This window comes from Bubalus bubalis, chromosome 17 (assembly GCF_019923935.1).
Source record: "Bubalus bubalis isolate 160015118507 breed Murrah chromosome 17, NDDB_SH_1, whole genome shotgun sequence".
NCBI lineage: Eukaryota > Metazoa > Chordata > Mammalia > Artiodactyla > Bovidae > Bubalus > Bubalus bubalis.
The window spans coordinates 69,777,912-69,922,090 of record NC_059173.1 but is presented as its reverse complement, the minus strand read 5'-3'; the positions used below and the strand labels follow the sequence as shown (position 1 = coordinate 69,922,090).

Here is a 144,179-nt window from a genome sequence, read left to right as displayed (position 1 = left end):
CCATTGTATATTCTTACCTCCTTTGTTGTAGATTAACTGGCCATAGGTGAATAGGTTTATTTCTGGTTCTCTATCCTGTTCTACTGGTCTATGTCTGTTTTGTGCTAGTACCACACTGTTTTGATTACTCTTGCTTTGTAATACAGAGAAGGCAATGGCACCCCACTCCAGTCCTCTTGCCTGGAAAATCCCATGGACGGAGGAGCCTGGTGGGCTGCAGTCCATGGGGTTGCTACTAGTCGGACACGACCCAGCGACTTCACTTTCACTTTTCACTTTCATGCATTGGAGAAGGAAATGGCAACCCACTCCAGTGTTCTTGCCTGGAGAATCCCAGGGATGGGGGAGCCTGGTGGGCTGCTGTCTATGGGGTCGCACAGAGTTGGACAGGACTGAAGTGACTTAGCAGTAGCAGCAGCAGCAGCAGCTTTGTAATATTCTCTGAAGTCAAGGAACCTGATTCCTGCAGCTTTGTTCTTCCTTCTCAAGATTGTTTTGGCTATTCAGGGTCTTTTGTGTTTAATGTTGTTGTTATTGTTCAACTCTTTACAACCACATGGACTGTAGAAACAGGCTCCACTATCTCTTGGAGTTTGCTCAGATTCATATTGATTTAGTCAGTGATGCTTTCTAACCATCTCAACCTCTGTCAGCCCCTTCTCCTTTTCCTTCAGTCTTTCTTACCATCAGAATCTTTTCCAATGAGTCAGCTGTTTGCAAGTGACCAAAATATTGGAGCTTAAGTTTCAGCAACAGTCCTTCCAATGATTATTTAGGGTTGATTTCTTTTAGGATTGACTGATTTGATCTCCTTGCAGTCCAAGGGACTACCAAGAGTCTTCTTCAGCACCACAATTCAAAAGTAGCAATTCTTCAAGGCTCAGCCTTCTTTAAGGTACAACTCTTCATGTCATCTATACATGACAACTGGAAGCACCATAACTTTGACTATATAGACCTTTGTCAGCAAAGTAATGTCTCTGTTTTTAATATGCTCTCTAGGTTTGTCATAGCTTTCCTTCCAAGGAGCAAGCATCTTTTAATTTCAAGGCTGCAGTCACCATACACAGGGATTTTGGAGCCCCCAAAATAAAATCTGTCACTGTTTCCACTTTTTTCCCTTTGTATTTGCCATGAAGTGATGGGACCAGATGCCGTGATCTTAGTTTTTCTTTTTAAATACAAAGTTTAATTTTTCTTTTTTGTTCTAGTTCTGTGAAAAATGCCATTGGTAATTTAAAAAGGATTGCATTAAATCTGGAAATTGCTATGGGTAGTATAATCATTTTGACAATATTGATTTTTCTAGTCCAAGAACACTTCCATCTGATTTTGCCATCTCTGATTTCTTTCATTGGTGTCTTATAGTCTTCAGAGTACAGGTATTTTGCTTCTTAGGTAACTTATTGCTTGTTATTTTGTCATTTTTGATATGATGGGAAATGGGATTGTTGTCTTAATTTCTCTTTCTGTACTTCATTTCTCTTTCTGATCTTCACTAACACTGATTGTTAGTGTATAGGATTCCATCAGATTTCTCATTATTAATTTTGTATTCTGCAACTTTACTAAATTCACTAATGAATGCTAGTAGTTTTCTCATAGCATCTTTAAGATTTTCTGTGTATAGTCATTTCTATTCATGTCATCTATAAACAGTGAGAGTTTCAGAATTCCTTTTCCAATTTGGATTCTTTTTTCTTTACCTTCTTTGATCGCTGTGGCTAGGACTTCCAAAACTCTGTTGAATAGAAGTGTCTAGAGTGGGCATCCTTGTCTTATTTTTTATTTTAGAGGAATGCTTTCAGTTTTTCACCATTGAGTGTGGTGCTAGCTGTGGGTTTGTCATATATGCTTTTACTGTGTTGAGGTTGGTTCCCTCTATGCGTATCTTCTGGAGACTTTTTATCATTAATGATTGTTGAATTTTATCAAAAGCTTTTTCTGCATCTATTAAGATGATCATATCATTTTTATTCTTCAATTTGTTAATGTGGTGCATCACATTGATTGTTTTGTGGATACCAAAAAATTCCTTGCATCCCTGGAAGAAATCCCACTTGATCATGGTGTATGACATTTTTAATGTACCACTGAATTTGATTTGCTACTGTTTTGCTGAGAAATTTTGTGTCTATGTTCATTAGTAATATTGGCCTGTAATTTTCTTTTTTGTGGTATCTTTGTCTGTTTTGGTGTCAAACTGATGGTGGTTTAATAGAATCAGTCAGAAGGTTTTCCTTTCTCTGTAATTTTTTCAAATAGTTTGAGAAGTATACGTGCTAACTCTTTTCTAAATGTTTGGTGGAATTTACTTGTTAAGCCACTTGGTCCTGCACTTTTGTCAGTGGAGAGTTTTTTTCATTACAGATTCAATGTCAGTATTGGTAATTGATCTGTTCATATTTCCTATTTCCCTCTTCTTCTTCTTTTTTTTTTTTTTGAGATCCATGTATCTTTTTTTTTCTTTTTTTTTTATTAGTACAGATTTTTTTTTTTAAACCTCAAACACTTCTTCAGTCTAAGAAGAATGAACTTTTTAAAACAATTTGTTTCTTTCTTCTAGATTGTCTATTTTATTGGTATAGTTGCTTGTAGAAGTCTCTTAACGGTCCTTTGTATTTCTGTGATCTTTGTATTTATGTGTATTTAAATGAATTGTATTTCATTGTAACTTCTTTTTCATTTCTAATTTTATTGATTTGAGTCCTCTCCTTTTTTTTTCTTGATGAATCTGGCTAAAGTTTTATCACTTTTGTTTATATTTTCAAAGAATCAGCATTTAGTTTCATTGATGTTTTCTGTTGTTTTCTTAGTCTCTATTTCATAATGCTCTGATTTTTATATCTTTCCTTTTAGTAACTTTGGATTTTGTTTGTTCTTTCTCTGCTTACTTTAGATTTAAGTTTAAGTTGTTTATTTGAGATTCACCTTGCTGTCTGATATAAGCCTGTATTGCTATGAACTTCCTTCTTAGAAGTACTTTTGCTGCATCCCATAGGTTTTGGATCATAGCGTTTTCATTTTCATTTGTCTCTAGACATTTTTCAATTTCTTCCTTGATTTCTTCAAAGCTCTATTGGCTGTTTAGTAGCATATTGTTTAGCCTCCATGTGTCTGTGGCTTTTTGCAACTTTTTTCTTGTAATTGATTTCTAATCTCATAGCTTTGTGGTCTGAAAATATGCTTGATATGATTTCAATTTTCTTTAAATTTATCAAAGCCTGCTCTGTGGTACACCATGTAATCTATCCTGGAAAATGTTCCATGTGCACTTGAAATGAATATGCACCCAACTGCTTTCAGATGGAATGCTCTATAAATATTGATTAAATCCACTGGACCTAATGTGTCATGCCAAGCCTGTGGTTTCTTACTGATTTTTCTGTCTCAGTTAGTGTTCAGTTCAGTTCAGTTCAGTTGCTCAGTCGTGTCCGACTCTGCGACCCCATGAATATCAGCACTCCAGGCCTCCCGGAATTCACTCCCGGAATTCACCAACTCCCAGAATTCACTCAGACTCACGTCCATTGAGTCAGTGATGCCATCTAGCCATCTCATCCTCTGTCGTCCCCTTCTCCTCCTGCCCCCAATCCCTCCCAGCTTCAAAGACTTTTCCAACAAGTCAACTCTTCACATGAGGTGGCCAAAGTACTGGACTTTCAGCTTTAGCATCATTCCCTCCAAAGAAATCCCAGGGCTGATCTCCTTCAGAATGGACTGGTTGGATCTCCTTGCAGTCCAAGGGACTCTCAAGAGTCTTCTCCAACACCACAGTTCAAAAGCATCAATTCTTCGGCACTCAGCCTTCTTCACAGTCCAACTCTCACATCCATACATGACCACAGGAAAAACCATAGCCTTGACTAGATGAACTTTTGTTGGCCAAGTAATGTCTCTGCTTTTGAATATGCTATCTAGGTTGGTCATAACTGTCCTTCCAAGGAGTAAGTGTCTTTTGATTTCATGGCTGCAGTCACCATCTGCAATGATTTTGGAGCCCAAAAAAATACAGTCTGACACCGTTTCCACTGTTTCCCCATCTATTTCCCATGAAGTAATGGAACCAGATGCCATGATCTTCGTTTTCTGAATGTTGAGCTTTAAGCCAACTTTTTCACTCTCCACTTTCACTTTCATCAAGAGGCTTTTTAGTTCCTCTTCACTTTCTGCCATAAGGGTGGTGTCATCTGCATATCTGAGGTTATTGATATTTCTCCCGGCAATTTTGATTCCAGCTTGTGCTTCTTCCAGCCCAGCGTTTCTCATAGTGGATGTTAAAGTTCTGCACTATTGTGTTAATGTCAATTTCTCCTTTTATTTCATTTAATATTTGCCTAATAAACTGAGTTGCTCTTGTGCTGATGCATATATGTTTACAGTTGTTACATTAATATCTTCTTCTTGTATTGATCCCTTGTGACACTCCCTTCTGGCCTGTAGAGTTTCTGCTAAAAATCAGTTGATAGCCTTATGGAGATTCTGTTGTATGCTACTTGTTTCTTTTCCCTTGATGCTTTCAGCATTTTCTTTTTATCTTCAATCATTGTCAGTTTGAGTACTATATATCTCAGCATATTCTTCCTTGAGTTAATACTATGTGTGACTCTCCAAGCTTCCTATACTTTGATGACTGTTTTCTTCCCATATTAAGAAAGTATTCAGCTAATGTTATCTCTTCAAATACTTTCCCAGGCCTTTTATCTCTCTCTTTTCCTCCTGGGAACTCTATAGCAAACGGTGTGTTTGATATTGTCCCAGATGTCTCTAAACAGTCCTCATTTATTTTTATTCTTTATTCTCTTTCATAGCAGTGATTTCCACCATTCTGTTTTCTAGTTCACTTATCTGTTCTTCAGCTTCATTTATTCTGTTATTGATTACTCCAAGTGTATTTTTAATTTCAGTTATTATATTCTTCAGCTCTGGTTATTCTTTATATTTTATGTTCATTAAAAGCTTCTTGTAACTTCTTGTTCTGCACATCCATTCTTTTCCCAAGTTCTTGGTTCATCTTCATAAACTAACTTGGTTCATCATCATTACTTTGAATTCTTTCTCAGGTAGGTTGCCATTTCCAACTTCCCTTAGTTGTTCTTCTGGGGTTTTATTAATATCTTGTTCTTATTTTGGAGCACATTCCTCTGCTGTCATATTTTGTCTGAATTTTTTTATTTGTGGACTCAGTTCCACAGGCTGCATGATTATAATTTTCTTGCATCCTATGTCTACCCCCTAGTGGGTAAGGCTGAACTAGAAAATTGTGCAGGCTTCTTGGTAGGACGGGACGGTGCCTGTCCACTTGTGGGTGGAGCTTGTCTTGATCCTCTGGTGGGCAGAGCTGTGTTGAGGGTTGTGTCTAGTGGTGGCCGTGGGCTCAGGAAATCTTTAGGTCTGCTTATGGATGGGGCTATGTTCCCACTCTATTGGTTGTTTGGCCTGAGTCCTGGAGCCTACAGGCTGTTGGGTGGAGCCAGTTCTTGGTGCCAAAATGTCAGCCTCCAGAAGAACTCACAGCAGTGAATGCTCCCTGATACCTCTGCCAGCAGTGTCTGTGTCCCCAGAGTGAGCCACAGCCAGCCCTTTCCCCAGAAGACCTTCCAAGATCAACAGGCAGGTATGGTCCAGGCTTTAAAATCACTGCTTTTGCCCTGGGTCCTGGTATGCATGAGTCCTTGTGTGTGCCCTCCAAGAGCAGAGTGTTTCCCCAGTCCTATGGAATTCCAAGATCAAGTTCTGTTGGCCTCCAAAACCAAGTGCTCCAGGGGTTCCTCCTCCCAGTGCGCACTCCCGGGCTGATGAGCCTGACATAGGGTTCAGAACTCTCACTCCTTAATGGGAGAATTCCTGTAATATAATTTTCTGCAGCTTATGGGCCACCCATCCAGGGTGTATGGGATTGGTTATATCATGAATGTGCCCCTTCTATCATCTTGTTTTGGTTTATTCTTTCTTTCTTTGGATGTAGAATATATCTTTGGTAGGTTAGAGTCATTTTTATCAATGTTTCTTCAGCAGTTAGTTGTGATTTTGGTGTGCTCATGAGAGGAGATGAGTTCAAGTCCTTCTCCTCCACAATCTTGTCCACAAAGCCATGCCAAACTCTATTTCTGCGGCTTGCTCAGCCTCTTCCAGCTGCATTTCTTTCTGTTAGTACGCCTCATAAGTTTCTGTTGAAATATAGACATGACATAGTTGGTAAAAGACCTTTAGGGATGTAGTGGTAAGGTGGGAGGGAAAATGCCCTGTAGTCTTACGATTGTGTCTCAGACTTTTGGTGAATCTCTGGCCCTGAGTTGTGAATTTCACAGTTGCTTCTTAAGGTGGAGTTAAAAGGCTAGAGGGGGCTGGAATTGGATATTTCTTTTCCCCAGGTAAGTTGTCTCTGATAAAACCCTACCTGTTTTTGATCTGATAAAATAATTTCACCTGAAAGCAGGTCTTATAAAGAAAAGCAAAATGTTATGATATTTTTCTGAATAGTTCTTTTCCACTCTTCCTTATAGAAGCACCAGGAGATTTTCGTTCAAAATTTACTATGAAAACCAAGTTGAACTCTTGCTGGTAGAAATCGCGAAATAGAGGAACCTTATGATTGTGTTTCCCTGGAGTTTTTAACTCTCAAACTTGTCCCCTCTGTGCCTGTAGCAACGTAGCAACTATAGTTCAAGTTTGTCTACCCCAGCACTTGTTTCTGCAAAGGTTTTTGCTCAAATTTATGCTCCAGTAAGTTGTGACTGTCTCTCCAGGGACTGTAGTTTGCTCTGTGACTTCACTTTTCTTCTGGATCTAACAAAAAGAATGATTTTTCAGTTTGTTCAGCTGAGGACAAACTAACAATTAAGATAGATTAGGGACCTCTAAGCTCATTATACTCTAAGCTAGAAACCAGAAGTTCTGTGCCACATTTTCAAACCTAATATGTTGCTCTTCACTGACGAAATATCAATAGTAAAACTCAGTTTTTGAAGGGTGCTGTGTGCTATGGTACATGGTAATTATTGTTTAAATTAATAGCAGATAGAGCTATCCTAATTTCAATACATTGTATATGTAGAAATCTTGGGCAATATTGTTTCATTAAAATATTAGTTCACACCTAAGTTATTAAATTTTCCTTCATTTTGCAAGACAAATGAACAGTTTACTTGACCAATAAAAAATTCTATTAATATCTGAATATTTCAAGATTTAGGTATTTCTGGAATCAATGAATCATCAGCTAATATCCATCCAATGCATTTTTTCTTAAAATACATTGGCGATTCCTCAAGTTTAGAACTTTTATCTTGTTGTGCTGTTCAAAAATAACCATCTAAGCCAAAGAATCACCACTCACAAAAGAAAATTGAAATTCAATGTTATATAATTATACTAATAACCCCAAAATGGATTGTCTAAGCTTATTATCAGTGAAATCTTAGCTAAACCCTGATAACAGTTTCAATATAAGAATTTCTCAAGAAAAATAGTTGATATTAAAAATCCAATAAGTGAAATGAAGGAAATCTCAAAATGTTTTGTGAGACTGATAAACTAGAACAAATGCTTTCCCCTCTAGCTATTACAATTTCTCTGATTTCCTACAAGCCATTTTCTTAACTGCTTTTGCAATGTTCAAACTCATATGTGCCATTTAAAAAGGGAGAAAAAGTAGTTTACTATTGTTTTGTCTGCCTTTACCCAGACATTGAAGTTTCCGTTTCCCTATTTTGAATCTTTGTTTCATGAGATAAGGATGGAATATTTATTGCTCTCAAAATGAGTTCCTTCAGCAAAACAGAGATGACTCAAACTTGCAAGTGCTTCCTAAGTGCCCTAGGGGCACACTGTCAACTAAAGATTATAGGGGACAAGGATTCTGCTTATCAATGCAACCTTCCTGCAGGTGCTTGGTGAGCACCACATACAGCACACTGTTTGCTAAGGCTGCCAGGGAGAGGGGATAGTGCCTCCTGCCAGGAGTTTATGATATGCTATGCTTAGGTGGGCTGTCTCAGCAGCTGTATTTATGGTGCCAGGAGAATTTGGAGGTATTAGAAAAGAGCTTCAGAGGAGGCTTAATTAACCTCAAGGCATGAAAACTAAATATAATAGACCTCAAAATAGAATTTCACTTGGCAAAATTCTTAACAATCTTGCCACCTGGCTGTTGAACCTTAAAAGAATCCTAACATAATGATGCATTCCTAGATCTAGAAATTAAGCTACATTTACCATCCAGTAGCAAATGTGCTCAAAATAGTGACATCTTGGAAGTACTTTTGGTATATTATCATAATTAGGATCTTTTTATTCCAACTAACTTTAGGGCTAGAGACAAAAAGGAATAAAAATAGGGTGTGCTAGGTTGCTTCGGTCATGTCCAACTCTTCACCACCCTTTGGACCACAGCTGACCAGGCTCCTCTGTCCAGGGCTACTCTGGGATTCTCCAGGTAAGAATACTGGAGTAGACTGCCATTCCCTCCTCCAGGAGATATTCCGGACCCAGGGATCGAACTTGAGTCTTTTGTCTCCTGTATTGGCAGTTGGATTCTTGACCACTAGCGCCACCTAAGGGTAGATTAGACTAAAAGAAAATAATTAGCATCCCACTCCAGAACTCTTGCCTGGAAAATCCCATGGACGGAGGAGCCTGGTAGGCTGCAGTCCATGGGGTCGCTAAGAGTCCGACACGACTGAGCGACTTCCCTTTCACTTTTTACTTTCATGCATTGGAGAAGGAAATGGCAACCCACTCCAGTGTTCTTGCCTGGAGAATCCCAGGGACGGGGGAGCCATTGGGCTGCAGTCTATGGGGTCGCACAGAGTCGGACATGACTGAAGTGACTTAGCAGCAATTGTGTCTGACTCTATTTAAGACCCCGTGCACTGTAGCCCGCCAGGCTCTTCTGTCCATTGACTTCTCCAGGTAAGAATATTGGAGTGGGTTGCCATTCCCTTTCCAGGGGATCTTCCCGATCCAGGGTCTCTTGTTTGCAGGCAGATTCCTTACTGTCAGAGCCACCAGGGAAGCCCTAGACCAAAAGAATAAAATTCTAGAAATGATTACTAATGTCATTTTGTAAAACAGCAGCTCGTATCAGTTGACTCAAAGAACAAAAGTCACCTTAACCATGACTGAGACACCAGACAGGTCTCCTGACTCCTGATCTATGCTCTGTCCTTTAAACCAGAACAAAAGCTGAATAGTGAATTTATAGCAGGAGATGATAAATCACATCAGAATCTCAAACACTTGCAACAGCAGAATGAAGCTGGTGACAGGGGTAAGCAACAAGAACTGAGAAACTGCTAATAATAGCAATGGATGTGACATTAGGAGCAAAAGGTATATTGCCCCCAAATCAAAAAGAGTGACCTCTAAAAGGTTGTCATTTCCTATGGAGATGTGGTTCCCATTAAACAAAATACAGAGAGTTGATGTGAAAGGCTAACACAAATGCAGAGGCTGTTTGGGTCATTTCTTGTGCTCTGAGACATGATGTGATGCTGTTAACATCACAAAACAAAACAAAACAAAACAAAAAAATTCAACTTCAAACAGAATTCAGCATATGGTCAACTTTTATCACACTGTGAGAGAAGCAGTGTGGAATTCAGTTTGCTTCTAGAGTTATCTGTTTCAGAATAATGAGGATATAGTTGCTAAAGCTGTAGATTCCTAGGCTTAGAGTCAGGTTCTCTGAAGCAACTTAAAGTCTAAGAACCACAGAAAGAAAACTCTTACTTCCTGCCTAACCCTAAATTCTTCTTTCCCTGCTACAATTCTTCTGTGAGTCATGGAAAGAAAGTTTGAAATGCTGCATAGGAGCCTGGAGTTCTGCTTTTACTGGGGTCAAGGATGGGCCAAGGAATTCAAGGGTTCATTCTTCAGTGGTAAATTTAAGAAATAAGAGTGGGAATTTAAAGATTTATAAGAGAAAAAACAAGTTGCCCACATGGCAGTTATCCAAATCAATCAAGTTCTTTAAAACTAAGAAGCCTAAGTAGGGGGAGGTTGCCCAGCTCTTCACTCATCTTATGGCTGGCAGCATTTACTGTATTCCAGAGGTAGAAGAGAGAGAGACCTGTCTTTGAAGTGGATGTCTCTTTAAAATAGATGCTTCAATCAGTCACCTACATTACAAAAAAAAAAAAGTGGAGGGGAACAACTCCCAGTGTTTACACTACCAGTTCTATATAGCAATTAACATTTTAGAAGAAATTGTGCTTATTTCCAGTACCAACCAAGATGGAGTAAGCCTAGTATGAACTATCTCTGCTAACAGACTACAACCATACACTTTGAGAAAATATAAAAATCAACTACCTGAAAACTCTGAAAATTAAATAGTAGAAAAATAACTCAGAAGAAAAATCAAAACATGAAAAATGGCCAAAAGCATAAATCCTCATTTATCCCCAGGTTTTCACCCAAAAGTGGGCCAAGTCCTGGAACTGCAACAGGCATGAACAGTGGAAACTCCAGAAATAAACACTCTATCTCGAGCCAGACAACTAGAAATGAAGTCCTCTGCATGCTAATGGGTAAACAGAGATCCCCTCCTTTTCCTCTTTTTCTTTTTAAATCTCCGGGCCGTCCCTGAGGCCAGCCTCAGCCTCAAAACAGCAATGCTAGGGCAGCAGCAGTACTGTCAATCATGTAGTGGGTACCCAAAATCTTACAGAGAAATTCTTCACTCTAGCAAGAGGAATGGGGAACTGGGCTCTTGCATTTCCCACAGTGTTGGGATGAGTGGAGGGTTTCTTTTTTTCTTTTTTTTTTTTTTTTCTTTTTTCTCCTTTCTTTATCCTACGGACAGCCTTCACTACACAAACTGCATTGAGAACCAAGATTCTGAGAGTAAACCCAGATTCTGAGCCAGAAAACAGCTGTCCTAGAAAAGCATGGCTCCAAGTACAGACAAAATTAGTGATTGCTTTACTATGTAAGTGCCATTTCCCCTGTGGGTTTCAACTACCCTCTGTAATATATTTGTAATCCAGCAAAAGTTGTATGGCAATACTTTTCACTCCTACACTCCCCAACATCTATAGACAAGTGGCTAGATGGAGGAATAGAGCAAGGTCTTCTGGGTGAGAACAGAAACTGGACTTCATCCCTTCCTCTTACACTGATGGGAAAAACACAGGAAGAGCACCTTGAACTTCAAACAGTAGTCTCCAGAGAACCACTTGTAAGGTTTGAAATTGATAGCAGTGACTATAATGGACTTCTGAATACTTCAGTATGGACTGTGTGATAATGTATTTCCAGCAGTTGGTTAAAACTTAAAGTCTAGAGGCAGTTGCCTAAATCAGACTGCACAGTCCAGAACAGTCGACTAGCATATCAAAAACGTGCATACTCTAGAGGTTACTATTATAAATACTTCTTTTATCCTGTGTTTATGAACTATTGACACTTTGGCAATTATCACCCTGTATATCAGACATGGGTCTTCACAACTGAAACTTACGACTTTAGTATTTAGTATATAAGTCTTAGAAATTGGCTCTTGTTGGTGAAACAGGCCAACATTTATGATACATGAGTTGATGGAATATTTGAGATACACTCTCCATCCTTGGATGAAGAAGTTATAAGAATCTACCTATCTTTCACCTCTAGAGATAAAACCTGAGTGTTGATTCCCTAGTCTGCCATTTACCTTGTCATTGATAATAGAAGGAATTCTGAATATGTGGTGCTAACTATAAGGATAAAAGAACCCCACTTCTGCCATGCTGTTGTGAACTTTTCATTCAAGGTATGGTCAGAGCAACTAACTGAATGAAGAATGGGGACTTTTAGTGAGTCTGTAGAATGTGTGTTATTTGCTCAGTTGTGTCCAACTCTGTGATCCCATGGACTGTAGCCTACCAGGCTCCTTTGTCCATGGGATTCTCGAGGCAAAAATACTGGAGTGGGAAATATTGAAAGTGTTCTAGGCTAATAAACCTTAGTTTTATGTATCACTGTATATGAAACATAAAGTTTATTTTATTTTAATATAATAGACTGTAGCCAACTTCCACTGCCTTAAATTTCTTTGGTAGCTGCATTACATATTATCAAACACCTAATTGTGATACACAACCAAATGATTTTAGGTCAGTTCTTATAACTATTGGGATGTCCTCCTCCTCCATTGAGGTGCTAAACACTTTGTGATTCACGTTAAGTGCCATAGCTGTGGAAATTTAAGCATTACGGTACAGCATACATAACACAGACAGAATATGTGGCTATCCTACAGCTTTGAGAGAGCACAAGAGGGGTGCGAGAAGGTTCCCACAGTCCTTACAGAGGAAAGTGCAGAGGGTTTTCTAGGGAGAGACCTGAGCAGGTTTCCTCTAAAGAGTTTTACCAGCTTGAGAGGATGCCTGCATCCAAAGAGGTGGAAATGAAAACCACCGGTGTGGGCTGAAGGAAGCTAGGGCAGAAATCCTTTGATGAGTCACCCTTCCTTAACCAGACCAGGGAGAGGAGTATTCAGTACCCACATCAAGACTACTGTGGCTACAGAAAACCCCACTGAACACTCCTATGCACCTGCACCCATTACAGTAATAAAAATCCTCTTGAAACAGTACAGTGCTGCCAACAGCAATTCTTAACTAATTTTCAACTTAACAAGTAACATATTTTTTTCCAAAAAGCTCAAGGCAATTTAAACTGAAAGAAGTAGAATCCTCAAAATATTCTTCAGCCCATCAGTCTCTGGCTTCACTCCCCTTCCATTGGGCCTTGACTCTGAGCTCAGTCTCTAACCACTGCTCACTATAGTGTCACATAATGTCGTGCCCTTCCTCCTCAGTCACAACAATTTCTACCCAAGGCCAGTCTCACCAACAGTTTTCTCTAGTTTCATTCCTAGGGCTGTCAAATTGTTTACTGGGACCATGGAAAATACAGTTTAATCTCGTCTAAATCCTTTCTGATATTCAGCTTTCAGAGAATCTTAGGATTGGAAAAGCTTCAAGTGATATTCAAAGATCTTCATGACCCAGATAATCACAATGGTGTGATCATTCACCTAGAGCCAGACATCCTGGAATGCAAAGTCAAGTGGGCCTTAGGAAGTATCACTACGAACAAAGCTAGTGGAGGTGATGGAATTCCAGCTGAGCTATTTCAGATCCTGAAAGATGATGTTGTGAAATGCTGCACTCAATATGCCAGCAAATTTGGAAAGCTCAGCAGTGGCCACAGGACTGGAAAAGATCAGTTTTCATTCCAATCCCAAAGGAAGGCAATGCCAAAGAAGTTCAAACTACTGCACAATTGCAATCATCTCATATGCTAGCAAAGTAATGCCCAAATTCTCCAGCCAGACTTCAACAGTATGTGAACCATGTACTTCCAGATTTTCAAGGTGGATTTAGAAAAGGCAGAGGAACCATTAATCAAATTGCCAACATCTGCTGCATCATCAAAAAAGCAAGAGAGTTACAGAAAAACAACTACTTTTCCTTTATTGATTACGTTCAAAGCTTTTGGCTGTGTGGATCATAATAAACTGTGGAAAACTCTGAAAGAGATGGGAATACCAGACCACCTGATCTGCCTCCTTCTCAGGAGGGAGATTTCTCAATCTGTCTTCAGGTCAAGAAGCAACAGTTAGAACTGGACATGTAAAAACAGACTGATTATAAATCAGGAAAGGAGTACCTCAAGTCTGTATATTGTCACACTACTTATTGAACTTATATGCAGAGTACATCATGCGAAATGCCAGGCTGGATGAAGCACAAGCTAGAATCAAGATTGCCAGGAGAAATATCAATGACCTCAGATATGCAGATGACACCACCTTTAAGGCAGAAAGCAAAGAGGAACTAAAGAGGCTCTTGATGAAAGTGAAAGAAGAAAGTGAAAAAGTTGGCTTATAACTCAACATTCAGAAAACTAAGATCATGGGATCCGGTCCCATCTCTTCATGGCAAATAGATGGGGAAACAATGGAAACAGTTTGAGACTTGATTTTGGGGGGCTCCAAAATCACTGCAGATGGTGACTGCAGTCATGAAATTAAAAGACACATGCTCCTTGGAAGAAAAGTTATAACCAACTTAGTCAGCATACTAAAAAGCAGAGACAATACTTTATCCAAAAAAGGTCCCTATAGTCAAAGCTATGTTTTTTCCAGTTGTCATGTACGGATGTGACAGTTGGACTGTAAAGAAAGCTGAGCGCCAAAGAATTGATGCTTTTGAACTATGGTGTTGGAGAAGACTCTTGAGAGTCCTTTGAACTACAAGGAGATCCAACCAGTCCATCCTAAAGGAGATCAGTCCAGGGTGTTCACGGAAGGACTGATGCTGAAGCTGAAACTCCTATTCTTTGGCCACCTGATGTGAAGAGGTGACACATTGGAAAAGACCCTGATACTGGAAAAGATTGAGGGCAGGAGGAGAAGGGGACGACAGAGGATGAGATGGTTGGATGGCATCACTGACACTATGGACATGCGTTTAAGCAAGCTCCAGGAGTTGGTGATGGACAGGGAACCCTGGCGTGCTGCAGTCCATGGCGTGCGAAGAGTCAGACACAACTGAGTGACTGAACTGATATTCAGTTCAATACTCCCATTTAGAACAGAATTTTCCTCTACAATGTCCGTTAGAAATCCAATTTATGACTAAATTCATTTGCAATAGGTCAATAATTTCCCCTGAAATAATTTCCCTCAACTTGTACAAAATGTATATAAATTGGTAGAAGTCTGAATCCCTAAGTCACTAAATTTCCAGTCACGCGATCTTGGTTTTTCCTTCTGTCAAAAGGAAATGCATCTGTCCCCTGTGCTGTATGTCATCCCCTCAGCTGTCTGAAGCCCAGCTCCATGTGTCTCCTAAAGCTCCTCATCATAAAGTGAGGTTATCGCTTCCTTCTATGACATAGTTTACAAATCCTTCTCCATCATGGTTGTCTTTTATAGTGAGTGAGCATAATTTAAATTGGAGTGAGAGACTCTCTGGTGCCCAAAGAGAGCACTGTTAAATTTGAGGAGGAGAACTGTGGAAACAGAACAGTAGAAAAGTAGAGCGCTAACAGATGTCTACTTGACAATGCTTTCCAATGTCTCCACTAAACTAATTGGTATCTAGCTCCACAGACTACATTGACCAGCTTTGGTCTGCAAGGTCTTATCTAGAAGTCCACCCAATCTAGTATTTGCCACCCAGCATACTGATGTTTGAATAGAGAAATTCCTGGACTCTAAGAATTTCAATGAGTAGAATGATATACAATCACTAGATATTTTCATGCTATAGGGTAAAACTTAAGAGTTTTTCTAAGAAAAAAAATTGAAATATACAACTTGAAATGTTAGTGTGCGTTGCAATTTTTGTCATTCTGTAATTTTTGAAATGTGTCATCCATAATTTGCTCATAAAATTCATTATATTTTAGTATATTTAAAGGGAAAAGCCCTAGAAGAAAAAATGATATCGTTGCTAGTTTTCTGTATTGTTAAGGGTAGTTTGTTTTTGTTTTGGGGTTACAATTGTAGGGAAAACCAATACCAAATTTCCTTAGCCAGTGGCAAGAATTTTACTCAGGCCTTCTCAAAACTTCAACCTCTTTTCAACCCATCCTTCTCTCACTCTGTTACCAAGTAATCTGTATTACCATTTTGAAGCCACTCTGCTCTCATTCAAGGTTTAGCTCCCCAAAATGAATTTCCTAGTTACTCATGAAAGCTAATTTCTTCTGATCTTCAGGTTCTACTTATGCCTGGATAGCACTAGGAGCTCAACAGCAACTTTCACTCAACCACCTTCTTTAATATTCCTCCAAACTACTTTTGACTCAAGGACTGTTGACCTACCTTTGATTTGAATTTTCAGGGATAATCCTTTTATTCTGAAATCTAGATGTCTCTCCTTAATTCTTAAGTCCTAAAAATTATCCAGGTGGCACTAGGGGTAAAGAACCTGCCTGACAATGCAGGAGATGTAAGAGATGTGGGTTGGATCTGTGGGTTGCGAAGATCCCCTGGAGGAGGGCATGGCAACCCATTCTAGTATTATTGCCTGAATCCCATGGAAAGAGGAGCCTGGGAGTCTACAGCCCATAGGGTTGCAAAACGTCAGACAAAAATGAAGCAATTTTAGATGCTGACTCTTTGCCTGGGAGTTTGTTAAATTTTGATGCATAGTAAGCCATCTAATCCTGGCCAAAAGCCAGCAATGCCAGGAAAGCATTTCACAAAGAAACTGCTTGAATATAAATGTCCCCAGAATAGTTCTCGAAATTATGATTCTAAATGCACGCATCAGCTTTAGATCATACAAGGCAATGCTAAATTCCAAGAAAATGAAATTGTCAAGGTACAATAGAATGGATATTGACAATGTTAATCTAAAAAAATACATTATAAAGACAAAAGACATATTTTCAGGAAAATCTACTCACATGCACTGTCAGTAAGATCAGAATCTGTGTAAATTATACATAAATATGGAGGGGCCAATGCAGGTATCATTGGAAAATTCAGCAAAAAAGAGAACTAAGAAAGCATGTGACCTTGAACAAGCATATAAACTCCCTGAACTTCTATTTTCTCATTATTAAAATAATAGAATGATTGGCATGAGTGAATCTGACTTCAAAATTAATTATAATTTTGACCAGAAGGATTACAAGAGAGGTTGTCCATTGTCCTTTCCTTTTTTCTTCCTTCCAGACATAGATTTTAAAATTATTTAAAAGCATCTTGGTTTGTATTTAATAATTATCTCCAACTACACAAAAAATTTAAACTTCAAGTTTTTTGCACACGTAGGATTTAAGTGGAAGGGATATGTTTTATAGCAATAAAAAGAATGGGAATTAAATTATACACAACAGAAGTTCAAAAAAGAAACACAGTAATAGTGTTTTTTCCTAATTCAAGGAGGTTATAAAAATATTAAAAGTACCACACTATATGTCATCATGGGATTGTAGGTAATTCATGCTTTTCTGTTTACTCTGCTTTCTAAATTGTCTTCAATATCCATGCATAGCTTTTATTATCAGAAAAAGAAAATGAGTTTGTTTATAAAGAATGGGGGAAGGAAAATAACATATTTTGCTTACTGGCTATGAAGTATTCTTTTTTATATAGACTATATTAATTGAAATGCTTATTTGCATAAGTATTCTGGTTCTTTCCCATTATTTGATATTTTCTGTTTCTTAAAACAATTTTCTCAGTTTTAAGAAAAATTGAGGTAAGTCATGCTTAAATTTAGACTATTATTAAGGGTAAAGGGAAATATTCAACCTGAAAATAATTTTGTACCTAAAAAGTTTAGAGAATTTAAAGAGACCAGAGATCTCTTCAAGAAAATTAGAGATACCAAAAGAACATTTCATACAAAGATGGGCACAATAAATGACAGAAATATTATGGACCTAACAGAAGCAGAGGATATTAAGAGGTGGCAACAATACACAGAAGAACTGCACAAAAAGAGATCTTCATGCCCCAGAAACTTCGATGGTGTGATTACTCACCTGGAACCAGGCATCCTGGAATATTAAGTCAAGTAGGACTTAGAAGTATCACGATAAACAAAGCTAGTGGAGGTGATGGAATTCCTGCTGAGCTATTTCAAGTCCTAAAAGATGATGCTGTGAAAATGCTGCACTCAATATGCCTGCAAATTTGGAAAACTCGGCAGTGGCCACAGGACTGGAAAAAGTCAGTTTTCATCCCAATCTCAAAGGAAGGCAATGCCAAAGAATACTTAAACTACCACACAATTGCACTCATCTCAAAATTCTCCAAGTGAGGCTTTAACAGTAAAGTTCTATACTGTCAGCAAAAACAAGACCAGGAGCTGACTATGGCTCAGACCATGAACTCCTTATTGTCAAATTCAGACTTAAATTGAAGAAAGTAGGGAAAACCACTAGACCATTCAGGTATAACCTAAATCGAATCCCTTATGATTATACAGTGGAAGTGAGAAATAGATTTAAGGGCCTAGATCTGATAGATAGAGTGCCTGATGAACTATGGAATGAGGTTCGTGACATTGTACAGGAGACAGGGATCAAGACCATCCCCATGGAAAAGAAATGCAAAAAAGCAAAATGGCTGTCTGGGGAGGCCTTACAAATAGCTGTGAAAAGAACAGAAGCGAAAAGCAAAGGAGAAAAGGAAAGATATAAACATCTGAATGCAGAGTTCCAAAGAATAGCAAGAAGAGATAAGAAAGCCTTCTTCAGCGATCAATGCAAAGAAATAGAGGAAAACAACAGAATGGGAAAGACTAGAGATCTCTTCAAGAAAATCAGAGATACCAAAGGAATATTTCATGCAAAGATGGGCTCGATAAAGGACAGAAATGGTATGGACCTAACAGAAGCTGAAGATATTAAGAAGAGGTGGCAAGAATACACAGAAGAACTGTGCAAAAAAGATCTTCACGACCCAGATAATCACGATGGTGTGATCACTGACCTAGAGCCAGACATCCTGGAATGTGAAGTCAAGTGGGCCTTAGAAAGCATCACTATGAACGAAACTAGTGGAGGTGATAGAATTCCAGTTGAGCTCTTTCAAATCCTGAAAGATGATGCTGTGAAAGTGCTGCACTCAATATGCCAGCAAGTTTGGAAAAGTCAGCAGTGGCCACAGGACTGGAAAAGGTCAGTTTTCATTCCAATCCCAAAGAAAGGCAATGCCAAAGAATGCTCGAACTACCACACAATTGCACTCATCTCACATGCTAGTAAAGTAATGCTCAAAATTCTCCAAGCCAGGCTTCAGCAATATGTGAACCGTGAACTTCCTGATGTTCAAGCTGGTTTTAGAAAAGGCAGAGGAACCAGCGATCAAATTGCCAACATCTGCTGGATCACAGAAAAAGCAAGAGAGTTCCAGAAAAGCATCTATTTCTGCTTTATTGACTATGCCAAAGCCTTTGACTGTGTGGATCACAATAAACTGTGGAAAATTCTGAAAGAGATGGGAATACCAGACCACCTGATCTGCCTCTTGAGAAATCTGCATGCAGGTCAGGAAGCAACAGTTAGAACTGGACATGGAACAACAGACTGGTTCCAAATAAGAAAAGGAGTGTGTCAAGGCTGTATATTGTCACCCTGTTTATTTAACTTATATGCAGAGTACATCATGAGAAACGCTGGACTGGAAGAAACACAAGCTGGAATCAAGATTGCCAGGAGAAATATCAATAACCTCAGATATGCAGATGACACCACCCTTATGGCAGAAAGTGAAGAGGAGCTAAAAAGCCTCTTGATGAAAGTGAAAGTGGAGAGTGAAAAAGTTGGCTTAAAGCTCAACATTTAGAAAACGAAGATCATGGCATCTGGTTCCATCACTTCATGGGAAATAGATGGGGAAACAGTGGAAACAGTGTCAGACTGTATTTTTCTGGGCTCCAAAATCACTGCAAATGGTGACTGCAGCCATGAAATTAAAAGACGCTTACTCCTTGGAAGGAAAGTTATGACCAACCTAGATAGCATATTCAAAAGCAGAGACATTACTTGGCCAACAAAGGTCCATCTAGTCATGGCTATGGTTTTTCCTGTGGTCATGTATGGATGTGAGAGTTGGACTGTGAAGAAGGCTGAGCACCAAAGAATTGATGCTTTTGAACTGTGGCGTTGGAGAATACTCTTGAGAGTCCCTTGGACTGCAAGGAGATCCAACCAGTCCATTTTGAAGGAGATCAGCCCTGGGATTTCTTTGGAAGGAATGATGCTAAAGCTGAAACTCCAGTACTTTGGCCACCTCATGCGAAGTGTTGACTCATTGGAAAAGACTCTGATGCTGGGAGGGATTGGGGGCAGGAGGAGAAGGGGATGCCAGAGGATGAGATGGCTGGATGGCATCACTGACTCGATGGACGTGAGTCTCAGTGAACTCTGGGAGTTGGTGATGGACAGGGAGGCCTGGTGTGCTGTGATTCATGGGGTTGCAAAGAGTTGGACGTGACTGAGCGACTGATCTGATCTGATCTGATCTGAAACCAAGAACTTCCAGATGTTCAAGGTGGATTTAGAAAAGGCAGAGAAACCAGAGATCAAATTGCCAACATCCATTGAATCATTGAAAAAGCAAGAAAGTTCCAGAAAAACATCTACTTCTGCTTTATTGACTACACCAAAGCCTTTGACTATGTGGGTCACAGCAAATTGCAGAAAATTCTTACAGAGATAGGAATATCGGAACATCTTATCTGCCTTCTGAGAAACGTGTATGCAGGTCAAGAAGCAACATTTAGAAATGGACATGGAATAACAGACTGGTTCAAAATTGGGAAAGGAGTATGTTAAGGTTGTACATTTTCACCATGCTTATTTAACTTATATGCAGAGTACATCATGAGAAACGCTGGGCTAGATGAAGCACAAGATGGAATCAATATTGCTGTGAGAAATATCAATAACCTCAGATACACAGATGACACCACACTTATGGCAGAAAATGAAGAGGAATTAAACAGCCTCTTGATGAAAGTGAAAGAGGAGAATGGAAAAAGCTGGCTTAAAACTCAACATTCAAAAAACTAAGATCATGGTATCCAGTTCCATCACTTCATGGCAAATATCTGGGGAAACAATACAGTGAGAGATTTTATTTTTTTGGTCTCCAAAATCACTGCAGATGGTGACTGCAGCCTTGCAATTAAAAGACACTTGCTCCTTGGAAGAAATGACCAACATAGACAGTATATTAAAAAGCAGAGACTTTACTGTGCCAACAAAGGTCTGTCTAGTCAAAGCTATGTTTTTTCCAGTGGTCATGTATGGATATGAGAGTTGAACCATAAAGAAAGCTGAGTGCCGAAGAATTGATGCTTTTGAACTGTGGTGATGAAGACGACTCTTGAGAGTCCCTTGGAGTACAAGGAGAATAAACCAGTCAACCCTAAAGGAAGTCAACCCTAAATATTCATTGGAGGGACTGATGCTGAAGCTGAAACTCCAATACTTTGGCCACCTTATGTGAAGAATTGACTCATTGGAAAAGACCCTGATACTGGGAAAGATTGAAGGCAGGAGAAGGGCACGACAGAGGATGAGATGGTTAGAAGGCATCACCGACTCAATGGACATGAGTTTGAGCAAGCTTCAGAAATTGGTGATGGACAGGGAAGACTGGCGTGCTGCAGTCTATGGGGTCACAAAGAGTCGGACATGACTGAGCGACTGAACTGAACTGAAAGAGTTTAGTAAAGATCACTCATTTAGACAAAACTTATCTGACATAGTTGTCATAAGCAAGGAAAGAAGATTTGTCCAAATTAAAGAGGTCTCTGCCTCCATTTGAAGAGAGCCAAAGTGTCAAGGGCTTGAGAGGTGAGGTCATCACTGTGATGAACACACCTCATAGAACATGTCAGTCACAGCACCTGGGAGTCCCCATGTTGGCCTTGAACTGTGGAGTCAAGGCGTGGGTTTTGGGAGACTCTTCCTCAGACAAAAGTGGGGATAGGCTGGCATGAAACATGGGGGCAAGGAAGAGGATGGGGAAGTGAGGTTCCCTTCAAATGTGGGGCCTCTGGGTTCCCCGGGAGCTGTCTTTTCTTCCTCCTGCAACCAAGAATTAATCCCATCTTTGTGGCCTCAGAATGTCTTGGGTAGAGTCAGATATATTACTAGGCTATTAATTAATGCTCACTAACATTTATGGCAACTGCAAAGTGCCAGGCACTATAAATGCCTTACATGTATTAACTCAACAAATCCTCACAATAGCAAATGTTTTTTACAGATAAGGAAAACCAGTTCAGAATGATTCAGGGACTTACTCTAAGGGCCAGAGTGTTGGAAGCAACATTCAACTCAGGCAGTCAGACCCTTGACTCATTCTACTGCCTCTCTGCAAGTGGAAATGAAAGGAGAGAAGGAGCTGAAATCTCATAATGAAGAGAGTTTTTTCCAAGTATAGAGGACAATAAAGAAAATCAGCAAAATATAGCCATAATAATCCACAGGGGCAGAGAGAAGGCTCTGGCTTCTGGGTGTGGATTCCCATTGTCTTAGACAGCAGCTACTTCATCAGTCCCTGAGACCCCCAGCTAGAGAATGCCTGAAAGGCAGACAATAGATAAAGAAGCTATTCGACCAGGTTAGAGACATACATCTACCATGCTAAGAGGAGATTAAAACTCCAGCCAACAATGCCAAAATAAACCCTTTCCAGAATTAAAAAACTCATCTCGCAATAATTCTCCAACCTAATTGAAATCTACCTCTGTAGGATAGATTCACACACAGACAACAGATAAACTGTGGTTCAATAGTTGAGTATGCTTTCAGCATAAATAATATTGGGGCTGAATTCTTAGCTAGACAAAAGCAACAGGAACAGAAAAGCACTGTTTTTACATGTCTGAAATGTACATCTAAAAATCTCCACTTGGGAAGACAAATAGCTGTGTGTGTATGTATTTTTAATATAATATTTATACATATCACAGTGCCTGGTTGGAGACTGGGGTGGGGATTTTTATGAAAAAGATATGTAAAGGGAGTGCTCTGAGGAGGAGCCTGAGGGAAGTGGAGGGGCTCTCCCAGCATGAGGCCTTGACAGGGGACCCCAGAGATGGCTACTTCTTAATGCAAAAAGGCAGCTTTCTGTATCCCTGCTTCCCTGTGTCAGTCAGTCACTGGACAGGGAAGACAGCAGAGAGGAAAATGGGCAGATAACCACTAGTTAACTTGGCTCCCATTTGGCCACAGGTGACAGTCAGGAGAAGGAAGATGCTGTGAACTGTTAGCAGCTACGCCTCAGCAGCTGGGGGTGTGTGCGATACAAGGGCAGTGGGTGAGCCATCAAAAGCACCCAAAGCAGTGCACCATTTTAAAATAGCTATTGAGCTTCATCCACAAATAAAAGATTAAATCAAGAAAAAATTAATAGAACACAAAAATCTGTACCTACTGACCTCAATTAGGTAAAAATACACATAAGAATAAGTACAAAAGTGTCTTTGAGACAAGGTTCCCTGTATTTTCATTATGTTATCATCTCCTGCCTTACACATAGTAGGTAAGCTATAAATCTGGAATTAAATAGTCATTAATTTAGCTAGTGACTACTCTCAGAGCAATAACTCATCGCCATATCAACCAAGTGTGTAATCCATTGATTCGCATAGTTTCCATTAATGCTTCTGGAAACACCTAGGCATTGTCGCTGTGTGATTCATAGTAATGAGAAAATCTTTAGGAATTTAACCAAGCCATAAGGAAAATGTTTAAGATGGAGCTTGTTGCTTATTCTTGACTAAACTTTCATTTTCTAATGTATTTTCAGAACTTTCTGAACACAATAATACTTGATTACAGCTGTATCTTTTTTAAAGAAATCCAAACACCTAATGTTATAACTGCAGTTATTAAATTCCAGAATGTTAATAACATAAAAATATATTCATTGAATGCAAATGGTAATAATGACACTATTCCTATGATCCATTTGTTGCAAATATTGTGGTTGCAGCCTTCTTACATTCTATTACCAAAGCTGTGACTCTCAGTAAGTATTAGGCATATTCTATTATATATAATACTCAGTAAGTATTAGACATATTCTATTCTATTCTATTCTACAAGCTGGAATCAAGATTGCCAGGAGAAATATCAATAACCTCAGATATGCAGATGACACCACCCTTATGGCAGAAAGTGAAGAGGAACTAAAAAGCCTCTTGATGAAAGTGAAAGTGGAGAGTGAAAAAGTTGGCTTAAAGCTCAACATTCAGAAAACATCTGGTCCCATCACTTCATGGGAAATAGATGGGGAAACAGTGTCAGACTTTACTTTTTGGGTTCCAAAATCACTGCAGATGGTGATTGCAGCCATGAAATTAAAAGATGCTTACTCCTTGGAAGGAAACTTATGACCAACCTAGATAGCATATTAAAAAAGCAGAGACATTACTTTGCCAACAAAGGTCTATCTAGTCAAGGCTATGGTTTTTCCAGTGGTCATGTATGGATGTGAGAGTTGGACTATGAAGAAAGCTGATCGCCAAAAAATAGATGTTTTGAACTGTGGTGTTGGAGAAGACTCTTTTTTTTTTTTTTTAATATTTTTTTTTTTTTTTTAACTTTACATAACTGTATTAGATTTGCCAAATATCAAAATGAATCCGCCACAGGTATACATGTGTTCCCCATCCTGAACCCTCCTCCCTCCTCCCTCCCCATTCCATCTCTCTGGAGTATTATTCAGCCATTAAAAAGAATACATTTGAATCAGTTCTAATGAGGTGGATGAAACTGGAGCCTATTATACAGAGTGAAGTAAGCCAGAAAGAAAAACACCAATACAGTATATTAATATTTTTTTTATTTTATTTTATTTTTAAACCTGAAACACTGTATTAGTTTTGCCAAACATCAAAACGAATCCGCCACAGGTATACATGTGCTCCCCATCCTGAACCTTCCTCCCTCCTCCCTCCCCACACCATCCCTCTGGGTCGTCCCAGTGCACCAGCTGAGAATCCCTTGGACTGCAAGGAGATCCAACCAGTCCATCCTAAAGGAGACCGGTCCTGGGTGTTCATTGGAAGGACTGATGTTGAGGCTGAAACTCCAATACTTTGGCCACCTCATGCCAAGAGTTGACTCATTGGAAAAGACCCTGATGCTGGGAGGGATTGGGGGCAGGAGGAGAAGGGGACAACAGAGGATGATGGCTGGATGGCATCACCGACTCGATGCACATGAGTTTGGGTGAACTCCAGGAGTTGGTGATGGACAGGGAGGCCTGGCATGCTGCGATTCATGGGGTCACAGAGTCAGACACTACTGAGTGACTGAACTGAACTGAACTGATTCTATTCTATTATATTATATATAGAGAATAACCACAAACCCCAGTATTCCAGCCCCATTCAAGTTTGTACCTAGTCACACTATGAATAAAAACCAGCCTTGAATGGAGTAGAAAGACACAAGATGGTCACCAAAGTTGGGAGGATCCCCCTGAACCTTGACCTGCTGGTACAACTCTAATCAAAATGATCATAGCACAGAGCTGTATTTAGCCCCACCTCTTTGCTGTTGTTACTCAGTCACTCAGTTGTGTCTGACTCTTTGCGACCACATGGGCTTCAGCACACAAGGCTTCCCTGTCCTTCACTACTTTCCGAAGTTTGCTCAAACTCGTGTCCATTGAGTAAGTGATGTCATCTAATCATCTCATCCTCTGCCATCCCCTTCTCCTCCCACCTTCAATCCTTCCCAGCATCTGGGTATTTTCCAATGAGCTGGCTCTTCACATCAGGCCCACCTCTACTCTTTCATGATTCCCCAGTGGATCAATGGTAAAGAAATCTGCCAATGCAGGAAACCAAGGAGACACAGGTTTGATCTCTGGGTGAGGAAGATCTCCTGGAGAAGGAAATGCCAACCTACCTCAGTATTTTTTCCTGGAAAATTTCATGGACAGAGGAGCCTGGCTGGCTACAGTCCATGGGGTTGTAAAGAGCCGGACATGACTGAGCACACACCTACACACTACTTTTTCATATGATCAGCTGGCATCATGACTTCAGGTTTCCTTATGCAGTGGGTAACAAACATGAGCTGTATCTGAGTATTCCTGAGTCTGATAAAAGCCTGTGGCTCTCAGTCCTCTTCTGCAATGCACTTTTAGTCCAAGGTTGTCCAGACCTGCAAGGAACCTGGTCTCTTAATTTCACATTTTGCATATCTACCCTAATCATAATTTTTAATTTACTTCCATTTTTTTAATCTAGATGAGCCTAAGGCTAATTGTCCTCAGATATTCCACAGTTATCTTCAATATACTTTAGTCTAACAAAATGGTATATGCCCCTTTTTTCTAGTATCCATATTCCACTTTTTCTCAGTGAAGGAATCTTTAGAAACAACAAACCCAAAAGAAAGAATCTGATTTTAAGAATCACTCCTAATCTCAACACTTCAGAGAAAATCGATTTTAATCTTTCAAGGGACTCTCAAGAGACTTCTTCAACACCACAGTTCAAAAGCATAAATTCTTTGGTGCTCAGCTGTCTTTATAGTGCAACTCTCACATCCATACATGACTCTTGGAAAAACCATAGCTTTGACTAGATGGATCATTGTTGGCAAAATAAAGTCAAAGTGAAAGTCGCTGAGTCGTGTCCGACTCTTTGTGACTCCATGGACTACACAGCCCATGGAATTCTCCAGGCCAGAATACGGGAGTGGGTAGCCTTTCCCTTCTCCAGGAGATCTTCCCAACCCAGGGATTGAACCCAGGTCTCCCACATTGCAGGCGGATTCTTTGCCAGCTGAGCCACCAGGGAAGCCCAAGAATACTGGAGTGGGTAGCCTATCCTTCTCCAATGAATCTTCCCAACCCAGGAATTGAACCAAGGCCTCCTGCATTGCAGGTAGATTCTTTACCAACTGATCTATCAAGTAAGCCTGTCAGCAAAGTAATGTCTCTGCTTTTTAATATGCTGTCTATGTTGGTCATAGCTTTTCTTCCAAGGAGCAAGAGCCTTTTAATTTCATGGCTGCAGTCACCATCTGCAGTGATTTTGAAGCCCCAAAAAATCAAGTCTCTCACTGTCTCCATTGTTTCCTCATCTATTTGCCATGAAATGATAGATCAGATGCCATGATATTAGTTTTTTGAATGTTGAGTTTTAAGCCAACTTTTTCACTCTCCTCTTTCACTTTCATCAAGAGGCTCTTTAGTTCTTTGCTTCCTGCCATAAGGGTGGTGTTATCTGTGTATCTGAGGTTGTTGGTATTTCTTGCAGCAATCTTGATTCCAGCTTGTGCTTCAGCTACGACTTCCAAAACTATATTGAATGATAGTGGTGAGAGTGGACCCTTGTCTTGTCTTGTTCCTGATCTTATGGGGAATGCTTGCAGTTTTTCACCATTGAGAATAATGTTTGCTGTAGCTTTATCATGTATGGCCTTTACTATCCATTTTTTGAAGAGTTTTAACCATAAATGGGTGCTGAATTTTGTCAGAGGCTTATTCTACATCTATTTAGAATATCATATGGTTTTTATCTTTCAATTTGTTAATATGGTGTATCACATTGGTTTGTGTATATTGAAGAATACTTGCATCCCTGGAAGAAACCCAACTTGATAATGGTGTATGAGCTTTTTAATGTGTTGTTGAATTCTGTTTGCTAGAATTTTGTTGATGATCTTTGCATCTATGTTCATTGGTAATATTGGCCTCTAGTTTTCTTTTTGTGTGTGGTCTTTGTCTGACTTTGGTATCAGGGAAATGGTGGCCTTGTAGAATGAATTTGGAAACACTACAGAAAATTATAAGACACTAATGAAAGAAATAAAACATGACATAAACAGATGTTTATCCATATTCCTGGGTAGGAAGAATAAATATTGTGAAAATAAGTATACTACCAAATGCAATCTACAGATTCAATGCTGCTGCTGCATTGCTTCAGTCGTGTCCGACTCTGTGTGGCCCCATAGATGGCAGCCCACCAGGCTTCTCCATCCCTGGGATTCTCCAGGCAAGAACACTGGAGCGGGTTGCCATTTCCTTCTCCAGTGCATGAAAGTGAAAAGTGAAAGTGAAATCGCTCAGTTGTGCCTGACTCCCAGCGACCCCATGGACTGCAGCCTACCAGGCTCCACCATCCATGGGATTTTCCAGGCAAGAGTACTGAAGTGGGGTGCCATTGCCTTCTCCAACAGATTCAATGCAATCCCTATCAAATTACCCATGGCATTTTTCACAGAACTAGAACAAAAAATTTCACAGTTCATACAGAAACAAAAAAGACCCCAAATAGCCAAAGAAGTCTTGAGAAAGAAGAATGGAGCTGGAGGAATCAACCTTCAGACTATAATACAAAGCTGCAGTCATCAAAGCAGTATGGTACTGGCACAAAAACAGAAATATAGGCCAGTGGAACAAGACAGAAAGCCCAGAAATAAACCCATGCACCTATGGGTACCTTATTTTTGACAAAGGAAGTAAAAATATACAATGAGGCAAAGACAGCCTTTTCAATAAGTGGGCTGGGAAAACTGGACAGCTACCTGTAAAAGAATGAAATTAGAACACTTCTTAACACCATACACAAAGATAAACTCAAAATGGATTAAAGACCTAAATGTAAGACCAGAAAGTATAAAACTCTTAGAGGAAAACAAAGGCAGAACACTCGACATAAATCAAAGCAACATCCTCTATGACCCACCTCCTAGAGGAATACATAAAAGCAAAAGTAAACAAGTAGGAGCTAATTAAACTTAAAAGCCTTTGCACAGCAAAGGAAACTGTAAACAAGATGAAAAGACAACCCTCAGAATGGGAGAAAATAAAAACAAAGGAAACAACTGACAAAGGATTAATTTCCAAAATATACAAGCAGCTCATACTACTCAACACCAGTAAAACAAAAAACCCACTCAAAATTGGGGGAAAGACCTAAACAGACATTTCTCCAAAGGAGACATTGAGATGGCTAACAAACACATGAGAAGATGCTCAACATCACTCATTACTAGAGAAATGAAATCAAAACTACAATGAGATATCACTTCAGACTGGTCAGAATGGCCACCAAAAAAAAAAGTCTACCAACAATAAATGCTGGAAAGGGTGTGAAGAAAAGGAAACCTTCTTGCACTGTTGATGGGAATGTAAATTGATACAGCCACTATGGAAGACCGTACAAAGATTCCTTAAAAAACTAGGAATAAAACCACCATAGACCCAGCAATCCCACTCCTAGGCATGTACCCTGAGGACACCAAAATTGAAAAAGACACATGTATCCCAATGTTCATTGCAGCACTATTTACAACAGCTAGAACATGGAAGCAACGTATATGTCCATCAACAGATGAATGGATAAGGAAGTTGTGGTACATATACACAATGGAATATTACTCAGCCATAAAAAGGAATGCATTTGAATCAGTTCTATTGAGGTGGATGAATCTAGAGCCTATTATACAGAGTGAAATAAGTCAGAAAGAGAAGGATAAATATTGCATACTAACACATATATATGAAATCTAGAAAGATCATACCAAAGAATTTATTTGCAGGGCAGCTATGGTGAAACAGACATAGAGAACAGACTTATGGACATGAGATGAGGGGAGAAGAGGGTGAGATGTATGGAGAGAGTAACATGGAAACTTACCTTACTATATGTAAAATAGATAGCCAACAGGAATTTGCTGTATGTCTCAGGGAATTCAAACAGGGGCTCTGTATCAACCTAGAGGGGTGGGATGGGGAGAGACACGGGAGGGAGGTTCAAAAGGGAAGAAATATATGTATTCCTATGGCTGATTCATGTTGAGGTTTGACAGAAAACAACAAAATTCTGTAAAGCAAGTATCCTTCAATTAGAAAATAAATAATTTGTTTAAAAAATAATAAATGTCCAAAAGGAACTTGGTAGCCCAACTATTGGCAAGTCCAAAGGCTGGATAAGCTTTGTAGCTGGTGACAAGGATGTTGTGCCCTTCCTTTACCATCAGAGCCATCCTGAAACAGCCTCACCTCAGCCACAGGAAAGCTACCGATGTTTCCTCACTTTACCAGTAGGATACAGAGCCTGAATTCTACACTCATTGACAGAATTCCTCATGTTTCCAGTGACTAAACCACCCCAAACTCATTTGTAGCTGGGAACATGCCACACACAGATTGGCTTTGTTGTAAATGTCCAGAACTGTACCAAAAGGAAGGGATTTCCTTCTGGGTTTATTCCAATCCAGGATGGAAATGGAGTCAATGTTAATGGGAAAGAATATTAATGGATGCTGAAGAGACTCACAGGATCCACAAGAGAGGGGCTTTGTCTGCAGGCCCAGCAGCCAATAGCACACTACCTGCTAGAGACTTCTAAATTTCAGCAGCTCTTAGAAAGTCAAAGAGGATAAGAGGGTGGTCAGAAGAATTTAGACAGAGAGGGGAAAGAGATCTGAGCTACAGAGGTGTAATATCCCCTGGAGGAAAGCTGGACAAGCCCTGAAAACAAACTCTATGACCAGATGAACATGCAGACCCTGCCCCAGGAATCCCACTCTGTCAAGTCCTATATGGTGTAAACACCTCAGCATGGGGCAAACATGACTTAGGATGGTGGTTTACCACAAGCTGTTCACTCTCTCATTTCCACTTTGCCTCATCTTTTGGATGTGGTATACACCCGGCTTCCTCCCCTCATCCTCAGTGGCTTCACAAGGCAATAGCACTCATCCACACCAGCCACTGTTGCGTGCTCGGCCTCAAGAGAGCTTCACAGTCCTGTGACCTCTGCTTTTCTCCTCATTCTTCCAGGCTCCTGCAGCCCTGAAAAATATTGCCCCTGGGCAATATTGTCAGTGGAATGCTAGACACTTGCAAACATGTATAAAGCACACTTCTACATAAGAAATCTAATAATAGCCAAACATTTTTCCTAGCCTAGAATATGCTCATTTCATTTTTTGTTTCCATAATCATAGCTGCCATTAGTTTAACATATATTCTGTGAGTGGCACTGTACTAGACAATTTGTAAATCTTAATAAATCCTCATAATTGAACAATGTTTTATAATAGTTTACTGTTGAAAAACTCAGGCTCAAGTAAAATAACTTACTTGAATAATTTATTACAGCGGCAGACCAAAGTCTGTGTAATTCTCTCTCCGTCAGGTCAGAGCAATATACATCCTGACCACCATCACCTTTATCCTGAGAACACTATACTTACATATATAAAGAGGGAGGAGATGAAAAATACTAAAATACTTTATTATTTAGTTTAAGCTTTGGGCCCAAAATCCATTGCAGGAACTAGGTTATTGGGCTGGACCATAGGAAAATTCTTTTTTTTTTTTTTCCTTCAGAGACATGGGGATCTTCTTTCCCTTCAAGCCCAGCTGCCAATCTTGAATCTTAAAACTCCAGTGAAAAGAAAATTCATATCTCATAGGGCCAGGGATATTGGAGATGCAGATAAGGGGAAGGAGGGAGCAGATTACTCAATATTCAACTTATATTAAAATTGACCAGGTCACCTCCCCTAGGTTTTTCAAGCTGATATGGTAGCAGTAAATTTGGTTACATGTGGGAAAAGTGAAAGTAAGAGCTGCCTAGGGTTGATTGAGTCCATATTCTTAAGCCCATACACATAAAAGAAAACACATCCATGGGATCCACTTAGAGAACATCAGCTCTAGAAAAAGGAAAAATGCTTCCAGAATGTTCTCGAATTTGCACAATACATCTGCTTTTTAGAGTGAAACTTCTTGCCTTAAGTCTTCTCTAGAGTGTTAGAAGAGGTGTATCAGGGTAGAGATACTTTGAAATCTCTCTTCACATGGGCATCATAACTGCTAATTATAACTAGAAATGCCTTGTTGATAATGTTTGTTATTTATTACATGCAACAGAATAAAGTTGTAAGGAAACTTACTTTGGTCAGGGTGAGTTCAATATGAATAAAGTGGGAATATTAGTGAGTCACTGGAATACTCATTTCTGTTTCAAGAACACTTCTTCAGATAACCATGCTACACCTCTACAAACTTAAATCATCCCCCTGCTTTCAGTCCTAGAATGTGAGTGATGGAGACCACACTCACTGCTCCTATGACCAAGCAAGCTCAGTACCCTCAAAGCAGGGTGGCATAGCCAGTACCGCCCTGGAGACTGAGAAGGGAAAAGAACACTTTGTACAACAAAGGAAAGAAACAAAAGGCTTGATTACAGAGTAAAGCAGTTCTCTTAAAGAGCAAGCAGTTCTCTGCCTGCTCAATTGACTAAGCTATAATGAAAGTGAAATCGAAAGTCACTGGGTTGTGTCTGACTCTTTGTGACTCCTTTGTAGATCAGTTGGTAAGGCATCTGCCTGCAGTTCAGGAGACCTGGGTTTGGGTTGGGAAGATGCCCTGGAGAAGGAAATGGTTACCCACTCCAGTGGGTTGGTCCTTGCCTGGAAAATCTCATGGACACAGGAACCTGGTGGGCTGCAGTCCATGGGGTTGCAAAGAGTCAGGAATGACTGAGCAACTAGCACTTACTTACACTTACTTTGTGACTCCATGGACTATACAGTCCATGGAATTGTCTAGGCCAGAATACCAAAGAAGGTAGCCTTTCCCTTCTCCAGGGGATCTTCCTAACCCAGGGATCAAATCCAGGACTTCCACATTGCAAGTAGGCACTTTTATCACCTGAGCCACAAGGGAAACCCATAATTATACACAAAAGCATAGAAGAACATTCATGAATTGAAGAACCTAAGCCTAGTGAACTGAGTGATTCACTGCCAAAACCAGTAAGAGAAATTCATTATCTTCCTATTGCATATAGGCAATCAGTAGCAAAGGATGGATCCTTCATTTAAAATTTGAGTTTTGGTCCTTATTTTCACGAGTCTTTTCAGGCTCCCAAAACTCTCAATACTGAGAAAAGAAGTTCTTTGCAACTCTGGACACTTGCTCCTTCCCTCCCACTTGGAACAGGAAGAGGAAATTGAAGTTAAAAATATTCAGAGATCATAGAAATAATTTTGGTTTTTGTTTACTTTATTTCTCTTTAGTTTAAACCATATTTTATACTACAATTAATAAAGCCCTGCTCATAACATATTCTAAGCCTCCAGATATTAGGACTCATTGCTCATATTTAGTTTAAAGGGAGTTTGTGCTTGGCCTTCTTTAATCAACAGGTCAGGTTTATTTGAAATTATCAAAATTCATTTCAATTGTTCTTTTCTGGCAAGTTTAATACATTCCCCCAGAAAGAGGTTTGTATAATAATATCCAAGGAATTTCCTGCAGTCCAGAGGTTAAGACTCTGTGCTTTCAGTGCTATGGCAAGGATTTGACCCCTGGTCAGGGAACTGAAATCCCACAAGCTGGGCAGCATAGCCTATATGTATATATATCCATAAAGAAAGAAAATAAAAGTTTCAAATAAGCCTCAAGTAAAATGATGACAAATACAGAACTGATACAAATGCCTTTCATGGAGTTCTGCTTATATTCTGACCTTCACAGAAATTAAACTTTGGGGTTTTTTCTGTTAATCTTTTGGTTGCCACCGAATATGATGGAAGCTTATTGTGTCCCAATATAATATGTGTTGTAAAGGCAACATTTCTTCATCCATAGTGAAAAAAATAAAAATGTTTAAACCTGCCCAATTTATCAATCAGTAATTTTATGAAAATAAATGTGATTTTTATGAAAGCACTTTGCTTTGTCAAAGGAGGAAGGAATGTGACACAGATACAAGGGTGTAAAAACTAATAGCAAAAAAAATAATAATAATCCTGTGTTATTCCAGTGCAAATCATATTTCATACATTAGAACAATATGGGCACTTATCAGGAATAAAATAACCTTCAATTAGATTGAAATAGAAACAGGTGTGTAAGGCAATACCTTCTGACTGAATGCTAACATGAAATAAGCCCCTAGTGGCTTAAAAGGCTTAAAGAATAAGCACTACAAAAATAAACAGCATTACTGGGATATAATTCAGTCTCCAATTTTACTTCTAATTCTTTGTTCAACCCACACACCTATTGTCTGCTCTGCATAGGTTATTGACATCTACATCATTATTATAATCAATAACAGGAAGAAAAAAACCAGCGCTCTTAGTCTCACATAGCGACACTTTTCATATCTTCTGTAGTATCTGCAAATGAGATAAATCACGGTACAGACCATAAGGGACTTTGGAAAACAAATTCCATTAAATAAATGTAATTTACATAAAAATGGAAATTCTTCTGTGGAAAGAGCTGAAAGGCCTTTGCTAAACTCTTCTTCCCCCTTAGGAATACAAATTAAAATAGAAAAAAAAATGTTCTCTAATTTTCCCTCTCTATGATTTAAGTACATATTGCTACTAAAGATGGCAGATCAGACGTTTTCCCCTTCTCATTTGAAGGGGAAGTGATGGGCTCCTTGGAACACAGAATTGCAAGGTGAGTGGGAGCTGTATGTACCAGAGTCCTTCCCATGTCAAAGCCCACCGAATCAGTTTCACTAAATGGCATGTGATCTTTGTAGGACAATAAACAAAACAATAATAGTAAAACAGAAACTGAGACTTTTAAAAGGGACTGGGTCAATGGCATTGCACGGTTTACTCACATTCTACTCCTAGTTGATCATCATACATCATTTCAAGGAGTAGCCTTGGGCCTGTTGAAAGCACTTTCGCTTTCTCTACGCCTCCAACCTTCTTGAGATACAGGGACACAAAATGTTCCAATGTGAATTCTCATATCATATTTCATATGGTTTGGGCTATACTATTCTGAAGCTTTAATGTGTCCTAAAGAGATCTTTACACGGTACTGTTAAATCTGTCCCAAATTATCATATCTGCATCTGTCCCAGTGCAGGGTCCCTGGGAAACAGACTCTGAAAGCTTCCCTGGGAAGGACTCTCAGCACCAAGGGCTGTGGAGGAGGAAGTGGGGAGGACGCAGCAGAGGGAGGGGCAGACTGCTCTGCAGCTGAACAAAGGCCTCCAGGGCTGCCACTGGGAGCTCCAGGGCTAGGAGGGCACAGTCTCAAATAGAGGTCAGGAGTCAAGACTTTACATTCCCTCTTGAACTGGTCATTTATTTCAAGCTGACTGAGGAAGTGCCTGGGGGGACTTGGGTGGGGCTGCTCTCCCCAGCTGAGGGCAGTGCTCTGGGAAGGACTCAGTGTTCGGGGCAGCCTCTGGAAGTGTTTCAGCCCTGAAGGGAGGAGATGCAGGCTGTGCTCCACAGCATCCCCTGCAGTGCAACAGTCTATAGGCTTCATCTCCCTGGCTCCCAGCAAAGCAGCCAGTCATGATATGCAGTGTGTTTACACTTGGTGGATGCCAAGATTACTGCTTATCCTCTTTCACCACTTCTACAAGCTGCTGACAAAGGTAAGGGGCATGTTTTGTCAATTACTTATCAAGTGCTGTTTTAAATGTTGTCCATTTAGTATGGTAATCTTGCTATAGTTGTCATACCTGAGGTGTAACTAACACACACTAGCAAATCATTTTTGTAATCTTATATTTTTAATACAATTTAAATTAAAATGTTAACCCAGTGTTTCTTAACAGCGACACTTGATATTTTGGACCAGATAATTCTTTGCAAGGGGACAACATGCTACTGGTCTCTACTCACTAGAACCCAGTAGCATTTTTCCCACAGTTGTGATAGCCAAAACGTCTCCAGATATTGCCAGATGCCCCCTGGGGCCAAGTTGCCCACTGGTAAGAACCCCTGCGTCAGCCTCGAATGCCCGTATGCTAGTCACAGCACCTGGGTTTGAAATGATCGAATGCGAGCATCCTCCTCATTCTGCCGCCAAGGCAAAGACTCCTCTCTGGAGAACTATACCCAAGATTGGTGAATTTTTCCTCTTCTACAGAGAGTCACTGAGGCATGAGGTTTGAAAAATCATCCCTTGCCAAATGATTTGCTCTGCAGGTGGGCGGTGTGGTCCCGTTTGGTCTTTGCCACCTCTCCCCTCCTCTAGTACTGGTCTGTTGGCCTCCTCTGTCTTCAGGGCTCTTCTGGGGCAGGAATGAACTGAGAAGTAGGGTGCCTGATCTTGTGCTTCTTGAAGCAGCAGAACAGAAAGCTCTCCTGAGGGCACCACCCTCTCCGGAGAAAATCCTCCATGCTATCAGGGAGGAAAGGGTTAAGTTAGCAAGGTTTGGAAAGACACTAGGAATCTAAAGGAGGGAGAACACGAGCCGGCAGGCTCCATTTTTTCAACATTTATTGAGAACTTAAGTCCACATTAACCAATCTGGATATTGGATGGAAATGTAGGATGTGGCCTCTGTGCTCCAGGTTTCAGGGCTTTCATCAAAGTGCTCACACTACTGTGACGCCAGCAGAGCCTCATCTGAGAGATGTCAGCATGTCAGATTCTGCCCGCAGTCCTGCAGACTCTGCCCACAGTCCTGCAGATTCTGCCCTTTATGGTTGCCAGGACCCTGAGGGTGGTTGCCTCTCACCATCTCAGACTCAGACAAATCAAAACAATTAAAAGTCAGACATAACAAGCGAAAATAGCCATAGATTTAGCCATGCCAATAATTATGACTGCCAAAGAAAGACACTTCAATCGGCTGCCACATTTAGAGAATCATCCCCGGAAGTCAATTTACAATCCAGTGACTAGCAGACATACTCAGGTCACAAACTTGGGTGTGCGAAATACGACTTTACTTTCCTACAGCTCACCTGAACTTCTCTTTAGTCCCATATTTTTCCCAGTATGAGTCCTAAAATAACTAAGCTGATTTGGAATTACCAGTCCTAATCACAAATTTGTTTTTAGGAATAGTCTCAGTGAAATTCAGTATTTTCTGCTCTCACTTATAGAGTGGCCTTAACTCCAGGGCAAATGATTAGTCCCTGACATCTGCTGAGACATGGTGACTTTCGGTCCCTGGATGGTATCATCTCTCTTTCTTGGCACATCCTGGGCTGTCCATATCTCCGTGGGTGTCTGTCACAGAATTCTTTGCTGTTCTTTGCTGCGCAGGAGGGTGCTTCCTGTGGGCGGGGCTCTCTCTGAGGCTGCCTCAGCCTGGTCTGCAGTCCTAGCAGCTCCACATGTCCACCTCCACTTTCTTTCTGAAGTCCTGGTGGCACAGGAGCTCAGGGTGGGACTGATCATCTCTCAGATCTCCAGGTAGAAAACAAGACAAAAGTTATTCTTCTACTCTGGGTTTCCCAAAGCTAGTTTAGAGAGTTCTGTCAAACACTGCCCCCAATCCCTTACCCACCCACCCAGTCAAGCCAGAGTCTGGCAGCCCTTACTAAGGTTTGACTCTTGTTCCCTCTCCAATTCTGCCTTTCCCATCAGAGGCTTTTTTGTTGGTTTTGTTTTTGGCCATGCTGGGTCTTCGTTGCAGTGTGCAGGCTTCTGATTGCAGAGGCTTCTCTTGTTTCGGAGCAGGGCTCTAGGAGTACAGGCTTCAGTAGTTGCAGCTCTCAAGCTTAATTACTCCACTGTATGTGGGATCTTCCCAGTGCAGGGACTGAACCGGTGTCCCCTGCACTGGCAGGTGTATTCTTAACTATTGGACCACCATGGAAGTCCCCAGAGACTCTTTATTCATGACTATAAGGAGGATTATGCTCAGTCCATAAATTTTTTTTTTTCTAAATATGTTTGTCCCATACTGAGGCTATAACATTTTTGAGAAAATGCAAGTTAGGTGTCATGAATAAATGAGAACTTAGAATGGCAAAATATATTTATTAATAAATGTTTAAGTACATCTGTTTGCGAGAAACTGATATATCATCTTCCTAACAAAGAGCAATCTACCTCAGGGACCAGAGATATTGAAGGCTGATTTAGGGAAAGAGACCATTCTAAATTTTTTAAAACCAGGAATGACTCATCAGAGGAGGCCTCTGATAGAAAGGAAGCCAGTCACAGGGAACAGATTGTCTCCAGTCCTCACTTAGGGCATGCCCATTCCTGTAAAGCGGGTCCTGCCCACTGAACTCTGTGGACAATTTTTTAAAAACATGTACAAAAATTGACAGAAATTTGACAACCTAATGATTGACAACAAACATATTTTAAACTCAATAAAAGTAAAATAGAAACAGAAAAAACACTTTGTTTTGATGTGATATTCTAAAGCAACCAACTCTGAAAGCCATTACTAACAAGAGACAAGTAAAAGGTAATTATCTAAAGGAAAACAGATGTAAGCCCCTTTACAATGACATTCTCCGTTTTCCCTAGTGTATTCATTACCCTCCCTAAACAAAATATCAGACACTTGATCCATGGGAAAATTTGTTCTCCACTAACCTGGGTTCACAGATTGTGATACCCCACCCTCTGAGTTGGGGTAGAGCTAGAACATTGGAGAGATAGTTGTTTTGAACCAGCTCTGCTTTATATATATCATTTTAGTTTTGTAACGGTGAAGTGTTTTGTTCCCTGTGCCATTAAAGTGGCCGTTTAACTGAAAGGCTCGTGGCCACAAGGACTAATGGGGTCTTCTATTTTCAAGAATATTGAACAATAAGAGGATGTAGATGTTGAAAGAATTTTTAAGACTGGTCATAATTAGAAATTATAGTGAGTGAATTTTCCTGTGTTTAGACAAACCTCTATAATATTCATCAACTAGTAAATATTTGAATAAACATTTAAAATATATCCTACCCATGTTTTTCAATTTAAAAAACAAGTTTATTATGTTCAGCTATAAAATAATTTTCACATAATTTTAAAACTCAATTTAGGCATTATAGCCTATTATAATTTTGAAAATTATATTTTAAAACTGGATATGTCTGTCAACTGAAAAAATACACAACTTAAAAGTTGAAGATTATGTTTTATTTAGCAGACCTTCTGAGGTCTTCAAGTCCAGGAGGCATCCTCTCAGATAGTTCTACGGGACTGCTTCCAAGAGGTAAGGGAGGAACCAGGATATATAGTTTTTGCAACAAAGATCAGGGTAGTCAGAACATCAAAAAAAAAAAAAAAAAAATCACTGTTAATTAAAGAAAACTTCCCAGGTGGCTCAGACAGTAAAGAATCTGCCCACAGTGCAGGAGACCTGGGTTCAATCCTTGGGTCGGCAATATGCCCTGGAGAAGACAATGGCAACCCACTCCAGTATTCTTGCCTGGAGAATTCCATAGGCAGAGGAGTCTGACAGGCTATAGTCTGTGGGGAAGCAGAGTTGGACATGACTGAGCAAATAACACATGCCAATGTCCTAAGTTAATGTATTTAGTGCTTTTCTATGTATGAAAAGATGCAAAAGTTTGGGCTCATTGAAATCATTCATTTGATACGCATCTCAGCTCTCTGGGGAACGTATCCTGTGCTTTCTCATCCTGCGTCCCCTCGGGGTGCACCATTGGGGGTGCCTGCAGTGGTTGACTGCTTGATGGCAGGCATTTGTTTCCACCCTGAGTCTCCTCAGGGCTCACCATCAGGGGCGATGGCTTGATGACTGCAACACCCTTTGTTTACTGATATAGCAGCCAATGTTTCTCATTCACTGATCCTTGAAGCTCCTTCATTGTGTCTACCACTAGTAGGCAGCACCGGGAAGTCGAGCAGGTGATCCAGGGCACAGTCATAGGCAAACAGAAGCAATAGAACAGCCACTCAATCAACAAAGCTTAATTTGAAAACTGTAATTTTAAAGGGCTGCTTAGAATGCAGATGATCACCAGGGCCACTTTGTAAGTCCCCAGTTGAAGATGTTAGGATTTCTATCAGCATGGATCCCTGATTGATTCTACAGATGAGGGATGACTTGCAAACCTGGCCATTTATTTACCTGAGTAAGATATAAACTTCTATTGACTTTGATCCATTTCACCATGTTGGGGTTATTTATTGCAGCAGTTAGACTGCCCTAGTATTTGACATTAGCATAGTATTTGACATGGGCTTCCCTGATAGCTCAGTTGGTAAAGAATCCACCTGCAATATGGAAGACCTGGGTTTGATCCATGGGTTGGGAAGATCCCCTGGAGAAGGGAAAGGCTACCCACTCCAGTATTCTGGCCTGGAGAATTCCTTGGACTGTATAGTCCATGAGGTCGCAAAGAGTCGGACACGACTGAGCAACTTGCACTTTCACTTTTGCTTAGTATTTGACATTAGCATCATAAGTAGATTGATGGCAATAGACAGAGATGGATGAACTGATGAATGAAGACTTTTGAGATGAAATAACAACATTAATGGACAGGAAAACATTTTCCATTAGAGAAAAAGAGAAGGTATGATAACAAAATGGGAATAAGATGAAAAGCCTCTTGATGAAAGTGAAAGAGGAGATTGAAAAAGTTGGCTTAAAGCTCAACACTCAAAAAATGAAGATCTTGGCATCCAGTCCTGTCACTTCATGGCAAATAGATGGGGGAACAATGGAAATGGTAACAGACTTTATTTTCTTGGGCTCCAAAATCACTGCAGATGGTGCCTGCAGTCATGAAATTAAGATGCTTGCTCCTAGGAAGAAAAGCTATGACAAACTAGACAGCCTATTAAAAAGCAGAGACATTACTTTGCTGACAAAGGCCCGTTTAGTGAAAGCTATGGTTTTCCCAGTAGCCATGTATGGATGTCAGAGTTGGACCATAAGGAAAGCTGAGTGCCAAAGAACTGATGCTTTTGAACTGTGGTGTTGGATAAGACTCTTGAGAGTCCCTTGGACTGCAAGGAGATCAAGCCAGTCAATCCTAAAGGAAATCAATCCCAAATATTCACTGGAAGGACTAATGCTAAAGCTGAAGCTCCAACCTTTTGGCCACCTGATGTGAAGAACTGACTCATTTTAAAAGACCCTGATTCTGGGAAAGATTGAAGACAGGAGGAGAAGGGAATGAAAGAGGATAAGATGATTGGATGGCATCACTGACTCTATGAACTTGAGTTTGAGTAAGCTTTGGGAGTTGGTGATAGACAGGGAAGCCTGGCATGCTGCAGTCCATGGGGTCACAAAGAGTCAGACATGGCTGAGCAACTGATCTGACTGACTGGCCTATAGTAAGTGTTTAATAATAGGTAATGATTACTGATTGTAGAAAGAAAAAATTACAACCTTCAAAAATAAATGTAAAAAAGTAGGCTTAAAAAAAATAAATAAAGGGAATAGGGCTATAGGTCATCATCCCAAAAAAAGTAGTGCTAATTTGTTCTTAGGTTTGGTGCTTCTCAAACAGGCCTTCTTAGAAGGAAATGCAATGCTACCAAAGTAACAACAGAATCTGGTTTTATCTCCTTTCTCATTTGCAGAAGGTTCAAAGTTCATTTAACTGATAGCTTTCAGTTATAGCCTGGGATGGCAGCCTCTCCGAGAGCTCTGAAGGACTGTTCTTAAAACATAAGGGGGAAACCAGGATACTTAGGAGTTTTCGCTGGGAAGAAAAAAGTAATTGAACATCAAGAGATTACTGCTAATCACAAAAATCAGTCATTTCAGATTAATGATTTTAGTGCTTTTCTGCACATGGGGAGATGCAAGGGTCTGGGCTTATTGAATCATTCCTTTGATATACATCTTAACTATCTAGAGCCAGTACCAGTTTTTCTACATTCTGAATATCTCAGGGTGCACAATCAGCAGTACCTACAATGGGCTTTACAGCAGCAGCATCCTTTGTTTACTGAAACAGCAGACAGAATACAATCTTTGACCTCAGTACTTTCAAATAAGCTGCCAACAGTAGACGAGTCAGAAATCCTCAAGCCTTGTATTTATGATCCATATTTAAATTAGATTAGCTATCTCATCCCATCAAGAAGATAAATATTCAGTTCTGGAACTGGGAGGCCAGCCTATGGTCCTGACTTACACCCACAGGATATAAGTCCTTTGCCATGTCCATGAAGTAAGGCTCCTGGAGTACCTGCACCAGTTGGCCACATGCTGCTGTAGCTGGGTCTCCTGCACTGACTGAAACCTCCCCCGTGACTTCCTCCATCCCACAAATTGGCCAACACAACCTTGAAGGAACCATTACTATCAAATGAGTCTTTGAGATGAGAATACATCAAGGCGCATGACTCCCAGGCAGTGGGTAGGGAAGACTGGGGCAAAATGAGGCCAGGCAAAGTGTGGCAAGGGTGAAGTGAGGCATAAGAATTGGCCAGAGTCAGCCAAGGCCCCATCCGGCAGGCAGCCCTGCCAGGTACCTGGATCCTAGAAATGAGGGAGGCAGAGTGAGCACAGATGATGGTCCACAGAAACAGAGTGTCTGCCTGCTGCAGCACCCGAAGATCACAGGCCCTGATGAGGGCCTCTTCCAGAGGGAAAGGATGATGCAGTATCCACTGAGGGGTGGTTCCACAACCCCAGTCCACACCAAAACAGGCGCCTATAACAGTTCCTGTATACAATGGCCTGATATAGTCAGCCCTCCTACCTGGGAGCCAGAATGCCACCGTAGAAGTAGGACTGTATATGTATATTGGACTTTTGGAGCAGACACACCCAGGTTCCAGTCCATGGTTGTAATTCACCAGTTGAGTAACTTGCAAAATTTATATGTCAGAGCCTCCATTTCCTCGTGTAAATGGTAATAGCAAACCAATCTTGCAAACTTCCTATTGCTCTTGTTTAGTCGTTAAGTCATGTCTGACTCTTTTGCAATCCAATGGGCTGTAACTCACCAAGCTCCTCTGTTCATAGAATTTCCTAGGGAAGAATACTGGAGTGGGTTGTCATTTCCTTCTCCGGGGGATCTTCCCGACCCAGGAATCAAATCCTCTTGCATCTCCTGCCTTGGAAAGCAGATTCTTTACCACTGAGCCACCAGGAAATCCCAAACTTCCTATACAGATACATGAAATAAGCATGTAAATAGCTATCATAGTAAGCACTCAATATATATTAGTTGTTGTCATTATTGTAGTCGTTCTTCTGTTTTCTTTCCATCTTCTCCTTTTCACTTTCTAGCATTTAAAAGGACACTTCCCCTGTTTTGCCATTTAAACTTTATTTCCTTCATGTCCCTAAGGGCTCTCAGTCTCAGCTCTAGGCAGGAGTCTGTGACTTACAGAATCTGAGGGGCACTTGAGGGTTAACAGAGGACAGAGCAAGGGGACCTCTTCTTGGGTTATGCAAAGGAAGTGACATCATCACTTCCTGAATCACAGAAAAACCTAAAAAAAATCATCTCAGGAAAAAATTTTAAAACATTTCACTGTAATCTTGGTACACTGTTGTTCATACATTCATGGAATGCGTAGACAAATTTACCAAATTTCGTCATAGCTAAAAAAATGTCATTCATGAATATTTTAAAATATTATGGAAATGTCTACTAATCTTGATATTTTTTTGAAATGAAATTCTGCTGCTTTTTGTGTGAACTAACTCATGAATAATTAAACGTTTCAAGTTTTCCAGTTCGCACACCAAGGGGCCCCTAGAAATTAGTGAGTGAACTAATGAGCCTTGACTTTCTCAATTGTAAGAATCTAAATGTGTTTCATTCTAGAACTAGAATGTTCTTTCATTTTATGATTAATACATCCAAATTAATTAATCCAAATCTGGATTTGGTATATAAATACCCAGGAAGAGAGATTTATATATTGATAAAAACACAAATATTTGAAATGAAAATGTGGAAATTGGCCAGCAGTTAATGAAAGCCTCCAATGTGCTGACATCTGACAGCTGTCTGGCAAGTTTACAGTCAAAACTGGATTGGAGAACAAAGGATGTAAAAGGACAAAGCTCTTTGGGAAAATACATCACTAAACAGCACTTACATGGTGGGATAGGCGTCCTGAGCAATGGAGAACAAAGGATGTAAAAGGACAAAGCTCTTTGGGAAAATACATCACTAAACAGCACTTACATGGTGGGATAGGCGTCCTGAGCAGAACTGACTGAGAGAATACTAGTGCCTGAGGACACAGTGTCTGTGGACATACTGGCCTCCTGAGCAGTTCATGTAGATAATCAAACATGAATAGACCTTGAAGTATGCAAGTGTTAGCAGCCGGGTTGTGTCCGACTCTTTGTGACCCCATGGACTATAGCCCAACAGGCTCCTCTGTCCATGGGATTCTCCAGGCAAGGATACTGGAATGGTTTGCCATTTCCTTCTCCATGGGATCTTCCACACCCAAGGATTGAACCTGGGTCTTCTGCATTGCAGGCAGATTCTTTACCATGAAGTGTAACACAAAATGGCAATGAATTAATGGGCTGGTCATCCTCAGATCACTAAACTCCACAGACAAATGGAATGGGAACCAGAGCAGAAGAACCAGAGCAATCTGTATCAATCACTTCACTGAAATGGATTTAAAACAATAAGGGGAAAGAAGAAATTCTGCAATTTTTCCTTCACTCATTCATTCCTTTAATCAACATGCACTTTTAGAACGCATCTGATGTTCAGAGTGTGGCAGCAACCACCTAATGTTTACATGTCCTTTTTTGGTCTATTTTTGTCACTTGTATCCCTCTTCCAGAAAGCAAATTCCATTTTGCCAAATTATTTCTCTGTTCAAATCTTTAGCAGTATAGCCAATTTCAACTCTTCCTTGGACAGGAGAGCACCAAACATAGAGATATATAAACCAGAAAAATGGATTGTAGCCTTGTTTATAAGGGCAAAACCTAAAACAAAAGGAATATTCATCAGTGGGAGAAAAATCGACTATACTGTGGTATATCTACGACATGAAAGACTGCAGCTTTTTAAAAGAATGATTTCAATCCATACCAATGAACTTGAAGGAACCTTTACAAGTTGTTGTTGACTTACCAAAGTAACAGGAGAGATGTATGCATAATGAATTCTACTTTTGTAAAACAATGACTTAAAAACTGCCCTATAAGGTGCATTTATATATGATTACGTGCACTGGTAGGGACATGGGGAGATACACACACGGAAAGTAAAACCGACAAAGTGGAGAGAGGACAAAAAATAAAAAATTTAAGATGTTACATTCAAAAACAGCATGTTTCATACATAATTTAAATAAAAATTTAAGGTCTGTGGTGTATAGGCATAAAATGTTAATGGTAGTTAACTCAGGGTGATAGAACTTTAGATAGCTTCTGTTTTCTTCCTTACACTTTGAACTTTTCAACTTTACAATATTTGAAAATCTGTCAATATTACAAAAAAATTTTACATGTTATAATAAATCACCAGGACACAGATTCCTCACACTAGAGTTGTTTTTAAAAAAGTCCTGAATACTGGGTTGTTTTCCATATTTTCTTTTTTATTATTTTATTGAAGCATATTTGATTTTTAATAGTATATGTTATAGGTGTACAACATAGTAATTAACAATTTTAAAGGTTATACTATATTTACATTTATTATAAAATATTGGCTATATTCCCCATGTTGTACAATGTATCTTTCTAGTTGGTACCTCTTATCCCTTACTCCTATATTTCCCCTTCCCTTTCCCCATTGGTGACCACTAGTTTGTTCTCTATATCTGTGAGTTTGCTTATTTTCTGTTTTATTTACAAGCTTGATGTATTTTTTAGATTCCATGTTATATATGCTATCATACAGTATTTGTTTTTCTCTGTCTGACATTTCACTTAGTGTAATGGCCTCCAAGTCCATGCATGTTGCTGCAAATGGCAAAATTTCATTCTTTTTTTATATAGCTGAGTATTATTTTATTGTGTATATATGTTGTTGTTCAGTCGTTAAGTCATGTCCAACTCTTTGCAACCCCATGAACTCCAGCATGCCAGGCTTCCCTGTCCTTCACTATCTCCCAGGGTTTGCTCAAACTCATGTCCACTGAGTCAGTAATGCCATCCAACCATCTCACCTTCTGTTGCTCCCTTTTCCTCTTACCCTCAGTCTTTCAAAGTATCAGGGTCTTTTCCAGTGAGTTGGCTCTTTGCATCAGATGGCCAAAGTATTGGAGCTTTAGCTTCAGAATCAGCCTTTCCAATTAATATTCAGGGTTGAAGGATTGACTGGTTTGATCTCCTTGATGCCCATGGAACTCTCAAGATTCTTTTTCAACACTACAATTCAAAAGCAGCAATTCTTCAGTGCTCAGCCTTCTTTATGGTTCAACTCTCTCATCCATACATGACTTCTAGAAAAACCATAGTTTTGACTATGCAGACCTTTGTTGGCAAAATGATGTCTCTGCTTTTCAATATGCTGTCTAGGTTTGTCATAGCTTTTCTTCGAAGGAGGAAGTATGGCTTGCAGTCACCATCCACAGTGATTTTGGAGCCCAAGAAAAGAAAACCTTTCACTGTTTCTACTTTTTCCTAATCTATTTGCCATGAAGTGATGGGACCCAATGTCATGATCTTAATTTATTGAATGTTGACTTTTAAGCCAGCTTTTTCACTCTCTTCTTTCACCCTCATCAAGAGGTTCTTTGGTTCCTCTTCACTTTCTGTCATTAGAGTGGTATCATATGCATACATGAGGTTGTTGGTATTTCTTCCAGATATCTTGATTCCAGCTTGTGATTCATCCAGCCCAGCATTTTGCATGATGTACTATGCATATAAATTAAATAAGCAGGGTGACAGTATACAGCTTCTATGTACTCCGTTCCCAATTTTGAACCAGTCCATTGTTCCATGTCTGGTTCTAACTGTTGTTTCTTGACCTGCATACAGGTAAGGTGGACTGGTATTCCCATCTCTTTAAGAATTTTCCACAATTTGTGGTGATCCACACTGTCAAATGCATGTATCACATCTTTTTTTATCCATTCATCTGTTGATGGACACCTAATTTGCTATCATATTTTGGCAATTGTAAATAATATTGCTATGAATATTGGGGTGCATATATCCTTTCTAATTAGTGTTTTGTTTTTTTTTTTCAAATATACACCTTTTGGATATATGTGCTTCCTGTATTTTGCACAAGAAGATGTGGGCTGATAATACTAATGCTGATTTTCCAGTGTAAGCCACATGACTACAATATTACACTACATCCTATACATCTATACATCCTATTCAAGGTTCATTTTATCATTTGTTTGGATTTAATTCTATTATGGAAACCAGCATGTTCATTAGAGCTCATGTGAATCTTATTCACAAGCTTGGAAAGGATCATGTAATTGCTTTCCAGGCCCTAACTTCTCCTAAGTGATCATTCTGCCGAAACAGTTCTGATATCTCTCTCTCCTACCCCTTACCCAGCATATAACAGAACAATGTAATGATGATATCCCTCTTATTGCTCTATGTATCTTGAGGATTTCAGCTAAGTTTGCACAGGCCAGTGATCATAAATTGACCAGAACCTGATTAACAATGCAGAACAAGGTGGCAGAAAAGTTCCATTTATTTTGTCCTAACAGAAAGAACCAAGCACAATGATTACAAAAAATTTTCACAAATGTTAAAAATGAATTTTAGCTTTTCAAAAGCATTATATATGACTGAAAGTGAGATTGTTAGTCATTCAATCATGTCCGACACTTTGCAATCCAATGCACTGTAGCCCACCAGGCTCCTCTGTCCATGGGATACTCGAGGTAAGAATACTGGAGTGGATTTCCATTCTTTCCCCGAGGGGACCTCCCCAAACCAGGGACCAAACCCTGGTCTCCTGCATTATAGGCACACTCTTTACCATCTGAGCCACCTACATGCTTGACTACAATGAGTCAAGCATTTAAAAGTTCACTCAGACTCTTTATACTGAGTATAAACCAAGTAAGCTAAACTCTAAATGGGTGGGGCTCCCAAAGGCGAGATTTGTAATGATAATGAATACTCTGCAGTGGCACCAGAAACAGAGGAGTTCATCCATCGGACACGATTGTCCCTCCTCCAAGATCAAGCAGCATTGCAAAAGACACAGGCCAGATGGCCTCCACGGTGGTCCAACTCATGAAAATTCATGAATTAATTAGGTATGTTGTTCTCTATTTTTTGCATACATCATCCCTTGACTTTAACACATTTGTTGAGTGTTTAACTGTGTTCTAAGTATTGGCAACTAAGCAACAACAAAAAGTTTTAATAGATAAGGAAACTGAAGCAGACAGATTTTAAAACATATTTAAGCCAAACAACTGACAAAGTAAATCAAAATTTCTTATCTGTGGAACCTTTTCAGGACTTTCTGAAGGCAGGGGCATTTTTTATTCATTTCTATATGTCTAGTAGGTGGGACGCTTGAGCCAGCATGTAAGAGGCTTTTGGTAAAATATCTGTTGGATAGATCGATGACTCCATCCACTAGAGTATTGTCCTTTACATTCTATTAAAAAAATGAAGGAAAGTTATTAACATGGGATATCCAGAGCCTGCAGAAAGAAATACAACATGGATTAAACCAATCAATTTTAATTCCAAATGTTTTAAATGCAAACATTTCCCAATGATTAGAAGACAGTGCTGTAAAAAATGTAATTACACATTCATTTTGATGGGTCCTTTCATTTGTCCTCCTTGTACACATATTTTTATAATAATTATCATAATGGAAGACTGTAGGGAGTCCCATGGCAACAGGGCTTCTGCTTTGTCAAGAAGAGACACACGGTTTCCATCATTTTGTGATTTACTTTACTGATGAAGCAAGGAAGAGGCACTACAGGAAGAGAGAAAATGGAAAACAAGGAAAATCATTATCTCAGTGAATCATCAATATTTTCTAGGTGGATGCATCCATGGAGTTAATAAATTGGTAGGCAGGGCTGAAGTATCTCCTATTCTCCTGCTCCCTCCCACAGTTTATTCACTGTCTTCCCTATCCTCTCTGCAAACAGGGAGAGCCCAGCCCTAGCAGCTTCCAGAGCCACCCACAACAGGAATGCATCAGTAAGCACCCACAGTTTCCTTTGGCTTCTCTCTCTGAGCTCCCTGATTCCCTTCCTGTCTTCTGATCACTGCTCCCCTGCCCGTCCCTCTCAGCCATCATCCTCCAAGGTTCCATCACAGTTCTTCGCATCCAGGCACCTAGCACAGCCTCCCCTTGATGCTGCAACGTCAACACTTCTGCTTTCGCAAATCTGGATTTTCAGCCCCAACTCTCTCAAGGGCCCACAGCTTGCCTTTCTGCCTTTGTGCTTGCCTTATTCCAAAAGGGAAATTACATCATAGGTCAAACACTGCAGAAAGGTGAACAAAGGGAAGAAATGAAATAAGGCTTTGGGATCTAGGAGATCACTGATGATGTGCAAGAGAGCATTTCTATGAAATGTCAAGAGAAGCCATATTAGGAAGCTATGTATTGTCCACCAGCCAAAAACAACTTCCTTAACTTCTAATCTCTTCATATTTTGATGTTACTCCTGTTATCTAATCTTTAAATTCCTACTCCTCACTAATTCCAAATCTCAGTCACTCTCATGCTTTCCTTCCTATCTTTATTATACTGTTGTTAGCTATGTTTCATCCATTTATGGAGGTTCATGTTTTACCCTCTCTGCTAGTGTTTCAGAGTCTTCTGACTTACTGAGTTCAGTGGATCATACTGAACCATTGCACTTTGACATGCGTGTGTGCTCAGTCACTCAGTCATGTCTGACTATTTGCAACTCTATGGACTGTAACCCACAAGGCTCCTCTGTCCATGGAATTTCCCAGGCAAGAATACTGGAGTGGGTTGCCATTTCCTTCTCCAGGGGATCTTCCTGACCCAGGGATTAAACTCACATCTCCTGCATTGGCAGGTGGATTCTTGACCACCACACCACCTCGGAAGCTTGCATCTTGATATATCCTAGTCTATTCTCCTTTTCTTGTTAAGTGAACTTAATTCAATTTCATTATCTGCAGTTCTTAGAATAGACCATATTTGTAGGTAATACTACAATTTGTATTTAATATGGGTGAGAATTAGCTTCTACCCCACAACCTCTCCACTGAGAATAAATTCTGTCACATAAATATATTTACTATACAAATATTCATTAGCAAGTAGACAAACAAATATTCATATAACCTGTGTGTAAGCTCCATAAATTCTAGTTCTTTATGTTTTTATTGCTCCAATTACCATCATACATTTAATGTCTAATTAAGGCAAAATGATATCTACTTCAGTGGTAGGATTCTGTTTCCATTACAGTTGACATCAGGAAACCAGAATCCTTTGACTCAAATGCTGGACCTAGACAATTAAGGATTAAATTTTGAATGTCATGCTTTCAAGCCTTGCTCTATATCCCACTCATGCAAGAGTAGGACAGTCTTTAGTTTATGGTAACCAATCTACACAATTTGGGTACCTTTAATTTCACCAGTGAGAACTCATTTCTGACACTTAGAACGTTATTAAGCAAAGGATCTGATGTCAATTGATTTTGTTCATTTAACACTTACACAGCACTTACTCTGTGGCATATAGTGCTCTAAAAACTATATGTGTTAACTCATTTAATCCTCTTGGCAGTCTACAACATAGTCATTAGTATATTCCCAGTTTACAGGCTCAGAAATTGAAGTGCAGGTAATTTAAATTCCTGAGATATTATAACTGGTAAATAACAGAACCAAGACTCCAATGGGGGCGGTCTGATTCTAGGGTTCACAGTCCCCCTAAGTCCTCTGCCCCTCTGGATAATGGAAGCATTTAGAGATGTTAATGTTACTTCTGAGGTACAGGCTTCCTGATTAGAAATGCTAGCTGATCTAGTGAATATACTAGGATGACTTGGGTTGTGGCTTAAGCTGACTAATAATGACAGCCATTATGACCCACTGTCTATATCAAAGTATTTTAAAGTGAATAACTAACACTAGTTAATTCTATGCTTTGTTAGTATGTTAGTGAAGAAGGCTGGTTTTTACAAAAGCCTACTTATTTAGGTTTGTAGATCTTCTGTCTCCAACTCTACTGCTTATGCCTTGTGCTGGCAACCATTCAAGGTACTTTAGAATGTGTAGAATTATACAATCTATATATAAAGGGCCTTGGAGCTCAACTAGTTTACCCTTCTGAACTTTTTAATTCTCTGTTTACATCATCCTGTCAGATGATTGTGGAGCTTTTGTTTGAATAATGCCTTTGGAGGATACTCGCTGTCTTGGGGCAGCCATCTAACTGGTAGACATTTCTGCTTATAAGAAGATTCTTTATGTTAAGTAAGATTTGTTTTTTCCCAAACCTCCAACAAATTGACCACGTTTCTATGTGGCCCTTAAGGGACAGAACTTATGAAAACAAGACATGCTCCCTCACAAAATAATAAAAAAAAATACAATGTTTCCTGAGGTTGCACACTGCCCTCATGAAGGATGCTTGTCACATGAGAAGGGTTCATTGTGATAGGCATAACAGAGCAGCAAGTCCACAAATGCAGGACTCAGAGGAGAGAGTTCGATGAGGACTGGTGTTGTCAAGGAGGGTTTGGCAGACACGACACCAGAATGGCCAGGTTCACAGCAAGCAAGCAATATGTTTTGTTGATGGATGAATTGAGCTGGTATTAGGCAATCTGGTATCTAAGCATGGTTCCTTTTATCATGATTCCTGATTCCTGCTTTTGATTGATCATGACTCAAGACCAGCTGTGGAAATACACCAAAGATGGCTAATTGCTAACTTCTTGCAGTTTGAGGCAGAAACACAAATCAGCAACCCTTGCAAGATCGTTTCACACTTCTGAATCTGCCCCCAGAGAGCTGCTGATTTTGAATTGCAAGTTGCTGATTGCTAAGTGATCCATATGGAACAAGGCTGTTATTCATTCCTGAGCAAAGTATGGATAACAAGTTAGAGGTTTGTCCAAGTTAGAAAACCTGATGCTATGAGCCAACTCATTGGAAAAGATTCTGATACTGGGAAAGACTGAAGGCATGTGGAGAAGGGGAAGACAGAGGATGAGATGGTTGGATGGCATCACTGACTCAATGGACATGAGTTTGAGCAAGCTTTGGGAATTGGTGATGGACAGGGAAGCCTGGCGTGCTGCAGTCCATGGGGTCGCAAAGAATCAGACATGACTGAGTGACTGAATAACCACAGAAAACCTCAGTCTTCATATTGATAGTAAGAATAATGGAACGAATATTACTAACAAGAACGCTTGAGCAATACTTCACAACTGTAAATATTCAGTACTTTTAACTCAGAATCATACAGCATTCTTGATATGAATAAAAAAACTCATAGAAGTCGTGATGCTTCTAAAATCAAACATATGGTATATACCAGACATGATACAAGAGGTCAAATATTCAGACATTCAATTTAAACAGTAAATCTAGAACCAATAATGAACAGATGTTGACATGTATGCACCTAAGATTTATGCATTTTACTATGTAAAAATTTCATCCCAATAAAAATATGCTTTAGTAAGAGTCATAAAGCGGTGATTGAACCAGTAAAGTAGTAAAGATGAGTAATAAATGGAAAAAGAAATTAATCTATGAGCATCTCCTATGAGCTCTACCCCTTGGTCATCCAGTTCTGTACATCATTTTATTTATTACCCACCCCAGATTCAGGGAGCTGCATTTACAGATAATATAAGTCCTAGAGAGGAAATCTGACTTTCTGGGATATCTAAGAAAACAATACAAGTGTGGATAACCCCAAAATCCATGTTCTGTGCTATTATTTTTTTCCCCAAATTGTGCTAGGGATACTACTGGCAGAGCATGAGGTGACTTCTGGTGCACATCTTCTAAGTGCCATGTGTCAGTTTAAGGTACTTTGGGAGAATAAAGCATTTAAAAGCATTATACAAATGCCTTTAAAAATAAATTTAGGTTTTTAAAGGTGGCTCAATTTTAAGAAAAATATGAAATATTACAAATAACAATATAATTGGCCTGCAGATGTGTTGCCTGGAGAATCCCAGGGATGGGGGAGCCTGGTGGGCTGCCATCTGTGGGGTCTCACAGAGTCGGACACGACTGAAGTGACACGGCAGCAGCAGCAGCAGCAGATGTGTTACCACATGATGTCATGGCAAAAATAATAACAGTAACATGGAATGACTAAAACTTGAGAAAACTAGAGTTATATCATGTTGCATCCCCACAGGCAGCAATTAACTTGGCTAACAGCTTAACCTGAACCCTGAACAGTTCTCCACAATACATTCCACACACGCTAAAGAAAATAATTCCAGAAAAGCTTAAATCAGAAGAACAGAAATGAAACTTTAAGAGGTTTTTGTTGATAAACATACTCTACATAAATTTATATATATTCTCTCTGTTGCCTGTCTCCTCTTAGTTCCCATTTGTTTCATGCTGGGTCATTTGATTTTCCCTAATAACAGGGTGGCCTTTGAGGAACCAGCAAATTTGGAGCACAGGAAAAGAGAAAACCTATTCCACAGGCTATCCAGAAAAAGTTAATGATTATAAATACAATATTAATATTTTTATTCCTGCAACCAAGTCAAAAATAGTAAACAGACCAGGGTCCAATGACCCTCCTTCAAAATATTAAAGAGAGTTTGATGAGAAAAGAGCAAAAAGCTATTCCAAGGATATTGGAGAGCCCAGGGTACTAAATTATTCACTTATTTAACACATATTAGTTGATAAATTATTGTGGCCAACGACTTTCTTATTTGGTGAGGATATAATGTTGGAGAAAAAAACCCCTGGTGCTTCTAGTAGTGTGTTGGCAAACATTTAAACCACCAGCTTTTGAGGAAGGGGGGACATCTCTAGTCCATATCATTTGCCAGTTTCTACGGTGTAAATATGTGAACCCTAGCTAACTTCAAGCTATCAATGTGCTGCCTCTGATAGTGGAGTTGGAAAAAGCCCATGACTGGTTCTTAGAGTTGATTCCAGCATACCACTGAGTCCTTCTGTATTGGCACTGAGAGAGAAAGAGAAATAAAAAATCACAGAAATAAATTTAAATTTCAGCTCTGATAAATCACCTTCAGAAGAGCTACATAGAAAGCCAAGAATACCTACCACTGAGGAATTGGACCTAGTCATGGAAGTTGTGGAAGGTTTCTCTAAGCCAGTGAAACTTGAGTTGAACTATGAAAGATGGGAAGAAGTTAACTTATTGAAAAAGAGAGGAAGGAGAATTTCCAAGCATAAGTAGCAGCACAAATATAAACTGTATGTAGGGGAGAGCCGGAGGTGAAAACAAGGATAGAAAGAAAGCCAGCATGATTGTAGAATAGAAAGCAAGGGTGAGAAGGACAGAAAAGAAGACTGGAGAGCACGCGAGGGCTTGAGATTGCAAGGTTTTATCCATCATGCCAGGAAATGCTTTATTCTAAAAGGAGTGGTAAGGCAATGAAGTTTGCTTTGTTTGTTTTTGCTTTTATTTTGGTGTGTGTAGGAAAAATTATAAAATAATAGGAATGAAATTTTCAACATACCATTCCATCTGTAATAGAGAATAGATCAGAGGGTGGTCACTGGGGATGTAGGTAAAGCACTAAAAAGCCACTGGAGAAGCCCAGGATAGAGATCCATGGGTTCAGTTTAGGGTGGTGTTGGTAGAGATGGAGAAAATCAGAGTTTGAGAGATATTTCAGACATGAAATCAAGAAGGCTTGATGAAGGATTGGATACAGAATGTAAAAGCATGAGAAGTGTCAAGAATAACTTCCGAGAAGCTATACAAAAATGCCCACTGATTTATACTAAAAGATATGAGCATTAGAAGGTGCTCACATTATTATCAGAAAAAATGAAAATTAAAATCACAAATTATATTCAAAATCACTAAGAATAGCTACTAAAATAAAAAAGACTTACAATACTGAATGTTGGTACAGATGTGAAACAACTGGAATTCTCATACACTGCTAGTGGAAATGTAAACAGGTACAGCCACTTGGATAGCAATTTCTTAGTTTTTTAAAAAGTTGAATATAAACCTACTGTGACCTTGCAGCTATACTCTGTGCATTAAGGGACTGATCCTGCCCAAAAACTGTTTCGTTCTTTCCTCCCAACTCTGGGTATTAATCTTTTGTCTTTGGAATATCTTGTCTTTGCCTTGAGCCACACCAGATAGTGATTTATGTGTGGGCCTTGGGATGGGCCTCGTGATTTGTGAGGGTCACACAGCTTAGCCTCTGGAGGGGCTGGAAACCAAAGTCACCACGTGAGCAGTCAGCTTTGTCTGCACGGCCAACCACTAATACAAAACCTGAAGCCGAGGATCAGGTTAGCTTCTCTGGTTGAAAATACCTGCATGTATTATCATACGTCAGTGTCTAAGCACTGCTGTTTGATTCCACTGAGAAGCAAACAACTGGAAGCTCACACCTGGTCTCTCCTGGACTCTGCTCTATGAGGCTTTTCTCATTGCTAATTTTAATCTCTAAACCACAATAAACTGTAACCATACGCATAATAGTTTGCTGAGTCCTATGCATCCTTCTAGTGAATTATTGAACTTGAGGGTGGTCTCAGGGACACACAACCCCACATGTTGTTAGGTACTCACCCGAGAGAAATAAAAACACATCCCTTCCAAAAGACTGCATAGGAATGTCCACAGAAGTCTTATTTATAATAACCCCAAACTGGAAACAATCTCAATATCAATCATAAGCAGTGGATAAACAAATTATGATATATTCATGCAATGGAATACTGCTCAGATTTAAACATGAACAAATTGCTGATATATATAGCAACAGGCACTGCAATGTGTTAAGCAAAAAAATATGCTAAGGAAAGAAGTCAGGCCCAAAAGAGTGCATACTATATGGTTTAACTTAAATGAAATTAAAAAACATAGGCAGAATGAATCTATGGTGTCAGAAGTCAGAAAATTGTTGGTTCTGAGGAGTTGGGTTGACTGGAAAAGAGCACAATGGACATTGTCTAAGTGATGGAAATGTTCTCTGTCTTGTTTTGGGCAATTGTTATATGGGTAAATAATTGTCAAAGCTCACTGAACTGAACACGTAATGGTTGAGTATTCTATAAAAGTTAGTTATACCTTAACTGAAATTTTAAAAATAAACCATAAGAAAGAATGAGAGCTGGCTTTCTGATTTGAGTAACTTGGTGAAGATTGGCGACAGTCACTCTGATGGGAAACAATGGCAGCAATAAGCAGGTTTGTAGAGAAGTATGATTGCTATTCATTGATTTACCAACACTTACTGAGTGTCAAGTATAAGCCAGGTCATTTTTAGACTCTCAGAAGTCAATAAAATGTCTTGTCAAGATAACTGCAATAAAATAGAGTAGGTAATTGGAAGCGGAATTATTTTTCAACACAGCAACAAGATATATCGGGTAGAGCCACAAGAAAATCCAGGGAAGCATGACATTGGGGTGTCTTTGAAATATACAAAGTTGATTTTATGTGTGCATTTGGCTTAAAGTTTGGAGAAGATATCATAGTAAGACATGCATTTACAAACATTTATCATTTTCTCAGTATGGTCTGAGAGCTGTGATAATATGAACTGAAGATACAGAGATAAACATAAAAACTCCAAGCTTAGGGGCCTAAAACAACAGGAGATTCAAAAAGTCAACCTGAAGACAAATGTTAAGGACTGAGGTGTGTGCTAAGTGCTGGGCCAAACCAGAATGGGCATCTATGCCATCCCAGAAGTAAGCAGTCTTCTGGAAGTGAAATCTACACATGGGTTTTAAAGCCTAATTAAAAACTGTCATGTCAGGGAAAGAAGAAAGGACATTTCATCAGTTGTTCTTCCTCCAAGGGTAAGGCTTTGCTCTAATGGCTTGGGATACATCAGTGATCAAAACCAATAGAAGTCCAAATCCATGCATTTGTTGAATTTATAGGATGGTGGCATTTCAGTAAAGGCAGTGTGAGCACATGAACACTGTTAAACACCCAATAGCACAGATGGATGAACAGATAGATTGTGGCAGAAATGTCTTGGAAAGAAAGAAAAGAGGAGGAAATGTAACAATATCACCATACATTGCAAAAAGTTTCAGGTAGAACCAGAGTTCTACCTTGGCTACTGCCAAGACTGGCAACAGGAAGTCACTGCCAGGGTTCTGAGAGCCAGAGAGCTCCTGACTGCTCTGGACCTAGGACAGGAGCCTGGAGCAGAAACCCTGAGTGGAAGATGCTTTGAAACCCAAAGCTGCTGAAGAGATCACAGTCTAAACCACAGGCAGGTCTAGAGGTGAAGACTTGTTAGGGTCCCCACAGCCTGTAGATTAAACTCAAGGTCTCGGTGAGATCAAACCAGTCCATCCTAAAAGAAATCACTACTGAATATTCATTGGAAGGACTGATGCTGAAGCTGAAACTCCCATACTGTGGCCACCTGAGGCGAAGAACTGACTCATTAGAAAAGACCCTGATGCTGGGAAAGATTGAAGGCCGGAGGAGAAGGGGACGACAGAGGATGAGATGGTTGGATGGCATCATCGACTCAATGGACATGAGTTTGAGCAAGTTCTGGGAGTTGGTGATGGATAGGGAAGCCTGGCATGCTGCAGTCCATGGGATGGCAAAGAGTCAGACACAACTGAGCAACTGAACTGAACTGAATTAGGTGAGTTTGGGCCAAGAAGAAGCCCAGGTGCCACATGCCTAAAGACTTGAAATTTATAAATTCAAATACCACACCATTGCTAGGTGTTTGTGCCTACAGACTGCCGCTGGCAGAGGGGAAGGTGCCGCCTTCCTAGTTTCTTGCATGGTAACACTGTGCCTGCCACCTCTCTACAAATGAGCCACTGCTGATTGCTCAGCTCGTGATGGCCTGTCCATCTTTGCTTATCTGGCTACCCTCCCCTTCAACATCTTAGCTCAGATATTATTTCCTCCAGAAATCTTCCCTAACTCTTTTTTTTGCTGAGAGTCCACCTGAAACTCCCACTGTGCCTTGTGGCAGGATCTGTGTGCACCTGGGTTCCATGCCAAGAAGTGCACACCCCACATCCAGACTTCCCAGGGCTCTTATATTCCTGCCTGTGAAGGCCTCCTCAGGGCCAAGTGGAAATGTTTACCCAGAGCCCATCCACCCCTTCTGAAGCTTGCTTTAGGTTCCCTGGACACAGAATTCTCTGTACAAATGGTCCAGACCCCACTTTCAAGGCCCTGGGGTATGCACCCTTAGGCTCACATGTGGCCAAAGTCCAGCTGTTTGTGTCCACATGGATGCACTCTGCACTTCTGGGCTGGGAGTGTGTTTGCAAGCCCCCCACAGTATGTGATAACCAGGAATGGAGCAAGAAGGGGTTGGGCTGCAGGTCAAGGACTGGCTTTCCTTCAATTCCATGTTTCTGTGTAGAACTCCAAGGAGCCATATTTCTAGGTTCAAACTTGGTCATACAGGTGTATGTATCAAGGGATGAGGATAGCACATATCTAATTTGGCAATGGTCTGTTAGTTAGATTTACAAATTTCCAATCTTTACATGTGTGGAACATGTGCTTTGTTCTTGCCCCAGGCCCCGCAAGCCTTATGGGTGGACCTGTCATGGATGTATATACCAGAGTGCAGACCAACATTTACTGAACTGTTTTTGCTCACAAGTTTGTCTCTCCCAACTAGGAAGTGAGCTTCTAAAGGCTTTAGCTCTGTGCCCAATGAATAAGAGATGCCCCACAAATATTTATTAAGCTGAACAAAACTGAGAAGATGAAGCTCAAGAACCAGTGAGGGTGACTGAGTCATCTTCTGGAAGAAAAAAGAAGACAGTTATAGGACTCGGCAGATCTAAAACTGGCTGTCCTCTGCCAGAGATTCTCTCAGGAATATTTCACTCTTAGTAAACAATGGGTAATAAGCGTTAACAAGAAATAAGCCCGAAAGGCAGACAGAAGACATTAATGGATTTATTTTCATCATCTAACATTTTGGTATGAAAAAGGTATGGTAAGTCATATTGAAACAATCTTACAGCAACTGTATGAAACCTGCAAGTTAAACATTTTTACCTGAGAAATTAACAAGTGAAACAAATTAACAAACAAAACACATTAACAAATGAAAGAATCTGATAATCAACTTTCTATAGAGGCATCATAAATTTGAGACATATCCCTCTGCTAAATTTCTCTCTCCAATACCTTTCGACCAATATACATCTCCACCTCTCACCAGCTTCCTCCTCATGTGAACATCAAAGAGCCACAGACAGTGGGAAACAGCAGTAGATCAAAGGGAGGCATAGCGACATCCCACTCTCTGCTCTTCCTGTCCACTCACGTCCACCAACGCTGGTCCTAGCAGCAAGAGGGAAGTAAGTGGGGAAGGTGTCCAGACATTTGTGTTAGAGTACTCCAGAAAGCAGAACCAATAACAAATATATATATATATACACACACACATATATAATGTGTGTGTTAGTTGCTCAGTCGTGTTAGACTCTGTGACCCCATGAACTGTAGCTTATCAGGCTCCTCTGTTCATGGAATTCTCCAGACAAGAATACAGGAGTGAGTATCTATTCTCTTCTCCAGGGGATTTTCTCAAACCAGGGGTTGAACCCGGGTTTCCCGCATTGCAGGCAGATTCTTTACCATCTGAGTGGGCTACCAGGGAAGCCATATAAATATATGTGGTATGGAATGTGTATGCTCAGTTGTGTCCAATTCTTTGCAACCCCATAGACTGTAGTCTGCCAGGCTGCTCTGTCCATGGAATTTTCCAGATAAGAATACTGGCATGGGTTGCCATTTCCTACTCCAAGGGCTCTTCCCAACCCAGTGATCAACCTGGATCTCCTGCACTGGTGGGTGAACTCTTTACCACTGTGCCACTTGGGAAGTCCATATGTGTGTGTGTGTGTGTATGTGTGTGTGTGTGAGAAGACAATGGCACCCCACTCCAGTACTCTTGTCTGGAGAATCCTATGGATGGAGGAGCTTAGTAGGCTGCAGTCCATGGGGTCACTAAGAGTCAGATACAACTGAGCAACTTCACTTTCATTTTTCACTTTCATGCATTGGAGAAGGAAATGGCAACCCACTCCAGTGTTCTTGCCTGGAGAATCCCAGGGATGGGGGAGCCTAGTGGGCTGCCATCTATGGGGTCGCACAGAGTCGGACACGACTGAAGTGACTTAGCAGCAGCAGCATATATATAAATTAGATTGATATTGCTAATGATATTGATATTTCTGTAGATAAATGTGTATGTATGGAGAGATTTATTATAAGAAATTGGCTCACTTGATTGCAGTGGATGACAAGTGCTGGGTCTGCAGGGTGAGTGGGCAGTTGGAAATCCAGGAGAGCTAATGGCATAGGTCAATTCTGAAGGCTGGCAGGCTCAATACCCAGGAAGAACCATTGCTTCAGTTTGAATCCAAATGTAGGAAAAAGCTGGTGTCCCAGTTCAAAAACAGGAGCAAGGAATTCTCCGTTGGGTGCAAATCAGCATTTTTTGCTCTATTCAGGACTTCAGCTGATTGAATGAGCTCTACCCACATTAGGGAGGGCAATTTGCTTCACTTAGTCTACCAAAGTAAATGTCAATTCCAATCTGAAACACTCTCATCCAGAATAATGTTTGACCAGATATCCAGGCAACCTGTAGCCCAGTCAGGTTGACACATAAAATTAACCATTATGGTATTCAACCAGGAAAATTTGTGATAAAGAAATTATGGCTGATAATCAGTATTTTAGTCATCCCTGGTTTATTGACCTGATTAACTTTTTTCTCAGCTCCTTTAGCTAATAAAAACTAGCATACTTGAGTCACTTTCACCTACTAAGATTTACATTTATCTCCACTATAAAAGTCTTACCTTTTTCAGTACAGAAGAAATAAATGCTATTGAAATGAATTCCATCGATAAGAAAATAAAAGAGTGTATGTCCCTTTTAGAAATAAAATATCTGCAACCAACTTTTGGTTATTCTTCAAGTTAACCATGCCAAAGAATGACGGTGTGCATGTGCGCTAAGTCACTTCAGTCGTGTCTGACTCTTCGCGACTCAATGGACTGTAACCTACCAGGCTCCTCAGTCCGTGTGATTCTCCAAGCAAGAATACTGAAATGGGTTGCCATGCCCTCTTCCACGGGATCTTCCTGATCCAGGGATGAACTCATATCTCTTATGTCTCCTGTATTGGCTGGTGGATTCTTTACCACTAGGGCCATCTGGGAAGCCCAAACATTGACCAGATGAAGAATTGAAAGCATACATCCAAAGACTTGTAATTGAGTGTTCACATCAGCATTATTTAAAACATCCAAAAGGTAAGAAAATTCAATTGTTCATCAACTGATTAATGGATAAACCAAATGTAATATATTCACGCAATGGAATATTACTATTGGAATATTTTTGTATCTATCATGTTTCCCTTCTGTAGAGGTGGAATGTATTTGAAAACTTTTAAATATAGAAATGATTGTGGGAGGAAAAAAAGATCCAGAACATAAATCTCCCACCTAAATCCCAAGAAAATACTTCTAAGAATGTTAATAAATGCATAGGGAGTAGTATAGGGGGGTAAAATTTGTTTTGTTTAATATGCTCACTCTTAAAGCAGACTCAAAGTCTAACAATACTCAAATATATGGGGGTCACACTGACATGAAGTCACTTTTAAAACTAAAGAAAAAAGCTGGTTTGCATGGAAAATGTTGCATATAGTGCTGAGAACTCCATGCCTCTTGAGTCACTTCTCCCAGCAGGCAGTAATGGGTGGAAAACTCAGGTCTACCACCACCCCAAGGGCAGTGACCATGCTCCAAGGAGAATAAGCAGCACTGAGCACGTCATCAGAAAGTGTCCTTTCCATAATTTCAGTCTAATTTCTCGGGTAGAGCTATTGAACTGCGTGTGTAACAACTCTCCATCTGAACTAAAATACCTAATCTGTGGAGACTCGCACATTATCCTCGGTTGTGGCCAGAACAGTGAAGACTGAAAACACAGCATTTTTATCTGATCAGGAGCAGGTGGTACCAGGCCATTAGTAGAAGCAAAAGGAATATACATGTTTTTAAGTTTCCTTTACCTGTTAGTGCTTTGAAATATTCCACTTTATTCTGAAAACAAAAATCTGTAAGTTTTCACTGAAGACATATGTCCTTTATTGCCCTCTCTAATAGAGAGGAGTGTGTGAAAGGTTTATGCTACTGCATACTTCTACCATATTCGTACCTGGGTCTTTGCTTTAATAATTCAATTAATGCTGCAAAAATAAAGACACACATGTTACATGTGATTTCTTGCTTTATGGGCATTTATCCATTCATTTTTATTGCAAAACAATAAAAGCCCACTGCTCTGAGAGAAACCCAATGAGTTCAATAGCCCCTTTTGTGCCAATAACTACCTCTGTGACCTTGAGAGTCTCACTTACCCTCTGCAAGTTTCAACTTCTTTTACCATAAATTAGGGAGCATTAACTAGATGCTCTCTAGGTCCTTTTGACATTCTCAATCCTATGACTTTAATTCTATATTTTGTCTCAGTGGATGTCTGCACTGGTTCAAGCCATGTGGCCTGTGTTCTGCAGGAGAGATATTTTTTGTGCTGTTTCTCAGCCCTAGTGTCTTTGTTTTGCTGTGTCCCTTTCAGAGTGAATAGCTGCTATGAGACAGTTATAATAATTAGCCAATCCAAAACTCAGGTTTATAAGTCTTTTCATTTGAAAATCTTTCTCTCTCTCTCTCTTTTTTTTTTTTTTTTTTTTTTTTTTTGGATTACTTAGCAGCTTAGAGCCTTATGTGTTCTCCAAAATGAAGGCCTCAGAGTTGGCTTTTGAAAAGGGGAAATGAGGAGTTAATCCTGCCATTTGGCTTGGGATGGGGTTGACTCTATGGAGGTGGCTAAAATTTTAATGAAGCAACGTGGAGACTTGTATGTGAATCTGAAGTCCCAAGAACCCAAATCTCTTGAATCACCAACAAAGACTTCCTTTCCACCCCTAAGTTTTCATGCCAGTCTGAAATCTATAGGTAAAACTGTCCATTCAACGACTTCACTTAGGGATCACTTAGAGGCTCAAATTCAGCATTTCTAAAATTCAGCTTATTTTCCTTCTCCACACCAAATTAGCTTTTCCATCCTCGACTTGAAGCTTTGCACATACCTCCCCTCTCCAGCCCTTCAGTGCTCTATCATTTCCACTGCATTGCCCATCACATTACCTGGACTATCACGCTAATAGTTCTACCCCCAAAGTTCTTCTCTTCTTTCATCTGGCTGCCATGATCATCTTCCCAAAACAAAAGTTCAACCATGCTACTCACTTTCCACCATCCCTTTTAAGTTACCAACATTCACACTCCTCTCTACGGCCATCAAGTCCCTCCACTACCTGGCCTCAGTCCACTCTTGAAACAGCCCACCTTCATCGCAAATACCTGAGGCTGTAGCTCTTCTCACCGGGAATTTCCCCCATCCTGTATCTCTGTGGGAACAAATTACAAATTGTCTTTCCTGTTAAATCTCTGATTATTTCTCCTTCCCACACTAAAAATGAGATCCCTTTCTCTGAAATCTCATGGAACTTTTCCATACACATTTTGTGATGGGTACCATTTGTTTCCTTGAATTACTGTTATTGCTGTTGTATTTTATCCTCAAATCCAGATAAACGCTGACTTTTGCTGTTTCCCCCTGTTCTCTGTCCTACAACTTCCCTGTGGGAAAATCACTACCAGAAAGGAACTCAACATCATGAACATACAACTGATCAGAGCATTGATTAAGTTTCTTTAGTATACCAACTGAATTCTAAATATGAGGACATTTAATAATATTGTACATTTATAAAATAAAATGAAAACCAAAACATTGCTTGCTAAAACTAGGAAGGACTTGTCAATTTTTAAAATTGATAATAAATGTCTCACCACTGAATTTTATTTTCTTTGATTGAGGTTAAGGGGACCTGTTTGGTAAATGTAACTCTGGTCTACAGAATCTGCAGCACAACAGAATGTCAAAGTTATTAGATGTTATGTTACCTACTTCTGTTCCCTTAAATTAAGTAGAATATTCTTAAAAGCGTTTAAACCAATGTTTCCAACATCATTGCTGTTTGTTTAGTCACTAAGTTCTGTCCGACTCTTTGCAACCCCATGGACTATAGCCTACCAGGCTCCTCTGTCCTTGGGATTTCCAAGGCAAGAATACCGGAGTGGGTTGCCTTTCCTTCTCCATTTCAACACCATTAGATTTGTGTAGATTTCATTTGATGACATACAGCCCTTTGTTTCCCTTGGTATCCATGGGAGATTCGTTCCAGAACCCCTACAGATATTAGAATCCACAGATGCTCAAATCCCTTGTATAAAATGGCATTGGTTTGCAGGTAATTTAAGCACATCCTGTGGTATACTTTAAAATCATCTCTAGATTACTTATAATACCTAACACAATGTAAATGCTGTGTAAACCATTATAAAGACAAAATAAATGCAATGTAACTAATTCCTGGCATGTAGAAAATTCAAGTTTTGCTTTGGGGAAATTTCTGGATTTTTTCCCTGAATATTTTCTATCTAAAATTAGTTGAATCAGTGGATGCAGAACCAGCAGATACAGAAGACTGACTAACAGCAGATCAGCAAAATACAACTCTGCCAGAAAAAAATCTTTAAGCTATTTTCCACCCTAATCACCTAATTTTGTAGATGAATAATCCAGAGTGATTTCTTAATATTTAATTATAAAACATACAGAAAAGGAAAATAAGCCATTTAAAATATCCTTTCTTCTTGCTATATTTCTTCTATCATATATTTAAAAATATTTCTCATATATTATAAGGTTATCTAAAAATAAAATTAAAGTGCATAATTTGATTAATGAACACAGTGCAATAATGATGAAATGCTCTGTTTCATCATTATGAAATGTTTATGAAATGTTATGAAATGTTTCATCATTACATGAATTACCCCAGAACAAATACATTTTTTCCTATTTTTAATATGCTGAGATTATCCAACAAATGTTTACTGAGAATCCCACTGTATGCCCTATTCTATTCTAGATGCCAGGGTATGGTAGAGAAGAGTACACAGAAAATCACAGGTCCTATAAATCTCATTCTACTCAAGGGAAACAAAATAAGCAAGTAAATGAATAAAGAGAATAGTTTCATGGTAACCAACACCACAGAGAACATTAAGAAGGCAGATGGAAGGGAGAGCGTTTGACTAGGGAATATCAAAAGGAAAAGTCTTTGATCAGTTTAAACCTGGAGGTTTCAAGGACGTGGAAGGAGGTCAGTGCAGCTGGTACAGAAAGGGTGAATGGGAATTAAGGAGATAGAGTTTGAGGAGCATGAAGAGACAAAGTTATACATGGTCCTATGTTGGTCAAGTTAATAAATTCTGCCTTATTCTAATACCAGGGACCACTAGACATTTTAAAACAGATTATATGTAGTCTACATACTCTTTTAAAAGAGCATGTTGAATGTTGTAAGGATAGAGAATCAGTTCAGTTCAGCCACTCAGTCATGTCTGACTCATTGAGACCCCATGAACTGCAGCACGCCAGGCCTCCCTGTCCATCACCAACTCCTGGAGTCCACCCAAACCCATGTCCATTGAGTCGGTGATGCATCCAATCATCTCATGCTCTGTCGTCCCCTTCTCCTCCTGCCCTCAATCTTTCCCAGCATCAGGGTCTTTTCAAATGAGTTAGCTCTCCGCATCAGGTGGCCAAAGTATATCAGTCCTTTCAATGAACACCCAGGACTGATCTCCTTTAGGATGGACTGGTTGGCTCTCCTTGCAGTCCAAGGGTCTCTCAAGAGTCTTCTCCAACACCACAGTTCAAAAGCATGAATTCTTCAGCACTCAGCTTTCTTTATAGTCCAACTCTCATATCCATACATGACTAATGGAAAAACGTAGCTTTGATTGGACAGAGCTTTGTCGGCAAAGTAACGTCTCTGCTTTTTAATATGCTGTCTAAGTTGGTCATAACTTTTCTTCCAAGGAGCAAGTGTCTTTTAATTTAGTTAAAATGTGTTTAATGGCCATCTGTATGTCTTCTTTGGAGAAATGTCTCCTTGGGTCTTCTGCCCACTTTTTAACTTAGTTGTTTGTTTTTCTGATATTGAGCTGCTTGTATGTTTTGGAGATTAATCTTTTGTCAGTTGCTTCATTTGCAATTATTTTCTCCCATTCTGAGGATAGTTGCAGTCACCATCTGCAGTGATTTGGAGCCCCCCCCCCCAAATAAAGTGTGTCACTGTTTCCAATGTTTCCCCATCTATTTGCCATGAAGTAATAGGACCAGATGCCATGATCTTAGTTTTCTGAATGCTGAGTTTTAAACCAACTTTTTCACCCTCCTCTTTCATTTTCATCAAAAATTTCTTTAGTTCTTCACTTTCTGCCATAAGGAGAAAGAATAGATTGAGGAAAAAGTAAGAATAGAAGCAATTAGAAAATTATACTCAAATGCTGGCTTGGATTTGGATAGAACTGGTGGGCATGATGAGGAATGATCAGATTTGGAATATTTATGATTCTCTGTGTGTGGGATACATGTAGCAGGTTTTGGCCTAACAACAGTGAATGGTGGTGTCACTTACTAAGAAGAAGCAAATATGAGGATGAGGAAAAATCAAGAATTTCACTCCTAATATTCTAAGTTTCAGTGAGCTATTAAATAACCTAGTGAAGATATAGAATAAGTATATGATAAATGATCCTGGCACCTGGAGATTATATGACTTGCAGCTCATCCAAAAATTTTTACTGTTTTCTTACAGATATTTGACAAATATTTTTCATTGTTTTCATATCTTCCCCAAAGCCACTAATGGAACTTCTTTAGAGATAAATACACAACTCATTTCTTCCTCACACTTACTTCCTGACATAAATGCCCCAGGCTAAAATTGAGAAGAAAAATGTTAATTTTTTTAGGTTCCTGAAATGAAGTTTCACTCATCATTAGTATCAGTGAATACCCAGACTCTATTAATATACCTTAATGTACTCCTTCATGACTTTTATAGTACTTCTCTCTTTCTTCAGAAAAGTATTAAAGAAGGTCTGAATATAATTTATATAATAAACATCAAAATAGAGTTAGTCTTGCATCACCAGCACTTATTATAGGACTTAAATGTATTGAAATTGAATAAATGTTGATTGAATCAATGATATATTTATATTTGCATGTATTTTGAAATTAATTTTCATTACCATCAAGTTTAATAATTTTTCAAGGATCTTAAGCCTTTCCTTGATAGCTCAGTTGGTAAAGATTCTGCCTGCAATGCAAGAGACCCTGGTTCGATTCCTGGGTCAGGAAAACCCACTGGAAAAGGGATAGGCTACCCACTCCAGTATTCTTGGGCTTCCCTTGTGACTCAGCTGGTTAAGAATCCACCTGCAATGCGGGAGACCTGGGTTTAATCCCTGGGTTGGGAAGATCTCCTGGAGAAGGGAAAGGCTACCCACTCCAGTATTCTGGCCTGGAGAAATCCATGGACTGTATAGTTTAATCCATGGGGTCACAAAAAGTCGGACATGACTGAGTGACTTTCACTTTCACTTTCAAGGATCTTAACTCATTTTAACTAACATGTAAAGTCAAGCCACATATATCCAAAAGAGGTTAACTAACTAAGTCAGTAAGGCCAGAGATGGTGAGTTAGTTAAGCCAAGGCCATTGGGTAAAACCACAATTCCTATAGATACATAGTCAATAGCTAAAGGGAACAAACACTGTTTTCCTCCACCAAAAAATGGTCTTCAATAGGTAGTTGAAAACAAGACTACAAACCTAACTAAAAGATCAGTGATGGAAACAGAGACTTGGAGATGATTAGGATTGACTGGAGCATCAAATCTAGGCCCACGGTGCCTTTTTGATGCACTTGCTTCTTGTTCTAGACAAATGTGATCAGAATTCATTCATTCAACACTTCACATTAAAAAGCTGTGCTATAAAAAAAGAAAGAAAGAAAGAAATATAGACCAATGGAACAAGATAGAAAACCCAGAGATAAACCCACACACCTATGGACACCTTATCTTTGACAAAGGAGGCAAGAATATACAATGGGGGAAAGACAGTCTCTTCAGTAAGTGGTGCTGGGAAAATCAGATAGCTACATGTGAAAGAATGAAATTAGAACAGTCCCTAATACTATGCACAAAAATAAATTCAAAATGGATTAAAGACCTAAATGTAAGAAATTATGAAACTCTTAGAGGAAAACAGGCCAAACACTCTTTGATATAAATCCAGGCAAGACCCTCTATGATCCATCTCTGACAGTAGTGGAAACAAAAACAAAAATAAAGAAATGGAAGCTAATTAAAAGCTTCAGCACAGCAAAGGTCTACAAGATCATCATTTTAGACCAAGTCTAAAATCATGGTCTACAAGATAAAAAGACAATCCTCAGAATGGGAGAAAATAATTGCAAATGAAGCAACTGACAAAAGATTAATCTCCAAAACATACAAGCAGCTCAATATCAGAAAAACAAACAACTAAGTTAAAAAGTGGGCAGAAGACCCAAGGAGACATTTCTCCAAAGAAGACATACAGATGGCCATTAAACACATTTTAAAAATGCTCAACATCACTCATTGTTAGAAAAATGCAAATCAAAACTATAATGAGTAGTTCTGACCTCATGCCAGTCAGAATGGCCATCATCAAGAAATATACAAACAATAAATACTAGAGAGGATGTAAGAAAAGGGAACACTCTTGTATAGTTGGTGGGAATGTAAATACATATAACCACTGTTGAGAACAGTATGGAGATTCCTTTAAAAACTAGGAATAAAACCATCATATGATTGATCAGCCCCACTACTGGGCATATACCCTGAGAAAACCATAATTCAAAAAGACACATGTGCCCCAATGTTCACTGCAGCACGATTTACAGTAGCTAAGACATGAAAGTGACCTAGTTGTCCAGTGACATGTGAATGGATAAAAACATTGTGGTATGTATATACAATGGAATATTATCAGCCACAATAATGAGCAAATTTGAATCAGTTCTAGCAAGGCGACTGAACCTAGAGCCTATTATACAGAGTGACGTAAGTCAGAAAGAGAAAAACAAATATTGTATACTATCGCATATATATGGAATCTAGAAAAATGGCACTGATGAACCTATTTGCAGGGTAGGAATAGAGACACAGACATAGAGAACAGAACTGTGGACACAGAGTGGGAAGGAAAGGGTAGGATGAATTGAGAGAATAACATTAAAACATACACGTTACCTATCTATATATGTAAAATAGATAGCCAGGACAATTTGCTATATGATGGAGGGAGCTCAACCCCGTGTTCTGTGATGACCTGGAAGGGTGGGATGCGGTGGGGGTGGGGTGGAAGGAACGTTCAAAAAGGAGGGGACATATGGTTACCTATGGATGATTCATATTGTTGTATGGCAGAAACCAACACAACACTGTAAATGTCTTAATTCTCCAATTAAGAAAAACAAAGCAGAGCTAGAGAGAGGAGAACTAGTGACCAACAGGACTCATTTACAGTTGTTCCAATTGACAGAGCAAGTTAAAAGGCCATCTTGCTATCTCCAGGATCATTACCACAATGACCAGAAGTATATTTGAGAGATGAGTGCAAATATAGGTTGATCTTGGGGGCAGGAGGAGAAGGGGATGACAGAGGATGAGATGGCTGGATGGCATCACTGACTCGATGGACGTGAGTCTGAGTGAACTCCGGGAGCTGGTGATGGACAGGGAGGCCTGGAGTGCTGCGTTTCATGGGATCGCAAAGAGTTCGACATGACTGAGCGACTGAACTAAACTGAACTGATGAGCAGAAAACAGAAATTGCCTCTGGAAAAAAAAATGATAAGAAAGGATAATGATTCACTTTGATGGAGGCAGGGGACAGTAAGGATAGGGTCAGTTATTTTTTTGACAAATGAAGTGATTTTGTTTTTAGGGATAAATTTTTAGTTTGTATGTTTTTTTATTTTTTTGAAATTTTACTCCCAAGCTGATAAGCCAACAGCTCATGAACTTATTGCATGTGTGTTAGTTGCTCAGTCATGTCTGACTCTTTGCAATCCTATTGACTGTAGTCTGCCAGGCTCCTCTGTCTATGGAATTCTCCAGGCAAAAATACCAGAATGGGTTGCTGTTCCCTTCTCCAGGGAATCTTCCCAAGTCAGGGATCAAACCCAGCTCTCCTGCCTTGCAGGCAGACTCTCTACCACTGTGCCAACTTTCATTATTAAAGAAAGACTATTAGGCCTTTTTCATAATCCATTTTATGATGACATGATATATTAATAGAAGAAGTATACTTTTATGGTAATGTAAGAATTCACTGATCTTTTCCATATACATCTAACAAGGAAATAGCTAGATGGTTTCACTTTCCAAGGAACTAGTGTCAAGAATATTCACATACCTTATAAGTTTTCTAATTAAGTGGCTCATCAAGGCTGGCTCCAACTAAATTCTATAGTTAAAGTTGAAGTAACAAAATAGGGCTTGAAATATTCTTTTTCCATTCTTAATAAAAATATGAATACTGGGAATCCCAACCTGGGAGACTCTGCTTCATTAAATCTAGGATGAGACCTAGAAATCTCATCTGCATTTTTAACAAACTCTATGGATATTTCTAATGAAGTTTTAGGGATGTTAGAGATCATCCTGTAAAGTTATTTGGCTTGTTTTACAAATGGTTAAACTGAAGGACAAAACATTTCAGTGCTTGCCAAAGTCAGTTATTACCAATACAGTTCTCCTAACTCCAAGGCCAGAGTTCCCAAGTGAAGCTCCTTCCTATGCAGGACCTGTAACACAATGGTAGAAAAATACAATAGGAACCTATGTTTGATCAATATAGCCTCCATAGGCTGCAGAATAATTTGAGGATTGTTTGAGAATTCTTTAACCATCCACAGATAGACAGCAATCTTGAATGATCAACCAAATGAATATTAAGTCTATGATGATATACTCAGCCTCAATAAAAATAAATTCTTACCTTGTGTACTTCACAAAGGACTTTCACATATTATCTGAGTCTCCCCAAAACTCCATGAGATAAATTGAGGCCGTTATTTCCATTATAGAGAAAGGAAAATGAAGCTCAGAGAACTCAATTATAATGGAATTATAGCATGAGCATATTTAATGTTCTAAAGTTCAACATTTAACAGTATAATTTAGCCAAATGAGAAAGAAAAAAAACTCCTGAAATAGTGTGGGCCATTAGCTTGCTAATATGCTCAATGAGGGTATACAACAGAGTGGACATGTCACCTGCCCTCAGTCAGCCCCAGGGCCTCTTGGCCTCTCACAGAATGAGCAATACTCCTCACTGAATGGGAAGTTAATGTTTGTTTAAAGATAGGTATTTAAACAAACCTCATTAGCTTATATAAAAACCTCATTTTCATTACAAACAAATATAATTACTACTTCTGTGGTCTGCTCAAAGAGGCAGTAGTCTAATCTAATAGGAAGCTGGTGAAAGACTCATTCAGAAATGGTGAGCTGATGTCCAGTTATACAGACAGAGCCGAGAGAGGTGACTTTCTGGCAGAGTTACACACCATGGCACAGAACATGGCCACATTCAATCTAGACCATCAGTATATGAGAGAAAATTCGTTAAACTGGAAAATTCTGAACAAGAATCCTAATAAACTGCAATGGTTATTTTGACCATGGGGAGTTTTGCTTTGTCTGTTGATTTTTGATTTCTCTACAGACACTCAAGTAAAAATCAGTATGACTTGTTGAATTTGTACTTTCAGATTGAAAGTCTTGATGTCAAGGCAACAAAATGAATGGCAAAGAGTGGTGGCTTTTAAGAAAAATAGCTATAGGGAAATACTTAAATACAGTCTTGGTTTGGACTCCCCCACAGGCACATCTGGAAGAAGCAGTTTATGTGTGAGTTGTGCAGGAAGCACTAGGAGGAAAGGCTGATAAAGGGAGAAGCCAGTGCAGGGTATATTCAGGAGCAGGTACTGCTGTGGGAGACCTCTGGAAAATGGATAAAACGTACCTCAGAGTTGCCCCATCAGAGGGATGGGGAAACTGAAATGCTTACCAATCAACTCCTATTAGGTCATTGATTAAGGTTTGTTCTCAGGGCATTTATTTTCCTGCATGCCCTGAAAAGCCAAAGCCAAGGAATTCAGCACCTCTAAAGCCAGCTTTATAAGAAATGTTGAAGGAATTTTATTAAGCTTAAAAGGAAAGGTGCTAATTAGTAATAAGAACACATATGAAAGTATAGATCTTACTATGTATAGGTTTATATCATACAAGTAATGGATTAATCACTTATAAAACTAGCTTGAAGGTTAAAAGGCAAAAGTTGTGAAAAATCCTATAACTACAGTAATTTGTTTAAGGTATAACATATAAATATATGAAATGGGACATCAAAAATATAAAACATCAAAGGAGGAGTAAAAATGTAGATTATTAGAATGTATTCAAACTTAAGTTGTTCTCAACTTAAAATGGACTGTTTTATATATATAGCCTTATACGTGAGGTTCGTGACATTGTACAGGAGACAGGGATCAAGACCATTCCCATGGAAAAGAAATGCAAAAAAGCAAAATGGCTGTCTGGGGAGGCCTTACAAATAGCTGTGAAAAGAAGAGAAGCGAAAAGCAAAGGAGAAAAGGAAAGATATAAGATTCTGAATGCAGAGTTCCAAAGAATAGCAAGAAGATATAAGAAAGCCTTCCTCAGTGACCAATGCAAAGAAATAGAGGAAAACAGCAGAATGGGAAAGACTAGAGATCTCTTCAAGAAAATTAGAGATACCAAAGGAACATTTCATGCAAAGATGGGCTCGATAAATGACAAAAATGGTATGGACCTAACAGAAGCTGAAGATATTAAGAAGAGGTGGCAAAAATACACAGAAGAACTGTACAAAAAAGATCTTCATGACTCAGATAATCACGATGGTGTAATCACTGACCTAGGGCCAGACATCCTGGAATGTGAAGTCAAGTGGGCCTTAGGAAGCATCACTATGAACAAAGCTAGTGAAGGTGATGGAATTCCAGTTGAGCTCTTTCAAATCCTGAAAGATGATGCTGTGAAAGTGCTGCACTCAATATGCCAGCAAATTTGGAAAACTCAGCAGTGGCCACAGGACTGGAAAAGGTCAGTTTTCATTCCAATCCCAAAGAAAGGCAATGCCAAAGAATGCTCAAACTACCACACAATTGCACTCATCTCACACGCTAGTAAAGTAATGCTCAAAATTCTCCAAGCCAGGCTTCAGCAATACATGAACTGTGAACTTCCAGATGTTCAAGCTGGTTTTAGAAAAGGCAGAGGAACCAGAGACCAAATTGCCAACATCTGCTGGATCATTGAAAAAGCAAGAGAGGTCCAGAAAAAAAAACATCTATTTCTGCTTTATTGACTATGCCAAAGCCTTTGGCTGTGTGGATCACAATAGACTGTGGAAAATTCTGAAAGAGATGGGAATACCAGAACACCTGACCTGCCTCTTGAGAAATTTGTATGCAGGTCAGGAAGCAACAGTTAGAACTGGGCATGAAACAACAGACTGGTTCCAAATAGGAAAAGGAGTACGTCAAGGCTGTATATTGTTACCCTGCTTATTTAACTTCCATGCAGAGTACATCATGAGAAACGCTGGGCTGGAAGAAGCACAAGCTGGATTCGAGATTGCCAGGAGAAATCTCAATAACCTCAGATATGCAGATGACACCACCCTTATGGCACAAAGTGAAGAGAAACTAAAAAGCCTCTTGATGAAGGTGAAAGAGGAGAGTGAAAAAGTTGGCTTAAAGCTCAACATTCAGAAAACGAAGATCATGGCATCTGGTCCCATCACTTCATGGGAAATAGATGGGGAAACAGTGGAAACAGTGTCAGACTTCATCTTTCTGGGCTCCAAACTCACTGCAGATGGTGACCTCAGCCATGAAATTAAAAGACACTTGCTCCTTGGAAGGAAAGTTATGTCCAACATAGATAGATTATTCAAAAGCAGAGACATTACTTTGCCAACAAAGGTCTGTCTAGTCAAGGCTATGGTTTTTCCTGTGGTCATGTATGGATGTGAGAGTTGGACTGTGAAGAAGGCTGAGCGCTGAAGAATTGATGCTTTTGAACTGTGGTGTTGGAGAAGACTGTTGAGAGTCCCTTGGACTGCAAGGAGATCCAACCAGTCCATTCTGAAGGAGATCAGCCCTGGGATTTCTTTGGAAGGAATGATGCTAAAGCTGAAACTCCAGTACTTTGGCCACCTCATGCGAAGAGTTGACTCATTGGAAAAGACTCTGATGCTGGGAGGGATTGGGGGCAGGAGGAGAAGGGAACGACAGAGGATGAGATGGCTGGATGGCATCACTGACTCAATGGACGTGAGTCTGAGTGAATTCCGGGAGTTGGTGATGATCAGGGAGGCCTGGCATGCTGTGATTCATGGGGCAAAGAGTTGGACACGAATGAGCAACTGAACTGAACTGATGTGAGCCTCATGATAACCATAAGACAGAAACTTGTACACAAAAGAAAAAGAGGAAAGAATCTAAGCATAACACTAAAAAAAGTGTCAAAGTACAAGGAAGAAAGCAAGAGAAGAATATTGAAATTAATAAATGTCAACTTATTTACAATTAATACAATGTCAATAATCACTTCATGGAAAATAGATGGGGAAACAGTGGAAACAGTGGCTGACTTTATTTTTCTGGGCTCCAAAATCACTGCAGATGGTCATTGCAGCCATGAAATTAAAAAACTCTTGCTCCTTGGAAGGAAAGTTATGACCAACCTGGACAGCATATTAAAAAACAGAGGCATTACTTTGCCAACAAAGGTCCATCTAGTCAAGGCTATGGTTTTTCCAGTGGTCATGTATGGATGAGAGAGTTGGACTATAAAGACAGCTGAACACTGAAGAATTGATGCTTTTGAACTGTGGTGTTGGGGAAGACTCTTAAGAGTTCCTGGACTGCAAAGAGATCCAACCAGTCCATCCTAAAGGAGATCAGTCCTGGATATTCATTGGAAGCATTGATGTTGAAGCTGAAACTCCAATATTTGTGCCACCTGATGTGAAGAACTGACTCATTTGAAAAGACCCTGATGCTGGGACAGATTGAAGGTGAGAGAAGAAGGAGATGACAGAGGATAAGATGGTTGGATGGCATCACCGACTCAATGGACATGGGTTTGGGTGGACACTGGGAGTTGGTGATGGACAGGTAGGCCTGGTGTGCTGCGGTTCATGGGGTTGCAAAGAGTCGGACATGACTGAGTGACTGAACTGAATTAAAGCATATAAATAATAACTTAAATAGAGTGACTGAATAAAACTTTTAAAAAGACCCATCTATATGCTGCCTATAAGAGACTCAATTCAGATATAAAGAAATACACAGACTGAAAGTTAAGGGACAGAAAAAAATATGTTCCATGAACAAAAGGGTAAATCCAACAAGAAGATATGACATTTGTAAACATTCTGCACCCAACATAATGGCACCTAGATATATAAGGCAAAATTAACAGACCTAAAAAGGGAAAACTGACAGCAATACAATAATTTTATAGGACTTAAATATCCCATTTGGAGAAGGCAATGGTACCCACTCCAGTACTCTTGCCTGGAAAATCCCATGGATGGAGGAGCCTGGTGGGCAGCAGTCCATGGGGTCGCTACGAGTCGGACATGACTGAGCAACTTCCCTTTCACTTTTCACTTTCATGCATTGGAGAAGGAAATGGCAACCCACTCCAGCGTTCTTGCCTGGAGAATCCCAGGGATGGGGGAGCCTGGTGGGCTGCCGTCTATGGGGTCGAACAGAGTCGGACACAACTGAAGCAACTTAGCAGCAGCAGTAAATATCCCATTACATCAATGATCATCCACATAATGCTTATTAATCATCCACAGGTAAAATCAATAAGCAAACATTGATCTTAAATGAAACATTGCACCAGATAAATAACATACAGAAAACATTCCATCCAAGCAGTGCAATGCATGTACTTCTCAAGTGCCTATGAAAAAGTCTTCAAAATAGACTATATGTTAGGCCACAAAACAATTCTCAGGCAATTTAAGAAGGAAATCATATCAAGCATCTTTTCCAACTACAGAGGTAGAAAAACAGAGATCAATTACAAGAAGAAAACTGGAAATATAACAAATATGTAAAGATTAACCAACATGCTAATAATAAACTAAGAAGTCAACAAAAAAATCAAGAGAAATTTTAAAAATATGTAGAGAAAAATGAAACTGTCAATACAACATACTAAGATCTATGGGATGCAGCCAAAGTAGTTTTATGAGGGAAGTTCATAACAATACAGGCCAAACTCAGCAAAATTTGTTTCACATGTTAAAAAAAAAAAAAAATTAAGAAAAATCCCAAATAACAATGTAATTTTACACCCAAAGGAACTAGAAAAAGAGAACAAATAAAGCCCCAAGCTAATAGAAAAAAATGAAATAAAAGATGTCAGGACAGAAATCAAAGAGAAAGAAGACAATAGAAAAGAATGAAACAACTAAGAGCTGATCCTTTGAGCAGATAAACAAAATTAACAAACTTTTAGCTAGATTTATCAAGAAAAACAGAGAGATTATTCAAATAAATAAAACCAGAAATGAAAGAGAAGGTAGAACTAATACCACAGAGAATCACAAGATATTACCATGAACAATTTGTGCCAATAAATTGGATAACCTGGAAGAAACAGATAAATTCCCAGAAAAATACAACCTGCCAGTACTGTATGATGAAGAAAATATGAATAGATGGATTACTAGTAAAGAGGTTCAATCAATAATGAAACCTCCCAAGGAACAGAAGTCCAGGACCAGATGGCTTCACTGGAAAATTCTACCAAACTTTCAAAGAAGATTTTATACATTTCTCCTACTTTCTCAAAAAATTAAAGAGGAGGGACTTCTTTCAAAGTCATTATACCAGGGAGAGGGGTGCCATTGCCTTCTCTGAGGCTAACATTACCCTGATACAAAAATCTGTCAAGGACATTACAGAAAGAAAATTATAAGCTAATATCCCTGATGAACAATGGGTGCAAAATCCTAAACAAAATATTAACAAATTGAACTAAACAATACATTAAAAAATCATATACCATGTTAACCACAGAAAATCCCTATTCCATAGATGCAAGGACAATTTAATATCTACAAATCAACTGATGTGATACCCTACATTAACTAAATAAAGGATGTGAATCATATGATCATCTCAATAGGTGTAGAAAAAGCATTTAACAAAATTCAACATCCATTTATGATAAAAAAAAAAAACTCTCAACAAAGTGGATATCAAAGCAATGTACCTCAAAATAATAAAAGCCATGTATGTCAAGCTCATTGCTCTAACAACATACTCCACAAGAAAAGGTGAAAGCTATTTTTCTAAGATCAGAAACAAAACAAGAATGCCCCCTTTTGCCACTTTCATTCAACATAGTACTGGGAATCCTAGCCAAGGCAATCAGATGAGAAAAAGGAATAAAATCACCAAAATTGGGAGGAAAGAAGTAAAACTGTCACTATTTGTGGATGACATGATTTTATATATAGAATACCCTAAATACTCTATGGGGGGGAAACTGTTAGGACTAACAAAGGAATTCAGTAAATCTGCAAGGTATAAAATTAATACTTAAATTTTCGCTGGTTTTTTATGCACTAACCACAAACTACCAGAAAAAGAAATTAAGGAAACAGTTGCATTATAAAGAATAAAATATCTAGGGATAAATTTAACCAAGAAGGAAAAGACCGGTATACTGAAAACTATAAGACATTGTTGAAAGAAATTAAAGAAGACACAAATAAATTGAAATATATACTATGCACATGGATTATAATATTTATTATCATTATAATGTCAATGTTATCGAAAGCAATCTACAAATATAATGCAATCCCTGCCAAAATTCCAATGGCTTTTTTTTTTTCCACAGAAATAGAACCAATTACCCTAGATTTTATATTTAGCCACAGAAAACCCTGAATACCTAAATCAATATTGAGAAAGAAGAACAAAGCTGGAGGCACCATGCTTCCTGATTTCAAACTATATCACAAAGCTATAATAAACAAAGCACGATACTGATAGACAAATAGATTAATAGAGCAGAATTGACAACCCAGAAATAAGCCCACAAAGAAATAGTCAATTAATTAACAACAAAGGAACCAAGAACATACAATGGGAAAACAACATTCTCTTCAAAAAATGGTGTTGGGAAAATAGCCACATGTGAAAAAGTGAAATTAGACTATTACCTTATATCATATACACAAACCTAACCCAAAATGTTATTGAAGAGTCAATTAAAGACTTGAATGTAAGAACTGAAGGCATAAAATTCCTAGAAGAAAACATAAGGAATAAGCTCCTTGATGTCAGTCTTGGCAATATTTTTTTTAATCTTACTCCTAAAGCAAAAGAAAACATGTGGGACCACATCAAGCTATGCAGCAGAAAAACCAAATGAAATAGCAATTAACTGAATGAGAGGAAACATTTACAAATAAAATATTTGATAAGGGATTAATATCCAGTCACTAGTAAGCAAACAAACAGACAATCCTATTAAAAATGTGCAGAAAATCTGAATAGACGTTTTTCCAAAGACATACATATGGCCAAAAGGAACAAGAAAAGATGCTATCATAATTAATCATCAAGGAAGGGCTAATAAAAACAGTAATATCACCTCACACCTGTTGGAATGGTTACTATCAAAAAAACTGGAAATATGTATTGGCAAAAGTGTGGAGAAAAGGGAGTCCTCATGCATTGCTGATTAAAATGTAAATTAGTGCAGATGCAATGGAAAACAGTATAGAAGTTCATCCAAAGGGGAAAAAATAGAACTACCAAATTATCCAGCAATTCCACTTCTGGGAATTTATCCAGAAAATGAAAACACAAAAACTTTAAATGATATATGCACCCCTATGTTCATAGCAGCATTTCTCATAATACAGAAGATGTGAAAACAACCTAAGTGTATATCAATGGATGAATGAATAAAGAATATGTGGTGTGTGCTGTGCTTAGTAACGCAGTTTTGTCCAACTCTTTGTGACCAAATAGACTGCAGCCAGCCAGGCTCCTCTGTCCATGGGGATTCTTCAGGAAAGAATACTGGAGAGGGTTGCTATGCCCTCCTCGAAGGGATCTTCCCAACCCAGGGATCTAACATAGGTCTCCCACATTGCAGACAGATTCTTTACCATCTGAGCCACCAGAGAAGCTCAAAAATACTGGAGTGAGTAACCTATCCCTTCTCCAGGAGATCTTATTACCCAGGAATCAAACCAGGGTCTCCTGTATGGCACGTGAATTCTTTACCAGCTGAGCTACCAGGGAAGCCCAAAGAATATGTGGTATATATACACAAAGGAATACTACTCAGCCACAAAAAAATGAATGAAATCTTGCCTTTTGTGATGACATAACAGACTTTCATGGTATCATGATAAGTAAAATAAGTCAGACAGAGAAAGACAAATACTATATGATTTCACTTGCATGTGAACTCTAAAATAATAAATAAATAACAAATAAAAGAAAACAAAACTCAGAAAAGAATAATGGTGACCACAAGTATGGGTGTTGGAGGTGGGCAAAATAGGTGCTGGAGTCAAAAGGTACAAATTTTCCAGTTATAAAATAATGTAATGTACAGCATGGGGACTATAGCCAATAATATATTTTTAATGTTCAAAATTTACTGAGAATAAGTCTTAAAGGTTCTCTCTGTTACATCATTCTGGACAGGAATTTGCTCTGCCAAGGGCTGGGATCCCAGCATGCTGATCATAAAATTGTTCTGTGATAAGAAAATCTCAAATTCTGAAAAAACTTTCCTTGCCCCAAGTTCTTATGGTCTTGCCTGTTATTTTTCATCCAACAAATATTCACTTTGACTTTTTTCTATTATTTGCTGGGCTTCCCTGGTGGCTCAGCAGGTTAAGAGTCCTTGTGCAATCCAGGAGATGTGAGTCTGACGCTTGGGCTGGGAGGGTCACCTGGAGAAGGAAACGGCAAACCACTCCAGTATTACTGCCTGGAAAATCCTATGGACAGAGGGACCTGGCAGGCTACAGTTCATGGGGTCACAAAAGAGTCAGTCAAGACAGCAACAAAAAAACAACAATTTGCCGGGCACTGTGCAGGGCACTGAGCGTATCAGAAAGTTCACAGATAAATAAGACAGACAGAAACATAAATGTAACATAATGAAAAGTAAGGCATGAATTATTTTTTCTCTATCTTCTAAATAAGCTATAAAATTGTATTCAATTAACTGCTGGTTAATTATAACCTAATGTTCATAAACAGATGTTACTTACCAACTAGCAGCTAATGATTAATCCACAGTTGTCTAATACAAAATTCATAGTGAAAATCTGTGCCTTGAGCATTCCTGCCTTCACAATATGTTGGTTAATTTGAATAAAGTGCTACAAGTTGCCTCTAGTCATTTGCTTTCAACATAAAAAGAGCATTGCACACACCATTATGCTGCCAATCTGAAGCTTGAGAAGCAAAGAGGGAAGACAAAAATGAAACTTGGCATTAGAAGTGAATCTGTGAAATGAAAGCACAGAATTCATTTCCAGAAGTTAGCAGTCCTCATCAAAGCAGAGAAAAACAAATGTAAAGCCAAATTTCAATGAGTTTAGAAATTTCCTGCCTCAAAAACATGACATTATTGAAAAGAAAAAGAAAACACTATAAATAAATAAGAGATACAAATAGAAAAAAGGACAAATTTCATGCATTTATACTAAGAAATTTTAATGCTACCTTAGGCTTCTCAGGTGGTTTAGTAGTAAAGAATCTGTCTGCCAATACAGGAGATAAAGGAGACATGAGTTCAATCCCTGGGTCAGGAAGATCCCCTGGTGCAGTAAGCCAGGCTTTCTTCCTGCAAAATCACCTAAACTTTTGCATATGATAAGTTTGCAGGAAGACCCTGGAGATGAAAATGGCAACCCATTCCAGTATCCTTGCCTGGGAAATCCCATGGACGGAGGAGCCTTGTGAGCTAAAGTCCATGCAGTCCCACAAAGTCAGACAGGATTGAGCACACACACAAAATGCTACCTTGAGTTTTTGCAGAATGATATGTAATCTTTGGTATTACAAAATAAATGTATTCATTACAAGTAATTGAAGTGTTAAGGAAAACAGACAGGTGTCTATTGGAATCTAGCTTGCCTGATTCCACAGGGATAGAAAGAAATGCCTGGGGATGCTCTTACTTTTCAGCTTATGAAGCATACTCTCTCCTTTATAACTTAAAAAACTTTGAGAATTTAAGATCTACATAAAGACAAGTCCATGTGAATCAATAATCTAAAAGTAGGCAAAAACACGATAGTAGGAAACAAACGCTAGAGCATGATGTCTGATCATAGAAATTGGACATAAAAATGGACAGACACACTGCAATGGTGGCAAAACACAATGGAAAGGAAGATGAAGAATAGCACAGTGGGCAAGCCAGCCAAGGGGTCTGCTTAAGAGAAAAAAAGAACTTGCTTTTGAATCTAAGAAGACTTCCAGTTAAAAATTAAGAAACACTTGCCAGCTTCTTAAATAGAAGCTGGATTTGCCCTTAGAGCATAAAGTTATGACTAACCTAGATAGCATATTCAAAAGCAGAGACATTACTTCGCCAACAAAGGTCTGTCTAGTCAAGGCTATGGTTTTTCCTGTGGTCACGTATGGATGTGAGAGTTGGACTGTGAAGAAGGCTGAGCGCTGAAGAATTGATGCTTTTGAACTGTGGCGTTGGAGAAGACTCTTGAGAGTCCCTTGGACTGCAAGGAGATCCAACCAGTCCATTCTGAAGGAGATCAGCCCTGGGTGTTCTCTGGAAGGAATGATGCTAAAGCTGACACTCCAGTCCTTTGGCCACCTCATGCAAAGAGTTGACTCATTGGAAAAGACTCTGATGCTGGGAGGGATTGGGGGCAGGAGAAGAAGGAGACGACAGAGGATGAGATGGCTGGATGGCATCACTGACTCGATGGACTTGAGTCTGAGTGAACTCCGGGAGTTGGTGATGGACAGGGGAGGCCTGGTGTGCTGCGATTCATGGGGTCGCAAAGAGTCGGACACGACTGAGCGACTGATCTGATCTCCCTTAGTTTGGAGAAGAATGACAGTAATAGGCTATTTCACTTATGCAAATAAAAACTAAGTATCCACCCAATGTTCTGAGGGAAGATTGCTCTGAAATTACTTCTAGGTTGTACATTGCTGAGTAAATGCAGAAAGTGAAATATCCAGATAGTTATTTTCACATGCAAATTGACACAGTCTGAGAAACAGGAGAGTATAGGAAAGAGAAGACTCAGAGAGGACAGAGAAGGAGTTTACAAACTTCGTTTGGTTGTATTTGTGAAAGATATTTTTTTTTCTGGGTATAGAATTCTAGGCTGACAGCTGTTTTCTTTCAGTATTACTAAGATGTTGCTGCACTGCTTCTTTGATTGCATTATTTTCTGATGGGAAATCTGTTTTTCTTTTCTCTTCTATACATGATGTGTCTTTTTTTCTAGCTCCTCGTAAGATTTTCTCTTTATCAGTGTTTTTGGGCAATTTGACAAGGACATGTGTTAGTACAGTTTCTTTTTTCTTTCTTTCTTTCTCACTTTTTTCACTTTCTATTTTATTTTATTGATATAAATTTTAAGTTATTTTTTAAGACTTCACTTTTAGAGTAGTTTTAGGTTGACTACAAAATTACAAAAAAGGTAAAGAAATTTCCCATATACCCCCCACTCACACACATGGACAGCCTCTCCCATTATCACCACCACCTGCCAGAGCTGTACAGTTGATGTCACCTGACAGCTGATGAATCTACACTTGTGCATCATAATCACCCAAAGTCTATAGTTTTACTAGGTTTTACTCTTGGTATTGAACATTCTTTGGGTTTAGATGAATGTATGACAATATATATTCCCTGTATGGTAAGTGTGTAGTCACTCAGTCATGTCCAACTCTTTGCAACCCCATGGGCTGTAGTCCACCAGGTTCCTCTGTCCATGGGATTCTCCAGGCAAGAATACTGGAGTGGGTTGCCATTTCCTTCTCCAGGGGATCTTCCAGGGATAGAACCTGGGTCTTCCACATCACAGGCAGATGCTTTACCCTCTGAGCCACCAGGGAACCCCCCTGTATGGTAAATAAAGAGTATTTTCACTGCCCTAAAATGTTTCTGTGCCCCACTTACTCATCATCCTACCAAACTCTGCAACTACTGACCTTGTTTTCGACAGTTCTATCCTTCCCAGAATGTCATATAGTTGGAATTATATAGCATGTGGCCTTTTCAGATTGGCTTCTTTCACTTAGTAATATGCATTTAAGGTTCCTCTATGTCTTTCCATGGCTTGATAGTTAATTTTAGTGTTGAATAATATTCCATTGTCTGATGTTCCAGAGTTTATTCATTTTTCTATTCATCTACTGAAGGGTATCTTGGTTACTTTGAAGTTTTAACAATTATGGATAACATTGCTATAAAATCCATGTACAGGATTTTGTGTAGACATATATTTTCAAATCCTTTGGATAAATTTTAAGGAGCATGGTTCCTGAATCTTAGAGTTTGTTTTGGGTTTTTTATTGTGTGTATGAGAAAATACTGCATTGTCTTCCAAAGTGGCTGTATCATTTTGCATCCCCACCAGGAATGAATGAGAGTTCCTCTTGCTTCACATTCTTGCCAACATTTGGTGTTATCAGTATTCCAGATTTTGGCCTTTCTAATAGGTGTGTAGTAGTATCTCACTTTACTTTGCATTTCCCTAATGACATGTGATGTTTAGCATCTTTTCATATGCTCATTGTCCATCCATAGATCTTCAGCTGAGGTTTCAGTTAAGGTCTTTGACCCTTTTTTTTTTTTTTCCAGTTTTTTTTTCTTATTGTTGAATCTTTAATGTTCCTAGTATATTTTGGCTGTCACTCCTTTATCAGATGTGTCTTTTGAAAATGTTTGCTCCCAGTATGTGTCTTGTTTCTCATTCTCTTGACATTGCCTTTAGCAGAGCAGAAATTTTTAATTTTAATAAAATTCAGTTTATCAATTCTTTCTTTCATACATTGTACCTTTGATGTTATGTTTGAAAAGTCATCACCATATCCAAGTCCACCTAGGTTTTCTCCTGTGTTATCTTGTGTTGTTTTGTGTTTTGCATATAGGCCTATAATTCATTTTCAGTTAATTTTTGTGAAGGATATAAGTTCTGTATCTAGATTTACTTTTTTTATATGTGAAGGTCCAGTTTTTTTCAGCACCATTTGTTGCTCTTTTGCATTGTCTTTGGGCTTCCCTGATAGTTCAGTTGGTAAAGAATCCACCTGCAATGCAGGAGATCCCAGTTCGATTCCTGGGTCAGGAAGATCCGCTGGAGAAAGGATAGGCTACCCACTCCAGTATTCCTGGGCTTTCCTTTTGGCTCAGCTGGTACAGAATCTGCCTGTGATGAAGGAGATCTGGGTTCGATCCTGGGTTGGGAAGATCCCCTGGGAAAGGGAAAGGCTACCCACTCCAGTATTCTGGCCTAGAGAATTCTATGGACGGTATAGTTCATGGGATTTCAAAGAGTCAGACAAGACTGTGCAACATTCAGCACTTTCATCAAATATCAATTGAGCATATTTATGTTAGTCTATTTCTGGGTTCTCTATTCTGTCCATGATCTATTCTATTCTTTATCCAATATCACGACATCTTCATTACTGTAGCTTGATGATAAATCTTGAAATTGGGTAGCATCAATTGGAGGTGATGGAATTCCAGTTGAGCTATTTCAAATCCTAAAAGATGATGCTGTGAAAGTGCTGCACTCAATATGCCAGCAAATGTGGAAAACTCACCAGTGGCCACAGGACTGGAAAAGGTCAGTTTTCATTCCAATCCCAAAGAAAGGCAATGCCAAAGAATGCTCAAACTACCACACAATTGCACTCATCTCACACGCTAGTAAAGAAATGCTCAAAATTCTCCAAGCCAGGCTTCAACAATACATGAACTGTGAACTTCCAGATGTTCAAGCTGGTTTTAGAAAAGGCAGAGGAACCAAAGATCAAATTGCCAACATCCACTGGATCATTGAAAAAGCAAGAGAGAAATACCTATTTCTGCTTTTTTGACTATGCCAAAGCCTTTGACTGTGTGGATCACAATAAACTGTGGGAAATTCTGAAAGAGATGGGAATACCAGACCACCTGGTCTGCCTCTTGAGAAACCTGTATGAAGGTTAGGAAGCAACAGTTAATACTGTACATGGAACAACAGACTGGTTCCAAATAGGAAAAGGAGTATGTCAAGGCTGTATATTATCACCCTGCTTATTTAACTTCCATGCAGAGTACATCATGAGAAACACTGGACTGGAAGAAACACAAGCTGGAATCAAGATTTCCAGGAGAAATATCAATAACCTCAGATATGCAGATGACACCACCCTTGTGGCAGAAAGTGAAGAGGAACTAAAAAGCCTCTTGATGAAAGTGAAAGAGGAGAGTGAAAAAGTTGGCTTAAAGCTCAACATTCAGAAAACGAAGATCATGGCATCCGGTCCCATCACTTCATGGGAAATAGATGGGGAAACAGTGGAAACAGTGTCAGACTTAATTTTTTTGGGCTCCAAAATCACTGCAGATGGTGACTGCAGCCATGAAATTAAAAGACGCTTACTCCTTGGAAGGAAAGTTATGACCAACCTAGATAGCACATTCAAAAGCAGAGACATTACTTTGCCAACAAAGGTCCGTCTAGTCAAGGCTATGGTTTTTCCAGTGGTCATGTATGGATGTGAGAGTTGAACTATAAAGAAAGCTGAGAGCTGAGGAATTGATGTTTTTGAAGTGTGGTGTTGGTGAAGACTCCTGAGAGTCCCTTGGAGTGAAAGGAGATCCAACCAGTCCATCCTAAAGGAGATCAGTCCTGGGTGTTCATTGGAAGGACTGATGTTGAAGCTGAAACTCCAATACTTTGGCCACCTCATGCGAAGAGCTGACTCGTTTGAAAAGACCCTGATGCTGGGAAAGATTGAAGGCAGGAGGAGAAGGGGATGACAGAGGGTGAGATGGTTGAATAGCATCACCGACTCAATGGACATGGGTTTGGGTGGACTCCAGGAGTTGCTGATGGACAGGGAGACCTGGTGTGCTGCAGGTCATGGGGTCGCAGAGTTGGACATGACTGAGCAACTGAAATGAACTGAAGGAAAAGAAATGCAAAGGCAAAATGGTTGTCTAATGAGGCCTTACAAATAGGTGAGAAAAGAAGAAAAGCTAAAGGCAAAGGAGAAAAGGAAAGATATACCCAATTGAATGCAGAGTTCCAAAGAATAACAAGGAGAGAGAAGAAAGCCTTCTTCAGTGATCAATGCAAAGAAATAGAGGAAAACAATAGAATGGGAAAGACTAGAGATCTCTTCAAGAAAATTACAGATACCAAGGGAACACTTAATGCAAAGATGGCACAATAAATGACAGAAATGGTATGGACATAACAGAAACAGAAGATATTTAGAAGAGGTGGCAAAAATACACAGAACTATACAAAAAAGATCTTGATGACAGAGATAACCATGATGGTGTGATCACTCACCTAGAGCCAGGCATCCTGGAGTCCAAAGTCAAGTGAGGCTTAGGAAGCATCACTACGAACAAAGTTAGTGACGTGATGGAATTCTAGCTGAGCTATTTCCAGTCCTAAAAGATGATGCTGTGAAAGTGCTGCACTCAATATGCCAGCAAATTTGGAAAACTCAGCAATGGCCACAGGATTAGAAAAGATCAGTTTTCATTCCAATCCCAAAGGAAGGCAATGCCAAAGAATGTTCAAACTATCGCAAAATTGCACTCATCTCACACTAGCAAAGTACTGCTCAAAATTCTTCAAGTAAGGCTTCAACAGTATGTGAACTGTGAATTTCCAGATGTTCAAGCTGGATTTAGAAAAGGCAGAGGAACCGGAGATCAGATTTCCAACATCCGTTGGATCACAGGAAAAGCAAGAGAGTTCCAGAAAAGCATCTACTTCTGCTTTATTCACCATTCCAAAGCCTTTGACTGTGTGGATAACAACAAAGTGTGTAAAATTTTTAAAAAGATCGGAATACCAAATCACCTTATTTGCCTCCTGAGAAACCTGTATGCAGGTCAAGAAGCAACAGTTAGAACCAGACATGGAACAATGGACTGGTTCTAAATTGGTAAAGGAGTATGTCAAGGCTGTATATTGTCACCCTGCTTATTTAACTTATATGCAGAGTACATCATGAGAAACACTGGGCTGGAAGAAGCACAAGCTGGAATCAAGATTGCCAGGAGAAATATCAATAACCTCAGATATGCAGATGACACCACCCTTATGGCAGAAAACAAAGAGGAACTAAAGAGCCTCTTGATGAAAGTGAAACAGGAGAGTGAAAAGGCTGGCTTGAAACTCAATATTCTAAAAACTAAGATCATGGCATCCAGTCCAATAATTTCATGGCAAATAGTTGGGAAAACAATGGAAACAATGTCTGAGAGAGTTTATTTCCCTGGTCTCCAAAATCACTGCAGATGGTGACTGCAGACATAAAATTAAAAGATTCTTGCTCCTTGGAAGAAAAGCTATGACAAATCTGAAAGCTTATTAAAAAGCAGAGACATTATTCTTTACTGACAAAGGTCTGTCTAGTCAAAGCTAATGTTTTTCCAGTAGTCATGTATGGATGTGAGAGTTGGACTATAAAGAAAGCTGAGAATCGAATAATTGATGCTCTTGAACTGTGATATTGGAGAAGACTATTCAGAGTCTCTTGGACTGCAAGGAGATCAAACCAGTCAGCCCTAAAGGAAATCATACCTGAATATTCATTGGAAGAACTGATGCTGAAGTTGAAGCTCCAATACTTTGGCCACCTGATGCGAAGAACTGACTCATTGGAAAAGACCATGATGCTGGGAAAGATTGAAGGCAGGAGGAGAAGGGGATACAGAGGCTAGGTGGTTGAATGGCATCACCTTCTCGATGGACATGAGTTTGAGCAAGCTCCCAAGTGACAGACAGGGAAGCCTGTGTGTGCTACAGTCCATTGGGTGGCAAAGAGTTGGGCATGGGTGAGCAACTGAACTGAACAATTATTTTATTTTCTAGTTTAGTTGGTGAGCAAATTGTGTTCCCATTGCCCTAAATGCTACTTGCCCATCCAAAAGAGGAATAGAATGAGCTCACCAGTATGTACCTTGTTTTATTAAGGCTTCAGGGCTACTCTATTTGGTTAGGCTCCCATTTCCCTTCTTTTCCCACTTCTTGAAAAATATGTTTTGTTGTTCTCTGATGACTTGTTTTTAAGTTTTCATAAATGAGGTGAAATACACTTTACATAGTGATTCTTGCATAAGTTTTATAGTTCATATTCCTTATAATATCTAGCTTCAAACTGCTACATAGTAGTTCTGAAAGGGTACCCCCACTGTTTTAATTACCCATCTACTTTTTCTCCCAGTAGCTACTGGATTGCCTCAAGCTCTCTGCCTTCATAAAAGCTGCTATGTTTACATGTTCTTTTATGGACTTTTTGTGAGAATCTCTCTTTTAGGGCTCACCTTCTGTTAATTTCATATTAATAGTCTTCTGTTCTCTTGTTCTCAACGATTTGAAGAAGTTTCTTATTTATTCTAAATATTATTTCATCATTGGTTTTAGATTTTGCAAATAACTTCCCCCAATTTGTCCTTTCTCTGTTGCTCTGTCTGCAGTGTAAGGATTAAGAACCAAATGCAGAGGAACATTGAATAGTTCTCAACTACAGGACTCAAAAGGATTTGTTAGCATCTGTCTTAAACTGCTGGAGAAGGCAATGGCACCTCACTCCAGTACTCTTGCCTGGAAAATCCCATGGACGGAGGAGCCCAGGCTGCAGTCCATTGGGTCGCTGAGAGTCGTACACGACTGAGCGACTTCACTTTCACTTTTCACTTTCATGCATTGGAGAAGGAAATGGCAACCCACTCCAGTGTTCTTGCCTGGAGAATCCCAGGGACATGGAGCCTGATGGGCTGCCATCTATGGGTCGCACAGAGTCGGACACGACTGACGCGACTTAGCAGCAGCAGCAGCAGCACCAGCAGTCTTAAACTGCTCCCCAGGAAGGCTAGTTCCATTAAGACACTGGGTTGACTGATTTTCCCTAAACCTACAACTACAACCTGAGATGGAAAAGGGGGGCTTAAAATGTTCACAGAGACAAAAACATACAGTGTTTCCAGAGATACCTTTACTTAAATGCTTGATTTCATGGCTCTTTAAAAGCCAGTCAATTATCACCCCCTGATACTAGGAACTGTTTGGGCATATATAATCAAGCCATGTGTTATATCATTAACCATCAGAATGAAATCAAAATAAAGAAACAAGAATGCTCGAGAGACTTCGTACATTCATTAGGGTGGGTGTCTAGAGAGTCATTAAGGTAAGTATTCAGGGGAAAAGCACATAGCTATTGTTTTCAAGACTGAAGTAGAAATGCTGAAAGATATTAAGAAAATATTTTCAGTGAATTCCAAATGCTAAACAAATCCTAATTCTTTCGAATACTGATTAGAGTACAACTTAATGGAATAATTTTACATGAAAATGTCAGAACATAGATTTGGTGCCATGTATTTCTTTCAGATTAAACTAACACAGTCCATTTAAACTTTGTTCAAGTGAACATATTCTAATGGAAAAGAACCATTAAATTCACTATGACCTTAGTTTTTTCCCATATTTTTTTTTATTAAATTAAATTTTAGTAATGTGGTCATTTTTTTCATTTTTCACCAAAGAAGTACATATCATTCTGAAAAGGTTAATGTTAGCTCAGACTGGTTCTTAATATAATTACCTGCTAACATTTCCATTTACTGAAATGTACTGTGTCATATTTTTTTGTATTACATGGCAGTATACTATTAATGACACATATATATGAGAGAGGGCTTCCCATATGGTGCTAGTTGTCAAGAACCCACCTGCCAATGCAGGAGACATAAGAGACATAAATTCCATTTCTGGGTCAGGAAGATCCCTTGGAGGAGGGCATGGAAACCCACTCTAGTATCCTTGTCTGGAGAATCCCCAAGGACAGAGGAACCTGGTGAGCTACAGTCTGTGAGATAACAAGTAGTTGGACATGATTGAAGCAACTTAGCATGCATACATACACATATAAGAGATGTACATAATAGGAAGATCTAGACATAGAGATGGTCAAAGAGGTAAAGTGGAGCTAGAGATAAAGATATACATGAAGATGGAATTAGATATATTTTTAACTGCAAAGATCTAAAACTATTTTGAATGGCTGTATCTAATTCTTCATGTATGAAGAATCAAACCATCAAAAAAAAAAAAAAAAAAAGACCTTTTCTTCCTGAAAAGCAGATAGTCTATGATCTGTGGGACTTAATTTTATCACTCTAAGACTAAATCTGTTGAATTTGATTACCATAATATATTGCTATAAGAGTTAAGCTATTTCAGTTAAAAAAAAAATTATCCTTTTACCCCTACCATAAACCCTAAAGTTGCTGATTCAGTGGTTTATTAGGACTCTTCTTACAATGAAGTTAATTTTAAGTCTATCTTTAGAAGTCAGAGCAATTAGCATATATATTTAAATAATAATAATTTTTCATTTGATATTATTCATTAACAGCAATAGTTAACTTGGGTCTCCTGTATTGCAGGCAAGTTCTTTACCATGTGAGCTATCAGGGAAACCCGGTAACCTGCAGAACACTGGAACATATTTTTTTAAGTAATGAACTGTGAAAAAAAAACAATGATTATAAAGTAAATGTAAGAGAAATTAAGGTCTACTACTCCCCTTCATCTGTCACTCTCTGTATTAAGAGGTTTCATGTATGATATTATGTTTTTCTTATATAATCTTCATACTGAATACTCACAAAGACCATCTCATTTTCACCCCTTTTTTCAAGACATAAAAATTAATGTAGGTATGCAAAGCCACCTAAAAAATGTGAAAATCGACATTCTAGAAATCAGCGAACTAAAATGGACTGGAATGGATGAATTTAACTCAGATGATCATTATATCAACTACTGTGGGCAGGAATCCCTTAAAAGAAATGGAGTAGCCATCATAGTCAAACGAAGAGTCCTAAATGCAGTACTTGGATGCAATCTCAAAAACGACAGAATAATTTCTGTTTGTTTCCAAAGCAAACCATTCAATATCATGGTAATCCAAGTCTATGCCCCTACTAGTAATGCTGAAGAAGCTGAAGTTTAATGGTTCTATGAAGACCTACAAGATCTTTTAGAACTAATACCCAAAAACTATGTCCTTTTCATTATAGGAGACAGGAATTCAAAAGTAGGAAGTCAAGAACACCTGGAGTAAGGGGCAAATTTGGCCTCGGAGTACAGAATGCAGCATGGCAAAGGCTAATAGAGTCTCGCCAAGAGAACACACTGGTCATAGCAAACACCCTCTTCCAACAACACAAGACATTAGACTCTACACATGGACATTGCCAGATGGCCAACACTGAAATAAGATTGATTATATTCTTTGCAGCCAAAGATGGAGAAGTTCTATACAGTCAGCAAAAACAAGACCAGGAGCTGACTGTGGCTCAGATCATGAACTCCTTATTGCCAAATTCAGATAAAATTGAAGAGAGTAGGGAAAACCACTAGACCATTCAGGTATGACCTATATCAAATCCCTTATGATTATACAGCAGATGTGAGAAATAGATTTAAGAGACTAGATTTGATAGATAGAGTGACTGATGAACTATGGATGGAGGTTCGTGACATTGTACAGGAGACAGGGATCAAGACCATCTCCAAGAAAAAGAAATGGAAAAAGGCAAAATGGCTGTCTGAGGAGACCTTACAAATAGCTGAGAAAAGAAGAGAAGCAAAGAGCAAAGGAGAAAATGAAAGATATACCCATGTGAATGTAGAGTTCCAAAGAATAGCAAGGAGAGATAAGAAAACCTTCTTCAGTGATCAGTGCAAAGAAATAGAGGAAAACAATAGAATGGAAAAGAAAAGACATCTCTTCAAGAAAATTAGGGATACCAAGGGAACATTTCATGTAAAGATGGGCTCAATAAAGGACAGAAATTGTAGGGATTTCTAGTGGAGGTGATGGAATTCCAGTTAAGCTATTTCAAATCCTAAAATGATTTCTATGATGCTGTGAAAGTGCTGCACTCAATATGTTAGCAAATTTGGTAAACTCAGCAGTGGCCACAGGACTGGAAAAGGTCAGTTTTCATTTCATTCTAATCCCAAAGAAAGGCAATGTCAAAGAATGCTGAAACTACTGCACAATAGCACTCATCTCACACACTAGTAAAGTAAAGCTTAAAATTCTCCAACCCAAGCTTCAGCAATATGTGAACCATGAACTTCCAGATGTTCAAGCTGGTTTTAGAAAAGGCAGAGGAACCAGAGATCAGATTGCCAACATCTGCTGGATCATCGATAAAACAAGAGAGTTCCAGATAAACATCTATCTGCTTTATTGACTATACTAAAGACTTTGACTGTGTGGATCACAAAAACCTTGGAAAATTCTTCGAGAGATGGGAATACCAGACCACCTGACCTGCCTCTTGAGAAACATGTATGCAGGTCAGGAAGCAACAATTTGAACTGGACATGGAACAACAGACTGGTTCCAAATAGGAAAAGGAGTACGTCAAGGCTGTATATTGTCACTCTGCTTATTTAACTTATATGTAGAGTACATCATGAGAAACGCTGGGCTGAAAGACACACAAGCTGGAATCAAGATTGCCAGGAAAAATGATATATCAGTAAGCTCAGATATGCAGATGACACCACCTTTATGGCAGAAAGTGAAGAAGAACTAAAGAGCCTTTTGATGAAAGTGAAAGAGGAGAGTGAACAAGTTGGCTTAAAGCTCAACATTCAGAAACTAAGATCATGGCATTCGGTCCCATCACTTCATGGCAGATAGATGGAGAAACAGTGCAAACAGTGGCAGACTTTATTTTTTTGGTCTCCAAAATCAGTGCAGATGGTGACTGCAGCCATGAAATTAAAAGACGCTTACTCCTTGGAAGGAAAGTTATGACCAACCTAGACAGCACATCTGGAAGTTCACCGTTCACATATTGTTGAAGCCTGGCTTGGAGAATTTTGAGCATTATTTTACTAGCATGTGAGATGAGTGAAATTGTGCGGTAGTTTGAGCATTCTTTGGCATTGCCTTTCTTTGGGATTGGAATGAAAACTGATCTTTTCCAGTCCTGTGGCCACTGCTGAGTTTTCCAAATTTGCTGGCATATTGAGTCCAGCACTTTCACAGCATCATCTTCCAGGATTTGAAAGAGCTCAACTGGAATTCCATCACCTCCAATAGTTTTGTTCGTAGCGATGCTTTCTAAGGCCCACTTGACTTCACATTCCAGGATGTCTGGCCTCAGCAATAGGTGAACCGTGAAATTCCAGATGTTCAATCTCGTTTTAGAAAAGGCAGAGGAACCAGAGATCAAATTGCCAACATCTGCTGGATCGTGGAAAAAGCAAGACAGTTCCAGAAAAACATCTATTTCTGCTTTATTGACTATGCCAAAGCCTTTGACTGTGTGGATCACAATAAACTGTGGAAAATTCTGAGAGAGATGGGAATACCAGACCACCTGACCTGCCTCTTGAGAAACCTATATGCAGGTCAGGAAGCAACAGTTAGAACTGGACATGGAACAACAGACTGGGTCCAAATAGGAAAAGAAGTACGTCAAGGCTGCATATTGTCACCCTGCTTATCTAACTTATATGCAGAGTACATTATGGGAAACGCTGGACTGGAAGAAACACAAGCTGGAATCAAGATTGCCGGGAGAAATATCAATAACCTCAGATATGCAGATGACACCACCCTTATGGCAGAAAGTGAAGAGGAACTAAAAAGCCTCTTGATGAAAGTGAAAGTGGAGAGTGAAAAAAAAGTTGGCTTAAAGCTCAACATTCAGAAAACGAAGATCATGGCATCTGGTCCCATCACTTCATGGGAACTAGATGGGGAAACAGTGGAAACAGTGTCAGACTTTATTTTTGGGGGGTCCAAAATCACTGCAGATGGTGACTGCAGCCGTGAAATTAAAAGACGCTTACTCCTTGGAAGGAAAGTTATGACCAACATAGATAGCATATTGAAAAGCAGAGGCATTGTTTGCCAACAAATGTCCATCTAGTCAAAGCTATGGTTTTTCCAGTGGTCATGTATGGATGTGAGAGTTGGACTGTGAAGAAAGCTGAGTGCCGAAGAATTGATGCCTTTGAACTGTGGTGTTGGAGAAGACTCTTGAGAGTCCCTTGGACTGCAAGGAGATCCAACCAGTCCATTCTGAAGGAGATCAGCCCTGGGATTTCTTTGGAAGGAATGATGGTGAAGCTGAAACTCCAGTACTTTGGCCACCTCATGCGAAGAGTTGACTCATTGGAAAAGACTCTGATGCTGGGAGGGATTGGGGGCAGGAGGAGAAGGGGACGACAGAGGATGAGATGGCTGGATGGCATCACTGACTCGATGGACGTGAGTCTGAGTGAACTCCAGGAGTTGGTGATGGACAGGGAGGCCTGGAGTGCTGCGATTCATGGGGTCGCAAAGAGTTGGACACGACTGAGAGACTGAACTGAACTGAACTGAACACACTGTTTCATACCAAACTGTCTCTGATGAGGGATTTAAAGACCAAATTACCATTGACCTAACAGATGGAAACAGCAATAAGTTCTTCAGTGAAAGAAGCAATTTGCAGTTAGCAATAGTCTGTCCCTCTGTCCACCCAAGTAACCTTCACACCATTCTCCCTGAACATTCAACACCCTTCTCCCCAGGAAAAATATTCGAAGTTCCATCCAGTTACTGCAGCCAGCTCAAAATTCTCGAACCCTGAGTGATAATGAGCAGCTTCTCCATCTAGTCCAGAGTGATTCCTCAAGCCCAGAAAATGTATAATCTAGAAAGAAGTTAGATATGTATCTACATTATTCTCAGGGGACATACAATATACAATGAGGACCAAATTCTGGCCTGAGCACATCACTTCCTTATAACACTATGCAAACAGGTGGAGACAAAACATGGTCCACTGGAGAAGGGAATGGCAAACCACTTCAGTATTCTTGCCTTGAGAAACCCATGAACAGTATGAAAAGGCAAAAATATAGGACACTGAAAGATGAACTCCCCAAGTCAGTAGGTGCCCAATATGCTACTAGAGATCAGTGGAGAAATAACTCCAGAAAGAATGAAGAGATGGAGCCAAGGCAAAAACAACAATCAGTTGTGGATGTGACTGGTGATGGAAGGAAAGTCCAATGCTGTAAAGAGCAATATTGCATAGAAACCTGGAATGTCAGGTCCATGAATCAAGGCAAATTGGAAGTGGTCAAACTGCAGATGGCAAGAGTGGACATCTACATTTTAGGAATCAGCTAACTAAAATGGACTGGAAAGGGTGAATTTAACTCAGATGACCATTATACCTACTACTGTGGGCAAAAATCCCTTAGAAGAAATGGAGTAGCCATCATAGTCAACAAGAGAGTCCAAAATGCAGTACATGGATGCAATCTCAAAAAGGACAAACTGTTCATTTCCAAGGCAAACCATTCAACATCACGGTAACCCAAGTCTATGCCCCAACCAGTAATGCTGAAGAAACTGAACTTGAATCATTCTTTGACGATCTATAAGACCTTCTAGAACTAAAACCTGAAAAAGATGTCATTTTCATTATAGGGCACTGGAATGGAAAAGTAGGAAGTCAATAAACACCTGGAGTAACAGGCAAATTTGGCCTTGGAGTACAGAATGAAGGAAGGCAAAGGCTAATAGAGTTTTGCCAAGAGAACGCACTGGTCATAGCAAACACCCTCTTCCAACAACACAAGAGAAGAATCTACACATGGACATAACCAGATGGTCAATACCAAAATCAGACTGATTATATTCTCTGCAGCCAAAGATGGACAAATTCTATACAGTCCACAAAAACAAGACTGGGACCTGACTATAGCACAGACCATGAACTCCTTATTGCCAAATTCAGACTTAAATTGAAGAAAGTGGGGAAAACCATTAGGCCATTCAGGTATGACATAAATCAAATCCCTTATGACTATAAAGTGGAAGTGACAAATAGACTCAAGGGATTAGATCTGATAGACAGAGTTCCTGAAAAACTATTGATGGAGGTTTGTGACACTGTATAGGAGGCAGGGATCAAGAACATCCCCAAGGAAAAGGAAAGCAAAAGGGGAAAATGGTTGTCTGAGGAGGCCTTACAAATAGCTGTGAATAGAAGAGAAGTGAAAGGCAAAGGAGAAAAGAAAAGAAATACCCATTTGAATGCAGAATTCCAATGAATAGCCAGGAGAGATAAGAAAGCCTTCCTCAGCAATCAATACAAAGTAATAGAGGAAAACAATATATAAATAAGGCTGTTTATTTAATTTTTATGCAGAATATATCATGAGAAATGCTGGGCTGGATGAAGCACAAGCTGGAATCAAAATTGCCAGGAGAAATATCAATAACCTCAGATATGAAGATGACACCAGCCTTATGGCCGAAAACAAAGAAGAACTAAAAAGCCTCTTGATGAAAGTGAAAGAGGAGAGTGAAAAAGTTGGCCTGAAACTCAACATTCAGAAAACTAATATCATGGTATCTGGTCTCATCACTTCATGGTAAATAGACTGGGGAAACGGTGGAAACAGTAGCTGACTTTATTTTTCGGGGCTCCAAAATCACTGCAGATGGTGATTGCAGCCATGAAATTAAAAGACACTTGTTCCTTGGAAGAAAAGCTATGACCAATCTAGACAGTATATTAAAAGGCAGAGACATTACTTTGCCAACAAAGGTCCGCCTAGTCAAAGCTATTGTTTTTCCAGTAGTGAAGTATGGATGTAAGAGTTGGACTATAAAGAAAGCTGAGCCCTGAAGAATTGATGATTTTGAACTGTGGTGTTGGAGAAGACTCTTGAGAGTCCCTTGGACTGCAATAAGATCAAACCAGTCCATCCTGAAGGAAAGCAATCCTGAATATTCTTTGGAAAGACTGATGCTGTAGCTGAAACTCCAACACTTTGGCCACCTGATGTGAAGAACTGACTCATTTATAAAGACCCTGATTCTGGAAAAGATTAATGACGGGAGGAGAAGGGAACAACAGAGGATGAGATGGTTGGATGGCATCACCGATTCGATGGACATGAGTTTGGGTGAACTCCGGGAGTTGATGATGGACAGGGGGCCTGGGATGCTGCATTTCCGTGGGGTCACAAAGACTCGGACATGACTGAGCAACTGAACTGAACTGAACTGAACAGTGTCAGAAGCTCATAGGAAAGCGTATCTTCAAATTAAGAAGTTGGGGGGCTTTAGGTCTCTGAGATCACTATAAGTGGCTTCCTGAGCTGAGGGAGTGGTCAGTAGCTTCTTGGAGGTCCTGAGATTTACAGCTGCCTACATGTAAACTCTTAAGCATTGATTGGTAAGATCAGAAATGGCACCTTCTTGTCTCTTCACTCCCTTAGGCATTCTTTTAGTTGTGGAAACTTCTAATTGCCTGCATTAAAATGTTTTATTCTTGGAAGTTTGATTTTTATTTTACTAATCAAACCCAAAGTGTTCCACCATATTTCACCAAACCTAAGTCATCATCATTGAGTTAGACAAGGCTGTGGTCCTAGTGTGATTAGCTTGACTAGTTTTCTGTGAGTATGGTTTCAGTGTGTCTGCCCTTAGTATGATCTAATTGTTTCCAACACAGAGGAGACTTTAAACCTAAATTACCATAGCCTGGTGTTACCTATATAAATCCATCCCATAATTGTGGGAGATTTTTCCTCCTTTGCTGAAACTTTTCTTGTTGCTCTGATTGAGCTTGAGTAATAGAAAAAAGCTCAAATTTATGGCCAGAGTCAGAGCAGGCATAATTAATTGGCCCAGTGAGAGGATCCCATCTAGTAATATCACAGTAACCTGAATATGACTATAATTTTTTTTAAGTAAATTTTCTCAGGGCCAACCAGTTAGAGTCTTGTAGTAGAGAAATTTAACAAGGTAACCCAGAACTAGACACAGATAATTGGCCACAAACCCAACAATTGAATTGATTTCTAAAACTAGCATAGAGTCAGGCCTATGATAGAAAAACATTTGATTTATATGCAGAGACCTAAGAAGTCAAGAAAACATAAATGATCATACAAATCAGGTCCAGCATCTTGGGCAAGCTGGATCATGGAAAAAGCAAGAGAGCTCCAGAAACATCTATTTCTGAGTTATTGACTATGCCAAAGCCTTTGACTGTGTGGATCACAATAAACTGTGGAAAATTCTGAAAGAGATGGGAATACCAGACCACCTGACCTGCCTCTTGAGAAATCTGTATGCAGGTCAGGAAGCAACAGTTAGAACTGGACATGGAACAACAGACTGGTTCCAAATAGGAAAAGGAGTACGTCAAGGCTGTATATTGTCACCCTGCTTGTTTAACTTCTATGCAGAGTACATCATGAGAAACGCTGGGCTGGAAGAAGCACAAGCTGGAATCAAGATTGCCGGGAGAAATAGCAATAACCTCAGATATGCAGATGACACCATCCTTGTGGCAGAAAGTGAAGAGGAACTAAAAGCCTCTTGATGAAAGTGAAAGTGGAGAGTGAAAAAGTTGGCTTAAAGCTCAACATTCAGAAAACGAAGATCATGGCATCCGGTCCCATCACTTCATGGGAAATAGATGGAGAAACAGTGGAAACAGTGTGAGAATTTATTTTGGGGGGCTCCAAAATCACTGCAGATGGTGACTGCAGCCATGAAATTAAAAGACGCTTACTCCTTGGAAGGAAAGTTATGTCCAACATAGATAGCATATTGAAAAGCAGAGACATTATTTTGCCAACAAAGGTCCGTCTAGTCAAGGCTATGGTTTTTCCAGTGGTCATGCATGGATGTGAGAGTTGGACTGTGAAAAAGGCTGAACGCTGAAGAATTGATGCTTTTGAAATGTGGTGTTGGAGAAGACTCTTGAGAGTCCCTTGAACTGCAAGGAGATCCAACCAGCCCATTCTGAAGGAGATCAGCCCTGGGATTTCTTTGGAAGGACTGATGCTAAAGCTGAAACTCCAGTACTTTGGCCACCTCATGTGAAGAGTTGACTCATTGGAAAAGACTCTGATGCTGGGAGGGATTGGGGGCAGAAGGAGAAGGGGACGACAGAGGATGAGATGGCTGGATGGCATCACTGACTCGATGGACGTGAGTCTGAGTGAACTCCAGGAGTTGGTGATGGACAGGGAGGCCTGGAGTGCTGCGATTCATGGGGTCGCAAAGAGTCAGACATGACTGAGCGACTGAACTGAACTAAACTGAAGTCATCATCAAATATAAGACCCACCATCAATTTTTTCAACACAGAAAATAAAGACTACATTTCAACAAACACAAAAAAGATAAACTATGATATGTCATCGTCAAGACATTCTTTTTTTTTTTTTAACCAGGTTATATTTATTCCCATTTATTTCTCTTTTTTTAATTTTATTTTATTTTTAAACTTTACAAAATTGTATTAGTTATGCCAAATATCATAATGAATCCGCCATTTCAGAGATATTTGAATGTTAAAATGTGCCTGTTAGAATCATATGGAAAGAGTTAATTCATTTGAAATTGTTCTTTGTGCATGAGGTGAAGTAGGATCAAGTTTCATATTTTTCCACATGAATACAACTGCAGGCTTCCCTGGTGGCTCAGCTGGTAAAGAATCTACCTACAATGTGGGAGAGCTGGGTTCGATCCCTGGGTTGGGAAGATCCCTTGTAGAAAGGACCAGCTGCCCACTCCAGTATTCTGGCCTGGAGAATTCCATGGACTGTATAATCCATGGGATCACAAAGAGTCACACACAACCAAGCGACACTCACTTTCATTTATTTTCAATTATAAACAGTAATAAATTTCATCTCCCCTGACCAGTAGTACTGCCTCTTTCAAATATCAAGTACTTGTATGTTGTGGATATGATTCTGGGCTCTCTAGTCTGTTCCACTGGCTTGTCTCTTTCCACACCAACATCGAGCTGCCTTAGTTACTATATTACAAAAAAAAAAAAAAGTTTGATATCTAGTAAGCAAATCTTCCCAATTTGCTCCTCCTTAGGGTAGCTTGGCCTATTGTAGGCTGTATACATTATAGACTCAGCTTGCCAAGTAACATGCAAAGCATTAAGGGGATCTTGATTTCAATGGCATTGACTCTCTAAATGAATTGGCCTGGACATTGTTTAGTCATCCAATTTGTGACTATTGTGCATATCTATCCATTTTTATAGTATCTTTTCAATAAAAATATTTTATAATTATTTAAATAATATTAGAAGCCTGCTATATATTTTGTTAAATTTATTTCAAAGTGCTTTATATTTTTGACAGTTTGCGAATGATATCTGTACAATTCAATTTATGTAGATAGTATTTGCAAACTCTTTTAAAACTTTCTGTGAATAATGGCAGTTGTGTTTCTTCCTTTTAATAATTATACTTTTTATTTATTTTTCTCATCTTATTGAACTCACTGGAATGTTAAGTTTTAGGTGGAAGTGGCAATAGCAAACATGCTTGTCCCTTCCTTGATCACAAAGGGAATAACCATAGTACCTCACCATTAAGTGTGATGTTAGCTATAGTTATTTTGGAGAATAATACTACGTTCTCTTCTATTCCTAGTTTACAGAGATTTTTGTCAAAGAGACAATTTTACCAAATGTTTTATTATGTGATGACAAATGTCCAAGGGCATTTCAGCCTGCAATATCTTTCTCACCACCAGCCACTGATACAACAAATCATTTTTTGTTATGACAAAACACCATCTCTAGGTACCTATTTTTTGAATTTGTTAAGGTAAAGGCTAAACTATGTTAACAAAGATATCCCTGGATACACAGTTGAAATGAAATGGCTTCTTTCTTTCTTACATAGCAGTCTGTGAGTCCACTCCCACAGGGATGCTCTGTTCTATGTCATTGTTCACTTAGAGGCGCTAGTAGTAAAGAATCCGCCTCCCACTACAGGAGACACAAGAGATGTGGGTTTGATCCCTGGGTCAGGAAGATCCCATGGAGGAGAAAATGGCAACCACTCCAGTATTCCTGTCTGGAAAATTCCATGGACAGAGCAACCTGGCAGGCCACAGTCATGGGTCATAAAGAGTTGGACACAAGTGAACACACAATTTCAACACACACACACACAAAACCACTGCTTAAAATGTTCAGAATGTGATAGACTGCACTACCTGTCCCTTCAAAGACTGTTCTTCCTTGTTCCCTCTCACATGGCTACCCAGCTAAAGATGACAGTTCTGAACCTCCTTTGCAGCCAGGTGCGACCATGTGACTCAACAGGTCAATAGGAAGTGAGGAAGGAAAGAGGGCAACTTCCAGATATCTCCTTTGACAGACAAGTTGTCTTTCCAGGACTTAATTCTTTCCTTCAAGCTGGAAGGCAGACATGCTACAATCCAAGTTTGAGCCAGCAGATGGAGATGATGACTGAGAATGGCAGGGCAACTGGCAGAAACTTGATCCATTCTTTTTTTTTTTTTTTTTTTTTGAAGTATATATAGTTGACTTACATGTTGTTTTAATTTCTGCTGAACAGCAAAGTGATTTCAATTACACACACACACACACACACACACATTCTTTTTTGTATTCTTTTCCATGATGGTTTATCACAGGATATTGAATATAGCTCTCTGTGCTATACAGTAGGACCTTGTTGTTTATCCACACTGTATATAAACTAGCTTGCATCTGCTAAGCCCAAACTCTCACTCTATCCCTCCCCCACCCCCTTTCCCCTCTGTTCTCTATGTCTGAGTCTGTTTCTATTTCAGAGACAAGTTCATTTGTGTCATATTTTATATTCCACATATAAGTGATATCATATCTACTCCTTTAGCATAAATACCTTTTGGAAAAGATATTTTATTATCATTCAATAAAATAAGAGTTTAAAAAATTAATTGTGAAATTTTCTATTTCAGTATCTCCATTAGAATAGTGTTCAAGTATCTAGGAAAAGACGGCTGGAAATAGATATTTAAAAAAAAAACCAACTATTTAAGCATTTTCTTATTTTACATTCTCAACCACTAAATTCAAGCCTAACATTTACTGAGGGTCTATAGCTTGTATTAGCTATTGTAAGGGATCCTAGGAATAATACCTTGTAGCACAGACAATGACTCCATAACAGTGATGAACAAGACAGACACTGAGACACATTTTTCTCTCTGTGTCTCTCTCTACTTTCTCCCCTGTCTCTGAGCTCTGGCTATGAAAGTAGGTAACCACTAAAGAATATATTTTAAAGTATTTGGAGGATATAGAACATAACTCAGCTTCAAACTAAATCAAATCTCCAGCTGATTTCAAACAGATATAGTTACTGCTGTAGCAGAAAGGAACATGACCACGGTGGTAGGTTGCTCTGATTGTACTGTTCTAAAGAAACTCAAACATTGCAGAAGAACGATCTACACTGTAGAAAATTGGCAGTCTGATCATTATTTTCAAAAGTAGCTAATAATAAACCTTAATAATGTTGAAGCTCACAATCCAAGTAACAATTTTGCCTAAAACTATGAAGTACTAATTATGTGCTAAAAGCTCTATAGGTAGATATTACTAATGTCTTCATTGTACAGATAAGAAAACAAAAAATTAGATGGATTGAGTAACTTGCTCAGCTAATACAGTATTCAAGTTTCCTAGACCTAGATTATTAGTGTATTATCCTTATTTGTCACTGCTTGATCTCATTTGGCTTCCAGATAACCTTCTCTTCTCTTTGCCTCATTTTCTCATCTATTTAAAATGTCTTTCAAGAGGGCACTGTATGTATAAATAAGGGCTATCAATAACTTCTTTACAACTAAGAAAGATGTGGAAAAGTTGTCCCTCAAATTCTATATCTTTATGTGATGTGAAGTCTTTAATGTTTAATTTATATATAATTTTCAGAATAACTATTTAAATGGCTTTAGTTACTATAAAGTACAGTAACATTTTAGGAATATATTCTATAATCCAGTGTACACAATTATCAATGAGTGATAAATATTTTTCATGTTAGGAATAATGCAAAATAGAGTTTGTCAGAATTCTTGGGTTTTTAGGGCACAATCCTGAGGTGGTCTGCAAGTCATGAATGCAATTCTGTGTGTGAAATCACATATTTTATGCATCCCAACTATCATCTTAAAAAAACAATAATCAAACAGGCTAAAATAAAAATTGAATGACCTTTAAGATACCTCGATAAAATAATATTAAATTGTCATATGAGTAGGCAATGAAAGATTATACTGTCAGAAATATAGGGAAAATGTCCTACAGATATGTATCAGGTAGTTCATTAATTAAAATATAACTATTTTCCTGGATTTTGTAGATGGTTAGGGTATTCATCATCTTTTAAATTTTTAATTTATTGTGATTTCTTTCTTCATTTGAAATAAATATTCTTTCTTATACAATTTTATGTTCTTTTTCTTATTAAGCATCCCACAAATTACATTAACTTTGGTCTTCATCATAAAACCTGAATTCTTCTATGTCTGGACATTTACTTGATTGTGATGAGGATAATGCAATATGAATTATGCAAAATAGGATAATGTATTTTAAAGAACTTGAAACAGTAAACTTTACATTGTACTGAAAAGTTTTGGTATTTTATTGCTTTGACTATGACCCATTTCCTCCTAAATTTTCGGCATGTGGGAGAAAGACTTCCATAAATGGGTTTTAATTTTCAGCTCAAAATGGAATGTGATTTTTGTGTTTTTTTTTTTTTTTGTATAATATTCATTTGTGGGGCTGAGCTATGTGACATCTCAGAAACTGGAGATATGTTCTCTGCACTGAAGAAGTTTAGGAATTCTTGAGAATTTCTTCAGATGCAGAGTTATTCACTTGTTGAGAATCTACTGTAAGCCAGACAATACATTATACAACAAGAGAAGTCAGAAAGAGCCAGACTTCAAGGTCATCTCAGTGATGGCATTAATCCATTGAGAATGGAAGCAATTTCTGAAAAATCCAAAAGTCTTTGAAACTAATGGAATAGACAAGTTAAACAAATTTGAATGTTTGGTTGAGGCTAAAATGAGGAGTGACTAAAATAATGATATTAATTTAAATGATATGTCCCCTTCAGTAGATCTGAATTCAACTTTCAAAATATTTGTTTACAATAATCACACATGACTTTATTGTCACATTTTGACAATGTGATTTGAAGACCTACTTATACACACACCTTCAGTAAAGAGAAAGTCAATGCAACTATATATTTACAAGTTAAATGTTTTGAAGAGTGGATTCAACAACACAGATTTTACTTAAAAAAAGAGACCATAAAGTCAATTTTTGAAATTGCGTCTGCACAAAGATGGGCTGCTGAAAGCATTACTTTCACCGAAGCTAAGCATCTGCTTGAATTGACGTTATTAATACCATTAGGTAACTAAAGGTTCACTCATGACTGAAAGAAATGGCTGTTGGTTTGCAATTTCAGATAAACTGTCAGGATTTCATCAGCTTTCTTGGAGAAAAAATTCAACTTAAGAAGATATATATAAAAAAATTTTATATGCCTACAGGAGCCCAATAATATCAGTAAATTTGTATGGAAACTTGTAGCTTCATGGACTGTAGCCCACCAGGCTCCTCTCTCCATGGAATTCTCTAGGCAAGAATACTGGAGTGGATAACTTTCTATTCTCCAGGGATCTTCCCAACACAGGGATGGAACCCAGGTCTTCAGCATTGCAGTGGATTCTTTATGTTCTGAGCAACAAGGAAAGCCCACATGCAAATTTGAACCTTATTAAATATCTATTATTTAGATTAGAATAAATTTAGTTGTAGAGGAGGCAGTGATCAAGACCATCCCCAAGAAAAACAAATGCAAAAAGGCAAAATGGTTGTCTGAGGATGTCTTACAAATAGCTGAGAAAAGAAAAGAAGATAAAGGCAAAGGAGAAAAGGAAAGATATACCCACCTGAATACAGAGTTCCAAAGAATAGCAAGGAGAGATAAGAAAGTCTTCCTCAGTGATCAGTACAAAGAAATAGAGGAAAATAATAGAATGGGAAAGACCAGAGATATCTTCAAGAAAATTGGAGATACCAAGGGAACACTTCATGCAAAGATGGGCACAATAAAGGACAGAAACTGTATGGACTTAACGGAAGCAGAAGATATTAAGAAGAGGTGGCAAGAATACACAGAAGAACTATACAGAAGAGATCTTAATGACCCAGATAACCATGATGGTGTAATCAGCCTCCTAGAGCCAGACATCCTGGAGTCTGAAGTCAAATGGGCCTTAGTAAGCATCACTATGAGCAAAGCTAGTGGAGGTGATGGAATTCCAGTTGAGCTATTTCCACTCCTAAAAAATGATGCTGTGAAAGTGCTGCCCTCAATATGCCAGCAAATTTGGAAAAATCAGCAGTGGCCACAGGACTTGAAAAGGTCAGTTTTCATTCCAATCCCAAAAACAGGCAATGCCAAAGTATGTACAAACTACCACACAATTGCACTCATCTCACACACTAGCAATGTAATGCTCAAAATTCTCCAAGCCAGGCTTCTACAGTACATTAACTGTGAGATTCCAGTTGTTCAAAATGAATTTCGAAAAGGCAGAGGAACCAGAGATCAAACTGTCATCATCTGTCAGATCACTGAAAAATCAAGAGAGTTTCAGGAAAACACCTACTTCTGTTTATTGACTATTCCAAAGCTTTTGACTGTGTGAGTCACAACCAACTGTGGAAAAGTCTTAGACATGGAAATACCAAATCACTTTACCTACCTCCTAAGAAATCTGTATGCAGGCCAAGAAGCAACAGTTAGAACTGGACATGGAACAACAGACTGGTTCCAAATTGGGAAAGGAGTACGTCAAGGCTGCATATTGTCACCCTGCTTGTTTAACTTGTATGCAGAGTATATCATGCAAGATGCCGGGCTGGATGAACCACTAGCTGGAATCAAGGTTGCCCAGAGAAGTATCAATAACCTCATATATGCATATGACACCGCCCTTATGGCAGAAAGCAAGGAAGAACTGAAGAGCCTGTTGAGGAAAGTGAAAAAGCTAGCTTAAAACTCAACATTCAGAAAATGAAGTTCATGACGTCCGGTCCCATCACTTCATGGCAAATAGCTGGGGAAACAATGGAAAGTGACAGACTTTATTTTCTTGGGCTCCAAAATCACTGCAGATGGTGACTGCTGCCATGACATTAAAAGACACTTGCTCCTTGAAAGAAAAGCTATGACCAACCTAGACAGCATATGAAAAAGGTACGCCACACTAGTCAAAGGTCCAACCAGCAAAGTCCATCTAGTCAAAGCTATGGTTTTTTCTGTAGTCATGTATGGATATGAGAGTTGGACTATAAAGAAAGCTGAGCACTGAAAATTGATGCTTTTGAACTGTGGTGTTGGAGGAGAGTCTTCCGAGTCCCTTGGACTGCAAGGAGATCAAACCAGTCAACCCTAAAGGGAGTCAGCCCTGAATATTCATCAGAAGGATTGATGTTGAAGCTGAATCTCCAATACTTTGGCCACCTGATGCGAAGAACTGACTCATTGGAAAAGACCATGGTGCTGGGAAAAGTTGAAGGCAAAAGGAGAACGAGACGACAGAGGATGAGATGATTGGATGGCATCACTGACCCAAGGGACATGAGTTTGAGCAAGCTTCGGGAGTTGGTTAAGGACAAGGAAGTCTGGTGTGCTGAGTCCATGGGGTCACAAAGAGTCAGACATGACTGAGCAACTAAGCACAGGACGGTACCAGCTAAATTAACAAATTCTTCTTGAGCACTTTCTATCATTTAGGGGCTGTGCTCAGGCAAGGGAAGATGTGCAGCCTTGTAAGGCGATTCCTGTTTACAATCCAGTGGAGAAGACTGGCATGTTCACAGCTAGCTCCACACCAGTAGGAAGAGTTTAGCTGTGAAACAGACATGAGCACAATGAACTGAGAACAGAAATCAATTGAAACTTGGAATCAAGTAGAAAGCAATATGTGAGTTAAGCCTTAACAGAATTTACAGAGTAAAATACATATAATGTATTTATATCATGTGTTTAATACATAATACCTCTTTTTCTGGATAACATTTATTAGATAACTTTTTAATAATGTGTGTTAAGGAATTGTGGGTAGGGTGTGGAAATGAGTTGAGAGGTCCCTGCCTCAGTGACATCTTTGTTAGAGCTAAGAATCAGCATCTGTTTTTAGCTGACAAAACCAAAGTGGGAGAACAAGATGGCAGAGGAGTAGGTGGACATGGAGTACATCTCTCTCCATGGATACTTCAGGAATACACCTGAAGTGTATCTGGAACACCAGCTGAGAGCAGACAGGAGTACCTGACCACCAGAAAATAATATATAGAACCATGTAAAACCCAGTAGGATGAAGGAACTAGGGGGGGAAAACAGGAGTGTTACTAGGACTAGACCTGCCCTCTGCAGGTAGGGCATCTGAAGCAGGAGTCCGATCCCCACATCAGGGCAATTGTCTGAGTCAGAGGAGAAACTTTTAAGGCTGAGAATGAAACAGCTGATCTGTGGCAGCCTAAATGGAATGAGAATCAGACAGTCCTTGCCACAGCCATACATACCGCAGACAGGGACACATGTCCCCTACAAGGTACAAGGGCTGGGAGCTGGAGTATAGGGATTGCAGAGTAATCCCAGGGTGGGAGCTGTTGCTGACTGTGGAGAGACAGATTGAGGGGACATGAGGGAGGAGATTGCGGTGGGAAATGCCTGTGGAGGAAAGCCAGGCAGCCATGGAAGCAAGGCGATACTGCTGAGTCACATGTAGGAGATGGAGCCATCGCCATAGCCTCTCTCTCCCCACACCTCAGCATGGGCAGCTGAACATGAGAAGCTGGCCCATCAAAAGCATGACAAAGGCATTGAACTACACAGTAGGACCCCACCCAGTGTGCCCCTTTAAGTGCCTGGCACACCGATCTACAGAGTAGGACCCCAGCCAGTGGGGCCTCTCTAAGTGTCTGATGCACCAAACAACAGAGAAGGACCCCAGGCAAGGGAGCCCACTAAGTGCCTGAATGGGCAGAGTGATGGAGAAAGACTGACCAAAGAGGCCTTCTGATTGCCAGCTACATAAGGATCAAAAAAAGACTCTGATAGGGCCATAACTCCTGCCGTGAAGGCAGACCATGTCCCTGAATACTTTGCTTTGCCAGGGTCCCCACAACCCAAGCAGCTGTGCCATGTTCATGCTCAACCCTCACTGGGGCAGAGCTGCTACAGACAAAAATAGTCTTGTGTCTATGCATGCAAGGTTACTTCAGTCATGTCCAACTCTTTGTGACCCTATGGCTGTGGCTTCTCTGCTTGAGGGTTTCTCCAGGCAAGAATACTGAAGTATATTGGCCAATACTGGTTGTCATACCCTTCTAGAGCACTATATTTCCTGTTGCTCTAGCTGCCAACTACCCTGAGTACCTGGTGCTGCCAGAACCCCTATGATCCAAGTAGCTTCACCACCTCCACACCTGGCTTTCACTGGGGAAGACCCAAATCCTCCAGGGCAGCCTCAGGACCACACCCCAGTGGATGACCCACATGCAAGAGTGGAAATAAAACCACAATTGAAACTCAGGGGCAGGGTGGCTAAGGAAGAAGACCCAAAACCTTCCCACCAGCTGTACAAGTGGCCAATTAAATCCACAAGATCAACTAGGCAGATTCTGAGTCTATGTAATATATAAAAGGACATTGAGAGCTGCTACAAAAGAAAACACACTAGTTCTGACAGCTGTGGACATTGGAGGCAAGAACACACAGGAGAAGGACCAGATTAGAGTCTGAGCTGCCCCCACAGCAGGTCCGGAGATTAGCCAGTGTTGGAGGGCAGCCTAGGGAGGTGAGGTGGACTGTGACTCCCAGCGAGGGAAAGGATGCTGACAGCAGACTCAAGAAAATCATGTACTATTCTTACATATTTACTTGTTCCGTAGTTTCTTTAGGATTTTTTTTTTTCATTTTTTCTTCCCCCTCTGTTGTAGTTGTCGATTTTATTAGCACTATGAAATCTAATTAAGCTTTTGAGGTTTTTAAATCACATTTTTGATTGTTATTATAAACCTCTGTCTCTATATTAGTCTTTTGCAGTTCCCTGGAGTTTTCCTTTTATTTTTTTTTAAATTATAATTTAAAAAAATTTTAACCTATTATTATTTTTTCTAAATTAATTCCTTTGTTTGCTTTTAATACTGTTCTTTTCTCCTTGCAGCTAACCTTTACCATATACAAGTCTTCTTTATCTACCTCTATTTAACCTTGCATTTCTATTCTTTGTTTCTTTCCTCACCATATTTGTTAGTTTTGGTTTCATTGTTTTATTCCAAAGTTGGCACGTTGCTTAGTTTTGTTCTCTGGTTTGTGCTTTAGTTAGTTTTGTTCTTAACTGGTGGATATCATTTTTAGTTTCCTTTGTTTGCTGGGTCAATCTATCGTACTTTATTTTTGTTGGACTGTTTTGATTTTGCTTATGGGTGCATATGTATGTGGGTATATTCCATTATTTTAATTATTATGTGCCCGATTTTGTAACTGTTATTTGTCTGGTGTTCATCTTTGATTTCTCTTTCAGGGTATTTGTTTTAACCCCACTTAATACCATATCAAACCACTCGTGGAATCTCCATTCCTGGCCAGAGATCAAGCCCTGAGCCTGTGGAGTGGAAGCGCTGACTCTAAGAATCCAGACTACCAGAGAACTCCTAACCCTTGGGAGGTTCAAACAGTGAGAACTCCCACAAAGGCAACCACTTGTATACAAGACCTGGCATCACCCAACTGCCAGTAACAACCTGTATAGGACGCCTCATCCAAAAAACAAACAAGACAAAAATCCAAACCCAGTTATCAGCAGACAGGATTACCACCTCACTCAGCCCTGCCCATCAAAGAAAAAAAAAAAAAAAAAAAAACTCAGCACAAATCTCACCCTACATGAAGCTTACACAAACCACTGAATCAACCTTATAAGGGTAGAAACCAAAAGGAAGAAAGAATGCAACCTTGAAGCCTGGGAAAAGGAGACCTTAACATAATAAGTTTTTAAAAAATATGAAAAGGCAGGGAAATACTGCACAACTGAAGGAACAAACTAGAAACACACAAGTCCAAATAAATGAAGAGGAAATAGGCAAACTACCTGAAAAGTAATTCCCAATAATGATAGTAAAGAGGATTAAAAACCTTGAAAACAGAATGGAAAAAATGCAAGAATCAATTTACAAAGACCTAGATGAATTAAAGAATAGACATACAGAGACAAACAACCTAATTACTGAAATTAAAAATACCCTAGAAGGAATTAATAGCAGACTATCTGAAGCAGAAGAACCGATCAGTGAGCTGGAAGATAAAATGGTAGAAATATCTGCTGAAGTGCAGAGTAAAGTAAGAAGAATGAAAAGAACTGAGAATAGTCTCAGAGACATCTGGGACAATACTAAATGCACCAACATTCGAATTATAGGGGTCCCAGAAGAAGAAGAGAAAATGAAAGGGTATGAGAAAATTTTTGAAGAGATTATAGTTGAAAATTTCCCCAACATGGAAAAGGAAATAGTCAATCAAGTCCAAGAGGTGCAAAGAGTCCCATACAGGAAAAACCCAAGGAGAAACGAGCCAAGAGACATACTCTTCAAACTAACAATGATTGAAAACAAAGAAAGAATATTAGAAGCAGAAAGGGAAAAGCAGCAAGTAACATGTAAGGGAAACCCCATAGGTTTAACAGCTGATCTTTCAATAGAAACTCTGCAGGCCAGAAGGGGATGGCAGGATATATTTAAAGTACTGACAGGGAAAAATCTACAACTAAGATTGCTCTACCTGTCAAGGATCACATCCAAAATTGATGGAGAAATCAAAAGTTTTACAGACAAGCAAAAGTTAAGAGAATGCAGTACCACAAAACCAGCTTTATAACAAATGGTAAAGGCACTTATATAGTCAGGAAATACAACAGAAGAAAAAGATCTACAAAAACAAACTCCAAACAATTAAGAAAATGGCAATAGGAACATATATATCAAAAACTACTTCAAATGTAAACGGGCTAAATGCTCCAACCAGAAGACACAAACTGGCTGAATGGATACAAAAACAAGACTCGTATATATGCTGTCTACAAGAAACCCACTTCCGACCTAAGGAGACATATAGACTGATAGTGAGAGGATGGAAAAACATATTCCATGCAAATGGAAAGCAAAAGAAAGCTGGAGTAGCAATCCTCATATCAGACAATATAGACCTTAAAAGAAAGAATATTACAATAAATAAGGAAGAACACTACATAATGATCAAGGGATCAATCCCAGAGGAAGACCTAACAATCACAAATATCTATGCACCCAACATAGGAGCACCACAATACATAAGACAAACACTAACAGGCATAAAAGGAGAAATTTACAGTAAGACAATAATAGTAGGAGATTTTTAACGCCCTACTTACACCAATGGACAGATCATCAAAAAAGAAAATTAATAAGGAAACACAAGTCTTAAATGATACATTAGACAAGATGGCTCTCATTGATATATTAGGACAGTCCATCCAAATGCAGAAGAATACATCTTTTCTCAAGTGCACATGGAACATTCTCAGGATAGACCACATCTTGGGTAATAAATCAGACCTCAGTGAATTTAAGAAAACTGAAATCATATCAAGCATCTTTTCTGACCACAACTGTGAAATTAGACTGTGAGATTAGACATCAATTACAAGAAAAAAAACTGTAAAAAACACAAACATATGGAGGTTAAACAATACATTTCTAAATAATGAACAGATTACTGAAGCAATCAAAAGGGAATTAAAAAATTCCTAGAAACAAATGACAATGAAAACACAACAACTCAAATCTTATGGAATGGAGTTCTAAGAGGGAAAAACCTCTTAAGTAGAAAAACCTCAAGAAACAAGAGAAACCTTCAATAGACAACCTAACTTTACACCTATCAGATCAGTTCAGCTCAGTTCAGTCCCTCAGTCGTGTCGGACTCTTTGCGACCCCATGAATTGCAGCACGCCAGGCCTCACTGTCCATCACCAACTCCAGGAATTCACCCAAACTCATGTCCATCGAGTCGGTGATGCCATCCAGCCATCTCATCCTCTGTCATCCCCTTCTCCTCCTGCCCCTAATCCCTGTCAGCATCAGAGTCTTTTCCAATGAGTCAACTCTTCCCATGGGTAGCCAAAGTATTAGAGTTTCAGCTTCAGCATCAGTCCTTCCAAAGAACACCCAGGACTGATCTCCTTTAAAATGGACTGGTTGGTTCTCCTTGCAGTCCAAGGGACTCTCAAGAGTCTTCTCCAACACCACACTTCAAAAGCAGTACTTGGGTGCAATCTCAAAAATGACAGAATGATCTCTGTTCGTTTCCAAGGCAAACCATTCAATATCACAGTAATCCAAGTCGACGCCCCAACCAGTAACGCTGAAGAAGCTGAAGTTGAACGGTTCTATGAAGACCTACAAGACCTTTTAGAACTAACACCCAATAAAGATGTCCTTTTCATTATAGGGGATTGGAACGCAAAAGTAGGCAGTCAAGAAACACCTGGAGTAACAGGCAAATTTGGACTTGGAATACAGAATGAAGCAGGGCAAAGACTAATAGAGTTTTGCCAAGAAAATGCACTGGTCATAGCAAACACCCTCTTCCAACAATACAAGAGAAGACTCTACACATGGACATCACCAGATGGTCAACACCAAAATTCAGATTGATTATATTCTTTGCAGCCAAAGACGGAGAAGATCTATACAGTCAACAAAAAGAAGACCAGGAGCTGACTGTGGCTCAGATCATGAACTCCTTATTGCCAAATTCAGACTTAAAGTGAAGAAAGGAGGGAAAAACATTGACCATTCACGTATGACCTAAATCAAATCCCTTATGATTATACAGTGGAAGTGAGAAATAGATTTAAGGGAATAGATCTGATAGATAGAGTGCCTCATGAACTATGGAATGAGGTTCATGACATTGTACAGGAGACAGGGATCAAGACCATCCCTATGGAAAAGAAATGCAAAAAAGCAAAATGGCTGTCTGGGGAGGCCTTACAAATAGCTGTGAAAAGAAGAGAAGCGAAAAGCAAAGGAGAAAAGGAAAGAAATAAGCATCTGAATGCAGAGTTCCAAAGAATAGCAAGAAGAGATAAGAAAGCCTTCCTCAGCAATCAATGCAAAGAAATAGAGGAAAACAACAGATTGGGAAAGACTAGAGATCTCTTCAAGAAAATGAGAGATACCAAGGGAACATTTCATGCAAAGATGGGCTCATTAAAGGACAGAAATGGTATGGACCTAACAGGAGCAGAAGATATTAAGAAGAGGTGGCAAAAATACACAGAAGAACTGTACTAAAAAGATCTTCACGACCCAGATAATCACAATGGTGTGATCACTGACCTAGAGCCAGACATCCTGGAATGTGAAGTCAAGTGGGCCTTAGAAAGCATCACTATGAACAAAGCTAGTGGAAGAGATGGAATTCCAGTTGAGCTATTTCAAATCGTGAAAGATGATGCTATGAAAGTGCTGCACTCAATTTGCCAGCAAATTTAGAAAAGTCAGCAGTGGCCACAGGACTGGAAAAGGTCAGTTTTTAGTCCAATCCCAAAGAAAGGCAATGCCAAAGAATGCTCAAACTATCGCACAATTGCACTCATCTCACATTCTAGTAAAATAATGCTCAAAATTCTCCAAGCCAGGCTTCAGCAATATGTGAACCATGAACTTCCAGTTGTTCAAGCTGGTTTTAGAAAAGGCAGAGGAACCAGAGAACAAATTGCCAACATCCGCTGGATCATCAAAAAAGCAAAAGAGTTCTAGAAAAACATCTATTTCTGCTTTATTGATTATGCCAAAGCCTTTGACTGTGTGGATCACAATAAACTGTGGAAAATTCTGAAAGAGATGGGAATACCAGAACACCTGACCTGCCTCTTGAGAAATTTGTATGCAGGTCAGGAAGCAACAGTTAGAACTGGACATGGAACAACAGACTGCTTCCAGATAGGAAAAGGAGTACATCAAGGCTGTATATTGTCTCCCTGCTTTTTTAACTTATATGCAGAGTACATCATGAGAAATGCTGGGCTGGAAGAAGCACAAGCTTGAATCAAGATTGCTAGGAGAAATATCAATAACCTCAGATATGCAGATGACACCACCCTTATGGCAGAAAGTGAAGAACTAAAGAGCCTCTTGATGAAGGTGAAAGAGGAGAGTGAAAAAGTTGGTTTAAAGCTCAACATTCAAAAAATGAAGATCATGGCATCTGGTCCCATCACTTCATGGGAAATAGATGGGGAAACAGTGGAAACAGTGTCAGACTTTATATTTTTGGGCTCCAAAATCGCTGCAGATGGTGACTGCAGCCATGAAATTAAAAGACGCTTACTCCTTGGAAGGAAAGTTTTGACCAACCTAGAGAGCATATTCAAAAGTATAGACATTACTTTGCCAACAAAGGTCCATCTAGTCAAGGCTATGGTTTTTCCAGTGGTCATGTATGGATGTGAGAGTTGGACTGTGAAGAAGGCTGAGCGCCGAAGAATTGATGCTTTTGAACTGTGGTGTTGGAGAAGACTCTTGAGAGTCCCTTGGACTGCAAGGAGATCCAACCAGTCCATTCTGAAGATCAGCCCTGGGATTTCTTTGGAAGGAATGATGCTGAAGCTGAAACTCCAGTACTCTGGCCACCTCATTCAAAGAGTTGACTCATTGGAAAAAACTCTGATGCTGAGAGAGATTGGGGGCAGGAGGAGAAGGGGACGACAGAGGATGAGATGGCTGGATGGCATCACTGACTCCATGGACGTGAGTCTAGGTGAACTCCAGGAGTTGGTGATGGACAGGGAGGCCTGGCGTGCTATGATTCATGGGGTCGCATAGAGTCAGACACAACTGAGCGACTGAACTGAACTGAACTAAGTAGACTTTGGACCATTAAGCTGGGCAAAGGACATGACAAGGGGTCAGGGTCTGTGAGATTCAATTCAGGGGAAAGATAGAAGATTGATTTGTAAAACCCTTGAAATCTAGGTTTCTTGTAGATGAATTCTTCACATTGTAAATATGTTTTGTAGAGTGATGCCATGGGAAGCTATGTGTAACAGAGTTTAGACATCCAAAACTAATCAATGCTGAGGTGGCTAAATACCTGGGCTTTTCCATGTAAACCTGTCTGCAAAATTAGCATTTTTAAAGAAAAATGGGGGGGAGGTTAATTTATCACTCAGAATTCTTGCATTTTCAAAAATTCAGTGCAAGTGCCAGGTGATCTGTCTCTAAGGATGTGATTTTGAACCATATGGACAGTATACAAAATATCATGAAACAATTGTTTCCACACTTGCACCTGATCGAGAGCAGTGTTTCTCCATTTGTTTTGTAGAGAAATGTTTTTCATTTTCCATGTGTTCCATTCCCCTCTGAAATCCATGATCTGATGTTATCCATTTTTTAAGGCTCCCCTTTTCCTCCTTTGTTAAGGTACTCTTGCTATGGCACTTTTCTATAATCTTTTCATTCCTGTATACAGTAGCTTAAAATTGCAGTAATTGAGTACAACCCACTTGTTTGTATAAATTATTGAAATCCATTTGGACCCTGTAAAACGGACTTAAAGTACTGCTGGGCATGTGTGCTGAAAGTACATTGATTTCTCAAATACGAGGAAATGGCCCAATAAACATGTCTGTGAGAGGGAACAGGAAACAATACTAGTCAGATGTGAATTGTATCTATTGTAATAAACATGTTTTTTAAAAAAGTAGAAGTGAAAAAGGAGAGGTTACAACAGATAATGCAGAAATAAAATGGGTTATGAGACTATTATGAACAACTATATGGCAATAAAATGGATAACCTGGAAGAAGTGGACAGATTCCTAGAAAAGTTCAATCTTCCAAGACTGAATCAGGAATAAAGAGAAATTATGAACAACGCAGTTACAAGCACTGAAATCGAAACTGTGATCAAAAATCTCCCAAAAAACAAAAGCCCAGTACCAGATGGCTTCACAGGTGAATTCTATCAAACACCTAGAGATGAGCTAATGCCTATCCTTCTAAAACTATTTCAAAAAATTTCAGAGGAAAGAATATTTCCAAACTCATTCCATGAGGCCACCATCACCCTGATACCAAAACCAGACAGACAACACAAAAAAAGAAAACTACAGGCCAGTATCACTGATGAACATAGATGCAAAAATCCTCAACAAAATTCTAGCAAACAGAATTCAACAACACATTAAAAAGCTCATACACCATGATCAAGTTGTGTTTATTCCAGGGATGCAATGATTCTTCAATATATGCAAATTAATCAATGTGATACACCATATTAATAAATTGAAAGATAAAAACCATATAATCATCTCAATAGATGTAGAAAAAGCCTTTGACAAAATTTAGTGCCCATTTATGATTAAAACTCTTCAAAAAATGGGCATAGAAGGATCCTACCTCAACATAGTAAAGGCCATATATGATAAGCCCACAGCAAACATTATTCTCAATGGTGAAAAACTGCAAGCATTTCCTCTAAGAACAGAAACATGACAAGGATGTCCACTCTCACTTCTATTATTCAAGATAGTTTTGAAAATCCTAGCTACAGGAATAAGAGAGAAAAAGAAATAAAAGGAATCCAGATCAGAAAAGAAGAAGCAAAGCTCTCACTGTTTGCAGATGACATGATACTGTACATAGAAAACCCTAAAGATAGTATCAGAAAATTATGAGAGCTAATCAGTGCATTTAGCAGGGTTGCAGGATACAAAATCAATACACAGAAATCACTTGTATTTCTATATACTAAGAATGAAAAATCAGAAAGATAAATTAAGGAATCAATCCCATTCACCACTGCAACAAAAAGAATTAAATATCCAGGAAGCAAAAACTTACCTAAGGAGACAAAGGAACTATACATCGAAAATTATAAGGCACTAATGAAAGAAATCAAAGATGACATAAACAGATGGAGAGATATTCCACGTTCTTGGGTTCAGTTCAGTTCAGTCACTCAGTCATGTCTGACTTTTGGGACCCCATGAATTGCAGCATGTCAGGCCTCCCTGTCCATCACCAACTCCCGGAGTTCACACAAACTCATGTCCATCGAGTCAGGTGATGTCATCCAGCCATCTCATCCTCTGTCATCCCCTTTTCCTCCTGCCCCCAATCTCTCCCAGAATCAGGGTCTTTTCCAATGAGTGAACTCTTCACATGAGGTGGCCAAAGTATTGGAGTTTCAGCTTTAGCATCAGTCCTTCCAAAGAACATCCAGAACTGATCTCCTTTAGAATGGACTGGTTGGATCTCCTTGCAGTCCAAGGGACTCTCAAGAGTCTTCTCCAATTCTTCTGGCACTCAGCTTTCTTCACAGTCCAACTCTCACATCCATACATGACTACTGGAAAAACCATAGCTTTGACTAGATGGACCTTTGTTGGCAAAGTAATGTCTCTGCTTTTGAATATGCTATCTAGGTTGGTCATAACTTTCCTTCCAAGGAGTAAGCATCTTTTAATTTCACAGCTGCAATCACTATCTGCAGTGATATTGGAGCCCCCAAAAATAAAGTCTGACACTGTTTCCACTGTTTCCCCATCTAGTTCCCATGAAGTGATGGGACCAGATGCCATGATCTTAGTTTTCTGAATGTTGAGCTTTAAACCAACTTTTTCACTCTCCTCTTTCACTTTCACTAAGAGGCTTTTTAGTTTCTCTTCACTTTCTGCCATAAGGGTGGTGTCATCTGCATATCTGAGGTTATTGATATTTCTCCCGGCAATCTTGATTCAAGCTTGTGCTTCTTCCAGTCCAGCGTTTCTCATGATGTACTCTGCATATAAGTTAAATAAGCAGGGTGACAATATACAGCCTTGACATACTCCTTTTCCTATTTGGAACCAGTCTGTTGTTCCATGTCCACTTCTAACTGTTGCTTCCTGACCTGTGAAGGAAGAACCAATCTTGTGAAAATGACTATACTATCAAATGCAATCTACAGATTCAATGCAATCCCTATCAAATTACCAATGGCATTTTTCACAGAACTAGAACAAAAAGTTTCACAATTCATATGGAAACACAAAAGACCCTGAATAGCCAAAGCTGTTTTGAGAAAGAAGAATGGAGCTGGAGGAATCAACCTTCCTGACTTCAGATTATACTACAAAACTACAGTCATCAAGCCAGTATGGTACTGGCATAAAATCAGAAATACAGACCAATGGAACAAGATATAAAGCCCAGAAATAAATCCATGCTCCTATTGGTACCTTATTGTTGACAAAGGATACAAGAATATACAATAGGGCAAAGACTCTTCAATAAGCAGTGCTGGGAAAACTGGACAGGTACATATAAAAAATGAAATTAGAACACTTCCTAACACCATACACAAAGATAAACTCAAAATGGTTTAAAGACCTAAATGTAAGACCAGAAACTATAAAACTCTTAGAGGAAAACATAGGCAGAACACTTAATGACATAAATCAAAGCAACATCCTCTATGACCCTCCTCCTAGATTAATGGAAATATAAACAAGAGTAAACAAGTGGGACTTGATTAAACATAAAAGCTTACAGCAAAGAAAACTATAAGCAAGGTGAAATACAACCCTCAGAATGGGAGAAAATAATAGCAATGGAAACAACTGACAAAGGATTAATTTCCAAAATATACAAGCAGTTCACACAAGTCAATACCAAGGGGGAAAAAAAAAAAACAACACCCAATCAAAAAGTGGGAAAAAGACCTAAACAGGCCTTTTTCCAAAGAAGACATACAGATAGCTAACAAACACATGAAAAGATGCTCAACACTCATTATAAGAGAATTGGAAATCAAAACTACAATGAGATATCACTTTACACTGGTTGGAATGGCCATCATCAAAAGTCTACAAACAATAAATACTGGAAAGGGTGTGGAGAAAAGGAAACCTTCTTGCACTGTTGATGGGAATGTAAGTTGATACAGCCACTATGGAAGATGGTACGAAGATTCCTTTAAAAACTAGGAATAAAACCACCATATGACCCAGCAGTCCCGTTCCTAGGCATGTACTCTGGAGAAACCAAAATTGAAAAAGACACATGTACCCCAATGTTCATTGCAGCACTATTTACAATAGCTAGAACATGGAAGCAACCTAGATGTCCATAGACAGATGGATAAAGAAGTTGTGATACATATACACAAGGGAATATTACTCAGCCATGAAAAGGAACATCTTTGAGTCAGTTCTAATGATGTGGATGAACCTAGAACCTATTATACAGAGTGAAATAATTTAGAAAGATAAAGATAAATATTATACTTTTACACACATATACAAAATCTAGAAAAATAGTACTTAAGAATTTATTCACAGGGCAGCAATGGAGAAACAGACATAGAGAATAAACTTATGGACACGAGGAGAGGGGAGGAGAGGGTGAGATGTAAGGAAAGAGTAACATGGAAACTTACATTGCCATATGTAAAATAAATAGCCAATGGAAATTTGCTGTATGGCACAGGAAACTCAAATAGGGGCTCTGTATCAACCTAGAGGTGTGGGATGGGGAGGGAGATGAGAGGGAGGTTCAAAAGGGAGGGGATATATGTATTCCTATGGCTGATTCATGTTGAGGCTTGACAGAAAACAACAAAATTCTGTAAAGTAATTATCCTTCAATTAAAATATAAGTAAAAATTTTAAAATTAAAAAAAAATAATAAACCAAAATGATAATAGGCATGGTGACCCAGAGTTTGCACAGACCAAAAGATAACCTGGAAGAGTGGAGGGATTCCTGGTGAGGTACAAGTGGCCAGAACTTAGAACTTGGAGCCTGGGGCCGAGCATGGGGAGCAGAGGGGCAAGTCAGGGTAGCCCAGGTCCACAGTGTCCACTGTCTTATCAAATGTCACTCTGCTTCCCACATAAAAAGGCCCATCTGGGGAACTCCTTAGAGGTCCAGTGGTTGAGACTCTGTCCTTTAACTGCCCAGGGCCCAATGGGGGACCTAAGATCCCAAGCCTCTTGGCAAAAACAAAAGCCCATCAGTCACTTTCTCTTATCTTTTTTTCCTTTATAGCACTTAAGAGACTGCATTAAGAGACTGGAGATGATTGCCTCTCGAGTAGCGTTTGTCTGAATTTCTTTCTTTTATTCAGTCCCACAGAACACTGTGTATAGATATATGGGTGTTATGTAAGATGGAATAAGGAAACAATGAAGCTTCTATTCCCTGAAAGAGACCTATTAGTCTAGGTCCTAGCCAAGTGGCACCTCTACCCCCTTCATCCAATGTCCCTTCACTCAGTCTCTGAGCCCCCTGGTGGCTAATTACTCTATGCTCACTTGTCCTTTGCCTTGCCCAGCCTGTGCCAAATAAGCTCCACAGAAGCTGATGTGGACATGTTAGACATACACCTTACCTTTGTCTCTGTTAAAGGCTCTAGGGAAAACAGGTACACACTGGAGACTGTGGAACAGCAGTATGAGACAGCATATGATGAAATGCTAAAATCAGTGACCCAATGTGAGGAGTCATGGCAGAGTGATCGCAGTAGCTCCATCTTTTAGACTTAACTACAGGCTCACAGGGCACTGTGCAGAGCACCTCACACACCTTGGTTCATTTAAGCCTTCTGGCTCCCCCAACCTGGTGATTGTCATCCTCATAGTTGAGAGACCAACCTTTAGGGAAGTAACTTATACAAGGAAGTTGTTACCAGAGAGTCAAGCTCAAGCTTCTATTAAATCACTGAGAGATGCAACTTATCTGAGGCTTGAGGACTTCAGGAAGAGCTTCCTACGAGATACAGATCTTGAACTGAATGAACGATTCTGAATACTATAGCCAGTGTTGTTTCAGATATGGGCTGACCTCCAAGCTACCGGCCTATTCCTCCCCTCACCCCCAGTTCCCCATGCCCTTTAGCCAGGACCAGAAACTACTGTTTTTGTAGTCAGGAGTCCTGAAGTAGGCCACCCCAACTCTGTTAATGTTATAAAGAGTTCACTTCAATGACTTTACATTGTGGTAGCCTATACTGAGTACTGTCAGGGCTCCAGGAAACTGCAGGAACAAAAGATTTTTCTGTGCCCTTGTTTCTAGACATTACTCTTGAGGCAGAACCTAGATTAACTGAGAGACCTTGATGCTTTCAAAATAAATTTAATGATAATGTCCAAAGGAAAAAAAAAGAATACTGGAGTGGGCTGCCATTTCCTTCTCTAGGGGATCTTCCTGACCCAGGGATAGAACCTGAGTCTCCTATGTCTCCTGCATTGCCAGCAGATTCTTTACCTGTTGAGCCATCAGGGAAGCATTAGGTGGTTGAGGACAAGGTAAAAACCGGAGTAAGTAAAAGTAACTTCTCTGTAGGCCGAAAGATAAAGCAAGATGACAACAACATGTCTCAGTTCATCTCCCTGAGAAACAAACATCTTCAAAATCAGACTGAAAAAAGTCTTCAAATACTTTATTTCCAAAGTTATGTCTTTTTTCTTTGAACTCAAACTCAGAAACATAAATGTTTTCACTTTGGTATCCCTAGCACATAGCACAGTGTCTCACTCATGAGAGGCATTCAGTAAATTGAGGGAATGGCAGCCCCCATTTTATTCATTCCTGAATATCTCTCTTGTTCCTTTAGCTTTCACCTGTGACCTAGTAGCCTTTTCTAGCTTTGCAGATAAACTAAATAGAATAGGTAACCAGGTACATTTTTAGAGTATGTGGATATCCAATAATTCTATATGCAATAAATACTATAAAATGGTTAGCTAATATTTATTTAAGATAGCACACATTCCTTCACCCAGGGAAAATAGAACAGGAATCAAGCAAACATATTTGCAACTTTTATTTTAAAAAAGCACTTACAATCTTTGCTAAAGCCAGTTTGCTCTTGTTACAGGTTTTATTTATTTATTTATTTATTTTTCCTTATAAACTGGTGGATGTTTCCCCCTGCAGGAAAACTCAGGTAAGTTCACAAACTGTTACAGGAGGGAGATACATCTGGAATAGTCACTCTTCGGATTGGGGAGAAAACAAAAAGAGCTTCTGAGAAAAGGCAGTTTGGAGGAAACAGCCATTGAAGCCATTGAAGAAGCACATTCTTTTGCATACATTTTGACAAACTAGGGAGAAGAGGACATGCTCATTCATTTTCTCCTTCCCATACACCTCAAACAACACAGAATATAGCATCCCCTTCCCGTGTGCCCTTAGAATAGCCATGGATTCTCTGTCATGGAGCAGGGCTATCTAAGGTGATGGCGGAAAATGTGAGGTAGCTTATGACTGATTCATATGATGCCATGATGATCTGAGGTACATTTTATGCCTGAGGTTATTCTCCCTTATCAGGGTGCACTTATCTATGTATTAAACTTTTAACATTTTATTTGTTCATCCACTGAGTTTTTCATTTTAACGGATCATGTGAGGTAAGAATCTAATGACACTTCTTTTCCAAAAGTTTAAGCATTTTTCCTAGATATATTTGACATTCCATTTACAAAAACCTATGCAAGTTTCAATCTTACAGTTTACTTCTCTACAAAAGTTAAAATTTCAGATACTAAGTGATTAAGGTAGCCAGCAACTTAGTAAAGATGGGCGCTCCATATCAGAGTCAGCAAGGGATATACTTCCCATCCTGCCAGTGCAGGACACAGAAACCATTCTAGATATTTCAAGTAAAAAGTAATTTAACACAGGAAATTCTTAACTCATGTAAAGCTGTCTCACAATGCATCTTTGCATATACTATTTTTCACCCTGTAAAACTGTGCCCTCTTGTCTGCTTAGAGAACAGTTTTCCCTAGTTCACACAGCATATTATCCAGAATTATTTGTGTGGCACCCAAGGTCATTAATCATTAGGTACTATTTCAGTGATTGGGGAATTTAAAAGGTCAGAGAGCAGCAACTGAAGCGGTATTGGGCAACTCAAGATAGCTCAAAATTCAAAGAGCTGTCAGTGGATGATAATTTGGTTTGTGTTCTTCTCTCCAAAGTTCTCTGAATGTTGCCTTTTTCTTTGAAGAAATGAAATATTTACTTTACTACTTTATTAGTAATAACAAATGACTTGCATCAGTTTATAGATTATTTTCTGTACAGTTTCATACTACTCCATGGTGTGGAAGTGCCAATGTATCCAACCAACTTCTCATTATGAATATTTAAGTTGTTTGCCACATTTTGCACAAATTGTGTGGCAATGAATAGAAATGTTCATATGTACTTTTATTTCCATTTGCCTGGTATACATTTGTCGTCCCTTGCATTTTGCATTCATAATTTGCTTTGTTTTACCTCTGTCTCATATACATCACAGAGTTGAAAACTGCTTTGTGATCCAACTGGGCTTCCCTGGTGGCTCAGCAGTAAAGCATCTGCCTGCAGTGCAGGAGATGCAGGTTCAATCCCTGAGTCAGGAAGATCCTCTGGATGAGGGCAAAGCCACCCTCTCCAGTAGAGAAGAATCCCATGGACAGAGGAGACTGATGGGCTACAGTTCATAGGGTTGCAAAGAGTCAAACACGATGGAAGTGACATAGCACACACACATGCACACATGCAATTCACAACTATTTTATTATTTTAGGGCATAATTACTATGTGTATTACATTATATTTGTTTTTTCTCTACAAACTGACTTTCCTTCTTTTTCTACCCTTTTAATATTTTAGAAGGCTTGCATTTGTGCTCTGACAGTTACATTTTTTATTGATGCATAGTTGATGTACAATATTATATAAATTAGAGATGTGTAATATAGTAATTCACAATTTTTAAATGTTATATTCCATTTATAGATATTAGAAAATACTGGCTATGTTCCCTGTGTTGTACATATATCCTTGTAATTTATTTTATACATACTAGCTTGTACCTCTTAATCTCCTCCTTCTGTTTGGCCACTCCCCTTTTCCTTCTCATCCCTGGTACCCTTTAATTTGATCTCTGTATCTGTGAATCTGCTGGATTTTTGTTATATTCACTAGTTTGTTGTATCTTTTAAGTTCCACATGATATCATACAGTATTAGTCTTTCTATCTGACTTATTTCACTTAGCATAATATCCTCCAATTCTATCCATGTTGCTGCAAATGGCAAAATTTCATATTTTATGGCTAAGTAATATTCCATTGGGTATATATGTACCACATCCTTTTATCCATTCATCTATATGCTACTATATTTTGGCAATTGTAAATAATATTGCTATGAACATTTGAGTGCATAAATATCTTTTCTAACTAGTGGAGATTTTTGGATATATATACCCAGGAGTGAAATTGCTAGGTTAAATTGCAGTTCTATTTTAGTTTTTTGAGAAAACTGCATATTGGTTTCAACAATGGTAAACTGGTGGCACCAATTTTCATTCAACCAACAGTGTTCAAGTGTTCCCTTTTCACCACATTATTGCTGATATTTGTTATGTTCTTTTTGATGATAGCCATTCTGACAGACGTGAGATGCTATCTCCTTGTGGTTTTATTTTTGTTACCTAATGATTACCAATGTTGAGCATCTTTTCATGTGCCTGTGTGTCAACTGCATATCCTCTTTGGAAAAACCTCTATTCAAATCTTTTCTCTTTTTTAATTGGGTTGTTGGTTTATTTGATGTTGAGTTGTACGAGCTATTTCTATATGTTGGATATTAACCCCTTATCAGTTATATCATTTGCAAATATTTTCTGCATTCAGTAGGTTGTCTTTTTGATTTGTTGATGGTTTCCCTTGCTGTGCAAAAGCTTTTAAGTTTAGCTAGGTTCCATTTGTTTATTTTTATTTCCTTTGCTCTAGGGGATAGGTCAAAAAATATTGCTATGATTTATGTCAAAAAGTGTTTTGCTTGCAGTTTCGTCTAAGAGTTTTATGAAATCCTGTATCATACATTGGTCTTTAATGCATTCTTTATTTTTGTATATGATGTTACAGAATATTCTAACTGCATTTTTGACACATATTTGTACAATTTTTAAAGCACCACTTACTGAAAAGACTGTCTTTTCTCAATTGTATATTCTCCCCTCTTTTTTGTCATAGTTGACCATTTATTTTTGGCCTATTTCATTCCATTAAGGTAGGTGTCTGCTTTTGTGCAGTACCATACTGCTTTGATTACTGGAGCTTAGTAACATAGTCTGAAATCAGGGAGTGTGATTTCTCCAGCTCTGTTCTTCTTTCTCAAGATTATTTAACTATTCAGTCCTTTATGTTTGTGTGTGTGAGTTAGCTGCTTAGTCATTTCCAACTCTTTGCGACCCCATGGACTGTAGCCTGACAGGCTCCTCCATCCATGGAATTTTCCAGGCAAAAATACTGGAGTTGATTGCCATTTCCTTCCCCAGGGGATCTTCCTGACACAGGGATTGAATCTGGGTCTTCTGCATTGCACACAGACTCTATACAGTCTAAGCCATCAAGGAAGCACTAAAATTAAAATATATAGATAGATAGATAGAGTATATTTATATTAAAAATTTTTAAATTAATGGTTCTAGTTCTATGAAAAATGACATTGGTATTTTGACTCATAAAGATTGCACTGAATCTGTAGATTGCCTTGGGTTATATGGTCATTTTAACATTATTAATTCTTCCAGTCCAAGAATATGATATATTTTTCCATGTTTGCATATTCTTCAGTTACCTTTACCAGTGTCTCATATTTTTCTGAGTCCAGATCTTTTACCTCCTCAGGTAGGTTTATTTCTAGGTATTGTATTCTCTATTTCTGAAAATTTGTTGTTGGTATATAAAAATGCAAATGATTTCTACATATTAGTTTTGCATCCTACTACTTTACTAAATTGATTGTAAAGTTCTAGTAGTTTTCTGGTAGTGTCTTTAGGATTCTCTGTATATAGTATCATATCACCCCAAAACAGTGACAGTTTTACTTCTTCCTTCCCAATTTGGATTCTTTTTCTTTCATTCCTTCTTCTATCTTCCTTTCTTCTTTTCTTTCTTCTTTTGTCTGACTGTTATCACTAGGACTACAAATACTTTGTTGAATAAAAGTAGAAAGACTGGGCATTCTTTGTTTGCTCCTTATCTTAGAGAAAAACCTTTCAGCTTTATGCCAATGAGTGTGATGTTAGCTGTGGGTTTCTAATATATTGGCCTTTATTATGCTGAGGCATGTTTCCTCTATGCCCTCTTTCTGGGGAATATGTTTTAAAATCATAAATAGATGCTGAATTTTATCAAAAGATTTTTCAGCATCTATTGAGATGATCATATATTTCTCATTTTTTGTTTTTGATTTGTTACTGTAGCATATCACATTGATTTTCAGATATTGGAAAATGCTTGCATCCCTGAGATAAATCCTACTTGATCATGGTATATGATGATTTTAATGTGTTGGATTCAGATTTCTGGAATTTTGTTGAGGATTTTTGCACCTATGTTCATCAAATCCTCAACAAAATACTAGCAAATAGAATCCAACAACATAATAAAAAGATCATACATTGTGATTAAGTAGGCTTTATTCCAGGGATGCTGGGATCCTTCAATATTCACAGATAAATCAATGTGATATATCATATTAACAAATGGAAAGATAAAAAACCATATAATTATTTCAAGAGATGCAGAGAAAGTCTTTGACAAAATCCAACACCCATTAAGATAAAAAGTCTCCAGAAAATAGGCATACTTTTTGTATGCCACATGTCAAACATAATTCAACATATTAAAAGCCATATATGACAAACCCATAGCAAACATCATCCTCAATGGTAAAAAAAAATTGAAAGTATTTACCCTAAAATCAGGAACAAGACTAGAGTGCCCATTCCCACCAATACTACTCAACGTAGTTTTGGAAGTCCTAGCAACAGCAATCAGAGAAGAAAAGGAAATAAAAGCAAGCAATCCAGACTGGAAAAGAAGAATAAAACTCACTGCTTGAAGATGACATGATCTCCTACATAGAAAACCCTAAAGATGCCACCAGAAAATTACTAGAGCTAATCAATGAATATAGTAAAGTTGCAGGATACAAACTTAATACACAGAAATTCCTTGCATTCCTATATGCTGACAGTGAAAGATAAAAAAGAGAAATTAAGGAAACAATTGCATTCACCATTGCAACTAAAAAAATGAAATACATAGGAATAAATTCATCTAAAGAAACAAAAGACCTGTATACAGAAAACCATAAATCACTGATGAAAGACATCAAAGATGACACAAATAGATGGAGAAATATACCATTCTTGGGTTAGAAGAATCAATATAGTGAAAATGAGTATACTACCTAAAACAATCTAGAGAGTCAATGCAATCCCTATCAAACTACCAATGGTATTTTTCACAAAATTAGAACAAATAATTTCACAATTTGTATGGAAATACAAAATACCCTAAATAGCCAAAGCGATCTTGAGAAAGAAGAATGGAACTGGAGGAATCAACCTTCATGACTTCAGACTATACTACAAACCTACAGTCATCAAGACCATATAACACTTGCACAAAGACAGACATATAGATTAATGAATCAAAGTAGAGAGTCCAGAGATAAATCCATGCACCTATGGACAGCTTATGTTTAACAAAGGAGGCAAAAAAATATACAATGGGAAAAGGCAGTCTCTTCAACAATTGGTTCTGGGAAAACTGGTCAGCTTCACATAAAATAATGAAACTAGAACACTTTCTAACACCATACACAAAAATAAACTCAAAATGGTTTAAAAACCTAAATATAAGACCAGAAAATATAAAACTCCTAGAAGAAAAGACAGAACACTATCCAAAATAAATCACAGCAAGATCCTCTATGACTCACCTCCCAGTGTAATGGGAGGTAAAAATAAACAAATGGGATCTAATTAAACTTACAAGCTTTTGCACAATGAAGAAAACTATAAGCAAAGTGAAAAGACATAATGGAAGAAAATAATAGAAAATGAAAAAACTGACAAAGAATTAATCTCCAAAATATACAAATAGCTCATGCAGCTCAAAACCAGAAAAAAATGAACAACCCAATCAAAAAGTGGGCAAAAGACCTAAACAGACATTTCTCCAAAGAAGACACACAGACAGCTAGTAAACACATGAAAAGATGCTCAGCATCACTCATTATTAGAGAAATGTAAATCCAAACCACAATGAGGTATCTTCTCATGCTGGTTAGAATGGCCATCATCAAAAAGTCTAAAAACAATAAATGCTGGAGCAGGCATGGAGAAAAGGGAATCCTCTTACACTGTTGGTGGGAATGCAAACTGATACAGGCACTATGGAGAACAGGGTGGAGATTCCTTTAAAAAGTGGGCATAGAACTACCATATGGCCCAGCAATCCCATTGCTGGCCATATACCCAGAGGAAACCAGAATTGAAAGACACATGTACCCTAATGTTCATTGCAGCACTATTTACAATAGCTAGGACATGGAAGCAACCTAGATGTCCATCAACAGATGAATGAGTAAGGAAGTTGTGGTACATATACAGAGTGGAATATTATTCAGCTATGAAAAGGAGTGCATTTGATTCAGTTCTAATGAGATAGATGAACCTGGAACCTATTATACAGAGTGAAGTAAGTAAGAAAGAGAAAGACAAATACTGTATATTAACACATATATATGGAATTTAGAAAAACAATACTGAAAACCCAACATTCTAGGCAGCAAAGGAGACACAGGCATAAAGAACAGAATTTTGGACTCAGTGGGAGAAGGTAAGGGATGATTTAAGAGAATAGCATTGAAACATTTACATTACCATATTTAAAAGAGATGACCAGAGCAGGTTTGATGCATGAAGCAGGTCACCCAAAGCCAGTGCTCTGGGACAACCCAGAGGGATAGGGTGGGAGAGAGGTGGGAGGGAGGTTCAAGAAGAGGCAGAACATGTATACCTGTAGTCGATTCATGTTGAGGTATGGCAAAAAAAAAAAAAAATCACAATATTGTAAAGCAATTATCTTCCAGTTAAATAATTAAAAAAAAAAAGAAAGAGAAACTAAAGAAACAATCCCATTCACCATTGCAACAAAAAGAATAAAATACTTAGGAATGAATCTACCTAAAGAAACAAAAGACCTATATACAGAAAACTATAAGACACTGATGAAAGACATAAAAGATGACACAAATAGATGGAGAAACATACATGTTCTAGGATTCGAAGAATCACTATCATGAAAATGAGTATTCTACCCAAAGTAATCTATAGTTCAATGCGATCCCTATTAAACTACCAACTGTATTTTTCAGAGAACTAGAACAAATAATTTAACAATTTGTATGTAATTTTCTTTTTTTGTGATATCTTTGCTGGTTTTGATAGCACAGTGACGGTGGCTTCACAGAATGGGTTTGGAAGGATTCCTTTATCTGCACTTTCTTCAGAATAGTTTCAGAAGTATATGTGTTAATTCTTCTATAAGTATTTGAGGGATTTCATCTGTGAAGATATCAAGCCCTGAACTTTGTTTTTTTGGAGGTTTTTCAGTCAGTTCAGTCACTCAGTCATGTCCGACTCTTTGCAACTCCATGAATCACAGCACGCTAGGCCTCCCTGTCCATCACCAACTCCTGGAGTTCACCCAGACTCATGTCCATTGAGTTGGTGATGACATCCAACCATCTCAACCTCTGTCATCCCCTTCTCCTCCTGCCTTCAATCTTTCCCAGCATCAGTGTCTTTTCAAATGAGTCAACTCTTCACATCAGGTGGCCAAAGTATTGGAGTTTCAGCTTCAACATCAGTCCTTCCAATGAACACCCAGGACTGATCTCCTTTAGGATGGACTGGGTGGATCTCCTTGCAGTCCACAGGACTCTCAAGAGTCTTCTCCAACACCACACTTCAAAAGCATCAATTCTTCAGCGCTCAGCTTTCTTTATAGTCCAACTCTCACATCCATACTTGACTGCCGGAAAAACTATAGCCTTGACTAGACGGACCTTTGTTGGCAAAGTAATGTCTCTGCTTTTTAATATGCTGTCTAGGTTGGCATAACTTTCCTTCCAAGGAGTAAGCATCTTTTAATTTCATGGCTGCAATCACCATCTGCAGTGATTTTGGAGGCCCCAAAATATGAACAGTATGAACAGTATGGAGGTTTTTAAATCACAGATTAATCAGTTTCAGTAATGTTATTTGGTCTCTTCATATTTTCTATTTCTTCCCAACAGAGTCTTGGAAGAACTTCTAATAACCTGTCCATTTTTAATAGGGAGTCCATTTTATTGGCCTGTAGTTATTTATAGTTGCTTTATGATCTTTCCTATTTTGTGGGGGTGGTTGTAATTTTTCATTTTTGAATTGGGCCCTCTCTCCTCCCATTTTTGATGAATCTGGCTAAAGGTTTATTAATTTTATATATCTTTTTAAAAAAAACCATCCTTTAGTTTAATTGATAGTTTCTTTTTTGTAGTCTCTTTTTTAATTCTGCTCTAATTTTTTATGATTTCTTTTTTTCCTACTAGCTTTGTGTTTTGTTTCTTCTTCTTCCTCCAATTGTTTTATGTGTAAATTTAGGTTGTTTATTTGTGGTTCTTCTTGTTTCCTGAGGTAAGATTGTATTGCTATAAACTTCCCTATTAGAACTGCTTTTGCTGCATCTCATAGGTTTTAGATCATTGTGTTTTTGTTTTCATTTGTCTCTGGGTGTTTTTTTTTCTGTTTCCACAGTTATCCATTCGTTGTTTAGTAGCATATTTTTTAGACTTCAGGTGTTTCTGTTTTTTGCCTTTTTTTTTTTTTTTTTTTTTTTTTGATTTCCAGCACTGTGATGTTGTGGTCAGATAAGATGCTTGATATGATTTCAGATTTCCTAAATTGACTGAGGCTTGTTTTGTGGCCCACTGTGTGATTTCACCTGGAGAATGTTCCATGTGCACTTGAATAGAATGTGTGTTCTGCTGCTTTCAGATGGAATGCTCTATAAATATCAATTAAGTCCATGTGATCTAATGTGTCACTGAAGGTCAGTGTTTATTAATTTTCTCTCTGGATGATCTGTCCATTGATTTAAGTGGGGTGTTAAAGTTTCCTACTATTATTGTGTTAATTTCTATTTCTCCTTTTATATCTATTAATATTTGCTTTATGTATTTTGGTGCTGTTGTGTTGGGGGTATATATATTTACAATCATTGTATCTTCTTGGATTGACCCCTTGATCATTATGTAGTGTTCTTCTTTGTCTCTTGTAATAGTCTTTATTTTGAAGCCTGTTTTGTCTGATGTAAGTATGTTATTCCAGCTTTCTTTTGGTTTCTATTTACATGAAATACCTTAATCCATCACCTCAATTTCAGGCTGTGTGTATCTTTAGATCTGAAGCAAGTCTCCTTCATGCAGCAAATATATGGGTCTCGTGTTTTTATCCATTCAGCCATTCTATGTCTTTTGGTTGAAGCATTTAATGCACTAATTTTAAGGTAATTACTGATATTTATGTACTTAATGGCCTTCCCTGGTGGCTCAATGCAGAACTGAGAATTGGCCTGCCAATCCAGGAGATGTGGGTTTGATCCCTGGGTTGAAAAGTTCTCCTGGGGAAAAAAATAACAACCCACTCCAGTATTCTTGCTTGGGAAATCCCATGGACAGAGGAGCCTAGCAGGCTACAGTTCATGGGGTCATAAAATAGTTGGCTATTACTTAACCAAAAAATAACAACAATGTATTTAATGCCATTTTGTTAATTGTTTGGAGATTGTTTTCTTAGGTCCATTTTCCCTCTGTTCTTTTACTCTTTTCTCTTGTGATTTAATGACTATCTTTGGTATTTTATTTTTATTTCTTTTTTCTTTTTAGTGTGTGCTTATCTATAAGAGATTTTTGTTTTGTGGTTACCATGAAGATTTTATGTACCAATCACATGCATGTGATTGTTAATCTCCTAATTTCAAATGTATTATAACAACCCTGGATTTTTACTCTTCCCCTCACGATTATTGTCGATGTCATATTTTACACCAAATTGTTTTGTGTATCTTTTAACTTCTTAGTGTGCTTGTAGATCATTTCATACTTTCATCTTTTAACCTTCCTACCAGCTTTGTGTATAGATGATTTCTTGCCTTACCTGTATAATTTTCATGTTTCCAGTTGTGGCCTTTTCTTTTTTTCTTAGAGAAGATCCTTTAATATTTCTTATAAAGCTCATTTGGTGGTGCTGACTTCTTTTAGCTTTTGGTTGTCTGTGAAGATTTTGATTTCTGCAATCTGAATGAGAGCCTTGTTGAGCAGAGTATTTTCTACTCAGGCTTTTGGTAGGTTTTACTCTTTCATCACTTTAAATATATTGTGGCACTCCCTTTTGGCCTGCAGGACTTATGCTGAAAAGTTAGCTGATAGCCTTATGGGATGTCCCTTGATTGTTATTTGTTGCTTTCCCCTTGCTGCTTTTAATATTCTCTTTAACTTTTGCCATTTTGATTACAATGTGCCCTGGTGTATTCTTTGGGTTATTTCAGTATGGGACTCTATATTTCCTGGACTTGGATGACTATTTCCTTCCCAGGTAAGGAAAGTTTTCACCTATTTTGTTTTCAAATGTTTTCTCAGGCCCTTTCCCTCTCTCTTCTCCTGGGCCCTCTAAAATACAAATATTAGTGAACTTGATGTCCCAGAGGTCTCTTAAGCTGTTTTCATTTCTTTTCATTCTTTTTCCATTCAGCATCAGTAATTTCCACTGGCCAGTCTTCCAGTTTGCTGTTCCATTCCTCTTTAACGATTTATACTCTACTGTTGATGCCATCTTGTGTATTTTTCATTTCATTAATTATATTCTTCTTATTTGGTTATTCTTTTTTTTTTAATTTTATTTTATTTTTAAACTTTACATAACTGTATTAGATTTGCCAAATATCAAAATGAATCCACCACAGGTATACATGTGTTCCCCATCCTGAACCCTCTTCCCTCCTCCCTCCCCATTCCATCCCTCTGGGTCGTCCCAGTGCACCATGTAAAATATTTGGTTATTCTTTATAGTTTATAATTCTTTGTTATAAACCACTAACTTCCTGCTCTGTGCATCCATTCTTTCACAAGTCCTTTTGATCATCTTTATGATCATTACCCTGAACTCTACTCAGATAGACTGCCTACCTTCACTTAGTTCTTCTGATGTTTTATCTTGTTCCTTCATCTGGAACATGTTCCTCTGTTGCTTCATTTTGCCTAAGTTTCTGTTTGTATTTTTATGTATCTGGTAGATTATTTATGTTTCCCAACCTTAGAGAAGTGGTCTTTTGTACGAGATGGCCTATGCATCTAAGCAGCACACTTCCCTCTTTTCACCCAAACTATATGCTTTAGAAGTTTCCCTTGTGAGGGCTATGCAGGTCCTTCTGTTGTGTTGGTCTGATTGTGTGGACAATCTTGTAGACTTTATTGGCCCCTGGTCTGGTTGACTGCAGGGTCCTGCTTTGTGCAGAAGCTTCCAGGTGCGGGCTGGCAGGGCCCGGTCACAAGGTGGCAGACTGCAAAACCCGGTAGACCCAGTGACTAATGCTGGACTACTGGCAGGCATAATGGGGTCATGGAGTCTGGCTCCAGACCATAGGAATCCTAGAGCTGGTTTTGGATCACTGGTTGGTTATGGGGACATTCCTGACACAGTTGGGTACAGGGTCCAGGGTATCCTGAAGCTTGGGTTAGCCTGCTATTGGGCATGGCCAGGCCCCAGTTGACCCCAGGGCAGGGTCTAACCTGCTGTGGCACACTGGGTACACACGCTGTGGGATTTTGGTTTCCTTGCATCTGTTGTCTGTTGCCTGATGGATAGAGCTACATCCTGGGCTCTCTAATTGGTAGGACCATGTCCAGTAGTGGCTGTGGGCTCCAGTGGTCTTAAGACAGCCTGTGGTAAATGGGTGGGGATGTATTAACTAACTAACCCAGTTAGTTTCTTGGCCTGAGGCATTTCTCTGGTTCATAACATTGTACAGAGAGGGTGATCAAAACCATCCCTAAGAAGAATAAAGACAAAAAGGCAAAATAGTTGTCTGAGGAGATCTTACAAAGCACGGGGGAAAGAAGAGAAGCAAAAGGCAAAGGAGAGAAAGAAAGATATATCCATCTGAATGCAGAGTTCCAAAGAATAGCAAGGGGGAGATAAAGTCTTCCTAAGTGATCACTGCAATGAAATAGAGAAAAACAATGGAATGGGAAAAGGTAGAGATCTCTTCAAGAAAATGAGAGATACCAAGGGAAAAATTCATGCAAAAATGGGCACAATAAAGAACAGAAATGGCATGGACCTAACACAAGCATACGATATTAAGAAGAGGTGGCAAGAAAACACAGAAAAACAATATAAAAAAGATACTAATGACCCAGATAACCACAAAGATGTGATCACTCACCTAAAGCCAGACATCCTGGAGTGTGAAATCAAGTGGGCCTTAGGAAGCATCATTATGAACAAAGCTAGTGGAGGTGATGGAATTCCAGTTGAGCTATTTCAAATCCTAAAAGATGATGCTGTGAAAGTGCTGCACTCAATATGCCAGCAAATATGGAAAACTCAGCAGTGACCACAGTGCTGGAAAATGTCCGTTTTCGTTCCAATCCCAAAGAAAGGCAATGCTAAAGAATATACAAACTACAACTGCACTCATCTACACACTAAGAAAGTAATGCTCAAAATTCTCCAAGCCAGGCTTCAACAATATGTGAATCAATAACTTCTAGATCTTCAAGCTAGATTTAGAAAAGGCAGAGGAACCAAAGATCAAATTGCCAACATCTACTGGATCATAAAAAAAAAACAACAAAAAAAAAAAACGAAAAACATCTACTATTCTTTCACTGACTATGCTAAAGCCTTTGACTGTGTGGGTCACAACCAACTGTGGAAAAGTCTTAGACATGACATGGAAATACCAAATCACCTTTCCTACCTCCTGAGAAATCTGTATGCAGGCCAAGAAGCAACAATTAGAACTGGACACGGAACAACAGACTGGTTCCAAATTGGGGAAGGAGTTTGTCAAGGCTGTATATTGTCACCTTGCTTATTTAACTTATATGCAGAGTGCATCTTGAGAAATGCTGGAGTGGATGAAGCACAAGCTAGAATCAAGATTGCTGAGAGAAGTATCAATAAACTCAGATATGCAGATAACACCACCCTTGTGGCAGAAAGCAAAGAGGAACTTGCTCTTGCCTCTTGAATAAAGTGGAGTAGGAGACTGAAATAGCTGGCATAAAACGCAACATTCAAAAAACGAACACCATGGGATCCAGTCCTATCACTTCATGGCAAATAGATGGAGAAACAATGGAAACAGTGACAGACTTTATTTTCTTGGGCTCCAAAATCACTGAGGATGGTGACTGTAGCCATGAAATTAAAAGATGTTTGTTCCTTGGAAGGAAAGCTATGGCAAAACTAGACAGCATATTAAACAGCAGAGACATTACTTTGCCAACCAAGGTCTGTCTAGTCAAAGCTATGCTTTTTCCAGTAGTCATGTATGGATGTGAGAGTTGAGCATAATGAAAGCTGAGTGCCAAAGAACTGATACTTTTTAACTGTGGTATTGGAGAAGACTCTTGAAAGTCCCTTGGACTGCAAGGAGATTAAACCTGTCAATCCTAAAGGAAATCAGTCCTGAATATTCATTGGAAGGGCTGAAGCTGAAGCTCCAATACTTTGGCCCTCTGATGTGAAGAAATGACTCACTGGAAAAGACCCTGATGCTGGGAAAGACTGAAGACTGGAGTAGAAGGGGCTGACAGAGGATGAGAAGGTTGGATGGCATCACTGACTCAATGGACATGAGTTTGAGCAAGCTCTGGGAGTTGGTGATGGACAGGGAAGCCTGGCATGCTGCAGTCCATGGGGTTGTAATGAGTTGGACATGACTGAGAAACTGCACTAAACTGAACTGAGGCATCCCAGGACTACTGCCTATAGTTTATTGGGCAGGGCCAAGTCTTGGAGTTAATGAGCTAGAGCGAAAATTCTGCAATGGCACCCACCCACACCACTGTCCACACAGCAGAAGTAACTCCCAATAATGGCTGCTGCCAGTTTCTATATCCTCCGCGTGCCACAGTCAACCCTTGCCACTCTTAGAGATTCTCTAACACTAGCAAGTAGGTCTGGCCATTTCCTATCAAATTTCTGTTCTTGATCTGGGTCCTAGAGCATGTGAGATTTTGGGTGTGGTCTTTTAAGAATGAAGTGTTTTCCTCCAATCCTGTGAGATTTCTGAAATTAAGCCCCACTGGTCCTCAAAGCCAAATGTCTGAGGACTCATCTCAGTGCAGGACCCCCAGACTGGAAAGCCCAATGTGGGATTTAAAACTCTTACTCCTGTAGGAGAACCTCTGCAATATATTTGTTTTCCAGTTTGTGGGTCACCCACCCAGGGTTATGAGACTTGACTATATCGAGTCTGCCCTGCCTACTGGTCTCATTTTGGTTCATCCTTTTTGTCTTTAGTTGTAGATCTTTTCTATTAGGTTCCAGTCTTTTTCATCTATGATTGTCCTGCAAAGAGTTGTGATTTTGCATATATACAATGGAATATTACTCAGCTATAAAAAACAAACATATTTGAGTCAGTTCTAATGAGGTGGATGAAACTGGAGCCTATTATACAAAGTGAAGTAAGTCAGAAAGAAAAACACCAATACAGTATATTAACACATTTGTAAAGAAGTTAGAAAGATGGTAACAGCGACCCTACATGCAAGACAGCAAAACAGACACAAAGAACAGACTTCTGGACTCTGTGGGAGGTGAGGGTGGGATGATGTGAGAGAATAGCACTTAAACATGTATATTACCATATGTGAAACAGATGGCCAGTCCAGGTTCGCTGCAGGAAACAGGGCACTCAAAGCCAGCACACTGGGACAACCCAGAAGGATGGAAGGGGGAGGGAGGTGGGCAGGGGGTTTGGAACAGGGGGACATATGTACACACATGGTTGATTCATGTCAATATATGGCAAAAACCACCACAATGTTGTAATTAGCCTCCAATTAAAATAAATTCATTAGAAAAATAGTTCTGTCATACACAGGGTTATTTACCATCTTTCTAAATTCCATATATATGCGTTAGTATACTGTATTGGTGTTTTTCTTTCTGGCTTTCTTCACTCTGTATAATAGGCTCCAGTTTCATCCACCTCATTAGAACTGATTCAAATGTATTCTTTTTAATGGCTGAGTAATACTCCATTGTGTATATGTACCACAGCTTTCTTATTCATTCATCTGCTGATGGACTTCTAGGTTGCTTCCATGTCCTGGCTATTATAAACAGTGCTGCGATGAACACTGGGGTACACGTATCTCTTTCCCTTCTGGTTTCCTCAGTGTGTATGCCCAGCAGTGGGATTGCTGGATCATAAGGCAGTTCTATTTCCAGTTTTTTAAGGAATCTCCACACTGTTCTCCATAGTGGCTGTACTAGTTTGCATTCCCACCAACAGTGTAAGGGGGTTCCCTTTTCTCCACACCCTCTCCAGCATTTATTGCTTATAGACTTTTGGATCATAGCCATTCTGACTGGCCTAACAATAACCCTGTGTACGAGACAGCAAAAGAGACACTGATGTATAGATCAGTCTTATGGACTCTGTGGGAGAGGGAGAGGGTGGGAAGATTTGGGAGAATGGCATTGAAACATGTATAATATCATGTATGAAACGAGTGGCCAGTCCAGGTTCGATGCACGATACTGGATGCTTGGGGCTGGTGCACTGGGCCGACCCAGAGGGATGGTATGGGGAGGGAGGAGGGTTCAGGATGGGGAACACATGTATACCTGTGGCGGATTCATTTCGATATTTGGCAAAACTAATGTATACCTGTGGTGGATTCATTTTGATACTTGGCAAAACTAATACAATATTGTAAAGTTTAAAAATAAAATTTAAAAAATTAAAAAAAAAATAGTTGTGATTTTGGTGTGCTTGTGAAGGGAGTTGAGCTCAGGGTTTTTCCACCCCTCTGTCCTGGCCAACCCCTTGGTTGGTAGCCTTTTTACATGTATTTTTTATAAAGCCTTTAGTCTCTGTTTTCTTGACATTTTACAGTCTGATTTGTCATCATTAAGGGAATTCTCTGAGTGCTAGTGACCATTTACAAAAGAGCTTACTTCACCTTCCTCTCTCCCTTATTTTCAGTTGCATCATTTCTACTTTGTTATAACACTTATGTATTATATTCCCACCCTTAGCCCCACCTTTTAGTCTTGGTTCAACTTGGTTCAATTAATGAAATGCTCACAATCATTTCTTTTCCTAAAGTTTCCCTAGTCATATCCTCTAGTAGATTCCTCTGGAAGCCTCAGGAGGATATTCCATGAGTGCCTAAAGTGGCTTTTGTTTTTCTCATACTCCCAAATGTTTGTTTGAGGATTTTTAAGTTTAAGGTACTATGTAATTATTTTCTGCTACTTAGCATTTTTTTTTCAGGAAATTTTCATCAGCTGAGATGTATACTCATCTCTGTCTTCTTTTTATGGTGGCTTTATGAACACGTAAACTGCTTTGATCTATTTACTTCACACAGGCTTGGCAATTTTGAATGGCTTATAAGCTTCCAGGTTTAAGGATGCTCTCTGCTCTCAGTGTAGTAAAGAACAACTTCTTTAACGGATGACAGTTTTGTGGGTGATAGTTGTGTGCTCCCTTTTCTTTTATGGTTATTTTATAGGATCCTGAATTTCACCTCTTCAATTTTTTTTCCAGTTAACCATTCAGAATCCAAAGGACATGCCCCAGTTCCTTTGACTTTCTTCTCCCAGAAGAGACTGCTTGTATATACCAGGATTTTTTTTCAGTATTTTCACAGTTGAAGTGGACTGTTAGCTCACCCTTAAGCTTTGTACTTCCAGATCCCTTTTTAACATTTTCCAGACCTTTAACACATCCTTTGTCCTCCACAAAAGTTTGCATCAAAAACTCAAAAAATAACTACTGGAAGAACAAAGATAGAGGCTTCAGGCTTCAAGCTATATTACAAAACTATAATGATCAAAACAGTATGGCACAGGCATAAAACAGACATACAGACTACTGGAACAGAAGAAAGAACTGGGAAATAAATGCACACATATATGGACAATCAATTTACAACAAAGGAGCCTAGAATATACAATGGGAAAAGCACAGAGTCTTCAATAGTGTTGTTGGGAAAACTGGATAGCAGCATGCAAAAGAATGAAACTGGACCGAACTTACACCATACGCAAAAGTTAAATCAAAATGAATCAAAGACATTAATGTAAGGCCTAACACTCTAAAACCCTAAAAGGAATTATAGGTCATAAGCTTCTTGATATCAATCTTGGTGATGAATTTTTTATATTTGACACCAAAACCAAAGGCAAAAAAACACACAAACAAACAGCAGGGTTACATCAAACTAAAAAGTTTCTGCACAGCAAAGGAAATCATTAACAAAATGAAAAAGCAACCTACCAAATGGGAGAAAATGTTTCCAAATCATATATTAATATATGATAAGGGGTTAGTATCCAAAATATATAAAGAACTCACATAACTCAATTGCAAAAAAATCCAACTATAAATGGGCAAAATACTCATTTTTCCTAAAGAACACATACATAAGATCAATAAGCACATGAAACAATGCTCAATATAACATATCATCAGGGAAGTACAAATCAAAACCACAATGAAGTATCACCTCATTCCTGTGAAAGTGGTTATCATCAAAAAGACAAGAAATAAGTATTGGTAAGGATGTGGAGAAAAGGACACATTTGTGCATTGTTGGAGTGTAGACTGATGCAGCCACTATGCAAAATAGTATGAATGTTTCTCACAAAGTTAAAAATACAGTAACTACCACATGATGCAACAATTCTTCTTCTGGATAATTATCTGAAAGAAAAAAATGACTATCTGAAAGATATCTGCACCCCATGTTCACTGCAGCACTAGTTCCAAAGCCAGGACAGGAAAATACACTAAGTATCCAACGATGGATGAATCGATGAGAAAACGTGTATGTGTATATGACGGGAAATTATTCAACCATAAAGAAGGAAACTTTGCCATTTGTGACACCATGGATGGAATTTGAAGACATTACGCCAAAGTGGAGTAAGTTAGACAGAGAGAGAGACAAATACTGTATGATCTCATGTGTGGACCTAAGAGCAAAAAAAAAAAAAAATAATCTGAACTCACAGGTACAGAGTTCAGATTCAAGGGTCTGGGAGTAAGCAAAATAGATAAAGGGGGTAAAAAAATACAAACTTCCAGCTACAAAAGAAATTAATAATGGGATATAATGTAAAGCATGGTGGTTATAGTAATACTGTACATTTGAAAATCACTAAAAAATAGAGCTTAAAAGTTATCATTGTAATCAGAAAAAAAATGTCTACTTATGTGTGGTGATGGGTGTTAAGAATTATAGATATGAATACTGAATCATTGTTAAATACCTGAAAATAATATAGTGTTATACGTGAAATACAGCTCAATAATAATAAAAACTCTTCTGCAATTTGTCATCCATATTTATTTTTACTTACAGGTAGTCTGCAAATTGTACTATTCTCTAGTTGTGCTAAAGGTGTGGATCATCCATGGCTTTGCTTTAGATTATTCTATATAGTTTCCAGAAAATGTGTAAGAGACATCTGGGTTTTGGTGCATTCCACTACCTTTAGGAAACTAGATTCCAAAATTTTTCCCTTTAGTCCACCCCATAACACAGGAGACTGAGAAAAGGATGGGAGTATAGCAAAGAGTCCTTTAAACTATGATATGCCATTTCAACCTGATAGTGGGGCTCCTGGGCTCATACCTGGTGATAAAGGAACACCTAATTCATGAGGGTCAATCTCTATTAAAGCCTTTGACTGTGTGACCACAATACACTGTGGAAAAGTTGGCTTAAAGCTCAACGTTCAGAAAACTAAGATCATGGCATCCAGTCCCATCACTTCATGGCAAATAGACAGGGAAACAGTGGAAACAGTAGCTGACTTTTATTTTTCTGGGCTTCAAAATCACTGCACATGGTGACTGCAGCCATGAAATTAAATGCTTACTTCTTGGAAAGAAAGGTATGACCAACCTAGACAGCATATTGAAAAGCATAGACATTACTTTGCCAACAAAGATCCTTCTAGTCAAGGCTATGGTTTTTCCAGTGGTCATGTATGGATGTGAGTTGGACTGTGAAGAAAGCTGAGCACCGAAGAATTGACGCTTTTGAACTGTGGTTTTGGAGAAGACTCTTGAGAGTCCCTTGGACTGCAAGGAGATCCAACCAGTCCATCTTAAAGGAGATCAGTCCTGGGTGTTCATTGGTAGGACTGGTGCTGAAGCTGAAACTCCAGTACTTTGGCCACCTGATGCGAAGAGCTGACTCATTTGAAAAGACACTGATGTTGGGAAAGACTGAGGGCAGGAGGAGAAGGGGACAACAGAGGATGAGATGGCTGGATGGCATCACCAACTCAGTGGACATGGGTTTCGGTGGACTACAGGAGTTGGTGATGGACAGGGAGGCCTGGCGTGCTGCAGTTCATGGGGTTGCAAAGAATCGGACAGGACTGAGCAACTAAACTGAACTGAATCTCTATTAAACCTAATCACAAAAGAAGAGCTGTTTTTCAGGAAGACAATTATTTGCCTAAGAAAACGCAACTTTGTTTCAAATCTTGGAGGTCTTTTTTCACTGTTTTCCTATCAGAAATTAGACACATTTCAAGTACATTGGACCCATTGAGTCAAAATTGGTGAAGTGCATAGCTGATTACATTGCTGCTTTTACCACATGGGTTTATTTTGCCTGAGACCCCTATTCAAAACCCATTAACTTCTGATCACACAGTAAATACACCAGTGTAGTTTTTCCCTAATGTGTTTGTTTGGATTATGGTTCCTTAAAGATCTTTAGTTTGTTTCTGAGAAGTAATATATCTTTTTACTTAAAAGAAATTTAGATAAAATATATTAGAGACAGATAGACCAATTTATCATTGCACTGTATCTGGAGTGAAGGGAACTAGAAGTGTGATCTCATATGCTTTCCTCATAATCATGTATTTTGTAATCCTTCCACAGTCTAATAAAAACACATACAAATGTTTTCTCCCTCTTTACCCAAAATACATCATAGTATCTTATACACATTATTTCTAAACTTTACTTTTTCCCATCGCTTTCTATATTAGGAATAGAGTATTATTTTGTACAACCTTTTCAGTTCAGTTCAGTTCAGTCCCTCAGTCGTGTCCAACGCTTTGCTACCCCATGAACCACAGCACGCCAGGCCTCCCTGTCCATCACCAACTCGGGAGTTTACCCAAACTCATGTCCATTGAGTTGGTGATGCCATCTAACCATCTCATCCTCTGTCGTCCCCTTCTCCTCCTGCCTTCAATCTTTCCCAACATCAGTGTCTTAAAATGAGTCAGCTCTTCGCATCAGGTGGCCAAAATACTGGAGTTTCAGCTTTAACATCAGTCCTTCCAATGAACACCCAGGACTGATTTCCCTTAGGATGGACTGGTTGGATCTCCTTGCAGTCCAAGGGACTCACAAGTCTTCTCCAACACCACACTTCAAAAGCATCAATTCTTCTGTGCTCAGCCCCCTTTACAGTCCAACTCTTCCTATTCACCAATAAATGTATTATTTAATCAGTCCCCTAATGAGGGCTTCCTTGATAACTCAGTCAGTAAAGAACCTGCCTGCAGCACAGAAGACCCCAGTTCGGTTCCTGGTTCGGGAAGCTCTGCTACAGAAGTGATAGGCTACCCACTCAAGTATTCTTGGGCTTCCCTGGTGGCTCAGGTGGTAAAGATACACCTGCAATGTGGGAGAACTGGCTTCAATACATGGGTTGGGAATATCCTGTAGAGAAGGGAAAGGCTACCCACTCCAGTATTCTGGCCTTAATTCCATGGACTGTATAGTCCATGGGGTCGCAGAGAGTCAGACAGGACTAAGCAACTTTCACTAGTGATGGGTATTACAGTTACAAAATGTTTCAATGAATAGTTTTACACACACTATTTCACACACGTGCAAGTATATTCCAGAAGTAGGACTTCTGGATCAAAGGTTTAAGTATTTGTAATTTTGCATGATAGCTGAATAATTGCTCTCTACATGAATTACACTAATTTATAATCTCACCTGAAATGTATGAGAATGCTCTTTTTATTCAATGCTTCCAAAGGTTTATCAACCTTTTGAATTCCTGTAAATCTAACTTTTCAGATTACATTTTTTTTTATGATAAAGCACTTTTTCATATGTTTAAGGGCCAAGTCTTCTGCCTTCATACATTTTGCCCATTTTCCTCTTGAGTGGAAGTTCTTTTCATTGATATTTATAAATATTAGAGATTAGCACTTTGTGAATCAATTCACAGTTATTTTTCAAGTTTTATCATTTCTCTTTCGACATAATCGATAGCATTTTCTTGCCACACAGGCTTTCCTTTTTAAATTGGACTTTCACCTTCTTCTATGATGACCTTTAGATTGTGAGTCATAGTTAGGGAAAACATCACACTCTAATATTGTAAAAGGAAAACCAGAGAAGAGAGGTAAGGTTAAACTCTCTGCATAACGTTTCTGATCTTTCTGCTTACCATGGTTTTTACACAAGCCAAGGATCATAGCTACTTAGTACTTCATACTTCAGTCATAGCTCGTTGCACAAAGAATTTGATCAACAGCTGTCTTTAGAAGTGTTTCCCTGTCGAGTGAGCTGCATGACATAGCTAAGAAAGTTACAAATTAATAATGGCTTGTGGTTAATAGCTTATTATAGAGCCTGTGCTATAAGAATTAAATCAGCAAGTAATTAGTAGCTATGTTCACAAGTGAAATTTCATATGCAGTATGAACAAAATTAACCATTACATCAACCATTACAAGCTCAAACATTACATCACAGAGACAGTGCTTGATATGAATGCACTGATTTATATATTTCTGGTTAAAGGGAACAGAAAGAATGAGAAACCAGTACATTAAATGACTACTATATATTATATAATTCCACCTAAACAATACAGGCTACCACTTGAGTGCTTTCTACTTGGAAGTGTTTTTACCTTTAATGTTGTAGTTACCATGATTATGCAGATTTGAAAATTATAGCTTCGAGGGATTAAAAATCATGTACAAACTCAGAGTTATTACTTGGCTGTGGCAGAACCGGTAATCAAACCTGAGGCTTGTGTATACCTGCCATACAGGTATGGCAGGTATGGCAGCTATGGCAGAACTGGTAATCAAAGGCCAAAGTTTGTATGCTATGCTATGCTAAGTCACTTCAGTGTCTGTGTCCGACTCTGTGTGACCCCACAGACGGCAGCCCACCAGGCTCCCCTGTCCCTGGGATTCTCCAGGCAAGAACACTGGAGTGGGTTGCCATTTCCTTCTCCAATGCATAAGAGTGAAAAGTGAAAGTGAAGTTGCTCAGTCGTGTCCGACTCTCAGCGACCCCATGGACTGCAGCCCACCAGGCTCCTCCATCCATGGGATTTTCCAGGCAA

The 144,179-nt window shown here is 39.0% G+C and overlaps 1 long non-coding RNA gene across 2 annotated transcripts; it reads left to right on the top strand.

The window, feature by feature from the left end:
* The first annotated feature begins 34,487 nt into the window (after positions 1-34,487).
* Positions 34,488-109,522, top strand: LOC123330029. Of its 2 annotated transcripts, XR_006545722.2 has the most exons (3): positions 34,488-34,883; positions 47,234-47,365; positions 109,172-109,522. It is a non-coding gene; the product is annotated as an uncharacterized LOC123330029 (long non-coding RNA). The 2 variants fall into 2 exon arrangements; XR_006545721.2 differs by lacking the exon at positions 109,172-109,522 and having other exon boundaries at positions 47,234-50,739.
* The last annotated feature ends 34,657 nt before the right edge of the window (positions 109,523-144,179 follow it).